We start from the raw sequence: 117,523 nt of genomic DNA, 5'->3' as shown, positions 1-117,523 counted from the left end.
CAAGCCGTTAAGTTCCCATGTGCAACTTCAAAATTGAGAAATATGGATATGTTTAAAGTAACGTATGATACGACAGATTTCCAAGAACTAAGATACTTCTCTAGAAGGACTCAAGAATTAAAAAATAACTGCCAGAAAATGAAAGCAAAAATTGAAGTACATAACAAAGCCCCTGCGGCAAAATCAGAGAAAAGCTTTGAAAACATTGACATATTCTTTTATAAAATGAGAGATACGGAGGAAAGAAGTTTGTTTGTCAAAAAAATGATTTCTCTCGTCAATCATGTGACTCCGCGTCAACAAATTATGACTGTTGATGAACGATCAAGGCAAGATTCAACTCTTAAAAACGGTCATATTAGGATAGATTTTGTTGATAAAGATTGTTTAGAAAAATACAGCCAATGTGATCACAATTGTAACAGGTCATTTCTGATATCTTCTAGCACAACTGGCAATGCTAAAGGTAAAGTGAATGTCGAAAATATGAAGGAGATTGAAAGAATGTTTGTCGGAGACATTTACAATAGGGTTGTAGAAGTTGCAGAGCAAGTTATGTTCGAATCTCTCCAGGACGTATTGACGGCTATTCAGAACATGTTCAAGCTGAACAAGAAACCTGCCACAAACGGCTATAACGGCTATGATTGCAAATACCATTTACGTTCCCATGGAAACCAAAGGCGTAAACGGCATTATCCGTACGATGTTGGAACACATCAATCTCCAGATGAAAGTGGTGAGACTATTTTGTCTGACAAACAAACATGTGTGGCCAGTCCCGTACCATTCAATTCATATTTACTTAAGGTGATGGACATTTTAGAGAATAATCATTCAACATATTCTTGACATAATTAGTTATCTATCAAAACATGTTGAAGCACAGGCAAGATAAATGAGATGTAGATTTGACAGCAAAACAATATTTAAGCGAACTAAAGCAACTGTACAAGCGTAAACATACCGGAGTTTAAAATTTAAAATTTGCAAGTATTAAAGATGGTTTAATACTGCAATTATATGAGTAATCACCACAGCATTGTTGCATTTATTATTGTAAATGCGAAAACCTCCGTTATTGGTAAAAAGGTATTACGCTCTAATTGAGTTTGAGATTTCAAAATGATTGATAGAGAGCAAAATGCAAAATCAACTTAACCGTTGAATTAGACGATCACTGCGAGAACCTTTTGTTATCTTTTAAACAAAAAAAATCGTATTAGCAATCATGCTACCAATAGTTACATTGTAGAAAAAAAAACCCAAACAAATCTTACTTATTTATTTTTAAGCACTCTCATCGCAACAGAATGGATACTGCATTTCGTCGGAAGATCAAGAAATCGTTCTTGAATTGATAGAAGAGGCTCGCCATGTTTTTAAAAGCAGCTGCTTATCAGGCAAAAAGATGTGGGGTATTCTTGATGAAAAACCTGATGAAGATGTCCAGCTTGATGAAGAGGTAATTTTGTGTTGCTTTTTTACCGAACTTGAAACAGGGATCATCATGTTATTAAATTCATTTTTTTAAACCAAATAGTGTTTTGGAATATTAATTACAGTGATAAAGCGTTTAGGAACGAGTAAGTTTCAACAATAAAGTACGAAGCGTTGTCAATAAATCACTTTTGAGCTTAACATAAACCGAAACATGAATATAGGTATATGTTTATTGTGATAATGCATGTCCTTATTTAGTGTTGCATTCCATTTAAATAGGATGTTAATGGTATGCAGTTTGCTTTTGTATTCTGATTATTACCAAAATAGGTACATCTGCCATCGCACCGTAGGACCAAAATTCGTCACAATACTCGATAAAATATTATGTGCGTTTTCATATACTTATTATGACTGGTTTAACCCCTTTTTCTCTACAGACGGCGCGCAAAATATTGGGCTCAAACAGGTATGTTTATGGATGCGGTCTGAAAGGAAATCAACTCCAAATCGATATAGACGAACGCGCACTCAAAGACGTTGACAATGACGAAGAAAGAAACAGGGAAATACTTAAAAGACTGTTACGAAAGCAAGGCATTACAAAATACAAGATTAACTATGGTTTCTTCAAATTAGAACCTTTCACATGTACAATCGGGAGTAAAATCAGCTGTGGTCAGGGAAACGGCCAATTGAGAAGAACTCTAGGTGGATTCACTGAGAAAGGACGAAAACTGTATGCACACACTGCAAGACATTTCTTATTCGAGGACTCAGTCGATCTGATAACAGAAATGAATAACAACGAAATGACGCAAATCCTAGGACTAGTGGAGCGAGGGCGAATGGTAAATAGAGGAGAGCTTGATATAGCTGCTGTTCATATTCATCCGAACATAACGATTCCAGAAGATGATAAAAAGTTGAAAGATAGTGAAGGATCAAGAACGCAGAGCATTTTGTTTCCATTTCAAGAAAGAAGCCCAGTCAGTATTAATGATTTAACTCATCAAGCGGTACACATCTGGGGCTCCGAATCCAAACCTGGACTAGGAAAGATTACCATTCCAGAGTATTTCGTGAACGGACTTCAAAACAAACTCGTTGTTGTCGAGGATAAATTACTTTCTGGAGAGCGATTCGGTAAAAAGGGCGACAGTGGTTCAATTATTTGCTCTGATGATATAGCCGGACAACATGTTAACGTGTATTGCATGTTGATGGGATCCGACAACGACGCAGCTGTACACAGAGACAACCGCAAACGGCGTAGATACCTGACCTTTCGCATGGAAGCAGGTATACTTCAGCTTAACCAGGAACTCAGAGGACGATTGAAGCTGTGCTAACACTAAGCCTTAAATGGCTCGAAACAAAAGTCAGCCGAAAATGTTTTGCGTTTTTTACGCACGTGATTTATTTTGCTTTGTATTTTAGTTGAACTTTGCGAAAGTCGAGAAGGTAGGCATTGATTTAAACGGTACATTCTGTGCGATTCGTATCAAAAACAACTAGAAATTCTTGCGAATAAGGTTTATAATTTTTGCTTTGATAACACGTATTCATGTTTCCAACACCGAGAAATGCCTAAAAAGGGAATTTACAATACCTTTTCTCATATCTTTACACTGTCTCATCAACAATATGTATAATTGCGATTGCAAAAATCGGCATACCAAATTAATGAAAATGACAATGGTAACTGAATTGATAGAATACACGAGTGATTCCAATGGTATTGAAATGTTGTTTCTACATATACATTATAAGAATCGTCACGTTACAGTCCCGTCAGTATTGGTACCTTTTCGTTACGACTGGTCATATAATGATGGTTTGAGTATGTGTAGAAAATGTATTTTTGTACATTTCAACAGAATCCGCTAGCGACGTATTAACCATACATCAATATAGTTTTTGACGATTATTTATTATTGAATATTCGGTAATTTTTTCGTTTGATTATTCGAATATAACATTACCAAAATGAATATTTTGTGTTCGTTTGATATGTGTTTATTCAAGGAATGAATTGCGTGATTGCTGTCATTATCGAGGTATGGACGCAGTTGGGCTGGTCTAAGTGTGTGGAGTCCGATGCAAGAGTACTTTAACGAGCCCAACTGCATTCATAATCCCGATAATGACACCAATCAGGCCATTCATAACCTGAAATACACCAAAGGTGTATTATTTCTTTCCAGTTTTGTTAATAAATTACTAAAAAACGACATTATTATATTATGTTTGCCTATCATTACGATTTTTACTACACTTTTAGTAATAAGCTATTGTATTACTTAATGAGCCATAATAATAATAAAATTATTATGTTTATTTGTATGTTTCTTTATCATATATAGAATCTATATATATTTAGCAACGTCACGTATTTCGCCGCCAAACGACGTGCGGCAGGTATTTGACGTTGACGTACCTTCCTGTTTATATTGTTTGTTTATATCTACTGATGAAGGCGTTACGCCGAAACGTTTAAGATAATAAAAATTATTTACTAATGTAAATAATTTCATTTATTAAGACAGAATAAATTGTTTTCTGTATTTCTACGATTTCTCGGAAATACTCCCTAGATACGGGTAAACACACGTATTTGCCCGGAAATCGATATGAGGAACGCTCCGGTCATCCGATTACTTGATCACGTGACTAGCCCAGCACGTTCTTTTCTCTCTAGCCTTTGAAGGATCAACACGTGGTAAAATACCGGAAAATTATTATTATTATAGATGAGTAACCCGCTTGACGGCATGTCGGAAGGTAATAAAAATGTTGTTGACTTTGAAGAGATTCTTCAAAGATCAAATGTGTTAAACACAAATCAATCTTTAAACATAGGGTGTGGTGTGGTAGCGGGGAGTTCCCACGAACTTGTAGCACCGTCCCTCTCCTGCCTGCCCCCATAACACATCTGCCTAGCGAGCCGGCGGGGCCTAGTTCAATTAGGTTAGCCCCGACGACGTAGCAGCCCACGTCCCCGACCTAATTAGAAGTCAGATCAGAAGGGGAGAATTCGTAAATTTGGTTTGCTACTGAAAGGTTCGCTCGAGCTTACCGATTTCTGTTCGGGAGCAACTTTACAGTTGACGGCGGAAGGCCAGCTGCTCTCTAGGCCGAGGGAATGTAGGGACAAAATCGGTATGATCAAGGAATGGGCCGACGCTTTTATAATATACATGTCCATCCACATTCAGGCCAATCCATCTAAAGCGTCCGAACAATTGAAATACATGTGGACGATTAGGGAATGAGCGGACTCCAGGGCGGGCTGGCGTGGCGCAGCTACGACGAACAGTTTAGGCTACGACAGGCGTTCGAACCCTCATCATGGGCACATATTAACACGGACTTATGGTGGCGATGTATGTAAATGCCGGCCGCTGCCACGCCTGCCCTCGGCCCAAGGGGAACCTTGCCAAGTAGAATGGCGAGAGTATGCCATTTTTTTAATATGGGTAACTGCATGTGTCCTAACTCATAGGTTTCGGCACATTTGCTCTTCCTGCGGCCAAGGTCACTCAGCGTCGGCATGCACATTATCTAACCGCGTCCAACCGCGCGTCCAGTCATTTACTACGTTGCAACAATGCAATGTCCCGTATCAGCCTTAAGCGGGCGCCAACCCACCTTATTCAATGACAACATTAGGGGAGCAACCCCACGTCATTTCTAACCAAAATATTTGGGACATCGCGCTTTCATCAATCGATTTGAGCGCACTACACATTCACTTATGTTGCTATGACGAACAGGAGGCAATTTTCTTAGAAAACGGGTTTAAACACGGGTTAAGTCTGCAATACCAGGGCCCACTCCTGGGTAGGGAAGCCACTAATCTTAAATCGGCCAGAGAACAGCCAGAAATTGTTATCGATAAAATCAATAAAGAAATTTTGACCGGCAGAGTAGCGGGTCCTTTTGTTGTTAAACCATTTAAAAATCTTGTAGTCTCACCCATATGCTTGGTACCAAAGAAAGAGCCAAACGAGTTTAGAATGATACACCACCTAACTTAACAATGTGTATATACCACGTGATGAATGACGTCATATATGCTACGTCAGAAGGCAACATATTTACTAAAATAAAGACTTAAATCAAAGATAACTTTTCTTTTACAACACCACTTCAAATAAAACAAAGGGCAGTCTATGCCGCTTACAGAGCCCCGCCTTCGTGTTATTACTGAAGTTTGATAAGGTGATTAGTTTCATCAAACACTTCGACAAACCTGTTTCCAAAATAATGTTTTGACAGTGCTCCGTCAGACGGCCGTATTGTGAAAAGGTTTGTCGAAGTGTTTTTAAAAAACTAAACTCTCAATCAAACGCTGGTAAAAGACAGAAGGCGAGGCTCCGAAAGCGGCATAGACTGCGCTATATTTCATTTAATATGGTGAATAAATAGTAAAGTAATCTTTGTTTAAAGCCTTCATTCGAAACAAAAAGTTGCCTTCCGACGTCGCATTTATGACGCAATTTATCACGCAATTTGGTATACACACACTGGTTAAGGAGGTGTAAATATTCTCAATTAAGCCTAGAGTGTACCATATTCATTAATAACGAGTACACGGCCGAGACTGCTGTAATTTGGTACATGCAACGGATCGGTCTTCTACAATACATTTATTATGGACCTGTGCATTTTTCAATAAATTAAATGGTGATAAAATCTTCCAACAATTTAAAATACATAATATGTCAACCATCAAGAGTTCGATAGTTGATTGATGTCTCGTCTATGAGGATTGTTTCATGCCAGTTTTAGGTATATGCTACTAATGTGCTGGTGAATGGGTGAGACAGGTTTTCGATGGGCGCGTACCAAGGCTGTTTGAATGGGTACATGAGAAGTATTATGCACCAATCAATTGTCACCACGCCCCCAAGGTCCGTGGGTACACCGGGGACAGCGGTGGAAATGGGCCGTGTTTTTACTGTGGTTTTGTTTTCGCGCCTAAAATAGCGGGGAATGGGCTTACTTACCTAGGATGTCCCGGGGGTGCGGGGGCATTTGGCGGGGATTTTGCCATTAGTTTATCTCTGCATGGCGGGGATTCTACCTGGGATTGGCTGGAGCGAAAGTCAAATTCCCCGCTATTCTCCGGACCTTGGGGGCCGTGGTTACAATTGACTGGTGCATTACATCTATGAAGTATTCCACGATTAGGAGAATTCACCCCATGCGTGTTCCATTGTATAGATGCCACGTGTGGGCTATTACATGGCAAGATCACAGGCTGTATCACAGGTATTTAGTGTCATATTTTCCGAATTTTGGCGAAGTTTATTACACTTTTCGTTCTATATTTTTATATTTCCAAACATGGTACGACTTCGTACTAGGACGTCTTCTCCTGTACTCGTATGGGGACTGACTTTATTTCAAACGGTTCGAAATTGCACTTGCATTCATATCGCAACTGTATGACAGCCATACAGATAATGTTCACCATAAATACGGGCTTCTAAAATGTTCGACTCTGTTAACTAAAGGAATAATACAAAACATTTGGATAGTATTTTATTTTAAAATCTATAATACTTGCATTATCAAAATACATAAACTAAAAATGGAACACTATCAAGGTCTTTACAACAGAAATACGATAAAAAGCAAGAAAATGTCGAAATTATAAACGCATAAAAACATCTGATTAAAATAAGAGTGAATTTAAATTGTTGCTAATTATTGGTAAAGTTTTACTATGAAGCTTAAAAAATGGGGCCTCAGATTGCTGAGAGACATAAGCATCACAATTAAGTACGGTAACAACCAACCTAAATCTATATGCATTCGAGAAAAAAAACTGCAAAATATTTATATAAATAAGACATCAATCCATTACATGCAAAAAAGCAAAATTTATACTTTGGCCAAACATGGTTTGGTTAGAGTTACATCCTTTTCAAAAAAGGTAGGGTAAGTATGCTTTTTATAATTAGCCCAGTAAATTTACATTTTAATGACCGTTCCCAGGCGGTAACTAACAATCCTTGATAAACACACCCAGTTTTATATATTATATTTATAGTGTGTTGTTTGTTGAGTTTTGTATTGTTGTTCCGTGTTTCTGGTTTGTGAGAACTTTATTGTCATCATTGGAGAAAGGTGTTAAAGTTTTCTTCTGTATAAAGCTTAAAAGAGTTTAATCTACATATTAAAACATACACTTAAAAATTCCAACTGCCTATAAAACCCTGTTTGACAAGAGGGTTTTGGCATTATCAGACCAAGAACCCTGTTTGACAAGAGAGTTTTGGCATTATCAGACCAAGAACACGGTTTGATAAGAGGGTTTTGGCATTATCAGACCAAGAACCCTGTTTGATAAGTGAGTTTTGGCATTATCAGACCAAGAACCCTGTTTGATAAAAGAGGGTTTTGGCATTATCAGACCAAGAACCCTCTCGTAGGTAGGATCAGGTAACCCGAATTAAATGTATTTTAAGCATTATAAGCAAAATATCATAAAACTGGTACATACAACAATAGAAACAATAAGACTGATGCTGTCATAATGTACACAAAAATGTACTCTGTTAATCCATAAAAATAAACCTTAAACAACATAACAGCACCATTTCAGGTATGAATTAAACATCATTTGTTTTGAAATAGTAAAGTTTCCTTGGCCGCCGTGAGGTGAGTACAATAATAAAACAACTTTATCACAGACTTATACAACAACATAATAAAAAATCATTGAAAAGGTGTTCAGAAAATATTTGCCTACCATTAAGTAAAATGTCACATAATGCTGGCTTCACATAGATGAATGAAAAGGAAAAGGTTCTATCTGTTTCTGTATTTAATGTCACTTAGAACCTTTTAGCACTCACCCCACGACATACTGTAAGTATTGATATTTTGTTCTTTTTTCACATGTGAACAAATCTGACAAAATATTGTGAAATAATATTTAATCATTTTTAATTCAAAGGTTTTGAAAGGTTTTGAAAATTGTCTTAAAAGTCTTTTTTGAAGGGAATTCCCCAATGTTTATTTTTAAATCACTAAATCTTTCAGGATATTTTTATTAAGGTTCTTTAACTTGAAGTAATTGCATTTTAATTACAATTTTTCAAATTTATTGATTTTTTTAATTTTCTATGGATGGAGCTCTATATAAATGATATTTTCAATTAGAAAACAAAGGTTCATAGCTTATTTGAAAATTTGCTACGTTGTCAGATCCTAAAAATCTACAAGACTTAGAATCTAACAAACGTGAAGCGATGTCCCAAAATACATATTTACTCTGAATTTCACTAAAAAAACACGAAAAAAACTAAAATGGTTCTACAGTACTTAAAACACACAATATACCCAAGTATATAACATATAACTGATCATAATTGTTTAAATTCAATGAATGTATTCGTTATTTGTACAAAACAAATGTAAAAAATAAATAAAATATAATCGTAAATTTTATCTACATTCAGGTCATGTTGTAGAATGAAATCATCTGTAAAGTCTTTACAACAACTTATAGAACTTGTAAACACTGTATATATCACAGATTACAACACATAAGAACATTGCAAATGATAAATGGCATCATCACTCTGACTGCATTTAAACATATTTAAAATTATTAAAATATTACCGAATTCAGAAAAAGATTCTTAGCAAAGAGTTCGTGTTTATACATGTGTATTTGATATATTTCTAACTGTACCTTGGTGATATTAAACAAAAACGGTCATTGCATAACAGTTTTGGATCATTTTAAATAAAAATGAAAAACTTTTGATTTTGTATACTTAAGTTATTAAATACCTTACAGATAAAAATGACCCTTCAAAAATAAACAAAAATAATTCTTGAAACTGATCATATACTAATATTAACACAGTAAGGTATATTTTGATTTATAATATGAAACAAATATGATTAATGATGGATGAAGCCATGTTCTTGGGTTTTTTTAACAAATAAGTAAACAATAATTGCCAAACAAGCACATATCAAATTGAGCATTTAAATAGAATAATAACAGTTCTGTTAAGGCTTTATATGCTAAGTTGATGATACTTCAATAGGAGGGCTGAACCCAATACAGACATAGAAGGGGTTACGTTCATCTTGTGCTTAGCCCTCAAATAGTGATTATAATGCTTTAAATTCACAGGAGAAAGTTATATGTATGTGCGTACTTACTTGTGCACTGTTTTACAATAATTAGTTCGGAATACATTAGTGTTGAATTGTATTTAGATTCTCTTCGAAGTAAAAATGCTTTTGACCAAACACTAGTTAAGCTATACTAGATGATGGTTGTATCTGGTTTCTACTGTAAGGTGGTCGATATGAGTTGTCCATAAGACCGCTGGCGTTAAGTGTCAAGGGTCGTGAGGAGTAGAGCATATCAGTCCGGTTGATAAGGCACTTGTTTTTGGCTAGAGTCCTATCCTGGAAATATATTTTAATAAATAAAAAAAACACAGAAAACACACTGTACTAAGTGCACATATGTATTACGAAATTGCTGAAGAACCCTGTTTTATCAGACCAAGAACCCTGTTTGATCAGTGAGTTTCAGCACTTTCAGACAAAAACGCCTGTTTGGTAAGAGAGTTTTGACATTATCAGACATAGGTAGGATCATGTTTAATAAGAGGTTTTTGACATTATCAGAAAAAGAACCCTGTTTGATAAAAGAGTTAAGACATTATCAGACCACGAACCCTGTTTGTAAAGAGACTTTGGAATTATCAGACAAAGAACCCAGTTTGATAAGAGAGTTTTGGCATTATCAGACCAAGAACCCTGTTTGACAAGAGGGTTTTGGCATTATCAGACCAAGAACCCTGTTTGACAAGAGGGTTTTGGCATTATCAGACCAAGAACCCTGTTTGATAATAGAGTTGTGATATTATCAGACCAAGAACCCTGTTTAATAAGAGAGTGTTGACATTATCTGACCAAGAGCCCTGTTTGATAAGAGAGTATCAACATTATCAGACCAAGAGCCCTGTTTGATAAGAGAGTATCAACATTATCAGACCAAGAACCCTGTTTAATAAGAGAGTTTTGGCATTATCAGACCAAGAGCCCTGTTTGACAAGAGAGTTTTGGCATTATCAGACCAAGAGCCCTGTTTGACAAGAGAGTTTTGGCATTATCAGACCAAGAACCCTGTTTGACAAGAGAGTTTTGGCATTATCAGACCAAGAACCCTGATAAGAGAGTGTTGGCATTATCAGACCAAGAACCCTGTTTGATAAGAGAGTTTTGGCATTATCAGACCAAGAGCCCTGTTTGACAAGAGAGTTTTGACATTATCAGACCAAGGACCCTGTTTGACAAGAGAGTTTTGGCATTATCAGACCAAGAGCCCTGTTTGACAAGTGAGTTTCAGCATTATCAGACCACGAGCCCTGTTTGACAAGAGAGTTTTGGCATTATCAGACCAAGAACCCTGTTTGACAAGAGAGTTTTGGCATTATCAGACCAAGAACCCTGTTTGATAAGAGAGTTTTTTGACATTATCAGACAAAGAACCCTGTTTGATAAGAGAGTTTGTTTTGACATTATCAGACAAAGAACCCTGTTTGATAAGAGAGTTTTTTTGACATTATCAGACAAAGAACCCTGTTTGATAAGAGAGTTTTGGCATTATCAGACCAAGAACCCTGTTTGATAAGAGAGTTTTGGCATTATCAGACCAAGAACCCTATTTGATAAGAGAGTTTTTTTACATTATCAGACCAAGAACCCTGTTTGATAAGAGTTTTGGCATTATCAGACCAAGAACCCTGTTTGATAAGAGAGTTTTGGCATTATCAGACCAAGAACCCTGTTTGATAAGATAGTCTTGGCATTATCAGACCAAGAACCCTGTTTGATAAGAGAGTTGTGGCATTATCAGACCAAGAGCCCTGTTTGACAAGAGAGTTTTGGCATTATCAGACCAAGGACCCTGTTTGACAAGAGAGTTTTGGCATCATCAAACCAAGAGCCCTGTTTGACAAGAGAGTTTTGAAATTATCAGACCAAGAACCCTGTTTGATAAGAGAGTTTTTTGACATTATCAGACAAAGAACCCTGTTTGATAAGAGAGTTTTTTTTACATTATCAGACAAAGAACCCTGTTTGATAAGAGAGTTTTTTTGACATTATCAGACAAAGAACCCTGTTTGATAAGAGAGTTTTAGCATTATCAGACCAAGAACCCTATTTGATAAGAGAGTTTTTTTTACATTATCAGACCAAGAACCCTGTTTGATAAAAGTGTTTTGGCATTATCAGACCAAGAACCCTGTTTGATAAGAGAGTTTTGGCATTATCAGACCGAACAAAGAGTAGAAGATTCCATGTGTAATTCCATTGTCTACATTTTCGTGTAATCCATGAGTATATAATCTTCTCAAATTTAACATAATTTTCCATTCTCTTTTAAACAAAGCATAAATGCAAATACGTTAAAAACCAAGTCTTAATGAAAGGCATCATTTCTTTAAATGGGTATATCGCTGATGGTAAAAGGAATGAGACCTGTCTCACAGATAAGCTGTATTTCACCCATCAATGATTAAAATAGTTGAGGCCCTAATAATTAAATGATTCAGATATATTATTATCAATCAACTGACACACTGGCAATGGCTTGCAAACAAGTTCATCTACAAATTTATGTTATCAGGGCCTCACATGGTACGTTCTCAACTATAATCATGGATCTTGTGTATCTCACAGTAAAAACTATTTATACACTGTTTTCAATGGATGTATATGCCTCAGTGATGCATATCATTGGCTGTCTCTAAGATGTCGGATATACGTACCGTTCTCACGTACACCTTCTCTATTTCCAATTTCTTCTTGCGATGACGGTCCTAAAATGGATAGTTTATTAATGTCACAGGCTCAGAAAGGTATACAGCATGTTAAAAAGCGTACCTTAGACCCTTTGCTTGAAGTTTAGTTGCTTTACCAACTGAGCTAACTGACATAACTCACATACTCTCTGACCTGTATGATTCAATACCCTGACATTAATTAGGATATATAACACACCACTGAGGGTCATATAACATTGTAAGGGCAGGCCAGTCAGCCCCGGAAGGTGTATAATAATATAATACCAACATTTAATATTACCATTTAAACCATTTTAAAGTGCTTAAGGTAGTCTTTATTGAACAAACCAAATAATGCACAAACAATTCAACCGTTTCTTTTTTGCCATTGTGAACAATGGAAAGCCACACTCAACAGTGTCAGCGGTCCATAATACATTTTAGGGAAGGAAAGAAATAATGCCATCCAGTTAAACAAAATAAAACTTAAAATTTAGAAGTGACAAATACAGTGTGTGATATTTTTACAAAACCTAAATCCCAGTAAATTTCCATTTTACCGACCGTTCCAAGGCGGTACCGAACACTCCTTGATAAACACCTTGGTTTTTATACAGTATATATGTACTGTGTTGTTTGTGGAGTTTGTGCAGTTGTTCCATGTTTCCGGTTAGTGATTGTTTGTTTTTGTGTTCTATGTCTTTGGCGTTTACTCTGTGCCATAAAACGGGGTTTATGTTTAAACCTTTGGATACTGAGCTTCTTTCTGTAGTTTTTCATATAAATATTAACATAAAGCGTTTTTTATTGTTGAAGAAATTGTTGTACATATGTCAAGGATTGAGATATTAGAAGGATACCTACCACACACCAAATGATGATACAAATTGGAACGTAGATAATGAGGGAGAACCCTGTCACACAAGCAACCATGTTGGTCTTGAATGATTCAACTGAAAAAAAATCATATGTTTTCACTGATTTGCTAATCAACACTTTCGTAATTCCGGAAATAAAATTGATTAAATAAAAATTAACGTACTTCTTACCTATTTACTTTCCTTTTTTTAATATTTAGTTTCATATTTTTTAATATCTTTGTTTCATATTTTTTTAATATTTAGTTTCATATCTTTTTAATATTTTGTTTCATATTTAAGATATTGCAAATGGGATCAGTGAGGGCTCTTAAACAATAATTAAATTTCATTGAAGAGAATTGTGTACATAAAGTAATTTATATCATGCATTTTCTTGTTTATCTTTGTATGTTTGATTTGGGATTGGAGATCATCGACCCAATTCCACACATGGGGAAATAAAAAAGGAAAATATACTTGCATTATTGAGAAATAAATTGTTCTTACAAATTCATTTGACACCTGCACAAGTATATCGCTTGTCATGTGTCTTAAACGTCACTGTACCTTATATACTAAGATTGCCTTATACTTTATTTTTGCCATGTTGACTGCTGAATTGCTTGTAATGTTGTAATGTAATAACATGTTACTTACCGTGACAAAAAGTGAATGTGTTTATGTACAAAATTTGTAGAATTTGTAATACACAACAGTAAGACACAATGTACAATATTGATATAAATGTTTACTTTCATTGCTATAACTTAAGTAACTGGAACTTAAATCACTTACCAAGAAAGTCGAAGCTGATTTCATCAATCAAGTCCCACAGTCGCTTTACAAGGTCCGTTGTGACCTTGATACAAACACCCTGTAAACAATTACAACTAACATGTATAATTAAATGAAAATCTTACGGATGCGAAATTGAACTAGAAATACGTTGGACACAACATTTGTTTAGGTATAGGCTTCTCACCGAGGCAACCCGGGATCGATTTCCGGCCTGGGCGCATGTGAGTTTGGTAAGTGGTCACCAAGCCGGCCAAGTGGGTTTTCTCCGAGTACTCCGTTTCCCCCCACAAAAAAAGACCACACTCTCGCGAAACATCGTGCCAACAAGAGTGACTTAGTTTAAGTCATTATAACAACCGTTGTAAAATATATAATGTTTAAACTAACATTTGTCACAGAAGCAAGGGCCATTATTCAGCCCAATCTTTATGGGCATCAAAATTAATAGTTGCACAGCTAATACACATACTGATCAACATTGCAGTAAAGTTCGGTGCATCTTTTTAAAATGTAACAACAGAATGATATGAAATAAGTAAATCGTATGTCATACAGCAGCACAATATCCCTGGACACAAGATCTTCCATCGGCGAGAGTATCGTTGCGGTACACCGTACACGGAAAGTCGGCGTTTGCACGGCAACATCGCTTGCAAGAATTTTTAACTGTAAATGACAAAAATGTAAGAAGTGCTCAGAAAAAAAACAGGTAATTCTCAGCTGTTTGAACATAAGGAAGTGAAACGGTCTAAAGTAACACTGTAAGAAATGGAGCATGTGAAGGTATGAGTAAATAACAGTCACTAAAATCGTATATTAGGCTAATGTTAATAAGTGCACTAGTAAAATATGATAAATTTAAGATATCAATCAAAACCATTTTTCTAATTTTGGTGACAGCTTTATTCACCTTTACCTGACGGACCCCTAAATTAATCTCTCTCTCCTACGTTTTCACATTTGTCTACGACCTTATCTGAGAGTCATTGGTAATTATTAATTAATAAAATAAATCTAAATTAGCTATAAGGGCGACAAATATATGAATCAGTTATGGCTGAAATATAGCTAATCACTGAGACAGACCTCTTTCCTTGTAACAAGGCATAACACTGTCACAAAACAATGTTCAATAATCATGCACAAGCATAATACTTTAATAAGATTTACCTCTTACGTCGTTTTTTCTTTATTTAGGGTTGTGGGGATAAGAGTGAGGTTTGTGCACGTAAACTGGTTTAAACCCCCAGGTAAATTTACATTTTACTGACCGTTCCAAGACGGTACCTAACAATCCTTGATAAACATACCTAGTTTTATTATATATATTATGTATGCACTGTGTTGTTTGTGGAGTTTTGAGCTGTTCTTCCATGTTTCTTGTTTGTGATATTTTGTTTTTGTGTTCTATGTCTTTGGCGTTTACCCAGTGCCATTAAACCGGGTTTATGTTTAAACGTTTTGCTACTGAGCTTGTTTCTGTAGTTTTTCACATAAGTATAACACTAGTATAGTCACTATCAAAGAACAGAAAATGTGTTCTATATTACCAGATTTACACACACATGAGATCTGTCCCCGATATTCACAATATCCTACGCAATTTCCCGCCAGGCATGCCCCGCTGTAAACATATAATGAAAAACGATGAATCAGTAGCGGTAACAATGAAACATATTAAGGCCCACATGTTAATACCGGTCATTTTTTCACAGTTGAGTCATTAAGGATTGATTCTGTTTCTTCAAGCTCTTTCTTGCTGTATGAACATAGGAAGGCGCAAAAGCAAATTCGATGTAATACTGATGTTGGTCAAACTGGCACAGTAATGATTGCCCATATGCATAGGCTGTAATAGATTGTTTCAACCAGTTTTATTTGCCAGACAAATATCACAATTTTGGCCTAAATTGATGCAATTGGGAGCTTAGCTCTGGCTGGGCCATTATTCAATATTTATCTCATTCTTTTTCTAAGACATTCCTCAGTGATTCCATTAAGCTTATTGGTCAGCTAAATATACAGGCCAATCAAAACACTTAAGAGTCTTATCTTAAAATTAAGTTCAATCTGATGCCTTCTTAGACATGCCGCAGTAAGTCTATGCAGTTAAATATACAGGCCAATCAAAACACGTAGCTTATTATCAAGTTCAATCTAAGTGAAGAAATAACAGAACAAGCTTATTACAATGCAAGAAACTGAATAATATTTTTTTTAAATAGATTTGAATAATCGCTCAGATACCTCAGAAAAAGATGGCAAGTTATAAGATTTCCATTCTATGCATTAGCGATTTTTGCAGAAGAAGTCACAAATAAAATAACAACTATACCTACCCATCAGTACATAATGTACCATCAGCCTTGTTGGTCTCATTGTCGGGGCATTTCAGACCCTTCCCAGTTCATGCAGTCAAGGAAAAGTGGGAACTATATTGAATCATGATGAGGCTTAAAATTATTTTGATGTTTATACAAACCATGTCCTTCTATGCTTACGGTGAAGACATATATGTATAAAGAAAACCATGATATCTAATGCATACATAATAATGGAGGATATTTGTTTGTTTTTGTGTTAAGATTGTATTATATTTCACATAGTGAGCACCAAAAGTTTTATCTCAAAAGTGGTGTAGCAACGAATGAAATATTAATTTCAGGTGTTAACAAGATGGGAAGTATAGAGGATATTTCTTAATTTTAGTGTAAGAACGTAATGTATTCCAACGAATGAGCATCTAAATGAATGTTTCACGAGTGGCACAGCCTCAAATGAAATATGAGGATATTTGTTGATTTAAGTTTCAAAATATTGACATTATGCAAGTCAATTTAATTTTCTGCAATTTTTATCTGCTGCATCCATAACAAAAAATAATAACTATGTTTCTTTATTATACTGTAGATATGTCAAAACAAAACTGTTCAATGTGTGAAATGTATTTTGTGACATCAAAGACAAAGGATATTCGCAATATGTTTTCTCCTTGCAATAGCCATCCACATCTCCTCTACAGATTACAGTTGTCGGGGCCAAAAAACAGTTGTCTGTACAGCAGTCATTGTTTGAAGGGCTGGAAGAAACCATTCATATGGAAATGAAATTGAAATGCAAAAAATAAAATATGTAGTAGGTTGGTTTTGTACATGCTCATTTGTTTTAGCTTGTTAATGACGAAAGTTGATAGCTTATAAAATCACTCTCTAATCCGTTCCCTGGGCAGAATCGAGTACAGAGGTTTTGAGGAGCCATGAGAAAGTACACCTAATGGAAATCAAACCCACCTCTTGTGTTTAAGGCGGCAACCTAAACAATGTACCACGGACCACTTTCAACTCTGGTTAAGGTTAATAGTTGATTTGGCTATAAAGAATGCATGTTAAAAAATAAATTTACAGTTGATGGTAAACTAAAATCATTTCCTATACATTTGACAGTAATTTAATTCAAAACTTATATTTATTATTTATTTTACCTAAAATAACATTTCTTTCAGCTTGGTTTATTAAGAGGCAAGCTGATATAGCATATATTATCATACTGGATGTGTTTCGTGATTAGAATCCTGTCCATGCTGTTCATTAAAAGTTCCTCTGCTGGGGAACGAGGCCGACAAACATACCAATAACTCATTTCCTCCCTTATTGTTGACACATCCATTCCTACACAACTGTCCACCTCACTGAATGTGAACTACCTAAGATGTTTTGCAAAGAAAACAGGTGTACCTGCAAGTAGCTCCTGGTCTCAAAGTACAGTCATTGGCACAGCACGTGTCCTGGTTGACCATTCCAAGAAACCCTGCGTCACATTCCTCTTCCCCATCCACACGCCCATTTCCACAAAGTTGTTCACCTCGCGCAACTAAAGCAGAAACAACAGAGACATTATTTTTTTATGATAACGCTGATCCATGAATAACCCTTGTAAAATAGGGCTGCAAGCTAATTCTCTCTACATCTGCATCTTCGTTTATTCTATGTTAATCTTAAACAACTTTGTGTTGACGCGACTTTCGGATGATAACATTGCAAAATACAGAAAAATGTATTCATTTGTGGTAACATACATATTGTGACTACAGCAGGTATTTCTCTTACGCAGAAAACCTAAGACTCTGACGTAAATTTATAGCCTGGTACTCCCATTTCCTACTGAAGGTGCATGGCTGTGGCCCCCCAAATAGAATACATGACAGCTTGAAAAACAAAGTGATTTATATCTTGTAGAGAAATGTAGTTGTTAGATGTCTGCTAAACATTGCATGGTCGACCATTTTCTGGGCTTCAAATGAGTAAAACATTGACTGAAAGCTAGATTTAAGTTTTAACGAGAGATATAAAATAAATTAATCTCCGAAACAAAAAACTACTCACCCACAAAGCAGGAGGATTTGCTTGATAAAACTGCATTCATGTATTTGATACTGCATGGTGAGAATTTCTGAAAAGTGATATTTTCACCGAGATATAGATAATATGCTAGGATGTATAATACACTATGATAGATAATATTGTAGGATAGGTAATACTGATACGCCCCAGTGAAAGTGACATTAAATATCACTTATCTTATATCAAGTTGTCCGTTGGTGATACACCCGGTGGGAGTAAATTATTTACAAGATGAATCTTAAATTAAACAGTGTTTAAAATTGCAAACCGATTCTACTTGAAAAACAATCATTACCACCGGTTTTCATAGCTCATGTGAATGCTTCCATGTGAGTTTTTCGATTAAGAACTTGTTTATCATTTGCCGATGCCTTTTAACATAAATTTTTATGAGATTTTAAGTAAAAACACAGCAGCTTACACGGAGTACATTTTGAAGAGAATTGCTCATATATGTTTCCGGCCGTGGCCTACTTTTTCTAGGTTAGTGTCGTAAAACTATTATTATATGTTAACCGGACATATTTCGGTATAGGAATGTAGTTAACTTCGCTATGATGGATAAAACGATAGGATAAATACTATGCTAGGATGGATTATATGCTAGTTAAAACGAACACAATATTGATAGAAATGGACAAAAAATCATTTTGATTGATCTTGAGGCTCTTCAGAATGGAGCAGTTTTTCGATGTTTGAAAATATCTAGCAGTTTTATAAAGTTCATAAAAATAGTTAAATCTAAGGCAAGCTGGTGAAATCATTTTCGAAATTTATTGTGATGTCTATTGAACAATTTAAAATGCAATCTATGATAGTTTACCGTCCAGTTTTGAAGAATATATATATAATGTCATGTAACCATTCATTTTTATAGCTAATAAAATGCTAAAAATCAGCCTTTTCGTTGCGAAAAAATATAAAATTGGACTTAAATGTACTCTTTCAAATAAATGCATTTTACTTATGATATGAAAGTTCTCAATTAATATTATAATAACTTGTAAACAACCTTTGTGGTTAATTTGATGTCTATATGTTTTAGCATCTGTTTTATTTTGTCATTGGTATTCTAACATTTAGTTTTTTCACAATAAATCTTCACTCTTCAACATTTGAAGTTTGGTGTTTTCCCATGCGTTTGTACTTGTAGAGTGTGCACAGATGATAACTACTCAATGCTGAGTTAATGCTGATTTGGATTTCATGCTCCTTCAGGTACTTTAGCCATCAAGAATGTTTAGTACTGTAAAGAAAAAAGTTGTACTTTAAAACCTTTCTTAATAATTAGTATAAATACTTATACTGGCATACATATACAAAATAAAATATAAACTGTTTAAAATTTCTCGACTATATTTTGAAAAACAAGCTGATACATATAATGAAAATTATGAAATTTATTGATAACATTCATAATCATCATCATCATCATCAGCAGCAGCAGCAGCAGCAGCAGCAACAGCAGCAGCAGCACCACCACCACCACCACCACCACAACCATAACCACCACGACCATCACCTCCACCACCACCACCACCACTTGATAATTGAATACAGTGTGTTATATTACAAACACCGAGTCAAATATTTTTTATATAAAATACTCACATCATCACTATCAGAAGCAACGGCCTTGTGGATAGACATGGTTGTCAAATCCGCTCTAAAATATTTAATGTAGGCTGGAGAATTCTTCATAACCTGTTGTTGACTTTGTAATATTCAGTCATTATTCTGCCTGAAAGATATTAGACTTCTGTTTGTTAACCAGCAGAAACTACCACCGTAAAAATCCAAATGCACAAGTATTATACATTATCCACTTATATCCGTTTTAGCCAAGGGTAAGGTGTGGTAGACAAAAATATGTAATTGTTGTGCACATGGTTGATAATGATTTTAGACAGTCTGGGGGTTTGATGAGACCTACACCAAGCAAATGAGTTTTGCTAGCGTCCAAGCAGTCGTAGGTTTGAGCCCCAAACCACGCACAACTTTTCCTCACAGGTTAACTTTAAAAACATGGATTTTGTGAACAAAGAACGGGTATGTACATGCATGATGTTATGTTAGAAATAGGTCACGTACCAAATCACTTAAAATGATTAAACAAAATTTTAAGTCTAATATTTTTCTAAGATAAAATAATCTAAATAAATATTACATACTCATATACATAAATAATGTACATGTATAAGTATATGTACAAATATGGACATGCTGTCTAAACATTTAGCTTATAAAAATGATTTAAGAATTCCAAAGATAACACAACACAAACGTTTTTGAACACATACAAAACGTACAGAACTGCTCAAGGTCTACTTACAATTATTACCCTTTGACACGAATATCTGAATATCCCAATTCCATGCTGGTTGTTGACAGTTTGTTTTTTTTTCGACAGAAAATCTTCTCTTTCGCGTATAATTCACTAATAACGCATGTTTTACTGTAATGACTCAAATTGTTAGATGTATCATAATTATACTCAGCTCTTTATGTAGCTAGATATTAAAGAAAAACACTTACTTAGAGGGAATAAGAACAACGCCAAATGATAGTCATGTTTATATAGCTTATTCCGTCGTGACATAAATTGGAATACAAATAATTCTCATTTCAATGAAATAACTCAACACACATTTGTATAAATTCGCCAACCAAAGCCCAACAAAAGCAACACAAAAAGCAAAACAAGAGAAAAGATAAAACTTCATAACACAAAAGCAACAAACACGATATTTACATTAACAAACACACATGCAACATGCAGAATACGTCATGCTGTAGCAACCATATTTACCTTAAATGAACTGAAAACCCCTGTAATCCAAAATATCAATTATAGATGTCGTTTTACTTTACCAATCAATACTGATTATACTAAGTGATTTTCAAGTAAATTTTACAGAGAAAACAAAATAAATAACCATTAAAAAGGCAGAAAGACCATGACAACTCTTCCCTTTATAATTACTTCTCAATTTTCACAAGTTAGAAATCACACGTAGAAAAAAATTTCTCAAACGTTTTGTACATTCGAAATTTAAATGTAAGCCCGCATCGTGCATATAAATGACGTTAAATTTCCCCCTCAAAACAAAAGGGTCTATACGATTTAATAAATAAAAAGTTCAAATCCTTAGCCATGGTCTTTTCCAAATATGAGTTTAACTGACAATAACTCTCTTTGTAGACGCATCATCCACCGGCCGAGGGAATACTGCTGATATGATCACACGGATATTTGGATGTTGTTTACGAATAGCACAAACCAAATCCGCAAATGCGCTACACATAAAAGATACACTGTCTCCTTTGGCAACATTATTAATGCCTACATGAATCAAAACTAAACCTAAAGGAAGCCTCACCTAAGCACCTTGTAAAATTGAAAAATATCTTAAAGTCAACTTACTGTCACGACAATCAAGATCGAATGAAAAAACCGCGCAACTATTTTCCCCAAGCAATTTCATTACCGCGATTGAACAGCCAATCAAAATTTCGACCAATGAAACTCAATGATAAAATTTACTGCAAAAACCGGATGAGTTAAAGTGAAAGTAGATATGTAAATCCGGAAGAAACAAAAAGAAAATAAATGTCGCAAAGTATAATAAATTATTTTATATTAAAAATATGCCAATCAAATGTCAGCCGTCCTCTTCTAGAGTTTATTTATTTTAAACGTATATTCATGAGAAAAACATCACCGAGTTTCCAAATACTACGATGTAGAAATTCCATTATTTGACCTATGAATATGGGAAATACCTTCTGCTTCTAAAAATAGCAACATACGGTACAGGCCGAATACGTCCGATGTTCGCCGCGATCTGTTACGGCGATTGGCGATATATATCGATGTTACCCGATGTTACCCGAGTTGTATTGTATTGCATGGCTTATACCTTAAACATACTTTTTAGCACACAGTCGTATTTCAATGATTGTAATGGTTTTAAAAAATCATTTAAGCACACGGTTTTTGTTCAATGATTGTAATGGTTTAAAGATATGTTTTATCAGACAGACTTATTTAAATGATTGTAACGGTTTCAAAGATAACCTTTAGAAAACAATCTTATTTCCATGGCTTAAATGATAACCAATGGAAAAACATTCCTTTTAACCAATAGAAAACAGTTTTATTACCATGATTTAAATGAGAATCAATAGAAAATAGTCTTATTTCAAAGGTTTATATGATATCCCTATAAAACAGTCCTATTTCCACGGTTTAAATGATAACCTATGGAAAACAGTGTTATTGTCATGGTTTAAATGATGATCTATTGAAAACAGTCTTATTTCCGTGGTTTAAATGATAACATATAGAAAACAGTCTTATTTCCATGGTTTAAATAATAACCTTGAGAATCAGTGTAATTTTCATGGTTTAAATGATAAACTATGGAAAACAGGCCTATTTCCATGTTTAAATGATAACCAATCAAGTACAAAGAAAGACTTACATCATTATTTGGGTCTTCACCTGTCACAGAGTAGGGGTACATGATGTATTTGCCGTTATCGAAGAGGCTGCCGGGGGCACAGTCTCCAGAGGAAGGGTCGGGTTCACTGCCCCAGTTGTAACCAAACTCTGAATAGTTATTTGGGTCATTTAGCTATATATTAAGAACAGAATACAGTTAATACAAGATGTGATACAAGGGCCAGGGAGCAGTATTCAATAAACTGTTTGTACTTTTTCTTAGGCACGCCTTAGTGAGTCTATTCAGCCAATTGCAAAGATTCATACCTAATAAATTATCAACCTCAAATCAGAATGAAGATTAAAGGGATGTTACGATAGGCAGAATTCATAATAGAGTTATGGTTCTTAAATTGGGTACAAACACATACTGAATAATTTTCAAACATTCATGTTTGTCGAGGAAACCAGTTTGTGTTCAACTGGTCAAAGAGTAATGCTTCTTTAAAAGTTATTTCCATCAACTAATGCTTTAAATAAGCTTGATTCACTTCTAACCCAAACCTTTTAAATACTGACGAAAAGTATTTCATTCACTAGACAACTTTCTGACAAGGGAGGCTATTTGGGGGAAAATGAACCACCGTCAGTTATTGTTCTTGAAATGTGCATGATTTCAAATGTGCTTATATGATGCTTCAAGTTTCATTTAATTCCTTCAAAAAGTTTCAAGTCTTGATGAAAAGTCCATTTAAATTAAACTTATTTATTTAACAACGATTGTGAGACAAGATTTGACACCATTATATCAAAAAGGTCAAATGTTTGTTGAATTATATTAAATTACAAAAGGCCTTGCCTGAAATAATTCAATAATAAGAGGCTTCTTAAACTGTGCTTAAAGATTTTATTTTTAGATGAATAGTTTTTTATATTACCGTGAGCTGTTACAAGAGCTTGTTGTGTGAAGGTGACAGTATCGCCTGCTCCATTCTTGGATGAGGATCAGCTAGTGTTGAAGTACCTCAACACTCCACTGTAGGACCGAGCTGTGAATGTAGAGACTTTAAAGTTAGATAAGTTAACATGACCATCCAGTGTTGAAGTACCTTAACACTCCACTGTAGGACCGAGCTGTGAATGTAGAAACTTGAATGTTAGATAAGTTAACATGACCAGCCAGTGTTGAAGTACCTTAACACTCCACTGTAGGACCGGGCTGTGAATGTAGAGACTTGAATATTTTTTTATATTACCGTGAGCTGTTACAAGAGCTTGTTGTGTGAAGGTGACAGTATCGCCTGCTCCATTCTTGGATGAGGACCAGCTAGTGTTGAAGTACCTTAACACTCCACTGTAGGACCGGGCTGTGAATGTAGAGACTTGAATATATTTTTTTATATTACCGTGAGCTGTTACAAGAGCTTTTTGTGTGAAGGTGACAGTATCGCCTGCTCCATTCTTGGATGAGGACCATCCAGTGTTGAAGTACCTTAACACTCCACTGTAGGACCGAGCTGTGAATGTAGAAACTTGAATGTTAGATAAGTTAACATGACCATCCAGTGTTGAAGTACCTTAACACTCCACTGTAGGACCGGGCTGTGAATGTAGAGACTTGAATGTTAACACGACCATCCGGTGTTGAAGTACCTTAACACTCCACTGTAGGACCGGCTGTGAATGTAGAGACTTGAATGTTAGATAAGTTAACATGACCAGCCGGTGTTGAAGTACCTTAACACTACACTGTAGGCCCGAGCTGTGAATGTAGAGACTTGAATGTTAGATAAGTTAACATGACCAGCCGGTGTTGAAGTACCTTAACACTACACTGTAGGCCCGAGCTGTGAATGTAGAGACTTGAATGTTAGATAAGTTAACATGACCGGCCAATGTAGAAGTACACTCCACTATAGGACCTGGCTGTGGTTGTAGAGACTTAAACAGATAAGACCATATAAGCTCCTTTCTGGTAGTTTAATTTCCCGTGTGGGCCAGTTCAACCACAACTTATAGGAATTTCTGACATTGTCATGTCACATAAAACACATACATAGATGCCATATTCCACGGTTGGGGCGGGGGGGGGGGGAATCCCCTCAAATTTCGACCTATCCCCTGGTCGCCCTGTGGGGTATCAGTATCCCCAGGTTTGAAAAAACAACTAGATCAAGATTGACAGTAGAGTGTATACGTGTTGCTGGATTAATTCAGCAATGAAAAAAATAGTGAAATATGTTATTATCTTGCTTAGTGCTTTAACAATTGACTTAAGTGTATGTGGTAAGTAAAGTTTATAGACATACTCGTTTTTTAAAGCTGCACTTTCACAGATATACCGTTTTGACAACTTTTTTTTATTTTTTTGTCTTGGAAAGAGCAAATTTTTGCGTAAATATCTGAAAACCGATGATAAAAGATTGCTGACAAAAGATCAGATCGCAGATTTTCATATTTCCGTTCGAAAATTAATGTTTTATGGCTTAAACCAATACTAACGGTTTACAAAAAATGCATAAAACATCATTTTTTAAACTAAAATTTTAAAGATATCGATCTACTTTTTGTCAGCAGTCTTATATAACTGGTTTCCATGCATTTTTGCAAAAAAATGGCTCGTTCCAAGACAAAAAAAAGTTGTCAGAACGTTCAATCTGTGAGAGTGCATCTTTAAATTCACAATGTATTGTCTTTTTTATATAATGCTGCTGTATCATAAATATATGCTATGATTTAACATGATGATAATTGTATAATGTGTTATTTATTCTTATCTTGTATGTGTATAAGAGAAAGAAATAAATGTAAGTTAATACTCTTTCAGAATTTTGTATTTAATCTTATATTTTAAATGTCGATATTGCGTTTAATTTCGCTGCGTAATCATCCCCTGGTCGTATATCAGAATCCTCTGGAATTCAGACAAAACTACCCTAGGAAGCCTTTCAGAAATATGGCATGTATGCACATATGTTCTTGATAACACAAAAATATATTGTTTTATTTATCTTACGTTCTGAGCATATTCCTCCAAGACTTCCTGCCTTCGAACTAGCGATATATGCAAGCCCCAGTACGCTGTCCTCAAATTGGGTCGCTGTCCATAGGTGGACCACACACGCTTTTGGAAACTCACTTGTTTTACTTAATTCCTGAAAGTTTTGTAAAAAGTAATGTGATAACTTTCACAGTGTTTTTATATTCACATATTCCAGGCGTATTTACTCCCCCCGGCGTATTTACTACCCACAGTTATCAAAGACATCTAGACTCGAAAGCTAAACAGTATATCAAGATATGAAAGCGTAAAGGATATATCTGTACATTACTTAATATCACTTCGAACCTTAAGGCTCTCATTCAAACAAGCAAGATACACATAAGCCACCATATTAATTAACGCTATTATATATATATATTTATAATATAGCTAGTGTAAATAAATAAACTCTCTAAATAAACAAAATATTAGAATATCGCATGTGTGGATTTTTTTTAAAATTTGTTTAAACTTGTTAATATCAATTTTGGAAAACTTGTTAAATAACATCTGTATTTGATGACCACTCCTGTATATTTCTCTGTACGGTATTATTTTCAAGGTACGTGGACATAGTCAGTACCTTTATTCCCAAATACATATACCCAAATTTCATTTGACAGTGTTGTTCAGGTACAATGGTTACTTATTTGGCTGTCGATTCAAATATAAATGTACACGATATTTACAGTTAGTAGTTCTAAATTCCCCCAGTTGGACTTGGCGATGTTGTATGGGTACTTAGCTATGTCATCACCAGTAGAAGCTGCCGTGTGGATCTCAATCTGAAATAGAAAACAACATACATGTTTTTGTTTTGAGTCTTATTTTTGATAACAATATTATTCATGTAGAGAACAAAACGCACGTCTGTTGATTTTCAGACAAAGGTTATAATTCAACAATTATTAAGCAAAAGTAATGGGCCTTGCAGTAAATGTGCATACTATATTTGCCAACATATGTACCAAGTTACATTTTATAAAAGATAAACATTTTTTAAACCGGTACTGGTGTCCATAATAAGTGGTCATGGGAAAGTAACCTTGGTAGGGATCAAACTCCAAAACCTTTTTGATGAGAGGCAGACACCTCAACAATAAGGCAACTCCAATCCTTGTTGGGATTAAACCCACAACCTCTTGGGTGAGAGGCAGACACTTATACACTTAGAACACTCTCATCCTGGTGGGGATCAAACCCACAACCTCTTGGGTGAGAGGCAGACACTTATACACTTATAACACTCTCATCCTGGTGGGGATTAAACCCACAACCTCTTGGGTGGGAGGCAGACACTTATACACTTAGAACACTCTCATCCTGGTGGGGATCAAACCCACAACCTCTTGGGTGGGAGGCAGACACTTATACACTTATAACACTCTCATCCTGGTGGGGATTAAACCCACAACCTCTTGGGTGAGAGGCAGACACTTATACACTTATAACACTCTCATCCTGGTGGGGATTAAACCCACAACCTCTTGGGTGAGAGGCAGACACTTATACACTTAGAACACTCTCATCCTGGTGGGGATCAAACCCACAACCTCTTGGGTGAGAGGCAGACACTTATACACTTAGAACACTCTCATCCTGGTGGGGATCAAACCCACAACCTCTTGGGTGGGAGGTAGACACTTATACACTTATAACACTCTCATCCTGGTGGGGATTAAACCCACAACCTCTTGGGTGAGAGGCAGACACTTATACACTTAGTACACTCTCATCCTTATTGGGATTAAACCCACAACCTCTTGGGTGAGAGGCAGACACTTATACACTTATAACACTCTCATCCTGGTGGGGATCAAACCCACAACCTCTTGGGTGAGAGGCAGACACTTATACACTTATAACACTCTCATCCTGGTGGGGATTAAACCCACAACCTCTTGGGTGAGAGGCAGACACTTATACACTTAGAACACTCTCATCCTGGTGGGGATCAAACCCACAACCTCTTGGGTGGGAGGTAGACACTTATACCACTAGACCACTCTCACCCTGGTGGGGATCAAACCCACAACCTCTTGGGTGAGAGGCAGACACTTATACACTTAGAACACTCTCATCCTGGTGGGGATCAAACCCACAACCTCTTGGGTGGGAGGTAGACACTTATACCATTAGACCACTCTCACCCTGGTGGGGATCAAACCCACAACCTCTTGGGTGAGAGGCAGACACTTATACACTTAGTACACTCTCATCCTGGTGGGGATCAAACCCACAACCTCTTGGGTGAGAGGCAGACACTTATACACTTAGAACACTCTCACCCTGGTTATGATCAAACTCACAACCTCTTGGGTGGGAGGTAGACACTTATACCATTAGAACACTCTCATCCTGGTGGGGATCAAACCCACAACCACTTGGGTGGGAGGTAGACACTTATACCACTAGACCACACTCACCCTGGTTATGATCAAACTCACAACCTCTTGGGTGGGAGGTAGAAACTTATACATGTACCATTAGACCACTCTTACCCGGGTAATGTCCCATTGTAAATCTTACCTCACTGAATTCAAATCCGTACCCATTCCCACCACGGAAGGTTGTAGATTTGTAAATCTGGTTCACTCGGTTCATAACATTTGCCTAAAAACACAATGGTTATGTTTTAGTAACAAAACATTATTTTAAACGTCAGTCTGCTTGGAAAATGGAAACGATATACTATCAACAACAGTTTGAATACATGTTAAATAGTGAGGATAAGTAATAAAATATTAATAACCTTTACTAAGTGCTATTGCATTTAAACAATAACAACCACTCTATGGGTCCATTTGAAGGGTTTTAGAAATTATGACACTAGGATACGTTCAATGTATGACTTAAATCGACTAATATCTTTATTAGAACAGCTCACCGGAACGTACAATAAAGAAATTGAATAAGACTACGACCCTGTTCATCTTTGGATTCAAATATGTTAAAACAACTTGTGGTTTTCATGTTAAAATGAAATTGCCCTTTGTAACAAACATATACCGGGTAATTAAATGTTCTTTTAAGGTACTCAAAATGCTTAACTCCAAATACATGTTATCAGGTATATCATAGTCAAATGTGCTTGTTAATTGAATTTCTGGGTCCCGTTTCAATACCGATTGTAAGGCTTAAGGTCGTAACTTTCTAGGCGTAACTCCGTTTTTGACGTAAGCTGCGTTTCAATAAAAATAATGTAAGGACATTTATCGCATAGATTCTGCCTGTAATTGTACGGTTGAACCCGATCACTCTTAAGCAGCGTATGGTTTATCATGGCCTCTCAAAAATGACACAGTACTGGTTTCTGCCCAGGAAACGGACTCAAAAGTGATTATATAAGCTTAGATTTCGTCACAATCGAGCTAAAATAAATTTGTATACACTAAGATATCTTATTTAAATGGGGCCTTGATGTCTTTCATTTAATATTACACAATCATTACTCTTAACATTTGCAGCATATATGTTGACCATTTTGTGTGTTTTGTGCTACGAGTATGCCCAGTAACTACATGCTATATGTTCAGTATAATCATAATAATTTTATAGAAGAAGAAGAAAGTTTATTTCATATCCAAAAAGCCATACGGCCCATGTGGACAAACACAATATTTATAAGAAGACCCAAAATTACTTACAATATAGTTTGCAGTTTTGAATATGCTTCTACTGCCCATGTGCTCGTAGTATCGGTAGTCGGCTATTGCTGCAACCTGACAGGTCTTATCTCCTACATCCCTTTTAGCCCGCTGACCTTCACCTTAATATAAACATACCAAATAAGACAATTTTCTTACAATCTGAACTTCATTTTTACAGAAAAAAACGTAAAAATTAAGACAATTTCATTTCAATCTGACCTTCACCTTATCCGAAAACCATACCAAATAAGACATTTCCTCACAATCTGACCTCATCTTAACATATAAAACTTATAAAAGAAGACAATTTCATTACAATCCGACTTTACCTTAAAAGAAAAGAAACATACAAAATATGACAATTTCCTCACATTGTTTGGTTGGCATTAAATTGTCCATTTGTTAATTGGATCAGTAGTGAACAATGTTTGAAATCTCTTAGCCTTGACCTTGTAGAACAAGTTATAATTTATGAAGACCTATTTCTTTAAATATATCTGTATGTTTTAAAGATGCCCATTGCTGCCACTTACTATTACTTTGCCAGTATCTGTAGAACTTTTATTCTCAAAATGATAAACTGATTCTTGGATACAATTATGTATACCATTCTATGCAGATAATAATGTAGGGGGCTCACCCTAGTTTTACGCTAGTGAATGTACTTGACACAAATGTATATCACAACTTCTTTTCAACTTTATGTGGGCCGTGCTAACAAGCTCAGCTTGGCTCTCAAGTGACCGACTCAACTCTTATACTACGCAGACATTCTATAGTTCGTACCAATTTCAAACAATTATTGAAAACAGTTTATAAGTTTTAACAGTTTTATTGCATTAATATGGGTAAAACATCACTCGAACTGAGTACAAATGTTTATACAGAAATATTATGTATTTATATCATAATATTTATTAAAGGCCACTATGTTTTCGCTTGTGCGCACGTTCCGAAAAAGCCGTATCATATATAATATAATTCATTTGTTATATTATCTATGAATCTAGCGGTGTTACTTCTGTAGTATAACGCGATTTTAATATTGTTCTGGTAATGGCAATCTAAGCGAGATAACACACTAAAGTCACCCTACTAGCTCAAAACAGTTACCTGTGCTTTAAAACTTCAATACGTATACTGATTCTGTTAATTAAATACTGTAGGCCTTTATCAATTTTATCAAAATTAAACGTTAGTAAAAATAATTATAAATTTTTAATGTATACACAGTCACATACGTTATATGTTTGCTGAGTGATTATTATATCAAGCAGTTCTTTAATGTAACTATAGTTATTATTTCAGTTGAAACTCATATTTATGACTTTAGCGAGCGTAACGTTCTTCTGCTCTGAAGGAAGGCTTAACTCAGACTGACTGCCAACGAAAATCGTGGCGCTTTTATACTCGCACAGCAACCGTATGTTGGCGAAACGCTACTGCCGAGAAAAATGATGGCAATGCCACCCAAAACGTTGGCAATGCCAAGAAAAATGATGGCAGGGACAACAATTTGATTGGCAGCCATTTGAACGCCACAAAATAGAACGTTTATAAGAATTAATGGCAGCCATCTTGGAAAAAATATGTTACTGATACAAAGAAAGGCTCTGAACATAGCCCTAAGTTTTTGAATGTAAAAATAAAAATAAATAAAAAGGATGAGTCACATCATACATGACTGCACTTGACATAAAAAGAGCGGATGTTGCGCAGAATAACAAACTGGCTGACATTGTGCGAGTACAGAAACTTTACGATAAATTATGCAAAAAATATGAATATAACGTCGCACCAGCGGTGAGGAAAACAAATGCATTTTAAACACCAACATATCGAGGAAAGCTATTGTTGAACGTTTTAAATTTGAAAGCATTTTACGTGTGGGGTTAAGCTTATATGAAGTGCACTTTTGGCAAATGTAAATACAGGGTCAGATCATGATACTTTTACCCCTCCGAATGTCATCATGTTCTGAATAGAATCAAGTAAATGTTAAGTAAGATGACTTTCAATATAATATGTTACATTTATAATGTTTAGATTTGTATTTATGTAAATAACAATAACAATCTTAACTTTAAATTAATGTCTCTTGTGTCCAAGCCGTCCAAAGATCTGGGCACAACAATAATGCTATTTCAATATCATCATCAATACCTGAGCTATCTTGAAACTTGTCAAAAGCTACTTCCATCTCATCATCACCTTCATCATCACCTAGCTCAGCCTCAGGGTGAACAGCTTCACATTTCGGATGCCTTAAAATACACATGGCATACAAAACATATGGTGTACATGTATTTGTTAGTTAAGAGGATGTTATGGTTCCATGTTAATATGCATACAAGTCAAGGACATCAGCATTAAAAGTTGCTTGCATTTAAATCTTCCTGTATACAAGTACTTGTAGGAGCTCCAACTCTTTAACCTCTTTCGTTGTGAGTTAATATATGTCATTATTGTTTACTTTGCATACTAATACCTGTATGGTGTAGATTACAATTGTTAGTACGTATGTGTCCTATATATCGGCTACACACTTTCAATATCGAAAAGCAAACATATCATCAAATATTTTGACACAAAAACATAATTAAATTAGTAATTTTGTATTAAGGACATTTCCTGTAAAATGTAAATGCTTTTTAATTGATAATCTGATAAAATCTCATCTTTTACATAAATGTTGCTCAACTCCTTACTTCACCTTCAGATGTTGCAAATGGTGTATGTATTATGCGTGCTAATTATTAAACCTCAAAACTATATATATATATATATATATATTTATATATATCTCTCTAACTCTCTCTCTCTCTCTCTCTCTCTATATATATATATATATATATATATATATATATATATTTTAAACATTTATGTTTTTGTCTTTCATACTAACATTTGCACTGTGGAAGACCCTCAATTGACTTGGAATAAATTGTTTCTGTTTCGTTTTTTTATCTGTGTACTAATCATGGTATTAAGAGATTTTATCAGATTTGTTTTCACTAATCTCATTTTCTTCCACAAGCGTATTATCTATGGTAGCGTGTACTATATCGTATCATATTATCTACAGTAAAACTTGGAAGAACTCACGAGTCATTTTTGATGTCTGAACGTTTGTAGGCAACCATGGTGGACTCATCGTGGAAGTCCATGGTCTCCTTCTCAGCATGGTGGGACAGTGGCTGAAGGAGAATAGTGAATCAAATTTAAAGAGTCGTCCACCTTTCACCAAAGAGGTTGCGGCTTCAATCCCCATCAAGATCACTTCTTCATAGCCTCGTACAATGGACACAAGTTCAACCCAAGAAAGCAGAGTCAGGCGTTATTCTGTATTAAAAATCCGCTTTTATCACAATCAAGTTAAAATAAATCAGATGGCAGGTATGATTTCCATGAAAAAGTTTGAAATCTACACTTTGGAAGAAAGAGTCTTTTTGTCAGTATTTAACAATAAGAAGCTAGATGGCCACTGTATGAAGGTTCCCTGAACTCGCCCGTTTTAGTTATGTGTAAATAAGTTATAGGCCAATTGTATTGTTTAATCAAGGACACACAAAAGGTGTTGCCTTTCAATTAGAAATTGCACTATTACAGAAAACCATGTTTAAAATGTGTCATCTTATATCCTACAGAACTTTGAAACCTAAGTGACATATAATTGGAAAAAGAAATGGTATGAATCTTAAAGGTTGTTTGGTAAACGCAATTGCTTCTCGTTGAAACGTCATGAGTTTGGTTCCAAGACTAGGGACGTGAGTTTGTCTTTTTTAAATCATACTATTTGGAGGTTTAGTGAAAAACAATGTATGAGTATATCAATATCAACTCAATATGAAATAGTGAGTGTATTGAAATTGAATTTCACCGCTACTATTATTTTAGACAATTTCTCTAACAAAACTGAATTGTCCAAAAAAGGTACTTGAACAAAAAAAATAAAAAAGTACTCTGAGAAGTTTTCCCCAAAAATGAAAAATGAACAAAACACCGTGCAGATACATGTCCGAGTAAAATGGTGCTAACAAGCACTTTGTATAATGGTATAACTATTATAAACCTTATTCACAATTGGTGTAAACAAAATCAATTTGAATTAAAAGAGGGAATACCTCAACCACAAACTCTTCCCCATCGGTCGCAAACACGCCCGTGAACACGCCAGTCTTGTCATCCATGTGAAAACTTGCCTCCGATCTCTCATCATCTGCGAATAGGAGAGCAACAATCTTACATTATACAACGGTGATTGGGGCCATCTTCTTAACATATGTACCATACCATCGAATGGTGGTTAGAATGTCTATTCCAAGGCTTAGATTATTTAAGAATTAAAATTCGACATGTTGCATTTTATTGGGGTATGGTATGCAATGGGGCTGTTCAAAATGTTCCTTCGGACTCCACCAACATTTTGAACTGCGCCATTGGGGAAATTGGGGAAAGGATTGAAATTACGGGGAATTTGTTCCCCGTCGGGGAATTAGACACGTTTGAATACACATTTATAAGGACTTATTATCATAAAATTTGTCATAATGACATGTCAATATTCACTCTATCATATTCTTATTATGGATTGAGTTTCTTTCTATATGTCACTTACTTTCTACTACCCCTTCAAAGAAAGTATCTTTGTTGAAGTCATTCACTTCCTCCTTTGATCCGTCGGCATGCACTGCTCGTAGTTTAAATGTGGAGCTGAACAGATGACTAGGCTTGGCATGAATCGTAAAGTTCCTGAAAATAAAATAAACGAAAATGCATCAGGAATTATTTAGTTATTAAACATATTAATGTAAGCTCGCTTAATTATCTGTTCTTCACACTATATGGGTCAGTTAAAAAAGTCACAACATGCATTGAAGTCACCATTTCTTAAAAGTTTACGATATAATATGATGCTTATGCCAGGAATGATGAGCAGCAAATCAAATTTTATTTTGAAATTCTGGCTTTATGCATTCAGTACACATGTCAGCATTTAATTCCACCTTCAAGAAAAAGGTGAAAAATTGTATAACATCTCATTGCGTTTAAAGCCCAACTTCTAACAGCCGGATCTACATCTATCTCTCTTATTTTTTTATCAATAGTTGTCCTTAATTAAAATAATATTATCAGTTTTGCGTGTAAATAGTTTAAAAAAAATACTTAATAATCCGAATATATCGTTCGTCACCTAGCTCACTGTATAATGACAATGCATTTGTAGCTCTTTTCACTTAAAGTATCAATTTACAAAATCTTTTTGTGCACTTTTTCCAAGCACTTATATAACATAAATTAGAGTGATTAATAAATGAAAAACCTGAAATGAAACAGAAAAATGCGTATTTGTGACGCATTTGTGATTTGGAATGGAAACGGTCCGGCCCAGCAGTCTCTTATACCCAACCGAAATTCAGAAGACTTCCGAACGAGTTCCGGACCGTTACAGAGATTTACCATTCCAGTAGGGGAATGGTGCCGTATATCGGCGATAAAAAGAGCCAAGCAAAATCGCTGCATGATGTACATGTACTTACTTGCCGAATGCTGAAACTTTAATCTCTTTAGTAAATCTTCTTTCCTCAATGCTTCGTTTTGACAAAGAATGAACATGAATGTGCTTGGTCTTTACGATGTCATATGTGTGAAATTTATCATCTAAGGCCCCTGAAATATAAGACACACATGTATGAAATGATGAGAGCATGTCAATTATCATTGCAGGAGCTCAAGCGCGCCATGAAGCGTGCCACCACATGCAGGGATGGGTCCAGGATTTGACGTTAGAGGGAGAGTACCATAGGGGTCTAACTTTTTGACTTGTACCCCTTCCTCTTAACCGAAATTTATTTGGTTTTGCGTACTCCTTTAAGAATGTTTTAAAAATATTCTAGTCAAAAATGGTGTATTTCAGGATTATTTTTGTGTGAAACGAAGACACTTTTACCACTCAATGACCTTACCCTCAAATGCAAAACATTTTGGGTGAGAGACAGACAACATTATTAGTTAACAAATACTGACATGTGAATTACCATTATGCCAGATTAAATTGTTTGGATAAAGTGAACTGCGTATTGTTATTTCTCCCACTTGAAATGATTAGATTTTAAAAATGTATTAAATAAATATCTAATTTAATTTATATTAAATTAATATTGAATTCGGTATTGGATAAACTACACAAATTTTGGTATAAGTCCATTTGATTGATAACTTTAATTTAAAATATGTGTTATTGTTTGATTTTAATAGTTCACTCTGATATTCTTTACACAGCTTGCAGTCTTGACAATCTTTTGGGGTGTGTTTCTTTAATTTGATTGATGCTTTATTTAAATTTGAAAGACACTTTGCCAATGTACATTTTGTAAAAGAGATCTGAATATAAGCCACGACATACATGTTTAGCATTGTGCTCTTTTCAATGACATGGATAATAAAAAACAACACATTTTGTAAACTTTCTATAAGTTTTATAAACAATTCTAAATATCAGAGCTAAACAAAGAGCTAAACAATGTTTAGCAAGATATTACATGATAAAACGTTTGATGAAAACAAAAATGTTTTATTTTGGAAAATTTTAAAAATGCCTTATATTTGACGTATGAGCAAGTAATAAGAATAAAGTCACAAGACATTTATATTCTAACATTCACTGATTGACTCTTGCATTCTAACAATGTATACTATACACAGTATGACCAAATGAATAAAAATTAAAAGAAACATTTTATTGTCCAAAGCCTGCATGCTCCAAAAGTATCACATTGACAATACTAAGATGTGTATACAGTTTCTTACACTAGACTCTGTTTTGAAATCTACTACTGAACAACTTTTCTGTTTCAGTTTCAATCCAAATTTGAGATACTTCAGTGGTTAACTATTGGAATCAAAATGGGCATACTTTCAATCATTCATAACATGTGAACTTTTACACAAAGAAAGACAACTTTTAATATGAAAACATATTCACTCTATAATCACTCAAAAAAAATGAACAGTTTGTGCAGTACTTGAAAATGTCGTATTACACCAAGCTGAATGTGTAAGGCTCAATGTTGGAACTATATGGCCTGTTTTATTTTCGGAAGCCATCATGAGCCTGAAAATATATACAAAGGATTGTGTTGATTTCAATGAACATGTACACAAAAGGAACTACATACAGTCAGTATGTTTGGCATCATACATGTTTTAATGTATACGTTGTCCTTAGATATAATATTGACGTCATTTTTATGGTAGCGCGTAGTAACACGGCAAACCCATGCGTTCCCTACCGCACTATCGAGGACTGAAATATTAGCCTGACGTTGGTCTGGTATCGTGCAGTGACACAGAAAAATGAATTGAAATTGATAGACAAATAAATTTAGCCAAAGAACACGATAGTATACTACATTGTACTTACGTTCTACTGTTTTTAGATTCTTCTCTTTCTGTAGAACGTTACAAATATACTATATAATCAGAGGAGTACATTTGGTATTACAATTGTACGCGTGTACACATGAACGAACTGTCGATATTTGAAGATCTTGAATTAGTTTAGTATTTATAAACGTATATATATATATAATGTATACATACGGTGTAAAATGGTTCTACACCATTAATTGAAGCTGCTCTCTCACAGATTTACAGTTGTGACAACTTTTTACATTTGGATCTGGGTCCCGATTTTGACTCTGACATCATTAAGGAATTTTGTGAACTCATGCGAATCTAGAAGAGCAGAACGACGCCGTACCATCCATTAATATATTCCTACAACTGCACTCCACATGAAGATCACACTGTTCGAGTTAATGTTTGGAAAAAACAAGCTACCAATTGATGCAGCATTTGATCTAAATGTAGTTGATATGCCGAATAATCCAACAGCCAGAGATCACATCGATGACCAAGTATGAACATACTAGTTTAAATAAGTAAAAAGAAAACTCGTGAGAAGACCTTGCACAAAAATCATCTTGTTCCGGTTAATTACCAAGATGATGAAGATGATGTTCTTGCAACTGATGAAGGGCCGACGGACAAATTGACTGTTGAAGAAGGTAATGTTGGGGCAAATGAAGAAGTAAAAGATAAGGAAGATATAACAAAAGGTAACGCCACACGGGATTTAGAGGATGACATTGGGTAGTATGTGATTACAGCATATGTACGTGTGGACGCCCACAGATCTGAGTCATGCAAAAGGTATAGGTACAGAAGGAAGAAAAGAAAATGAAGTTGTAAAAAAAACCTGACGTTGGTAAAAGAGGTGGAGGAGGACTGCTTAGTTGAGAAAACCCAGATTTAGTAAGACTGGAGAACGTCCACAGTACAAACGGGGCTAAATATCATGCTGCAGTAGAAATTGAGGTTGAGGAAGTAAGGCAGGAACAAGATCAATCAAATCACCAAAGACAACCTAATATTGAAGTTGATGTTGAAGAGAGGCGAGAGGAAGGTGCTGATGCTCGTCAAAGAGAACCAAAGATATGGAAGAAGACAATGGGAAAATACATGAAGCGATGATGAAAAACAAGTTCAGCAGTCTAGGAGATAGCAAAACGAAGGCGCCTGCAAAATATACTGACTTTCACATGCACCAGATAGTGACAAGGCCTGGATAATTACAGAATAGACGCTATGAATAAGCTAGAATATTCTGATACTCTTGGGAATACTGATCCGATGATAGCCCAGAAGCTTGTAGACTCTTAAATTTTAATGCATTTAAGGTAACAATATCGAAAAAATACCACAAAAAAATGTTTCATGTACTTTGAAAGGCGTGTGGACAAGAATTTATTCATGGGCGAGAAAAATAAGTTTGAAGACTGAACAAGTAAACTATCGGGATTGAGTATCTTGTATTAAGAATACTTGTAAATGGTGAACAATTATTTTTGCTAAAGAGATACGTTATTATGCTACTGCTGATTAGGATTTAGTCTGTAGATTGAAGTAGTTTGGAACTGTAGTATTGAAGTATTGCCGAGAAGTCTTTTGTTCGAATCGATGTTGAATGTAGCCCGGTGAGATTTTAAATAAAGTTTTATTCGTTTGTCACCACAGTATACAAGAAAGTGTGGGATCATGACTGATTTCATTTCATGATTTATACTTGCTTGATGAAATATGCATAAGGATAGTATCTCCTTTCAACATCAACATCCCGATATATATATAGAGATCACTTGACTTTCCCTCGTCATGTGATTATAGCGCACTATATTACCATCTGTTAATCCCGTATTTGTTTTATTCACGGCGTTGAAACGTCAATATGTTTTCTTATAATTTAATAATAATAATAATATACCACATTTATATAGCGCTCTTTCAAAAAATGCTCAAAAGCGCTTAACAATACATGGTTTAACAGTACAAATTAATCAGAAAGGAAAAATATATATGCAAAATTAAACAAATGTAAATTAAAGGCAATGTGAAAAGTTCAAAGCAATGCTTAAAAATAGGCATGGAATTAAAAATATAAAGCAGTTTTCTAAGACATATTCTGAAAACATAGATAAAACAATCGAATGACTAATACTTAAAAATAGGCATGGAATTAAAAATATAAAGCAGTTTTCTAAGACATATTCTGAAAGCATAGATAAAACAATCGGATGACTAATACTTAAATGCAATATAATATGAAATAAAACCATTCTATTAAGATATTGGAATATGGGATATTTTCCATCTTGACTGTTCCAAATTACATAATCACAGTTAATAAAGTAAGCGATTCTGTTTTCAGTTCCCATAAACCTGAACGAAGAAGTGAGTCTTTAGTTGTTGTTTGAAGCTTTCAAGAGAAATACAGTCTCTAACATGTGCTGGTAAAGTGTTCCATAGTTTAGGAGCAGCCGCAGAAAAGCTCCTATCCCCAAATTTAAGTTTTGTTTTTGGTGGCAGAAGAGTTAGCGATTGGTTGGCTGAACGTAAATTTCTAGTCGGTTTGTAAACGTTGATCATATCATTAATGTATTGTGGAGCTTTGCCATAAAGTGATTTAAATACATGAGTTAGTATTTTGAAATTGATTCTGTAATCCACTGGGAGCCAGTGAAAATCTTTAAGCACTGACGTGATGTGACTAAACTTTGACTTTCTGGTAATTATCCTAGCAGCAGTATTTTGTACAAGTTGTAGCCTGTTCAATGATTGTTGTTGGACTCCATACCAGAGAGAATTGCAATAGTCCAATCTAGATGTTAATAAGGCATTTACGAGTGTTTTCGTAGCATCCTCGTTGATGTACTGTCGAATGCGTCCTATCTGTCTCAGCTGAGCGTAAGTTGATTTGCACACAGACTTAACATGCGACTCCATGTTCATCCGAGAGTCTAGAAAAGCACCAAGATTTCTTACGTTAGCTGATTGAGTGATAACAGATGTTCCAACATTAACTGTAAGATTGGATACTTTTTCAGACTTATGACTAGATGAGAAAACTAAAAAAAGTTCCGTTTTATCCGAATTCAGTTTCAGAATATTGTTAGAATGTGCATGATTTCAGAAACACAATTTACTACACGATTTACCATGTCTTTGATAGTTGATTCATCTATTGGTTCAAACGACAATTACATTTGGGAATCATCAGCGTAGAAATGTACATTTAGTCCGTGTTTTCGACAAATAGCACCAACGGGTTTTGTGTACATGACATAGAATTTAGGACCCAGGACGGAACCTTGGGGGACACTATAGGTCATGTGCACGGGTTCGGAAAGCTCACCGTCAATACATACGGTCTGGTAGCGGTCGCTTAAATACGATTTCATACACTCGACTGGCTTCCCAGAAATGCCAAAATGCTGTTCAAGACGTGTGAGCAATGTTTTATGGTCTATGGTATCGAACGCCGCAGATAGATCAAGCATCACTAAAACAGTAACTTTTTGTTGGTCCAGTGAAACGATATTTAGTTGTGTTTTAACAATTATTTTATAGTTTTTGGATTATTAGTTGGCTTTTATTTATTGTTATGGCCAATGCTTCGCTAGGCAACGATAGTGTTGAGAAAGACAGCTTATCGTTAGTAGAATTGGACGATAACAACTTTGACACAGAATCGGGTCGCTCACATGTTCACAGAATAAATCTTCTCGTACCCCGCGACCAAGCCAGAAAGAGCTGGATTTTTGCTAGCTCGGACAGGCAGAGACCAGTAACCAGTGCTTCTACTTGCACAATAATTGAGAGCACAATACCACAGAGGGTTGACACTTTGATGCGTGTTCCTCTCTCACCGATACATGACACGGTATTTACACATGATGTGGCCAATGACACCTTATCGTCTACTAAGTATGCCTAGTCAAAGAGATGGTGCGGATTTGTTAGGCAAGGATGCCGCATCGGAGACCAACAGTCACAAGGCACATACGGCTTGAACTGAATCTGATCATGATAGTGATGATCGTTTCCGAAAGTATAGTTCAAAAACGTGTAATGTTTTGCAACAAAATCTGACAAAAGCGACAATGGAGTTTCTTTAGATGACAGTCAAATATCTGTTTTGAATGAGTCCTTGCGAACAGATAAAGCAGCACAATTCTCAGCTTACAAAGACATTTAGAGATCAGCTTTACCTGTATGAGGCAAGGCAGAGGATATATTAGCAGTGCCAAGTATTGACAGCATTGTAAGGAATTAACTGTTGAAAAAATACGGACATAAATTCGCAGTAAAATCACAATCTTCGTGTTCTCAGCCATTGAAACATTTGGATAAAAATTGTATATCAGGGAGCACATGCAGTCATGGGTATTGTCATCAATGTTGTCAAGTATTGGGTAACCTTTTCTCTAAAATTATAGACAAACAATGCAACATTGAAAGTGCTGTGCAATGTGTGCGGGACACCATAAATACAAAATCCCTCGACCAAGTGGCTAGGTCAGGGACATGATTTATTGCGGAGAAAAGCCGCTATGGCTTACTCGGGACTTAGCGATTCCAAGGAATTAAGAAATCATATTTGGAGTTTGCCCTTATCACAGTCAAGAGTTTTTGGAGCAGGACTTGAACAAAAACTGAAAGAGAGAAAGAAAATCAATACTGCTACCCGACATGGACAAGCGGAAAATGCCAAATGCTTCAAACCAACACTGGAAAAGACCTAGTTTCAGTGATGTTGAACGGCCTCAGTCACTGTACCGTAGTCAGGCACTATCGTTTGGCTTAGATACTGTTGGAACCGGTTACAAGGCACAATCGCAGACAAGCTTTCAAAAGGCCACAGCTACAAAAACCTCTGGGGTACGCTACCAACCACGCGTTTTTGCACATTTCGTACATCGCCGCGATTTTTCCTTACCGCGAACGTTAACCTTTTTATCTAATTTTCACTATACGCGGCGATTGAAGCATAATGCACACCGCGTTATTCCACCGCGTTCCACCCATTCGAATTACCGCGATACGCTGCGATACGAAGTGTTAATGAACGGTATTTAAGGTAAAGAAGGTAGCTGTCTATTTTCGGAAGACGTTTTCTATGATCCCGTCCTATATACATAATTCTAGTCAGTTTTATTAAACTCATACAAACTCCATCCGTTATCTAAAAATCTTGGTTCTTACTCAAAACGTAGTTTGATCCCTAAAAATTATGCTTTGCAACTGTGGAAGTATTAAGACGCTTTTGTCAACTTGTTAAAAAAATCACGGTAAGTGCATATTTTTGGAAGACGTACGCGATAGCAGAGAAAAACGCGGCGATGACGCGCGATGACGCGCACCACCGCGTTGGATACCGCGGAATATATCGCCGCGATTCCTCGCGATGACGCAATCTCTTTGGTTGGTAGTGTAAGTAGCATAAGGTTGTCCGGTTAGCGCAGTGGTTAGCGCACTCGCTTCTCACCTAGGCGACCCGGGTTCGATTCCCGGCCTGGGCGCATGTGAGTTTGGTTTGTGGTCACCAAGCCGGACAAGTGGGTTTCCTCCGGGTTCTCCGGTTTCCCCCACAACACAAGACCACACTCTCGCGTAAAATCGTGCCAACGAGAGTGATTAATATAATGTTGTTATAACTTGTTTCACAATCGTTGTAAAATAAATATGTTTAAACTAAACAAAACCCGAGATACCAGTAGGGGACACAATCAGTTTGTTTGCAAATCAATTGGGAAAAATCACAAACGATCATTAGATCTTTGATAATAGAAGGTTACAAATACGAATTCTAAACAAACCCTAATTTCCACTGCATAAAACAAACGAACATAAAAAAATGAATATTCTGTGACAGGAAATAGATACTTTGATGCAAAAACAAGCAATAGAAACAGTAAATCAGATCATATATCAGGGTTTCTACGGTACATTTTTCTAGTCCCAAAACATCAGGAGGTATGAGACTTGTTATGAATCTGAAACTTTTCAATGTTCTGTACACTTCAAAATGGATACCATCAAAACAGATTTTGCATTTTGCCTTGATCTTGCATATTGTAGAGGATCAAAGGACATTGCTTAGTTTCCTTACAAATTAAGGTACTTTTATAAATCAAGAAAAAGTATCAATTCGTCCAAAATCAAAAGATCACTTACGTAGGAAGTGTATTAGATTTTCAAAAAGGGTTAGATTTTCCGACATCAGACAGACTTAAAAAGATTCGTCTAGCAGTCTAGACTGTATTAGGACAATCAAAGTCAACATTACATCAATATCTGCATTTATTTGTCCTGTTAGCATCGTGCATAGAATTGATACCTCTTACAAGACTTCGAATGAGACCAATTCAGTTGTACCTGTTACTTTTTTGGAATCCCAGTTAGAAAAGATCCCTTTAAAACCCAATCGAGGAGAACATCTGAAATGGTGGTTACATACTCTAAATACTTCACAGGGCGAATCTTTTCACCAAGTTGTGACACATATAACAATACAAACTAAAGTAAGCCAGAAAGCATGTGGAGACAGTTTTGATTCGTTCAGATAACACAACAGTATACCTGAACAAACAGGGTGGTTCCCAGTCCCCATTTCTCTGTCTGCAAACATGGAAAATCTGGTCATTAGCAGTTTAACACAATATATTTCTGAAAGCAGCCCATATTGCGGGTAAGCTCATTATATTGCCAGACCAATTATCAAGGAAAATGATACGTCCAATCAAATAGACAGAGGACAGGTCAATCACTCACAAGATATTCTGGAAGTGGGGTCAACCATTGATAGATCTATTTGCCTCACATTTGAACAAACAAGTACCAATATTTTGTTCTTGGATTCAACACCAAGAAACTAATGGATGCACTGACAATTCCATGGGAGGGGATGTTTGCATATGCTTTTTCCCCATTGTGTCTGATTCTAAGGGATATTCAGTACATGAAAATGTCACTACAAAATCATTCTGATAGCCCTGAAATGGCCGAGACCAGAACCCAATACCCATAACTAGTATACCTATCAGAAGAGGCCATACTGCAAATACCAGTTGTTCTAAATTAAGAGCACTAGACACAGAAAGTTTATTCTAAGTATTCAATCTCATCGCATGGTTGCTATCAAGAATCATTTCAGAACAGAGGGATTTTTCTAAACGGTCTAGAAAACTGCTCCAATCTAGTTCTAGTTGAAGGTCTGGGACATAAAAATATTATAACAGAAAGTACAGAAGATTTTGTAGTTGGTGTAGTGAACTGGATATTTCTCCCTTTAATTCAAGTATAACTCAATGTGCAGATTGTTTTGCTGATCTGTATCATGTGGGGCTGCAGTATCGTACATTAGCATTTAACAGGTCTTTGTTAACTGCCTTGTTATCGACAGTACCCGAATCGAATTTGCCCTAAGTTTGGTCTATGCTCCAAAAGTAATCATTTGAACCTTTGTCAAAATGTCAAAAACAAATTTAAAGTTCAGAACTTACAAAGCTGTTTTTCCTACAGCATTACCGTTTCGGAGGAAAGGGTACCTCAAGGCGATATGATTAGGCAAAGGAGCGGTATCAGTCCAAGTGAAGGGAGAGACATTCCTAAGACATGGTTTAAGTAAACAAGACAGGCCTAATCATTTCTCAGTCAAGCTATATGTGCCTGCATTTAAGAAAAAAAAAACACTCTTGGACCCAAAACGAGCTTTATACTGGTATCTGCAACAGACTGGTCAGTTTATAAACAATATTGGAAAATCTGAATTTAACCCTTTTATAGCAATAAATAGGCTACACCGAAATGTGCCAAAGCTGATAATTAGTAAATGGATTGTCATACAGATAGCCTATGGTTACAAATCTAAGAAAGTGATAGCACACTAGACAAGGTCATTTGGGACCTTCTTGTGTCCTACACAAAGAGGCATCTATGCTCTCTGCTCTCTGTGTTGGAAGCTGCAGATGGGTCAAGAGAGACTACATTTGTTAGATTTCATCTGAGGAATATTGAATCCTCAGTATACACATACATATGATATTTTACATTGTGTATAAAAACTTTCTGATTATTGAAGTGTTTAATTCCCGACGGATTCCTTTTGGTCGTTCAAGTAGAATTATTGTGTATGATATATTATTTAAGTCTTAAAGAGATAAAAACATTTATACAGAATGAGTAAAGAGGAAAGTATTTCTGTTGTACAGTATTTGATTGCTTAAGGTAACATCGTATTTGATTGATATACTAGTGTTATGTAATTCGTACTTATAGTCATGTTTTACTATTGTTTAATTCTTTATGTGCAGTATGTTGATTATTCACCATCTGAGTGATGAATACAAAATGTTATAGAGACAAAGTGTTTGATTGTTTTATATAGTCACAATCAAAATAAAAGAACAAAGACTACGAACCCATCCCTCAACTCGAGGACCATCTCTTATAAATTTATATCTACACTGACAACAGTATAAGCCGGATTTACCTGGGTTAAAGTCCATTTCACCTGATCCTTCTGTCATGATCCCTCATTAATTCATCTGTACATAATAATAAAATTATTGTTTACCTTTAAATCAAAAAGCAAAAATAGAAGCATTTAAGATGGGAAAATTAATCGTTATCAACTCCTTTACGTTTTGATATTAATTTCTATGAATGGAAAATACCTTTCACACAGCAAAATAAATTCAAAATGAGCACGATTTTGGCGATCATCATCCTGCTACCGTTGCGAGATGTAAACAAACTTTTAATATGAATGCAAACGTTAAGAGACACTTCACTCTTGATGGTGCTGAAACCCGGTATCCGGTACCCGGTATCACTCTCCGATAGCTGGCTTATCGATACCGGGCTAGGTGGTACCTGGGTATTATCAGATATTGTGGAGTTTTAATTATGTTTTCTTTTGTGCATCTGTCGGTCTGATTTTTCTGCTTAAAATGTCATACGTTTTATAATAGCCCCAGTATTGCGTTTCTAGAAATAATGCATAAATCATTTAGTCATGAACAAGTTCATCTTCATTTCTGCAGTAGATTTTATACGAGTTCACATTTAATCCTGCAAACGTCTATTTGATCAAAATGAATTTTATAAAGACATTCAGGAAGGGTTATCTTAGAAGCAATTACGTTAATTTTATTAAATGGTGTGTGAAACTGGCGCAAACTGGTTCGTGGTTGAAAATAAGTACGTTTATAGCATGCAGAAGCGTGATATGGAACAGCATCCAGGCAAACCTTTTGTGAGTTTCTTTGTGGTGTAAAATAAGGTAAGTTGACAATTCGGCCTAGTCATTTCGGCACCATAAAGCTTAGTCGATTCGGCAAATAATGTTAATGATCTTTATGCGTTCATGATTATAAGAATAAAGTAATCATTTGAAAGTTGACAATTCGAACTCTACTATTCTCACTTTCAGTTGTTATACGAACCTTTTATTTTTTACACATTTATCATTCACAAATGATTCGATTATCCAATAAGCGTATCATGTACCATATTTTCCGTCATTACAAATTGCTCAAGATTACTGGCATATATACATCTGATCCTTTTTGTCTGTATCAACTGTTTTTTTCTATATCTGATCTTTACGTCTAAATTTATTTCAGAAGTTCTGAGTTTAACACATATTGGTATATACATAAACGTAACGCTAACTGGATCTGAAATGAATGGGTATAGAAACATTAAACAATGTTAGAATTATTTTCTCCATTTTAATATTTAACTTTTATTTGGATTTTTTTCAGTGAAATAGAACAGAAGAAAGCGAATGTTTGGCATTTTAAAATCTAAGTGGTATAATGAAATCCATTTTCTATAATTCACAATAAATGCATATTTTTAACCAGGTTTTCAAAATAAAACCCTGGTTATTAGAATGCCATATGTCGTTGTTTTTGTTTCTTTCGGGCGTGCTTTGGTTAGGGTTTACTTATCTTGAACAAACTTTGTATATAGACAGTGGCTATGGACTCTTAACAGTATTGCGTTTGGGTCTCCTAGAGTCAAGGTCAAGGTCACTTTTATTAAAAAAAGAAAACGGTTGAAACTGAATAACGTTAGCTAGGGTTGACATAGCTTGGCTTAACTTGGTATAAAGGAAGAATTAGTAGAACCTTTCACGGGATTGCATTTGGGGCCCCTGGGTCAAGGTCAAGGTCACTGTTACTAAAATTAGAAAACATACTATTGAAACTGAATAACTAAAGTTAGGATTGACATAACTCAACTTGGTATTTAGGAACAGTTGATAGACACCTTTATAGTGATTGCGTTTGGGGCCCATAGGGCCAAGGTATAGGTCACTGTAATTACAAATAGAAAATTAAACCGGTTGAAACTGTAAAAATATAGCTAATGTTGATATATGTTGACTAAACTTTGTATTCTGGAAGTGTTTATGGAGACTTTTCATGGGATTGCGTTTTGGGCCCCTAGGGCCAAGGTCACTTTTACAAAAAAGAAAAACGGTTGAAACTGAATATGTTTAGCTAGGGTTGACATATTTTGACTAAACTTTATATTTTGATAGATTTTATGGAGACTTTTCATGGGATTGCGTTTTGGGCCCCTAGGGTCAATGTCAATGTCTCTGTTACTAAAAATAGAAAAACTAAATAACTTGAGTAAGGGTTGACAAATATTGACCAAACTTCATATTTAGGAAGGGTTAACGTATTCATTTCATGGGGTTTGGGGCCCATCAGGTCAAGGTCTAAGCCATAGTTACTTTAAATCGAAAAAATAACTTAGAACTGAATATTTAGGAAGAGTTTATGGAGAATATATATTGGGTTTCGTTTAAGGCCCCTGGGGTGAAGGTCACTGTCACTGTTACTAAGAATAGAAAAATGGGTCAACCTGAATATCTTTTGTTAGGGTTGACATATCTTGACTTAACGTGATATTTAGGAAGAGTTCAGGCGACCTGTCACCGGATTGCATTTGGGGCATCTAGGGTCAATATCAAGGTCACTGTAACTTAACATTTATTTAACCAAATAAATCGCAGCATATTGTAAAGGCTTTAAACTCTGTGGAAAATATTATCACAGCTTGAAAAGTAGTAAGCGTCTAATTGGATGCAATGCTGTTTTAGTGTTAGTACCACCCATGCAAATTTTTGTAGCGGTTGTTGGTGCTATTCACGCAGGAGTTACTGCTTTGCTAACCAAATTCATGTTGAAGAGCAAAATTCATTATTGAAAGCCCAACACAGAAATTTTAAACATGTTAATTCATACACACAGACAATGCCAATCCGAAAGGATATTGACGACAAATTAATATCTAAATCAGGTTTTTGTTTAATATTAGAACTTTAAAAACAAGCCAATTTTTGTTGTGCCACTTGAAGGATACATAAAAGAAAATAAACTAAATGGATATGGAGAACAAAAATTATTTTTGAATATTATATAAGCCTTAAAGTGACACTCTTATTCAAAATCAATACATAAACATGTATAACAAAGATGCATTTTGACTGATAAATCTTCAGCTGCTTACTAAATAATGCATTTATGGAAAATATTAATTACTGATAACAAGATTGTAATTGTGAATTTAATAGCAGAAAGCGCAAAAAATATTAAATGGTTTGTAAATGCTAAAAGAATGACTGTGGTCTACTATAGTCTCAAAAGGTAGAAATACCGAGTTTTCTGCTCATTTCGTTCAATTAAACGCATGAACGCAATTGGGCTGGTCAAAGTACGCAAGGAGTCCTTCGGATTTATGACCCAATTCCTAATATTATATAATAATCACAAATTAGTCAAAGTGATGCGGTTATTTTTTTAATTTCAATTGCACAAATTTTATCGATAAGACTAAGTACATTTATGGGTATAACAATGCAATAAACAATTATACAAAGGTAAAACTATGCTGCCGCCGCTAATTAACTAAAACACTGTTAAGACAATAAAAATGCCCAAGATAAGGTAGGATTACTGTGTTTTCTGCACCTTTCTTTCAAATTAAACGCGGTTTCTTTCATAAGAACCAGTGTTATGGATATTTATTCAGCCTTTTCGGTAAATTGAAACAATTGTATTAATTGTGATTCATCTTGTTCAGGAGAAATACTGCATTTTTAAGTTATAAGCAAGACAATATTTGTGTTTCACGCAATAGTTTAATTATCTTTAAACACATGTGAAAAAAAGAGTCCTGGATTCCCTTCTTTTTCAGAAAAGGTTGTTTTCCCTCTTCCGGCAATGATTCGCAATGATGAGTGTTTCTTGTAAGTAGATTTTTAAGCATGAGGCGATAGTTCATTGGTTTCCATTGTTGAGAATATCAATATCAAGTTAGATTTCAGGAAAGTATTATTATTAGTATTATTATTATTTTTATTATGATTATTATTATTATTATTATTAGTAGTAGTAGTAGTAGTAGTAGTAGTAGTAGTAGTAGTAGTAGTAGTAGTAGTAGTAGTAGTAGTAGTAGTAGTAGTAGTAGTAGTAGTAGTAGTAGTAGTAGTAGTAGTAGTACATTTATTTCTTCCAATAATTCACAGATCTGTTTTGTATACTTAAAAGGTAAAATGTCCTTGTTACTGATTGAAATCTTAATCATAATAAGATAACAATGTATAACAAATAGGATTTTATAAAGGCGTTTCATACCTCAAGGAAAAATGTGTTCTTAAGTAAATATTAAGGAGCGGTATTGTCTTACAATATTTAATAGATTTCGATTATACATCCAGGATCCATTGAATGAAAGACGGTTTGATTGATAACCGCACCAAGTGCGATATGTGTAAATACAAAATACAAATTACTCCGCAAAAAGAAGCAAAAGAATCCATCCTAACTACAGATCCAAACATCATAATACAATTTAAAAGGACTTGGTTTCTTAAGTCAGAAAATACAGAGGAATGAAAAAGAGAGTTTGAAACATAATTCTTAAATATGTTGATGAGATTGATAAATTGAGAGTGTATAACTTAATTTAATCTTTCAAATCCTCGTTAGGCTTTTTCCTGTAATTGAGATAAAAGCAAAACTGTTCTATCTGCATATTTATTTCATATCAATTATAACCTCTTCACGAACAACCCTTGCAAACGTAACAATTCGGGGGACTTAATGATGTTCTTGAAAGTTTGATTAAAATGTAATGCCCAATTATATTTCAGAGGCGGTACTCGAAAAGACAATTAGTGAAGACTAGATCCTGGAACAGAGCTGTGCAAAGCATGACATCCATCTGCAGTTGGCCATGAATTGTTGACTTTTTTAAGACAGCATAAGTCAAACACTATTCCGTCCATCATTTAGAGTAAAACCTGTAACTGGTGATATTATAATGCATACCATTAACATCTGTTCAAAAACTGGCAGCCTCAGTCAAACTTGCACACACGCAATTAAAACATTATGTGGTTAGAACATATATACGTTGCTCGTAAATTCGGATAAAGAATATCAAATGCGCTCACTCTTCCAGCCAAACTTCATCACTGTGTTCAGTCTTCCGGAGGAAACTTTTAAGATATTTCTGAACAAAGCATGCAAATTTGTTCACGATACTATTAGTCTGTACAATAACAATACTAGTGAGTAAATATGATAAAATAATGTTTGCATTTTGTCGCATAAGTACCCAACATACATATCTCAAACCTGCCAATTAATGTTTTGTTTTTGTTTTCCATAAGCTCTTAGTTATATGACGGGTAAATACAGAGTATGCATGACTGTAAATATTTTAAGCAAGAATTTGATGGATTGTTTCATTCTTTATAATAAAAACTTTGTAATTATCATTCACCTATATAATCTGAATAAGTCTGTATGGATGTCATTTTTTTGTCGTTTAAATGTTTTTATTTTTATTTATTTTGCCCATTCATACTTACTTATTTCATCACGACTAATGCCTCTGTACTTTGAACATTATTCAATGATTTGATTATTTTAAGAAAAGAGATTTGCTTTTTTAGTAAGAACTATGGTCGTATTATAAATTGTTCTCTGTACGAATCATTAAATACCCCCCTGTGATATCTGTTGACATAACCAGTATAAAACGCTCATCTTGATCAGGCCCTAATTTCTCGAAACTTCTTAAGCTTAACAGGCTTAAGTTGCTTATTTCAATTAGCCAAAACACACACTTATTATGATTTTTTATAAATGAAAAATGGTTTATTGTGATAATCGTAACAATAATTCCTATTTTAATTATTAAAACATTTAAAGGAGTATATAAAACGCAAAATATTGATAGACAAAAATAGTGGGTTTAGCTTAATCTTGTTATAAGAGACTTAAAATGTTTCGAGAAATTGGGACCAGGTTATTAAGTATTGATTTATTTTCAAGTACATATGAAAAATTGAGAAGAAGTTTCACAATACAAATTGTGAAACGCTTATTGAAAATGCTTGAACGTTTGTGTATAAATTTAATGCTTGAACGTTTGTGTATAAATTGAATGCTTGAACGTTTGTGTATAAATTGAATGCTTGAACGTTTGTGTATAAATTGAATGCTTGAACGTTTGTGTATAAATTGAATGCTTGAACGATTGTGTATAAATTGAATGCTTGAAGTTTTGTGTATAAATTGAATGCTTGAACGTGTGTGGATAAATTGAATCCTTGAACGTTTGTGTATAAATTGCATGCTTGAAGGTTTGTGTATAAATTGAATGCTTGAACGTTTGTGTATAAACTGAATGCTTGAACGTTTGTGGATAAATTGAATCCTTGAACGTTTGTGTATAAATTGAATGAATTGAAATTGACTGTATACACCATTAAAACTCTTGATCTGCACGCTATTTGTTTTGGGTGCATTTATTATAACGCCCATAGATTTCTAAGTATGTGTAACAAAATATTTGGTTATACAAATTAGCAGTAAGACCAGGTTTGCGTGCACAGTGTTTACATATTGTATTGAGTGCAGGGCTGTGTAAACAAAAACGGCACCATCTGAAGTACCTATCAAATACCATATCACTTGAACGGCTTGAAGGATGATGTCGGTCTGTCTGTCAAGTGTGTTCGCTCCATATCACTTGAACGGCTTTAAGGATGATGTCTGTCTGTCTGTCAAGTGGGTTCGCTCCATATCACATGAACGTTTTTTGTCGTACAAGTTACGGGCTACGACCGAGGAGTTGACGTACGTTTGTTACAGTGTGACCTTAACTATCGCCTTGTGTCATGTGCGCGACACGCCGCTCATCATGGAGAACCTTCATGTCAATTCTTTTGGAAATCCAATAATGCATGGTCAAGATGAAAACGCCGGCCAAGGTCCAGTCCAGACAAGTCCTATCAACAGCACTCATTTGGACATTTAATCTCAAAGTGTAACCTTGACATTTGAGGTATTGTGCATGACATGCGGCCTCATCATGGTGAATATTCCTGGAAAGCTTATTGAAGGTCCTGCATGGTCAAAATAGGGCCCGGACAAGGATCCTTATCATGGTCAATCTTTATGGCATGCTTTAAGAAAATGCTTTCATGAATGGTCAGGTTACAGCATAAGCAATGTTCAATCTTGACGGAAGTACGTCCGCACGCATTAACTCGGAACTGCCATTTTGACAATTATGCCTCGCTCACCGCACGCGGTCTCGACAAAAGTGGCTGCAAAATAACAAAACTGATAATGATTATGAATGTTTTGTGGAGGGTTTCTAAGTTTGATAATGGCCTTATACACAATGCTTTCTATTTCACTGATTACCTGTCTCGCAATCAGATTTGGGAAAGTGTTCAACAGAAAGTTTTTTAACCCTGATATACATGTAACCCCGATATACATGTAACCCTGATATACATGTAACCCTGATATACATGTAACCCCGAAATACATGTAACCCCGAAATACAGGTTATCCCGATATACATGTAACCCTGATAAACATGTAACCCTGATATACATGTAACCCCGATATACATGTAACCCTGATATACATAAAACCCCCCTGATATACATATTACACTGATATACATGTTACCCTGATATACATGTAACCCTGATAAACATGTTACCCAGATAAACATGTAACACCGATATAAATGTAACCCTGATATACATGTAACCCATATATACATATAACCCCAATAAACATGTAACCCTGATATACATGTAACCCATGTATACCAATAACCCCGATATACATGTAACCCTGATATACATGTAACCCTGATATACATGTAACCCTGATAAACGTGTAACCCTGATATACATATAACCCATATATACATATAACCCGATATACATGTAACCCTGATATACATGTAACCCATATATACCAATAACCCCGATATACATGTAACCCCGATATACATGTAACCCTGATATACATGTAACCCATATATACCAATAACCCCGATATACATGTAACCCTGATATACATGTAACCCTGATATACATGTAACCCTGATAAACGTGTAACCCTGATATACATATAACCCATATATACATATAACCCGATATACATGTAACCCTGATATACATGTAACCCATATATACCAATAACCCCGATATACTTGTAACCCCGATATACATGTAACCCTGATATACATGTAACCCATATATACCAATAACCCCGATATACATGTAACCCCGATATACATGTAACCCCGATATACATGTAACCCTGATATACCAATAACCCCGATATACATGTAACCCCGATATACATGTAACCCTGATATACATGTAACCCCGATATACATGTAACCCTGATATACATGTAACCCTGATATACATGTAACCCTGATATACATGTAACCGATATATACATATAACCCCGATATACATGTAACCCATATATACATATAACCCCGATATACATGTAACCCTGATATACATGTAACCCTGATATACATGTAACCCTGATATACATGTAACCCTGATATACATGTAACCCTGATATACATGTAACCCTGATAAACGTGTAACCCTGATATACGTGTAACCCTGATATACATGTACCCTGATATACATATAACCCATATATACATATAACCCCGATATACATATAACCCTGATATACATGTAACCCTGATATACATGTAACCCTGATATACATGTAACCCTGATATACATGTAACCCTAATATACATATTACCCATATATACATATAACCCCGATATACATGTAACCCTGATATACATGTACCCCTGATATACATATAACCCTGATATACATGTAACCCTGATATACATATAACCCTGATATACATGTAACCCTGATATACATGTAACCCTGATATACATATAACCCTGATATACATGTAACCCTGATAAACATGTAACCCTGATATACGTGTAACCCTGATATACATGTACCCTGATATACATATAACCCTGATATACACGTAACCCTGATATACGTGTAACCCTGATATACATATAACCCTGATATACGTGTTACCCTGATATACGTGTTACCCTGATATACGTGTTACCCTGATATACGTGTAACCCTGATATACATATAACCCTGATATACGTGTTACCCTGATATACGTGTTACCCTGATATACGTGTTACCCTGATATACGTGTTACCCTGATATACATGTAACCCTGATATACATGTAACCCTGATATACATATTACCCTGATATACGTGTTACCCTGATATACGTGTTACCCTGATATACGTGTTACCCTGATATACGTGTAACTCTGATATACATGTAACCCTGATATACATGTAACCCTGATATACATGTTACCGATTGGCGTTCAGTTTACACTAAAATTAAAAGCTTGAATGAATGTTTTTGCGTTACGTAAGTGGACATATAAGTTTTACTTTCCGTGTCAGCGGTGGTGGCGTCAGCGAAACCATGCGTAGACAACTTAAGTGTGTATTATGTAATTTTAATGAACCTTGCAGACATTATTTATGGGCATACTAATGTCTCAGTCAAGTTTGATATTCGTACCTCCGGAGTTATACCCCTTGTTAAAACAGTCTGTTTATGTCTTGTGCAGAAAATAATTCCAGTATTATCTGTCTCGTTTGCGCACGGTTGATGGCCAATTGATGACGTTTAACTGATACGGAAAAAGATTTACAACAGTAAGGAACATCATCCATGTTGATCTCATAGCCGATACCAGCATGCCTAAACACAACATGTATATCTTAGTTCGCTGAGTGGGGGACAGGGAGGAGAATTCCGCTGAATTGGCGGTCTTATTTATTACCAACAAAAGAAAGGCATTCGATAATTCTTATTTTATCTTAAATGTATGCTTCTTAAGTGAAATGCAGCTACAAATTGATAAACATTTTCTACTTTGGTTTGTAAACATGCATGTCTTTCATGTGGAAATCGTTCTTACTACTTCATAAATATTAGTTTGACAAATTAAGCGAAGTGCGTGTGACATTTAAACATATTTGTATGGGCCTGCATTTCCCAATTTCTCACATAAGCCGCCACCAATGTGATTTAAGATAAAATTTCGAGTCAAACTTACTGTTTACCATTATCTCCGCTCTTTGTTTCTAGCTTCGATATGTTTTCGGCCTTTTTTCTATACAGCTCATCAAAGAGCAGGAGCCACTGTTTCCCATCCGTGATAAATGGATCTTTGTGAATAAATAACTTGATATCTGTAATCCTACTTGGTAAATGGGTAAACGTCCGTAAATGAGTGTAAAGCTAGACCGTATTCATGTTTAACATTGTTTCTCATGTAATGACTCAATGCGTTACACCTTAAACTAGCATATTTTTATTTTTGAAGTATTTCATAAAACTTATATTTGTATAGTAAAATCTGAGTGTCTATAAAGTGGTTCTGAACATGCCATGAATGACGTAAAGAACAAGTCATGTAGGGACTTGAAGATATGACCTACTTAATTGGCGAAAGATGTTACGCGGAGTCACGTGATATGCAAATTATTATCGCTGCTATTTGATAGCGTAGATAGAGTTTAGTCTGAACATGTACGACGGGAAACTGGTTATTTTTAGCAATATTTACGGCGGGATATTTGTTAAAGCAATTAATATTCATATCGATAAAAGTTACAAAAATAATGCGTATACATATTACCCATAATCATATGGAATACAATGTAGAAAAATAAGAGTGAGGCAGTGTATCTGTTTTATGTTTAATTACTAAAAATGGATAGAACCGATAAGAAAGCTTAAAGCTTTGGAGATGTCCCTCTGTTGACACTTCATGTTTGAAATTTGAATGTATAAAGCATACACGGTAATAAGACGGTTTGAGGTTACAGGCCACTGAACAAATCCCTATCTACTCGAAAGTAATTCGACCGATTCACACGCCGAAATCTCTTAAGGAAAGACACTTCACTTACGTACTTAAAATTGAACAAGGTTAGAAAAAGGTTAAGTTTCATATTATGTAAAATTTTAATTGGCCCTGTGTAACCACAATGCAATATGAATATGAATATGCAATAAAAAGAAAACATTAAAGTAACCACCCCTTTTTCAATACTTTAAATATATCAATTTATGGAAATTGATAACCAAAAAAACTAATCTCAATCCGCCAAATGCTCATAAAAACACCCAATTAAAAGTAAAACAATTTTACTCAATGAGAACAAAGACTTTCCCCTCTCAAACTGACCAAAAAGTTAATCTTTAAACATAATTTTATGACTGATATCAAACTCGAGAAAATGTAATTATTTGCTAACTAAAATATTATCTATCGAGCTAAACTACTCCAGAAGCAAAAGTCCCCAATGAGCATGGAAGAGTTAATGCCCTTACACTCATGAATTTTACACATCAACCCTCGTCAAAATTGTGCAAAAGTCGTCAATAGGCATGGAGGAGTTAATACCCTTACACTCATGAATTTTACACATCAATCAAGTCTTAGTCCTCATTCATGAATGGTATAAACCACCCATGTGTTTGCTTATTTGGCTGTGTATCAAAAATGTAAAAATGCATTTACATGTATTACTTCGGAGCAAAGGTGTTCTTAAAATTCATTTCATCTTTACTCTATCTTTCTAAATATTATTTTCTGACACAATTTTAAGCTTCGTTGATTTTCACAGATTGCAATTAAGTTACCATTCTTAAGTATGTTATGCAATGGAAATGACAAAAATGCAAATTGCTCTTTCTTCTGTCATTCCTGGACATGAGCTTACAAACGTTTAACTTATTTTCGGTTGCCTCAAAGTTACGAACAATATGTAAAAGAACTGTATATACATACATTAAGGAAGTGAAATCTTCTGGAAGTAAAATAAATACATCTAGCATGAAACCAGCTGTCACGGTTTAAATGAAACTCTTAATTGACAAGAATGATACGTGCAACACTGACAAGTCCCTGTAGCATCAGCTTGAAGAATATGTTCTGCGCATGTCGGCAGCAACCCTGTCATGAGTCCCAGTTTAAATCTGACCACTGAATGACAGCACCAAGTCTACGAGACAGGGTTCTGTGGCATGTTCAAGTGTGAATGAGCGTCATTTCGCAAACATATACAACAAAGATGGCTGAAGTTATTTTCAAGTTAGTATGACAACTGAATGTATGCATTTTAAATAATTTATTTTTCAATTGGACCAACAAATATCTCCTAGATCCATTTGGTTGTACAGTGCTAGTAACACTGAAATGTTAATATATTTGCTTAATCCAAGCATAATGCAAACTAAATGTATAGTATTAGTATGTATTAGTATGTATACGAAATTGTACACGCTTGTTTAATACATAAACAACAAGCTCCCATGCGCTTCATATCTAGAGAAACACATGTCTTTCATCGTTACTTGACATTTCGGCACCAAGATAATTCGGCCTAGTTAATTAGGCACCAAGATATACGGCACTTAGTCGACTCGGCATCATAAAGCTTAGTCAATTCGGCACATAACTAAAATGATCTTTATGCTGTCATAATTATTAGAATAAAGTGATCATTTTGATGAAGTTGAATTAAAACTGTTCTCACTTTCATTAGTCACATGGTTCGTTTATTTCAGCACCACTTTCTTTCACAAATAACTCGATTATCCATTAACAGTATCATATATCATTTTTTCAGTAATAACTAATGGCTCAATGGTACTGCCATATGTACATCCTGAGTGTCTTTTTTGTCCAGACAAACTGTTTTGTTTTTGTTCAATATCTGCAGCCAATAAAACCGGTTATCTTTTTGGTTTGGTCAAAGTTATCCGAAATGTTTATCGATTGGTCAATATTTATCCAATAATTTTTTCTAATCAATCAAATCATTGAAAAGTGTTCACTAGCCGAAATATAACCTTTGGACAACTTATCCAAGTTTTATACAAATGGCTGCTGATCTTCACGTCTAAATTTCTTTCAGCAGTTCTGGTTTTAACAACAGTTTGATAAAAATGTAAACGGTAACATTTGTTCATTTTAGGAATTTTTGCTTCATAATTTTTAACTAAAATTCATAAATATTCATAAATAGCCATTTCCAAATACATTTCAGAATTACATGTATACAACTGAATAAACATGAAAGTTTTTTTAAGATTGGATCTTGAGTTGATCTTCCCTCGAGGCGTAAGTTTCTTCGTGTAGCTAAAACATAACACCAAATTCACATATGAATAAACAAGTAAAAATATGTATAAGGGATAGGAAAACAAGTTTTGCAAATCTACGTAAAATCTTCTCACTGAACTGAAAATTCAAAGGTAGCAGTTGTCATAGCAGAATTGGGTATGGTACAGAATCAAGTGCCTAATATTATCTTACATTGATTCGGATCTTGTCAGTTGAATAGAACGAAGGAAAGCAGACATTTGTAGTAAAAAACCTAAGAGGTAATGAATGCAGGTTTTCTTATCTGAAAACAAATTATTTAATATATAGCTTCATTTCTATAAAAACTCCGAGATACTTATATATTATAACACTTCGTTTCACTTGTTTCATTTTTGTGACAACTATAATGTAAATTGATTAATATTAGTACATACAGAGTAATACTCCGCTGAGCATTTTTAAATTTTAAAAACACGCCATGCAACTCCATTTATGAAGCGTAACAGTTGTCCTTTTCTATAAAAAAATGCCTTTGAATAACCTAAGGGTACGTTAACATTGAACATTATATATATGAATGCGCACCAGGGATTCGGAATATATAAGAAAATGATGGCATTAAAACTTGATGCACTTTTACGCCTGCTTGGTTTACCTTTAATGTGTGGAGCCTTGCCTTTAAGCCATAAGGATATGACTAAGGACACTTTTACTCAATAGTGGTTTACCATTTAAATGCGGAGCCTTGCCTTTAAGACTGTTATAAGGACATAGGACACTTTAAATCCGGATTGGTTTATTTTATCTGTGGAGTGTCGCCTTTAAGACTGTTATAAGGACATAGGACACTTTAAATCCTGACTGGTTTACCTTTATCTGTTGAGCGTTGCCTTTAAGACTGTTATAAGGACATAGGACACTTTAAATCCTGACTGGTTTACCTTTATCTGTTGAGCGTTGCCTTTAAGACTGTTATAAGGACAAAAGACACTTTAAATCCTGGCTGGTTTATCTTTATCTGTTAAGCGTTGCCTGAAAGACTATTATTGACCTAGGACACTTTTACCCTTAACTGATTTGCCATTTAACTGACGAGAATTGCCTTCAATTATGTAGTAAGGACCTAGGACACTTTTACCCTTAACTGGTATGCCAGTGAACTGTTGAACGTTGCTTTTAAGTCTGGAATTTAGGAGATAGGAAATTTTAACGTCTGACTGGTTAATAATTAGACTCGGAAGCGTTGCATTTAAGACTGTCGTAAGGACCTCGGACGCTTTAACTCCCGACTGGTTAACCATTACAATGTTGAACGTTGCGTTCAAGACTGTGATAAGAACTTATGACACCTATGACACTTAAACTCCTGATTGAAATGTTGCCTTTAAGACTGTAAAAGGATATTGGACAGTTTTACTCCTTACTGGGTTACCATTTAACTGTGGAGCGTTGCATTTAAGACTGTTTTATGGACCTAGGAAACTTTAACTCCTTACTAGTTTATCTTTATCTGTGGAGCATTGCCTTTAAGGCTGTTATGAGGACCCAGGACTCTTTTACCAGTTGCTGATTTGCCATTTAATTATAGAGCGCTGCCTTCAAAACTGTCTTAAAGACCTAGGAAACTTTAACTCAGTTGCGTTTAAGACAGTAGTAAGTACCTAGGACACATTAACTCTTGATTAGTTTAACGTTAAAATGTGGAGTGTTGCCTTTAAGACAGTAGTAAGTACCTAGGACACATTAACTCTTGATTAGTTTAACGTTAAAATGTGGAGTGTTGCCTTTAAGACAGTAGTAAGTACCTAGGACACATTAACTCTTGATAAGTTTAACGTTAAAATGTGGAGTGTTGCCTTTAAGCCAGTAGTAAGTACCTAGGACACATTAACTCTTGATAAGTTTATCGTTAAAATGAGGAGTGTTGCGTTTAAGACAGTAGTAAGTACCTAGGACACATTAACTCTTGATTAGTTTAACGTTAAAATGTGGAGTGTTGCCTTTAAGACAGTAGTAAGTACCTAGGACACATTAACTCTTGATTAGTTTATCGTTAAAATGAGGAGTGTTGCCTTTTAGACAGTAGTAGGTACCTAGGACACATTAACTCTTGATTAGATAAACGTTAAAATGTGGAGTGTTGCCTTTAAGACAGTAGTAAGTACCTAGGACACATTAACTCTTGATTAGTTTATCGTTAAAATGCGGAGTGTTGCCTTTAAGACAGTAGTAAGTACCTAGGACACATTAACTCTTGATAAGTTTATCGTTAAAATGAGGAGTGTTGCCTTTAAGACAGTAGTAGGTACCTAGGACACATTAACTCTTGATTAGATAAACGTTAAAATGTGGAGTGTTGCCTTTAAGACAGTAGTAAGTACCTAGGACACATTAACTCTTGATTAGTTTATCGTTAAAATGTGAAGTGTTGCCTTTAAGACAGTAGTTAGAACCTAGGACACATTGACTCTTGATTAGTTAAACGTTAAAATGTGGATTGTTGCCTTTTAGACACTAGTAAGTACCTAGGACACATTAACTCTTAATTAGATAATCGTTAAAATGTGGAGTGTTGCCTTTAAGACAGTAGTAAGTAACTAGGACACATTAACTCTTGATTAGTTTAACGTTAAAATGTGGAGTGTTGCCTTTAAGACAGTAGTTAGAACCTAGGACACATTAACTCTTGATTAGTTAAACGTTAAAATGTGGAGTGTTGCCTTTAAGACACTAGTAAGTACCTAGGACACATTAACTCTTGATAAGTTTATCGTTAAAATGAGGAGTGTTGCCTTTAAGACACTAGTAAGTAACTAGGACACATTAACTCTTGATAAGTTTAACGTTAAAATGCGGAGTGTTGCCTTTAAGACAGTAGTTAGTACCTAGGACACATTAACTTTTGATAAGTTTATCGTTAAAATGAGGAGTGTTGCCTTTAAGACTGTAGTCAGAACCTATGACACATTAACTCTTGATTAGTTTATCGTTAAAATGTGGAGCGTTGCCTTTAAGACAGTAGTAAGTAACTAGGACACATTAACTCTTGATTAGTTTAACGTTAAATTGTGGAGTGTTGCCTTTGAGACAGAAGTAAGTACCTAGGACACATTAACTCTTGATAAGTTTATCGTTAAAATGAGGAGTGCTGCCTTAAAGACTGTAGTCAGAACCTATGACACATTAACTCTTGATAAGTTTATCGTTAAAATGTGGAGCGTTTCCTTTAAGACAGTAGTAGGGGCCTACGATGCATTAACTCTTGATTAGTTTAACGTTAAAATGTGGAGTGTTGCCTTTAAGACAGTAGTAAGTACCTAGGACACATTAACTCTTGATTAGTTTAACGTTAAAATGTGAAGTGTTGCCTTTAAGACAGTAGTAAGTACCTAGGAAACATTAACTCTTGATAAGTTTATCGTTAAAATGTGGAGTGTTGCCTTTAAGACTGTAGTCAGAACCTATGACATATTAACTCTTGATTAGTTTAACGTTAAAATGTGGAGTGTTGCTTTAAGACTGTAATCAGAACTTATGACATATTAACTCTTGATAAGTTTATCGTTAAAATGTGGAGCGTTGCCTTTAAGACTGTAGTCAGAACCTATGACACATTAACTCTTGATAAGTTTATCGTTAAAATGTGGAGTGTTGCCTTAAGACTGAAGTAAGGACCGAGGACACTTTTACTTCTGACTAGGTTACCACTTAACTTCGGAGCGTTGCCTTTAAAACAATAGTATGGCGCTTTAACTCCTGACTAGTTTATCAATCATATGTGGGACGTTGCCTTGAAGACTGTGATAAGGAACCTATGACACTTTTCCTCCTGACTGGTTTACTATTATAGTGTGTTTCTTTACCTTCAAGACAGTTGTAACGATCTATGGCACTTTAACTCCTAACTGGTTTACCATTATAGCGTGGTCCGTTGCCTTTTAGACTGTATTTAGGACCTAAGCCCCTTATGTTAATATATTTAACTAATAATGAAACGTTAAGCGATTCACTTTAAAATTGTATTCAATGTACCATTTATGTAATTGTTATAAGGCCAAAAGGCAACGTTAAAAAGATAATTGTAGTAATGAAAATATTTCAAGCTTTGTATCTTAAAATATAGTAACTTATTTAAGCCTTCCATTTACGTTTGAAATTAAGACAAAACATGTCTATAACCAACGAGCACCACTCACGGACAAAGAAGGCACTGCGTGAGACGTTTACTTGTTAACTGCTGGTTTGCTTAGTGCATAGTGGACCGATTGTTCAGATCGTTGATAACGAAATTGTCCCACTTTCTGACATCGGTGCATTTTTATATACTTGCACTTGAGTTGTTCTGATATAAAAAAGATATATTACGCGACACCTTATCTTAGTGTGTCCTTTATCAAGTATTAAGTTAAATGGCACTAGCTAGTAGCTAGCGTAAAGACGTGGCATTATAAGTAGAAATATTGGAGATATGCTTGTGGTCATAATTTGTTCCTTCATATTTCCTGCGGGTATGTTTATAAATACAGTTTTATATAAAATTAATTTATTTGGCATTTCGTGAAGATTTACGGCACCGTCAAGGTAGGATTTTCTTCCATATTGGAAATAGATAAGTAAATATCTAGATACTAGATGGATAGATAGCTGCCCACAGTGGGGAATAAGTTGAATTCACAGTGGGCAGTGTCTTCTAGTTTAATAATGTTTTATTGCATGAATGTTAATACAATGAAACTATCAATACAACATAAAAAGGTTTGCATAGAATTTGAAACAAATAATTAATTATCAAAAATTCACTGGGCTTGGGCCAGGAGTCATACCAACATCAGTTACGGCGCTCTCCTAAAGGTAGTGTCTTCGGTCAGGCATGATGATGTTTTATTTATTTAATCGTTTACATCATAAAATGGTCTCCAAGGTCGTTTAAAACCATTGCCGTGAAAAAACCTTATGTGTTCAGGTTAAAAAAATCAAACTTAAATGGGCTAGACACCAGATAGTACAAAAATCGGCAAATACAGTATTTCCTCAAAACAAGCCTAAACTGTCAATGCGTGCTAGTAGGAGGCCGATCAAACAACACTTTACATATCATGTTGCTGTCTCGTCTGTGTTTCTTCGTTTAGAAAAGCGCATACTGGTTTCCCAGTTTAAATCATGTCTGTTTTGAGTAAATATACCGACACTATTTTAAAACTTACTGGGATTAACGTAGTAGACAACCCCAATACATTTCTTATTGGAAAAATGCGGAAAAAACTTTTCTTTTTTTTCTTGTTATTGTATCATCTGGTGTCTAGCCCCTTAAATGCTTGCCTTGAAGGGCTTTTTCTTCCTTTAAGAAAAAAGTGTTTAAAAATGAACCGCTTTTATTCGTGTTAGTTTGTTATCAGCAGGATCACATCAGACTTTCTAATTTAGGTTTAATACGTTCATCTAACATTACTATTTCAGTTAACTGCCTACTATGCCTCCAATGTTCGGGCATCAGCCAGCCGCGGCACTGTAAATCTGTTGTAGAGTGCGACGTTGATAAGGTTAAATACTGATTTATAAATTCACTCCCAATTACATATAGAATTTTATACAAATAAGTTCATTTGTGCATATCAAGTGTCTTAGAATTTTCAATAAAAATGTTATTTCTTTTTAAGTGAATATACGTTTTTCTTAAAATATGACCAACACATGACCGTTATGGAAGACCACATATTTTCAGAATGCATAAGGTAAGGTTGGATTTAACTTCCGTAAAAAAACATGTTAACATACGCGAATTGTTTCGTGTTAACCACTTAATTTCCGCGATAATTTTCTAGCTATCTAGTTAACATTTGCGAACTGTTTTCTGTAAGATAAATATCATAAGGCTAAAATCTGGCTTGAAAGGCCCAGAATTGCCACCCCTTACCTTTCTTTGGCTGTACAACATTAACATGTTAACTAGTTATGGTTTGCGAATTCCACTTAATAAGTGGAATTCGCAAACCATAACTATATTACCAGTTACTGCTAGAAGCCAATAATGCATTTATAGGTAAGTGGTAACACGAATCTTGTTAACAAATTATTATGTCACACGGCGCTTAACGCCAGACGTTGTGAAATGACAACTCCAGCCCGATGGCATGTGTATAAATACTACGAAATAACACTCTAAACCCCTTACTTTTCAGAAATGTGGTGTTGAACAGATATCTGTCTCGAATGGTCAACATCTCTACGACGTCGGGTGTTTTGCCATGCAGGTATAGTCGTATACACAACATTTTTTTGTGAATTTCTAGATGTTTAACAGCAATTATGAACGATTATTTTTTTAACTTTTGGAGATGGGGCGACCTGCAAGACAAGTCTATTGTGGACACTTTATATCTATTTAGATTACATATTTGAAATTACGATGTATTTGAATTCTTGCTTTTAAGTGAATCTACCACATCAGGGAAATTCATTCTCGGTGATTAGATACTTTCGCAGGTTGTTTGGACATGCCTTATCGCCATGTTTAACAAACAAGTATTTACTTTCTCACTAAAGTAAAGAAGACTGAGATAACCGCTCACTTTCCGGAAGAAACTTTCTTGCATTTCCAGTCATGTGAACAGTGCTGGAAAAACCCGTCTTACACCCCCGCTGTAAGAAAAGTCACGCGCAAGAACGCGCCACTTCTTATTTCTTTTATTGTATAGTTCATGAAAATTATAATATGCTATTTAAACAAAGCGCAATCAAAAATATATATGCAAGTATGCAAGACTTTAAATTAAAATTGAAAATATATAATCGTAAAACCACGATTTTTAGAGAAACTATTTGACGTCAATAGTGATTTAAAATCACGGCGCTTTATGACGTCAGTACATAACGTCGCTCGCGCCTTTTAGTGAAATGTTCAAAAGAGCATTTTCTACGTCAATTTTACACAAATTCATAATTTTAGATATATGCAAGAAAAATATCAATCATATTTTTCCGGTTTGGATCGAAAAATCCGACCCTCGGGCACGATGCGTGGTCGGTAACTCGGCAAGCCTTGTTACCGGCTTACGCGCGTGCCCGAAGGTCGGATTTTTCGATCCAAACCGGAAAACAAATGATAGATACTTATACTCTCACCTCAAATTTATCGGTTTCAAATGACATCCTTAATTAACGTCTTTGTCGGGAAGTGTCATAAACGACGTCACGAGTCCGCAATGTACTCCGCATGACCGATAAGAGATCACCAGTTTGAGATGGTACATTAAAAAATCAAGGCTTTAACAGTCCGATCTCAGGTAACACAACATCTCCCTTACATGTACAGGAATGTGCTAGCAACATCACAAAGTCTGGAGAGTGCAGGGAATGTTGTGGCAAGACTTTGTGCAACGCTCAGGGATGCAACGAACCTGGCAAGTCATCCATCCATTAATCCTTCAATCCATCCAGCATTTATTTGTAGAACTACCAGTGTTTTAATTGAAAACAAAGAAGCATAAACTTCTTTAGCACTTTTGTAAAAGGAGTGCCATTGGTAATGCATTCAAAAGTTAAAATTGTATTATAGTAAGTGGTAATAGATTAAAATACATAATACAAATGAAGTAAGTGGTAATATATTCAAAAGTGATAATAGTAATATAGTGAGTGGTAATGTATTTCAAGTGAAAACAGTTTCATTGTAAGTGGTTATATATTTTAAAGTGATAATTATAATACACTAAGTAGTTATATACTCAAAAGGTATAACAATAATATAGTCAGTTGTAATATAATCACAAGTGATCAAAATAATAAAGTAAATGGCACCTTTTTCTTCATCATTGCTCTGCTACATTGATTTTTGAAATACGTTACAATTGAAGTTTTGTACGTAGTCGGAAATCAAACTTAAGATCTTTTAGAACATATTCTAATATATTTGTGTTTTTAATTCTTTTCTTTCGCTAATATCTAAAAAGGATACCCTGACGTGATGGGGCCAATTTGTTATAACTGCCCGATGTCTACCAACCCCAGTTTGTGCTCGTCCATTGAGTTCTGTGAAGTTGGCCAGGCAAGTAGTTCTGAACTTTTTAAAAACACAGCTGTTAAAGCTTCTTTAGACTAGCTGTTCTTGTAATGTTTATTCACGCAACTATGTTCTTATCAATGTTTTAATTAATTGTTTTATTTAGTATATTCGATGAGCGTTGTTTTGACATTAAATTGTGTAATCATGAAATAACATAGTTTAATATTGGTAATTTGCTGGATTTACAAGTAAATTTCAAAAACAAAAATATAATGTTTCAATAGTATTTGCAGATGTTGATAATACTTGATCGGAAATAAAATGACTACTTAATTAATCAAAATAATTTGTGACAACCAATTTGAAAATTCACATCTCAAAGTAAAAATATTTGTATAGGTTTGTGAGTACGACTTTCGCAGGGAATTCGGGGACTTAGTGTACTCTGGACATTGCGCACACCAGCAGGTACGTACCAAACTGCAATGTTATCGTTTATATAGGTTTGTGAGTACGAATTTCGCAAGGATTTTGGGGACATTTTGTACTCTGGACATTGTGCACACCGGCAGGTACGTACCAAACTGCAGTGTTATCGTTTATATAGGTTTGTAAGTACGATTTTCGCAAGGAATTGGGGTTCCTTGTGTACTCTGGATAGTGTGCACACCGGCAGGTTCGTACCAAATGAAAACAAGGATCTGTTAATGACTGATGCAGCGCGACTTTATGGTACAATAACACCAATGTGCCGGCTTTCAAACACTAATGACCAAATATAATGGCTTTCTTTTCAGAATTATTCGTTTCGCAATGTTAAAAAAACACAACACGTTTATATTATTTTGACCACCCGCGCCAGACGATGTTTTAAACAGTGGATTGGACAATACACTTGTTTTACCACTGTAACGCCGTTGTTTCCCAGGATTGAGTTAGTGGCAACATTATACGTATGCAAGCTCTAAGATCTTTCAATGGAAATCTTGCATTACTTTTCCATAGTCTAACGAGTTGCTGAGTTTGTAATTGTTTGATCAAAACGATTTCGAGCAATGGTAAACGACTTAAATTTTCTGCTTGGAAAATCTGAATGCGGCATCAACATAGGACAAAAGCGACTTTTTGTTATATAATTTTCAGATTTGTACCCAAAACAGTGCTAGTTCTGCACAAATTATAGGTCGTGACCTTGACAAAAGGCCTTCTATTGTGGAGCATGTATGTCATGGGTGCTGTGACCTTGACCTATGCAATAAACAGTGTGCACAAACAGTAAAGAGTGAGTATTGATTAATTTTGTCCTTTTATTTACATAGACCTGTTTTGTTTTATATAATACATGGTTTATAATATATTTAAAAATATCATATACCTCGTACACTATAAATTCTTTAAACATATCCGCGACCACAATAATGATTTCTATCGATATTTTTATACTCATTATTTCCGAAAAGTAGTGAAATGGATTTAGAAAAGCATTTCGTTGTCCACCCCAGTCCGTTCCATGTCTTCTCTACCCAATGGAGGACATTGTAATTCAATACTTGCAACATGTACTACTAGCAAAGGCGAAATTCAGAGATAGAACCTCAATTAGACAAGTTCTATGTCACAATCCAAGATAACGTTTTTGCACCCGACTAATGTTTCTTGAACCCACTGTAAAGTTGAGGAAAACTTTGGTCTCATATCACGAACAACAAAATGAACGGGCATAATACATGTTGAAAACTCGCCGTGTCAATGTCAAGGTCACAATACAAAATACACGCAAACGTATACAAATGAACGTGCTATGCATTAACCATAATTCTATGACGTCATAAATTATGACAAATGACTGTCTCTATAATAGCTGGAAAACAAATGTTGGCGATTTTTCTCCATGATACAGTTGAGATGATTTTGTATGTTTTGTTGCAACCAACGTGTTATATTTGTTGTCCGAAATACTATGGAATAAGTGTTCGTTGTAAATAAGGACCACTGGAAATGTAGCATAGTGAAGATCTTAACCATTATGATGGTAGGTGGATGATGTTTGTTTGCTTGATGATAATTGTTTAATAGTGTCTTCGTATTGATGGGTTTGCATTTTATAACAGTGTGATATTTTAGCTATTGTTTTCGATGTAATAACACACTTCGCGAGTTCCGGCTTAGCCTGGCAAGTCATGGAACATATCATTCTTTTCTTAAATAACCGTGTAATAAAAACAAACTGTCGAACAACTCTTTCTTGACTCTACAGGCACTCATTCAACCGAAATATGTTCAATTATTAGAGAAAAAAACTGTTATCAATCTACATCAGAATGTTCATTTTTAAATACATAACATTAGATATTGGTTATAGACCCATGTGTCCCCAATCCATGTAACCATGGACAATGTGTTTCAACTCATGACAACTTTACCTGCAGTTGTGATTCTGGCTATTTGGGAAGGAATTGTTCCTTTAGTAAGTACAGTTTTTTCAAGCAACAAATATGTTACATATATATATAACCCAAGTACAATGATAATTGTTATAACATCGTTTTGATTTACCTCGTAAACAACATGTTGTCCATGTCTAAATATTTAACATTTGTTTGTGGTAGTAGACCCATGTGACCCCGATCCATGCTTCCAAGGACGATGTGTTTCCACTCATGACAACTATACCTGCAGTTGTGATTCCGGCTTTGAGGGCAGAAATTGTTCAGTCAGTAAGAAAAGTTCTCGGTACTACCATACAGATAATATTCACCGTATAACTCATGAACTGTTACTGCTCAAAATATTCTTTGGTTCGATTCAACGCTTCAATAATTCTTCACAATTACGAAAAAATAAACATTTGATATAAGTTATTGGACCATGTGCCCCCGATCCATGTGTCCATGAACAATGTGTTTCTTCTCATGACAACTGTACCTGCAGTTGTGATTCCTGCTTTTGGGGAAGAAATTGTTCCTTCAGTACGAACAGTTATCAGTATTCACCTACATATAAGATACACTATATAACGCATGAACCATAAATGTTGAAACATTTTTATTTCGATTCAACGCAGTAACCATATGTTCTAAATTCATAAATATTTAATGTTTGATTCTAGTTGTAGACCCATGTGCCCCCGATCCATGTGTCCATGGACAATGTGTTTCCACTCAAGACAACTACACCTGCAGTTGTGATTCCGGCTATTGGGGAAGCAATTGCTCTTTCAGTAAGAAATTTTTTTAAAAATAAACATGTTACATATAACCCAAGTTCAATGACTTATATAACAAAATTCGATTTACATATTTTACAAAATGTAGTTCATTTCTAATTTTTTAACATTCGCCATTGTGAGTAGAGCCATGTGCTCCAATCTTTGTGAATATGAACATTGACAACTATATATGTAATTATTTTTTTCCGACTATGAAGGAAGGAATTGTTCCTTTAGTAAGATTTGTTAGTATGCTACATATAATATACATCTTATAGCTCATGAATCATAAAAATAAAAACAATCCGATTAAACGCTTAGAAATATTTTCTTAATTTGTCAATATTTAACATGTTATTTTGGTAGTCGATCCATATGACCCCAGTCCATGTGTACATTGACAATGCGTTTCCGCTCAAGACAACTGAACCTGCAGTTGTGATTCCGGCTTCTGGGAACGGAATTGCACCTTCAGTGAAAATGTACTCGACAAGCAACACATTTGTTACATATAACCCATCTACAATGACTTCAACAATAGCATATTTTCTATTTACCGCTTTAACATATTTTATATTCTGATTGTATAGAAATTCAACATAAACTATTCGTTGTAGACCCATGTGTCCCCGAACCATGTGAGCATGGACAATGTTTCTCAACTCAATACAACTACAGCTGCAGTTGTCAATTCGGCTTTTGGGGAAGGAATTGTTCCATCAGTAAGAACAGTTCTCATGCAATAAATATCTTACATATTTCCCAAATACAATGACTGTTAAACATCTTTTTGATTAACCTCTTTAACAGCATGCTGTCAATTTACAAATATTTAACAAATGAAATTAGTAGTAGACCCATGTGCTGATAATCAATGTGGCAATGCATTCCACTCAAGACAACTATATCAGCAGTTATGATTCAGTCGGTTGGGGAAGGAATTGCCCCATCATTAAGTACAGTTCCCGGTATTCACCTTCATATAAAAATAAATTATTTTATATGAATGTGATAATAATATACATAACCCATGAACCATAACGGTTAAAATATTTTTTTTCGATTTAAAGCTTAAACAAACCTTTCTCTCTTTATAAACATTTAACATTTGCTATTGGTTGTAGACGCATGTGACCCCAATCCATGTGAACATGGAGTGTGTGATCCCGTTCTTGACAACTATACCTGCAGTTGTGACTCGGGTTATGAGGGAAGGAATTGCTCCGTCAGTAAGAACACTTCTTAAGCCAATTTCAATTTGTGACATATAACACATGTACATTGTCTGTTAAAACATAATTTCGATTAACCTTTTTTAATAACATATTCATTCTCTAAATATTTAACATTTGGTTTAGTTATAGACCCATGTATCCCCGATCCATGTGTACATGGACAATGTGTTTCCTCTCATGACAACTATACCTGCAGTTGTGATTCCGACTTTTGGGGAAGAAATTGCTCCTTTTGTAAGTACTTCTAAGACGTTTGAATATTCACAACTATAAACTGTTATGGAATAAGATGTCGCGGTTAGTCTCTTTTTGAAAGACAAGAGTAGAGGCATTCCAGTAATCCTTCATGGCTTCATCGTGGGCAGACACCACTTTAAACCTCAGTCAAAGTGTTAAATGCATACACAAATATAAAAGGTTGAATAGATGTTGACAGGAATGATATACATGTGTGCAGAAATGCCGAAAAAATCATGACGGAATTTGTTTTAATTGAGTAACTATTGATAAATGATGGAAAAAGTGTGTTGTTATGACTGTATTAACTAGTTTAAGTCCCAAGTAGACTATTTGTGTATGTGGTGTAACTTTGTTTTTGTGTGTGTGTTTGTATTGGTGTATGTAGTGTTAGTATGTTTGTGTCTCTAGTTCATAATTGTTTAAGCCTTGTCTTGTGCCGCTAAATATTTTTTTTAACTTTCGACGTCTGGGCTTGTCCCTTCATTGTCACATAGTTGCTTAGTTATTTTGCTTAATCATATTAGAAAAAGTATTTTAAAATGTCGACCTTGGTCATAGCTCAGAATCTGTTTAAGACATCCATTCATATGTTGTTTTTGTACAATTAACATGTTTTACTTGTTACAGTCTAGTTTTGCTCAATTTAACTTAATATGATAAGTATATCAACCAAATAGCTGGAAATCCTAAACTTAATATGATAAGTATATCAACCAAATAGCTGGAAATCCTAAACTTAATATGATAAGTTTATCAACCAAATAGCTGGAAATCCTAAACTTAATATGATAAGTATATCAACCAAATAGCTGGAAGTCCTAAACTTAATATGATAAGTATATCAACCAAATAGCTGGAAATCCTAAACTTAATATGATAAGTATATCAACCAAATAGCTGGAAATCCTAAACTTAATATGATAAGTATATCAACCAAATAGCTGGAAATCCTAAACTTAATATGATAAGTATATCAACCAAATAGATGGAAATCCTAAACTTAATATGATAAGTATAACAACCAAATAGCTGGAAAACCTAAACTTAATATGATAAGTATATCAACCAAATAGCTGGAAATCCTAAACTTAATATGATAAGTATATCAACCAAATAGATGGAAATCCTAAACTTAATATGATAAGTATATCAACCAAATAGCTGGAAATCCTAAACTTAATATGTTAAGTATATCAACCAAATAGCTGGAAAACTTTTGTTCTGCTTAAGTACGTTATTGATGTATTGCAAATTTAAAGAAGTTCAATCATATATAATAGGTGTAAACAATTGTTAAAAATAGTGTACAAATACCACTTACTTAAACAGTCTGTCTCAGATATGAACGCCTATTAATTGCTAAAGTTTAAATAAGTCGCTTTAATGCTTTCTATTATTCCATTTGTTAATAGGTCCTAAATATAAATGGAGGGGTTTATGTGTATTGTTGATATATGCAACAATTAAGTTTTGTTTAGTGTGTGTTACAACTAGACCAATGATCCTCCACATAATGTCCATCAAGACCGTACATCTATCAATAACTGTCGAGTCAAATCCTCTACCAACTGACAAATTAACAGCAGACACATATACATTCACGTGTGATTTTTTTTTTCATAATGTGTCATGGTTTCACTCACGTCGACGAAGTCCGTTCAAGCATAATTAAAAGTAGGCTGACTTGTATCATACATAGGTCGGTTCCGAACAGTTTTGCTAATACTGATGACACAGCTTGAATGTTTGAGAACAGAGTGAATAATTGGCCTTCATTGAGAGAAAAAAACGTGATTATAAACTCATTACAGCACGTTTAAAGAAAAGGTCATCTCATATTGAAGTATTTCTGAATTCAAATAACAAGTTTGATTAAATAATAATTAGTTTTCAGGGATAATATAAAGCGTGTACATTATTTTTACCTGAACCGTGAATGTTTAAAACATGTATATTTCTACCTAAACAAAATAGCATATCCGTTCATTTTAAGTACCGTCAACAGACTGCTATGGCTTACAGAAACAGAACCTGGGACTACCAAGTGGTGTGTATAACGTGTCGCTATGGAGAAGTCACGTGAAGATCCCAGTGTTATGTGATATGACGACAGAATCAGGTGGCTGGACGGTAATAATACCAATGCCAATAACCTTTATTTTATAAAAGATGCAAACGTCGAAAGTGGTGAAATGATATAGTAATACAACGGGAAAAAACGTATTCAACAATCAAAGAAGATAAATATGGCTTAAAGACAATAATAACTGTGTAATGAATAAAGCATGAATTACACAACTTTTGAATTGAAACATGTTTAACAGCAAATGTTCTTTTGAACTGCCTTTGATGGACGGCAGCTAATATGGTAGCGTGACATATACATTCTGTGTGTAGACTATCATGTTCTGATTGGTGTTTCTTTTTTTATATTAATATAAACATATTTACGCCGAATATTTTTCCCTAGCGTTTCTGTGAAATTGCATGCCACAGTTTTTTCACCACATTCTTGCATGTACTGAAAGGCGGATGGACAAGATGAAATGTATGTGTAGATGTCTGCGAAAGGTTTTCATGTGAACAACAAAAATGAATTTTAACCAAGAGAAATAATTATAAAACAAACTTATAACATTGTGAAGAAAACGATTTAAGAACATAAATTATCCGAAAATATGTACAAATTGTTATGACTGCCTACTTATGGGACTAAAACCTCATAAAAACGTCCGCTTTCCTTCATAGGACCCATTTTCGCTGACGACGTAACATATATGTATATGCACTCCACCCCCAATAGAAAATAACAGATGCAATGTATATCTTCTAAGTTGTCTTTTAGAGGATGTATTTGAGAACTTAAGTTACATGGTGTTCTGTTTATATAATAGTTCTGCAAACAAAGGAATATGTTTAATTGTCGAAAACAAGCATCTAGAAGTTTGTCTGCTTTGGCGAGTCACTATACTGTAACTATCCTTTATATACTGTTTGCGTTAATATAGAATTGGTGGACATGCCTCTTTTTATTAGTTTGTTATTAAAGGTAAACCTGCACTTGTTTTAAGTTTCACTTGCTCAGTTAATAACAAAGTGTGCAGAGATCGTCAGTCTTTTTCTCGGCTGGTAGTGTTTATCCATTCAATAACACAGAGCTAAATATACTGGCCAATCAAAACACTTAGTTTCTAATCTTAAAGTTAAGTTCAATCTAAGTTGCTTATTGAATACGGCCCCAGGACCATACAACTTAAGTAATAAGAGACACTGACCGGTATTATTGTAATGGGACAGAATGCTAAAGTTCAAAGTCAACACCAACAATGATTTTAAAAAATGTTCGCAAAATTAGCAAGTTGTACTTGACTAGCAGATGATCCATTTTGCTTTAAGGGTTAGCATTTCTTAGTTACTTTTTAAAAAATGTTAGAACTTAGGCCATGATACTGTACATGCATATTGTACAACCCGGTAGATGATTCATTTCTATGTCAAGAGTCAATGTCACGGTGAGAGGAGTTTAAGAACATTGTCCACGCAATACCTGGAACTTTATTACTAGATTGAACTTGATACTTGGATCGTCCTCCGTTTTATCGCTGAAGTAGATTTATGGTCAAAGCCATTGTTGTAGCCAATTGCGTTCCTTCTAAAAACACAATAATCCAGCACAAGTTTGACTCAGGGAAATAAATAATACATCGCAAACCTCTCTTCGTTTGGTCATTCAGCTCAGATATGATGGCTCAGTGGAGTTCTGTCTCTTGTTTCGGTTATTCAGCACAGATATGATGGCTCAGTGGACATTTGTCTCTTGTTTAGGTTATTCAGCACAGATATGATGGCTCAGTGGACTTTTATAGGAACCTTTCTGAGTATTCCGATGGATTTGGCGACGTCAGTACGGAGTTTTGGTTAGGTAAGCTTTGAATACTTTTGTAAAAAAGCTAAGAAGCAAATTAATGGTTTTGACTTTTCAAGCCGAATTTCGACGACATATTTTGTTGAGTTAAGGAGTTGAGACAATTTCACAAAGGAATTTTGTTTTATAGCTATGCTCGGAAACGCAAAAGTCATTCAACATTTTGAAGTTATATGTGTTTTATATAGTTGCTTCAAAACATCCATTCACTACATCAGACCATCCATTCAATGTTTCAGACCATCCATTCAATGCTTCTGACCTTACGTTCAATGCTTCAGACCATCCATTCAATGCTTCTGACCTTAAGTTCAATGCTTCTGACCTTACGTTCAATGCTCCTGACCTTACGTACAATGCTTCTGACCTTACGTTCAATGCTTCAGACCATCCATTCAATGCTTCTGAGCTTACGTTCAATGCTCCTGACCTTACGTTCAATGCTTCAGACCATAGATTCAATGCTCCTGACCTTACATTCAATGCTTCTGACCTTACGTTCAATGCTCCTGACCATACGTACAATGCTTTAGACCATCTATGCAATGCTTCAGACCATTCATTCAATGCTTCAGACCATTCATTCAGTGCTTCAGACAATCCATTTAATGCATCTGACCAAACGTTCAATGCTTCAGGCCATCCATTCAATGCTTCAGACCATCCATTCAATGCTTCTGACCATACAATCAATAAATCCACATGCCTTTTTGATTGAGTTGTCTGGAAAGTTTTGGCCCAAAAATTTTCATATACAAAACACATTTTCTTTCGTAGCAAACTGCATATCAACAAATCACTGTTAAAATAGTAATTTATAAACTGCTTAACTCAACACTAAAATATTAAGCAACGAACGGTTTACCTTTGCAAAATGAATACTCGCCAGAACATATATGAGAAATAGCATGGCTCAGGATCATAAAAGCGCGTGATATGGCATTTTCAGTGCGTCTTGCTATATATTTTTCTATTCGACATTGACAAGAGACAATCAATTGAATCTAGTCCGTAGAAGTATGCGTGCGTGTTAATATGTGTCCAGAACGTTTCCTGGCATATTTCCAGATGGATTTATCTTGATTTTAACAATGGAGGACCGTTTGCATTATGGCAGGAATCATGATAACTTTAACAACAGTCATAATGTCAACGTTTCCTGACAATCTACACACTAAATGATCCTTACGCTTTTGCAGGCCTAAGTTACATCAAAGAAATAGCTGACAATGGAAACACTACTCTTCGAATGGAGGTTTCGGCAGCAGACGAAAGTTCAGCGTATGAGGAGTGGCCGGAATTTCGTCTCGGTGACGCTCCTTCATACACCCTCCATGTTGGCGGCCGTGGCATAGGAACAGCCAGTATGATCTTAAATTGAATTAAATATCACGTTTTTTTTACTGCTTTAAAAATACGGTGCAATAGGTACCTTGAAAGTATCTCTTTCTTTCGAATATACATGCTGTATACTTATATATATATATACTTAAAGAAAATGTTGTTTTAAATTACATTTTAAATCAGCTAGTTAAATCAGTAAGTTATAAATCACACAACTCAAGCAAAAATATAAACAATGTTAATATATTCATTGTTTGATATACGTTTGTTAAAGTCGACTATGGCCGATTCTTCGAACGTAATAACAATGGCGCGGACTTTACTGCCAAGGGAAGCCACTGCGGGGATTTTCTACATGGAGGATGGTGGTATGCCGGTTGTACGCTTATCAACCTGAACGGTGAATATGCGACGCCGGGCACAGTGTCCGCATATCACAGCGGGGAAGGTGGAATGGTCTACTACAGTTTTAAAGAAAACGCGTCATTAAAAACGTCGAAAATAATGATCAGAAGAAATACTTAAATAAATAGAACTAAAAATAACACTAACAATTTGTGTTGATTAAATCTTGCAATGGTACTATTTACATAAACCGTTTGAAGTAAACATACTTTTTATTTATTTTTCAACAACATGACTTTCTGCCAACAACAATAGCTTGTATCGCACGAAAAATCATGTAAAAGGTGAGAAAACTGCTTGTAACAATTACAATTGGTCTTCAGAAGATCAAAATAAAATCACTGTTGTTAATGATATATGATTTCATATTTTGTAAATAATATATCGCGTCGAAAGTTTCATGAGTTAAATGAAACTATTACTGTTCGTTTACTGATAAACAATACATTTGTGTATGAGTTGATTTGCATTGTTTGTCATATAATCTGTGCGTCTTGGCCATCCTTTTCACTGGCCTAAGACCAACTCGCCGATATGCCAATAAAATCTATATTTGTTCATAATTATTCTTGACAGAATATGCTTAATGTTGCAGAAAAAAGTTTATAAAGCTTTTAAACATGGACTTGTTTTTTTACAAAATTCCCCAGTTTGTCTGAGACTTAAAAATGACCGTCAACATGAACTCTGTGAAAGTCCTATAAGGGTTCCCCATCCTGACTCTCATTTGTAGTTTGAATACCAGCACCAAGCAAATCAATGAAGGAAAGTAAATAGCACTTTAGCTCTTAAACCTTTAATATATACCTCTAACCCTGATGGCAATACGTTTTAATAACATGAACATTAAAATATTCCCCAACACATAAGAGACGTTAATTTTAAACTGCTTAAGTTCAGTATACACAACCATTTGAAATATATTACCATATGGTATAGTAGTAAGGCAAACATTATTCAAATATCTTAATTATAATGTACAATTAAGATCTGCAATAAAACTAAGACCAGGTCAAGAGCGCGTATGTTTAGGTCAAACTTTTTATGATCAATTTATAATTTTTCGTTTGTCTGGACAATTGCAATAAGTTTGATGGACGGCACAGGATGACTCAATCAAGTTGATTAAGCCATTGATCTAGGTCACATATCGTGAGTGATAAAAAAACACCTTCTTATTGTCCTAATTGTAACTTTATAATGCGTTTGCCAAATTTTAAGTACCTTTGCAAAAATGTACCGTGGTGCACAATACCGTGTCCCATGTTTTTTAAGCCTCACGTGTTTGTGGCTAAAGTTTGCGATTAGGCTTAAACTGTACACGCCACAATGCCACAAGGATACAAAAAGAAACGGCTATTGTGAGAGACCGTAAACTGGAATCAGGTATGGTCTGAAATGTGATAAAGCAATGGTCAAATTTATAAATATTTTTGCCGGTGCGAATATTATTATAAGGTAGATCTTGACCATGAAAGTTTTAAATCATATCCGAAAACTCGTATGTACACATATGCTGCATATGTATATAACTTTGATCTTCTGATTTCAATATCTATGCGGCATCTTCTAGTCATGACCAATTGGCATACCAAGTATGAAGTTCTTATGTGCAAGAGTTCTTTAGTTATTGAGCAGAAACCATTTTTCAGCTTAAAGTCACCGGCAACTTATTGTTTTTCACCTGACGTTCAATGCGACCTTGACATTTAACCAACTGATCTAAGCATCAAAAGGGGTCATGTACTGGTCATGACCAACTTGCATACCAAGTATGAAGTTCCTGGACCTGGAAGATCAAAGTTAAAGGTCGCGGTGACATTTAGGTTAAAAAACGGTCTCCGCTTTAATTCACTTCGTTATTTCAGAGATTGCGGCAAACAGTTCTAAAGATTAAACAAATGCAGTTGAGCAGAAAAGAAGCACTTGATAAAACATGTGTTTTTTTGTGAAAACAATTCCACTTGTCTTTTGATACACGATGCTGAAACTTTAACGAATTTGATAGTCATTGTTTAACAGCATTTCCATTCTGATTGTATTTTTGATTGCTGCTGTTGATGCCCTTGATGTAGGTAATGAAAACAGACCACGCCTTAATCTGAATCTCACACGAGAAGCGGCAGACTATATCAATGCTGTTTATATTCTCCCATTTACTTAATAGTATTTCTTAATTCAAATAAGAAATACACATTGTATGTTTTAGCATCGAAAAGTACTTGATATGAATTCATGCAGAATGAACGCTCGATCATGCAAATCCATGAAGCGTGTTTGCGTTTCTTGTGCAATTTGTATGATCGCGACAAGGCATTGGTACTTCATAAATGCACCAAAAAATAGTAATCAATCCATATCCTGTCATCACATTTTCGTTGTATTTGACTTTCATTTAAGAAGAAGTGTTTATATACTTATAAATGTTCAATAATTTTGATATATATATATATCTGTGAAAAGAACTTTACAATTAAGTTGTTTTATACTTCACAATACAATATACAAAAATGCTTCATTTGTCATGAACATTGGTAAGATTTGATTTGACGTCAAGTTAAATCTTTTTATTTTCTAATACAATTTACAAAAAACAGTATTCAATTTTCATACAGATTTTAAAATTACTGGAATTAAAGGTACATGTAAAATGAGTTAACCATTACTTAACTGACCGTTTAAAGGCGCTAACCCCATCATTTATCGGTAAAGCTATCTTGTAGCGCGTATGGTATGTTTGTGATGTTTGTTTATGTGTATGGGGCGTTTATGCGTCTCTATTGCATTGTCGTCAAATCCCTTGCCACCTGCATATGCTTCTTTATTTTTGTTGGATTCTTTGACACATGAGCTTGACTCTGTAGTGTTCAGGGAATGTTGTAGTGTTCATTGTATAAGAAAAAAGGAAACAATATCCATGCTCCATGCTCCGATCTTCAGTGCTACAAAACAAAACTGAACGCTCCTATATCAACAAGCAGTTTAATTTACTATCAAAACATTGTGTCAAAGGTTCAAAACCCATACTTAACCCACCAGTTAGCTGTACTGGGTTCAAGATTACGACGCAATCTTGTACGAAGCTTCTAAAATATGATGGCTAATGAAGACATTTGATCAGTGCAGGGTTGTAAATGTTTATGAACAAAATATAATAAAATAAAAAAACATGATCTGATGTTTTATTTGTTTGTTGAAATTTCCGAATACTGTATTTTTTCCTGTAGGTTTTCATATAAATATGGCTTTCTTATGGTACAAAAAATTGTGAATATTTGTAATGGCTTATTTTTGTAAACAATTATTAATCTCGGGTTAAACACGATCAACTAAGATTTATAATACATTAAGGTTGCAACTGCCTTATATTGTAATATTAAGTATGTTTTGTTTTGTTCCATTAGGACCCTTTTTCGGTCAACACATTTTACTTGTATTTGAAAATTACAAGGTAACAACAAGGTGCAGCGCTTTGTACAAGTCTATTCCATATTTCTTTCAAATACGTTTCTAAAACACCAGTCTTCACATTCACATTTTTGTATGAACTTTTTTTTAATTTTCATTCTCAACCAGCGTTTCCTTTTCAACGTCTTTCCTCTGGTCAACTATCTGAAACAATGAGCTAAATCGTAACAATGGTATTTTGAAACCACCATGTGAAGGAGCGCGTTAATATGTATAAGGAATAGAAACCGACAAAAACATGAGAACATCAAATAAGTGCATGCGTTTCAAAAGCAGATTAACGACTTAATACAGTCTGACATTAATTTTTCATGAACGGTCATGTTTATTGTTTTGTTTGGATAAAATTTAATTTAATCTCTAGCAGCTTTTACAAACTTATATGGTAACTAATAATTATTCATTACATTTTCATTTCCATTCTTCTTTTTGCCCTGAACATTGAGTTTGACCTCTCGCTTTTCGATCTCTCTCCTCATTCCATCTCCCCACTCATCATGACCCTTTGATCGGAAGTAGAAAATTAATGACGACAAGATGAGCATTGCAAGTGCCGCAGCCACGAGGCCGTAGCCATGGACGGCGTTTCGGAAGAAGACAATATCGTAAAGCAAGCACGATTGGCGTTCGCCGCACGTGTACTTCCAAAGAGTGCACGTGCCGTCAACAATGGCGCCAAATATAACAGGACCTGGCATCCACCCTGAAATAAAATAATTAAAGCTGTTTGCAGCCACAGATTTTTTTAAAAAGTATTGACATTTCAGTCTTCAGAAATGTTTCTTTCCCGTTGTAATATTGGTCGACGTACCAATATAAGCAGTGAATAGATACATAAGTAAACACATTTCGTTAAATGTATGATGCTTGTATACGTATTGTTCGGTTACCATCACTTGAGAAAGCGTGTACGCGCGTAAAATATGATGTTATAGACTTTTAAACTGCGGTGATACATAAGTTTGTCACTGAGGCATTTCTATCCTTTAATTCATGTTCAATAAAAGCACACCACCCTAGATTGTTCAAGGCTATCAACAACTAGAACCAATAAAAAATGCACACCACTCTGGAAGGTTTAAGGCGATCAACAACTAGAACCAATAATATGAAAGCACACCATCCTAGAAGGTTGAAGGCGATCAACAACTAGAACCCATAATACGAAAGCACACTACCCTACAAGGTTCAAGGCGATCAACAACTAGAACCAATAATGTGAAAGCACACCACCTATAAATGGAAAGCACACCACCCTAGAAGGTTTAAGGCGATCAACAACTAGAACCAATAATATGAAAGCACACCATCCTAGAAGGCTCAAGGCGATCAACAACTAGAACCCATAATACGAAAGCACACTACCCTACAAGGTTCAAGGCGATCAACAACTAGAACCAATAATGTGAAAGCACACCACCCTAGAAGGTTCAATGCGATCAACAAGTAGAACCCATAATACGAAAGCATACCACCCTAGAAGTTTAAGGCGACCAACAACTAGAACCCATAATACGAAAGCATACCACCCTGGAAGGTTCAAGGCGATCAACAACTATAACCCATAATAAGAAAGCACACCACCCTGGAAGTTTCCAAGGCGATCAACAACTAGAACCCATAATATTAAAGCACACCACCCTGGAAGGTTCAAGGCGATCAACAGCTAGAACAAATAAAACGAAAGCACACCACCCTAGAAGGTTCCAAGGCCATCAACAACTAGAGTCCATAATATGAAAGCACACCACCCTAGAAGGTTCCAAGGCGATCAACAACTAAAACCCATAATATGAAAACACGCAACCCAAAAAGGTTCTAAGGCGATCAACAATTAGAACCCATAATATGAAAGCACACCACCCTAGAAGGTTCAAGGCGATCAACAACTGGAATCCATTTTGAAAGTACACCACCCTAAAAGGTTTCAAGGAGATAAACAACAAAACCCTATAATATAATGGCACGTCAACCTAGAAAGTGCAAAGGAGATTAACAACTAAAACCAGTAATATTTAAGCACGCCACCCTAGAAGGTGCCAAGGAGATTAACAACTATAACTCGTAATATTAAACCACATCAACCTAGAAGACGCCAAGGGAAATTAACAACTATAACCCGTAATACTAAAGAACGCCACCCTAGAAGGCTCGAGGAAAGGCGATCAACAACTAGAACCCATAAAACGAAAGCACACGACTCTAGAAGGTTCAAGGCGACCAACAACTAAAACCCATAATATGAAAACACACCACCATAGATAGTTCAAGGCAATCAACAACTAGAACAATGTAACCCATAATGAAAAAGTACACCACATATAGAATAGGCTCTATTTGCTTTGCCTTCTGATTAGCTTACATACCTGGAACTATGTTTACCTAGGGACGATGTCAGGAATACTTTGCACGCTGCACCAACGGCTCTGTCCCGTTCCTCCACACACCTGAAACAACGCGTAGAAGTGAAAAGCCGGCTCCATTAATATCATTATTGGTATCAATAAAGGTTTCCGAAACGCAGACATGATACTTTTGGATGCCACTGGTGACTGCATGCAATGTTTGTTTATTTTAAGGTATCCCACATGCAAATTTGTGATTTGGGGATACCTGTTGACCTCATATAATGTTTGGATATTTTATTGAAAAACTGAATTAAACGCTTTAGGAAGTGCTAATCTATGAAATGTTAAATGTGTTGTTGTTATTAGTGTTTCAATTTTACGTTTTAAAGTTATTTGAAGTGTTTGATTTTTTCCCGCTTTATTGTGACGTTATTTGATAAACTTTTCCGGTACCGGTCGGGTCGATATATTTACAGAATGGGTGAGAATGAATTACTGTAAGGTTTTCTCAAATGAAATAAAGTTTTTTTTTACAATTTTTGAATAAAATAATGAACTATTGCTCTAAATATAAGTAATAAATTGCGGGATAGCTGTCATTATCGCGGATGTGAACGCAGTTGAGATTGTTAAAATACGCGTGGAGTCCACACACTTTAACCAGCCCGACTGCGTGCATACCGCGATAATGAGATCAATCCCACAATTCATTCTTTACATATTACTGACATATCTTACCGACGACAGTCAAATTATAATAAGAACAAATCATCTAGAAGCCAGTTATTTAAAATAACTATGACATTTTATCCTTTCAATTAAAAAATTGACCGTTGTCTCAGTATGAGTAAGAAGGCTAAGATTATTCAGTTGCAGAGAATACATGTTACGCCACATTGTGTATAACAGCATGTTGAACCACACCCCTTCTATGACTATAACAGCATGTTGAACCACACCCCTTCTATGACTATAACAGCATGTTGGACCACACCCCTTCTATGACTATAACAGCATATTAGACCACACCCCTTCTATGACTATAACAGCATGTTGAACCACACCCCTTCTATGACTATAACAGCATGTTGAACCACACCCCTTCTATGACTATAACAGCATGTTGAACCACACCCCTTCTATGACTATAACAGCATGTTGGACCACACCCCTTCTATGAATATAACAGCATGTTGAACCACACCCCTTCTATGACTATAACAGCATGTTGAACCACACCCCTTCTATGACTATAACAGCATGTTGAACCACACCCCGTCTATGACTATAACAGCATGTTGAACCACACCCCTTCTATGACTATAACAGCATGTTGAACCACACCCCTTCTATGACTATAACAGCATGTTGAACCACACCCCTTCTATGACTATAACAGCATGTTGAACCACACCCCTTCTATGACTATACAGCATGTTGAACCACACCCCTTCTATGACTAAAACAGCTTGTTGAACCACACCCCTTCTATGGCTATAACAGCATGTTGAACCACACCCCTTCTATGACTATAACAGCATGTTGAACCACACCCCTTCTATGACTATAACAGCATGTTGAACCACACCCCTTCTATGACTATAACAGCATGTTGAACCACACCCCTTCTATGACTATAACATCTTGTCTCTTGCACCAGCATTAACTAACGTCCAGAGATTCAGGCTCAGAAAAGCTAAATGTAAATTTTAAATTAAAAACATAGTTTTTGTTGTAAAAATTCTATTATAGGACAACGATGGTAAACAATGTGCGTGCTACACATTTTCTGCTCTTTAATCAGGCTCACATCGTTTGCCGAAATCAGTTTGGATATAGATATTTTAAAACTTTTAAGGTTTCATTTTTGGAGCCTGACCTTAAAAAGTCTAACTAAAAACGTTAGCGAATACGAAACCTGTTCCTGTACCTGAGCATAGCAATGTAGGTAGGTATAAAATTTAAGGCTGCGAAGAGTTTGCCAACGAAAGTAAAGGCCGCGTACACATACAGGTTTGTAGAACATCCTTGGTCACACAGGCCTGACTCCGCCTGGCCTCCCTCAATACATGTGCAGTTAGTAAACGACTGGAATACAAGTACCAAAATTCAGATACCACCGCTTATCAATTAACAGCTGTTTGCAAATGAACGGAGCATTTTTAGTTCTAAAAGCACAGAATGATCGTGGCTTTTGCTCAAACCATCAGGTGAATTGCTAATAAAATGCAAAATCTATAGTCTTTAAATCGATTTTACACATAAAATACAGACCGACTGACAACGTCAAGGATTGTGCCAATTTTTCAAAACACATCGAAATAACGTTTGATGAGGCGGGCTCATTACCCGAAAAGCATATACGTGTACATTTTGCATTGGTTGCCATTCCACTTGCCAAATGAATCGTTACTTTCAATTATAAACTCAATAACCTCTTTAAACAATCGAAACTGGCCCGAAGTCGCCGATGCGGCGAAACCATTTACTTTGTTAGAGCAAAAGTTGCATTGTTCAAATGATTGACTTGTAAACAGAAGTATTTTTGATACAGGCATATTACTGATATATTTCATTATTGTCAGTTATCAACTAGGGAGGGGCAATGGTTAGCTATAAACCGTGACGAATATAATATTAAGAACTACATTTTGCATCTAATCATCGTTGAGAAATATTTATTTTTAGATTGTTAGTTTGATTATTTCAAATCTGTAGCTAATTAGGTTTTAAACCACAAATACTAGTAGAATTAGTTCTTGCATAAATCGAATAACGCAGAAGAAATATACTCAGACCACGCTTGTATCCTTCACGGAGCAACCCGCATGACAGGGGCTGAAGTACGACCTTCCATCCTGTCCGCAGATTGGGAAATATTTCTGGTCGTTGCACTCACACCCGCTCACGCAGGAGGAAGGGGTTAGTTTGTACGGAGGAGGTACGTCGCTGGATCTAGCATTATATATTTACTATTAATAAACATATTTATAACATAACATACGGCGCTGGAGTGATATAACCCCATGCAATATTTTTCATATATCACTAGTGTAATAACTATGCAAATTAGGTAACCGCATCACAGAAAAATGAATTCATGCGCGCTGTCAAAAAAAGTAAACATTAGAAACGATGTTTCAAAAGAAATCATGTCGGTGTCAACAAACTCAATTCCACGAAGAAACAAATGAGGAAGAAGGCTGGGCTTAATCCCAACAAACACATCCCTGATCACAGCGCCATACAATACCTTGTCCAGAAATTTAATCATTATATGAATGACAACAAGATTCCTGCGAACCAGATTATGTAAACATCGGTACACAAGAACATTGCATCTATAAACAACGATAGCCACATAAATCCATATCAACACAAGGAAATGTCTAGCATCCTGTGCTCCAGTGAAAAAACCTACTTTCTTGCAAAATGTTCATTCTAGGCTGTTCGAGCAATGCTTAAGTTCACACACTGTCATAGTCACTGATTCCACATGAAATTCCACTTTTTCTGGTGGATTTTACAACATTTATGTTCTAGGTCGAATTCACGGAAGTAAAGTCCTTGTGCACATCCGTTAAAATGACAAAAATCCATGCTGTAATCGACCGGCTATAAAGCGAATTCGCACTATTGAAAGCGACTGTAACGCTGACTTATGTTCTTTTCAAACTTCAACCGCCAAATGACATGTACACAATCGCGTGATTACTTGTGACATCACGCAGTTATGACATTGCTATTTTTATTGATTTGCTTAATTAAACTGGATTGAAATATGTATTTTTATTGTTTTTAAGTGAAACCTTTGAAAATCGGTAGATAATTGTGACATGATTAATGTTTTGTATTGCTAATAAAATGTGTTTATGTCCGGCTATTTTCTCTCCTGCGGATGAAGCATCCTAGTAACACATAATGTTAGTTCTTCTCACTATGACAAGAGAAATGTATTGAAAAAACTTTGACCAAGATTTCGATCGTAAATGAGTTATGTTATAAATAGAATCTCAAATGAGTGTTTATGTTGTATCAAATTTATTAAACTCGTCATTTATAAACGATAAAAACTCGACAGAGCCTCATTTTTATCGTTTTTAGATGAACTCGTTTAATAAATTCGATACAAAATAAACACTCATTTGAGATCCTCTATATATACATCTACCGTCGATTGATTTCTTAAAACGTTCACACTGCACTAAGCTAACAAAGGTGATGTTTGGTATACTGTACAGACTGTTTTGATTGTCCATGTAATGCATTCAATGCCAAAAAATCTAGGATTTAACATCTCAAAATAATTAATAAAACTAGTTAATTGTTTGTCATTTAATGGACCAACATAGCCACTGATTTAGAAATGGATCGTTGAATGTTTATGTTACTTGATGGAAGCTCTCAGGCAAAATATCTACAGTACAATAAATCTGTCACAAGGAAAGAAAGGTTCTTATCTAGGTTTATGATCGAGTTATGTCCATCATGCACATCTCTTTTAAAGCAGCTGTATTAAAACATTTGAAGTAAGCACGAAACATTTCGATGCTTTCGTCATGTCATATTTTCAAAAAAAGTAATTTAGATAAAATGAAATCGACTTGATACTCACATAAGCACATTGTCACCGAACAGCACAGGTTGCTTACATCCGAGGAAGAAGCCACTGGCACTGCACACCATGTTCACGGCGTAGAAGATGAGGACCATTTTGATTGTGGTCATTGGGGTCATCGGGATACGGCGGGTTAGAATTCCGCCCAGGAACGACCCCAGAGAAATAGCTGTTATGCTGCATAGAGCTGGAAATGTGGTGTTTTTACCATTTAGTCTTAATTTTAATAACAATTTGCTCTACTGTTATAATGTTTTTATATTTCTTTACATAAGATCCTAGGCGTTACAATAATCTCTAAATGTAAATAATCACTGACATGGGTGAACAGATATGTTTAACTTCATGTTACTACTGTTTCTAGTTCAAACCTATAACAATGCAAAAGAGAACGTTTAAATCTCATAAATGCAAATCAAAGAGAGAGAAAATTAATATATAGGTGGATAAAAACATGAAAAATAACGGTAACTTAGCAATTAAACCAGGACTACTAAATTCTTAAGTCTTGATTACCTAAAATGATATTCGCCTGCCAGAGAGGGACGCTGTACTGGGAGGCTAGGTATTTTGGCATGAACGAGAGCACACCAGCAAAACCCACTACGTTGACAACATTGGAAATGGTCAGTACGAGGTACGTCGGATTTTTGAGGAGGCGTAAAACAGCGGCGAGGAATTCTGAAATATGAATCTCCATTGATCCTACGATATATTGTAATAAAGGGCCGGTTTCCAAAATAATAAAGGCAGACATAGCTATCCAATTTGAAGGTAATCTAAATAGAATAGGAATGTTATGAGTAAGAAGTGGACAGCAATTTAAAAGAAACGTCATACGCAACTATCGTAAGTACGAAACGCATTGAAAGGCAATTCATGTGTTTAAATAAAAGGCTATTGTCCAATATTTTAAGGCAACATTTATGTCAACATTAATGGCTATAAATTTTGTTTACAGTAAAACCTTATAAACAAACTAGGACAATGTTAGTAGGACATAAGTCGGGTTTTTGAGGAGGCGTAGAACAGCGGCGAGAAATTCCGAAACAAATAGTTCCTTTAACCTATCGATATATTGTATTGAAAGGTCTTTGGCCAAACAAATTCAAGGCATTCATTACTATTCAGTCTAACAATATGAACAGAATATGAATGAATTGAGTGAATTATTGTACTCAATATAAAGAAACTGCTGTTTGCAACTTTTCCTCGTACGCAAATGTATCGAAATGCAATTATTTCGTTAATATTAAAGGGTAATGACCATAATATTAAAGCATACACATGTCAATATTAATAGCTTTAAATACAATTTACAATGAATCTTATGATCTAGATAGTGAATGCATATATACTATATCAATAATTTTAACCATGAATATAAATAACAAACCTTTGATTTCCTTTACAACTTTCTCTCCGTTGGAGTTATTTTCCAACTTCTGCAACGCCTTCTCTTTGGCAATAATTTGTAAATCCCCTCGCCGTTTATGGGACTTTAAATAGCGCGGGAAACACATGGTTGGGACACTGAATAAAACGGCAAAGCCTCCAAACACGAGAAAGCCCAGCCACCACGCTCCAATCCACCGAGGGTCACGTGGGGTTATGTCAACAGCTAAATATAGTTCATGGTGTATTTTCAAATACTATCTACAGCAACAATTTAACAGGTATATTTTAATGAAATTTAAGACATTCAGCTTCGTTTGACGAACTTTGAAGGCAGAAAAATGTTGTCATCGAAAACGTTGGTGCTTCATTACGTGAATCTCACAATATCAGCCAATAATCTTAAATACAGATTCAGGCGTTTAATGATTTCAACTCAACTTAAGTAGTGTTTAGTCATATGTTATACCAATATATCTCGTGAAAAAAAACAAATGTGTCATTCAATCAACATCAAAGTAAATATTGCAAATGATGAGACTTTGATATAACAGTATCAATAGCAGTTACTGTTTACAACAGAAAATGGACATGACATGTGTTGTAACTTCAAGATTTGGACACAATCAAAAAAAAGTCATGATGTACAATTAAGTTAAACATTTACAGGAGACAGGGGTAAATTAGATGTAAAGATTTATTTGCACAATATAGTCATAGTTTACATACCTTTATGAAAATATCATGTATCTTTAACGCGACATTGATTAAATATATAAACCATCTTACATTCCAAAGTGACATATATTTTGCTGAACAGGCCGCCAAGTAGGTACGCGAGGGCTGGTCCGAAAATTCCTGTTCCCATAAGAATTCCCATATAAAATCCTGTCTTCCGCTTTTCAATAGCATCGTCAATATATACAGACACAAAAGGGAATCGAAAAGATTTTCCTACTCCTTGCAAAAACTGTAATGTAACAAGTGGAAATATCCTAAGTGATGTTCAAAGTAATTATTGCTTCTAATGTATTCATGTTGATAAATTTGTATGATATGCACACAATTGTTAACTGTACCGTGAAATCACGCAATACGATTTATCTTCCTATATTTAATTGAAATGAAAAAATGCAAATGAATACATTCTACCCGTCTGGAAGTTTAATTGTTTCTTTCGTACTAACTATACATTTTAACTCTTATAATATGACACTCTACTCTTTGTGTAATTTGAAAATGTTTGTATATGACTATGTTTGAAATGGTCACAGGCATTTGTATGCGTTTTTGCCAATAAACTTTGTGACTTTAACTTTGTTTAATATACCGAACAATCACACCATTATTATTTATGACGAGCAATTAAAAACTTGCTAACTATGACGTCAACTCAAAATTATAATTTTGCTTCCAAAATAAAATGAAAATGTCATAATGCAATGGACCAATAATGTATTTTTGAAAGGCTTGCAAAGTTATGTCTTTAATTATAATATATTGTTTTATTAAAACCTTTGATGAATGCTATTGTGGTCGGCAATGAACAAGTACAATTCATATTGGGTAAAGCAGATTTATTCATGTAAACCTAATCGTAGTTTTATAAAAAGACCGACGAGATCTGAAACATTTTAGATTGAAATTGCTTAAGTTTACTACTTACATAAAATTATATATGCAATAATGTATTCTGATACATGTTTTGGTATACTAATGCTATTTAAACATCAGCGTTCTGAATAACTTTGAACACTGAAATAATAGTACATGTCTCTGCATACTAATGTTATGCATAACCGTTCTGAATATTTTTGAACATTAAATTATTGAGCCGCCGATATCATGGTGGTTATACGAGGTGAGATACCATACTAAATGAACCATTGCAATACGGTTGTGGACATGTCAACCCTTGCCTTTAAACCCCATTCACATGCAAATATAAAATCTATACAGTGTAAACATGTTAAAAGAAGTGCCAAAATGACCAGACCAAAACTGTCCAAAAGATCGTGAGTAAAAGTGATTATGTTATTTGCTTTTTCTTTGCAATAGATGTTTGTGTTTTAATTGCACAAATATCAGAGTTTTCTTTGCAAGACTTATTGGTAAAATGTATTTTACCTTCAGATTTCTGGTCATTTATGTAATCAACTTTTAAACCAAAAGCAGAAACAGTTGCCTATCCGTCTTATCAGTAATATCGACGCCTCGATATCATTTCTGAGTATGAACATGCGTTTTAATTAGACGTAATATGCATTTGCATTTAAGCTGAACTGCCTCTAATATAAGGAATTAGATTTTATTTTAAATCAATGGGGTGTTATTGGAAAATGGAAATTGAAGTTTTTAAAAAGCCTTCAACGATACAAAATAATGGGAATAATAAAAACAAATACTGTTTGTTTCAGTTCCGTTGTCATTTTCATTTTGCAAGGTAAGCTATACATTCTTTGCAACATGACTTGGTGATATAAGAGAATGAGTAAACGTTTCGAAGGACTTGTTTTATAAGAGCTTTGTTGAAAATCCGTTATCATGTTGACAGAGAAAGACATTCAACTATACGATTATGTTTTGTGTCCTTTTAGAGGTAAATAGGTAAAGAGGAAAGGTTTCAGGTGTCACACTGTTAGACAAAATCAAAGCAGTGATGTATTGTGGCTTCGTAATATATATATATATATATATATATATATATTATTTTTTTCAAACAACAAAGATATTGAATATTATATCGAAAATGTGACTTAAATTCACGTCCTTGTTACACAAAAACAAATATTTGTCTTAAAAGAGATGCATTCACCACAAAGTCTCACTTTGTTGTTTTGATAGTTTCATGTAGTGAAGCACCTGAAACCATTCCTATCCGTGTTACATGTTTGCGTTGCAATGACACGTGTATAAATATGCTTGCTTATTATCAATGCTTAAGAAGAAATAAATTTTGTGTTTTTTGTCTTTAAAACCCATGTTTGCACTGTGAACGTTTATTATACAAGTAGACGTCACACAATCTGTTACTTGTTCGTCAGTTTGAAAAGATCAATTTTGTATGTGTTGTTTTACTTTTTTCTAAAGACCGTCCTTCAGTGTGTCTTGTTTAAACTGTTCCATTTAAATGAGTATCCTGTTAAAAGAACGCTTGTTTATTGCAAGCTTTTAGCACAATGCATTCTGCTTAAAAGGTCGTAATGTAACTTACCATTCCAACGGCGATCATAGTAAAGGCCACTTTCTTTATGTATAACTCTTCTAGCCCAGCAGTTCTTTCGGCGGTTGACGACTGTGAGTCACAACGGGCATCATAGTTGTAACCTCCACTGTTGTTTAGACAAAGCGGTACCTTGCTGCTTCTGGATAAAGCTGATTTCAAGGACATGTTTGAATCTTGCATAGGTTGGAGGTCGGATAAGACATAGGCGCTTTTATCGCTGATAAAGTAAGGCAACGCACACATCAAACCACATACACCGAATAATATTGTGCTGAAACCAAGCCCGCGGGGAATATGAACCTAAATTTGAAATGAGAAAAGTAATAATAAGAATGCATACAACGATTGGTTGATTGTAGGCAACTTCATGCGTTGCCTAGTACTGGCTACCATAAACATTTATGTGCCAAATTGCATTCATGTTGGCAGCCGTCGATATAACATGTATGCATCGTGTAACTTTATACATACCGGTCTATAATAGTTTCGTACCTTTCGTGCAATGTGACCCGCGAAAACAACACAGAGAAGAAATCCGATGTCGTTGCAGCTCATCAAAAATCCGGTCTCTGCGCTGCTGAAGCCAAACTGTTTCTCCAGCATTGAAACCTACAATAAAAGTGCATATTAAGGGTTACATTTTTTCTACCATAGTGAGTTTCAAACTGCGGCTAAAATTAGGCTTTGCCGAGATTTTGACATGCCATTGAACATACCCTACACATATTTACATTCGTGTATAGTTCATAAACAACCATTTTCATATAAATTAGATATAACATGCGCAAAATTCTATATTATAATCGGCGGCCTCCGTTAGACTTTGGAATACAATTTGTGGTGCTCCGGTCGGCCATCAAAAGATTCGCCCTATTTTGGAATAACGCTTTTACCAAATGGATAACTGTTGACGATACATAACTAGAAACTTTGAAACAAAACGAATTCAGTTTAGTATGTGGAACAAATATGAAATATCTAATATACTTCTTCTGCCATCAAGTGTTCAACAAACTAAAAACAATTTTAAAATTGACACAATCATTTTGTTCCTCTCCACCTAAAACATCTGCCAAATAAAACGTATTTTCTGGTGTATTTCGATTTAAACAACATTTGGTTGGTCCAAAAGTTGTTTTAAATTAATCTTATACAGCAACACCGAAAAAGGGCTGAGCTTACAAAGCGGTATTTAAAGTAGATTTACAAGCAGACGAGCCAACTTATTTTGATTTGCGTTTAACACGTGAACTGAGCATTTAATAACAAAAAACAGTGCCTCACCTGTGAGTTCACATAAGTAGTCAAAGTCTGTGTCAACAGGCCAGAGAAGCTGTACAGACCAACAAACGCTCCTATCCGGGCAAACACCTAGCAATGCATGTATCAAGGTGTGAAATCATACAATGTTACACCAGAACGTCATCAGTGTCTATATGAAGTCTAAAAGTCTAGTTTGAACTATTTCATCTAGATCAAAGCATGTTTGAAGGAGTGAAAACAGACAATTTTACATCAGAACGTCATTAGTATCAATATGAAATAGTTTTATAGCTTAGTTTGCGATTATTTATTGGATAGACATCAACACATATAAATACAATAATATAAATTGTATGTGAATACGTTATCTATCAACATACTTAAACATCGTCTGACACTATAGCTTCAAATTGAGAAATAATGCAACGTCCTGTGTTTATTTTTCGCGCACCAGCACGGCACTTACATAAAGCTCAAGGTTATACACTTTCATATCACACCATCGCTATCAAATTAAACATCATTAAAACTAAACGTATTTTAAAGATTCCTTAATTCAACAAGTACTTCTCCCAACCTGTAATGACTCTGGTTTGAAGGAACCCAAGCCGCATTTCGTATCGTTCTCTATATCTTCTGGAATTTCATATTCCGTTTCGCATTCTTCAGTATGACTATCTGTCTTATCCTCGTCCATTTTAAGGATTTATTGGATTGGGGTTTGTCTGTCAAGAAATATCTGATCCAAACTTCGAATGTGTTTGCTCGTACCTGTAGTATACATTGTATAATTAATATTAGCTATGTCTTAGGTGCATTAAACGTATTATCAACCATAATATACTATTGCCAAAGAAGAAGTGACTTGATTTTAACAGAGTTCTATTTTAAGTTACCACAACACCATGACAACTGGATCATTACATATTAAGGATAATTTTTGAGATATTCATTCAATGTCGGAACACAAGAAAATGATATGAACTTCATCTATATACAATTTAGATACTTTAAGACAGATGAATTAAGTGGTTTTAATCTCCTTTAAGAAAATTAAACCAAAACAAGAAATGGCAATCTTTTCATACCATATATATTCTTTTCATTCTTTATGCAATTGTAAAACCAACAACTAACAATCCGTTAATTCATTATAAAAAACAGCAATTTCACACAGTATGTTTATAACACATACATTGAAATAAAAATACATTGTATGAGCATATCCTCGAATATTATCTTCAAATAAGTTCTTATGGATATACTTTAAGAGATGCAATTAAATAATGCAAAATTATTCAAATAACATTAACATGTTTTTGTTCTAAAAAGTATGTTTGGCAAGCAAATCATAATATAAGTTGTTCAAAAGATTAATGTTATATGATCTTCAATCATTAATGAAGTATATTGTATAAATACAGTAGCAAATTTGATTAAAACTATATTACCGCAATTATATTATTTTCGGTCAAATTTTAAGCCTATGACAAATTTTGCTTATACTACCTTAAAAAGTATTTCCCATAATGGTTACTCCTAACATACTGCTTAAGTATCTCACTGACGGTAATTTAAATCCAAAAAAGGTAATACTCAAAACATGTGAAGAGACTATTATGTAAGAGGAATTATTGTCATAAGCAAAACAAGCGATTAGTTAAAAAAGTACAGTACGAGTTGCCTACGTGAGTGCACATTAATTAAAGCTTATTTGAAGCAATAGTTGATGCACAGTCATTAAATCATTTCCCTCTCGTCATTAAACATCGGTTGATAGGGTTATACTGTTCATGTGCTAAAGAGCTCTAAACCAAAGAGCTTATGCTTATATTTACTGACATACACTGGGTGTTTGCAGTTTACCTATCCAATTTATGACCACTTGGAGATTCAAAATAAAAGTTTTCAACATCGAGTTCGGTCGTATTTCGGTTGTGACGCGAATAATTGATTTGAAATCGGCAAATATTTGTCAAAACGTACAAAAAGATCAGATAAACAAAGAAGTATCATAGAACGGCTAACCCTTTTTTAAATGTCCCTTAATTATTTAAGGATATCTTTTCAATGCGCCGCGCTTAAATCTGACGTTGGCGTCGAATAGCACATTAAGTTGTCCTAAATTGGGCTGTAGTTTTTATGTGGGTATCGAGGAATCAATAGATTCCGTGTCTAATTCTTATAAAATCCGCACTAAGATTATTACACATTAAACCCTTTGACTTTAAATTGCTTCGTATTGTTTTTTAAAAAAAATATTTTGTGTATATTTAAGCTTTCCAAAGGGTGCAAGTTACGAACCATATTATTTCGAAATATTTTCGATTTTTGTTCATTGGCTGGTCACAAACCTTTGACCATTATTTAGATGATTACATTCTTTGTGGATCCATTGAAACTAATGGCTGCGAAGTTTCGCATTAAACATTCATTTTTTTAACTAGAAACATAAAAAGCCGAAGAGAACAATATTGACATTCATTTTTTTTCGTTGGTCTTGAACTTGATTTCAACAAAATTCCATTATCAAAGGTAAAAGAGCTATGTAACTGTAATAAAAGTGTTTTGGCAAAAAAAAAGAGCATGAAATGCTATAACATTAAGCAGCCACCAAAGCAATTACTCAAACTTTGGCAAAGGTTGTAAGATAAGCCACATGCAACTATGTGCTTTTATTTAGTGACAAGATATAGTCCTGTTATTGATCAATTGATTTTTTATCGATATCCGGCGACTGGTCAATTACAGTCTTTAGTCAGCTTTTTTATGAAGCTATAGGATTTATCAAAATAACACACCCTAACCTAAAAATCGCGCAAGAAATTCGGGAAAGACATTCCATGTATTTCTGAGGGTCAGTGGCTTAAAAAATATGCAATTATTTACTGTTAGTGCAGGCAGCATCCAATTGGGGTAGGGTTGATTTCCAAACGGCTGTTGGTTTTTCTTTGTCTAGCCTCAAAGTTGGAGTTATTGTCTGAAATCGCTTTCTTAGAAATGATTCCAGCAGCATTGCCTGTGTTTTTATGGTTTTCTAAGCTTAAAAACAAAACAATTCACATATATAATAGAGGTTTAGGAACCTGGTTGGGTTTCAAAAGTCAAACCGAACAAGTTTATTAATAATATAATATTGCATTAACTGTAAGTTCAGACATGTGGCGGTATGGTGTCAGGGATTTGAGGGCTTGATTTTTAGTGATTTAGAACACCAGATAAGATTCATTGAAAATATAGCTTCAGATGACACGGCAATACGTATGATTCACTGTGGTAGAAATGAACTAGTTTTTTTAACTTTAAGCATCTATAAAACGTAGGTGATAAAAACTATTGCTGTAACTGCTTTACCTATCATTTCTTTTTAAAGGGTATTCCCACAATAACTATCAAGAACTCAACGGCGCTATTCTAGCAACAAAAAGGCAATGGAAAATGTCCGGCTCAGAATATACTGCGGTGTAAGAAATAACATGCGTCTAACTTTGGGACCCTACTTGAGCATGCATTTACATCATCAATCTTTTTTGTTGCCGGCAGTACTTCTTGTTGTTGTTGTTGTTTTGTTGTTGTTTTTATCTATTTTTTTTATTTCTTAGATAGAACATCAAAATGAATTTTGCGAATTACTGCTAACCCACCTACTAGAGACGTCATTTAGTTTTGACATAATGAATATTAAGATATTTACCACTTTAGTGTTGTTTATTTAGTGTTATAAGAATGACTTAGTTTTGAATACTTCCATGCAAAAAAACTTGTTTTGGAAGGGTCAGCTCCTTCATAGCCTCATATAGCATACACAGAGCATTCAAACTTATTCCTTGACAATTCTATGGCTTTCTACGATTGGTTTAGCCGCTGCACACTTTTATGTTGAGTCCCTTTTTATATATAACAAGGACATGTTTTAGCGCAGTTAGGCATTTTTGTTAGTTTGATGTCGTTGTTTTTTGCCGCTGGACCCCTATTTCCATAAAGTTTAATTTGCTCTTCGTTAAAGAAATAAAATGATATTATTATATAGTAAAAGTTTTAGTTATCATAATTTCAGCGTTGCTTCCCATGTTGTTGTCGTACAAATGCTCTATTACATATTAAATGTTATTTACGTAGAAAGAACGCATGCCTGGCTGGCCAGCGGCTCATAGACTTGTCGTTTGTATGTTTGTGTTGTGTTATTCAAAGAGCCATGCCATGTACTGGCAAACCTATATATGAAATCCATGTTAAAGAATAGATGGTGTGTATGTACTTACTTATATGCATATAATTGGAAGGTGTCATAATTGGTTTCCGATCAAACAATATTATATTAGATCAGCATTTGCAGTAAGTGTTTTATAAACGATGTCAAATACAAAGTCATATCCCGGACCTGGTTAATTGAAAAGTTGTACATTTCATATCTCTGTTTAAATTTTCTATTTTCTGAATGCATGTTCTGACCAAAAGCCTTGAATCAAGAAAGCTTTTCAATTGAACAAACCTATGAACGGAAGTAGTAACAACTTTACACTATGATCGCTGTGAAAAAAACAGACAAACCTCAGACAAAAAGACGAGAATGTAACGATTGCAAATTAAAACATATATAATAATGTATAATATTGATTTATATGAATCGTCGTCACCAATACTACTTTTCGAATTTCGAGCCTTGAAATTCGCACCACATATTAATTCCGTTCATTACTTGAACCCAATTAGTCTACATGCTTTAATGAAATTGATTAAGTTTTCTTCAAGCATTTATATATTTACAGTTCTTCCGAACAATATTTGTTCATATATATTACAAGAACATTCTTTCCAAAAATGTTATAAATTGATATAATTTTATATAGGACGCATTACAATAACCTTTCACTCATTAAAAAGGGAAAATATGCAAAGGAATAAATAAAATGAATTTTATCTCTGTATTAACAAGATACTGATTATAGCTATTATTATTATAATACAACAAACACATACGTTATTAACAAAATAATGGTATGTCGAAATTAAACACTGGAAAGAGTGCTGGTTCCGACGATTTTATGTTATATGAATTCTTTATCAAAGGCAAGGATAAGCTGACACAATTCATATTAAAAATGTTTAATGAAATATTGGATATAGGATGTTTCCCTGATAAATGGACTAAATGACTTATTTTTCCAATAAATAAATAAATCAATCAATAAATATGTGAGTGTAAACGATCTAAATATCCCTATAGGCATAACATTATTAAGGCGCATCGGAAAGGTATTTACTAATTTGATTAAAGAGACTAGACAACAAATTGTACCATTGAAAGAACAGTAAGAAATTGACGAAAAACTACATAAAATTAAATCATTGAATCTTACTTTCTGATGTTTCTTATCACAGTTTTTGCATATTTTTCCAAAGCACAATTCAATGGGTTTGTCTGAAACGCAAATGCAAGTAAATTTACAAATGCGTCGGTATATGTATCTGAATTAATCACGGGACCATCCAGAGATTAATATACACATTGTAATCTGGGAAACCAGTTTGTGTTCTTTAAGGGTTGATACAGCGATAAAAATATTTTAAATATGAATTAACGCATACTTGCTCGTATTGATAATTCCAGGCTTGGTTTGATAAAATACTGTATTGGCTGTTTTTGAGACCATCTTTCTAGTCCTTTAAATACTCGGCTATAAAATTGGGCAGAAAGTTACCAAGTCCTACTAAAAGGTCAAGCAGGTTTAGGGTAAAAATGGGAACCATCATTTTTTTTCTTTGCAAGAACAAATAACCAATTGTATCAATCAAAATAAGCAGTAAGTGCCATTTATACATTTGCTGACATTACTTAAGCCTTTGACTATATTGTTTGAGAAACTGGGTTGTTAAAATGTTTCTTGCATTATGTATGGTGATGACATTGTATTATTGCCAATTATGCGATATCATGTGATAACTGTAACCATTGTATGTTCAAAATTAATAATAAAGATAAAACAAAAAGTTTAATATTAAAAAAAACCCGGAAGAATACTCAGAACATAAGCATCAGGAGGATCGTTTTTGCAAGCTAAAAATACATTAGCTTGTCGGGCGCAGAATGCAATATTCAAATCACGAAAATATTTAAGAAAATTTGTGAGCATCCCCCCTTACATAAACTAGAACGTTTTGATATACTTATTAAGCCTATTATGTTGTATGGCTCAGCAATATGGGGTTCAATTAAAATAATTATTGTAGAGTGTAAAGATAGAGACTTTATCAAATATGTACTACATGTTAAACTACATCACAGAATAATAGACGGGATGATTTGATCTCTTTACAATAAGATTCAAGATTTAAGATTCAAGATTTAACACATTTATTAAGTAATTTGAACACAATCGTATACCTCATTACATGATCAAAATATATTTCAATTATTATTGATACATATATACAATTATAACACAAAAGGTATGAATGTGAGACACGACATATATATTATGATCACTATTTACTTTTTAATAATCAGTATTTTACACATTAAATCTGTATCAAATAGTATTTAAACTGACATTGAGGATGGACAAACAAGCGTTAAGCTAAATATTTAAATTATGCTTGTCACGAAGAAAGAAACATCATATGACAAATCAAACATGTACTTTGTTAACAATTAAATTTTATGAATAAATATTATATGTATATATGTAAATAAAATAGAGTTAAATACTAGACGTAAGCATAACCTAAGTGTGATGGTTACGAAACAATATTTACAATGTTATGACGACGTTCGAATCCGAATAAGCACAATTAACATAATTAAATATTAACTCCATGTTATTTTCACTCCGAAACATAATTATTTAAATATTTTTTACAAACTCATGTTCGACGATATTGAAAGTCCTTACAGCAGATACAACTGCGCTAAACAACTTAAATGTGTTCAAATTTGTTCGTGTTTATCTGATGTATGGTTATCACAAGGTGTTGGAGATAACCTTAAAAAATAAACATTAGAAAGAGTATCAGAAAACTTTGTACAAAGTCTCCTTGGTAGACTCAACCAATACTAAATGGCATTTTTCTTGCATTTGAAACCCTGTTCAATTAATGCCTTTTATGTGAATTCGAGCAAAGAAGATGGTAACAGGAATCATATTTAAACAGTCAAAATTGCGGAGCTGTGCCCAGATTACATATGTATTCCTAATACGTTTTACAAAACAAGTAATTCAGTCTTAGTTCACATTCACATTTTCGTGTCAGTTTTTTAAATTTAATTTCCACCCTCTACAAGCGTGTCTTTTTCAACGTCTTTCCCCTGGGCAAATATCTGAAACAATGAGCCAAAATGAAGTGTTTTTAACGAGTAACCGCAATGTGAAAGAGCGCGTTATTATGTAAAAGGAATAGAATCCAACCAGGAACATGAACACGATAAATTAGTTAATGCGTTCAATAGCACTATACCATTAAGCGGCACTCTCACAGATATACCGTTTTGACAACTTTTTGTATTTTTTGTCTTGCAATGAGCCAATTCGGAAATGTCTGAACACCAGTGATACAGGATTGCTAACAAAAGATCAAACCTCAGTTTTTCTTATTGACGTTCGAAATTTGATGTTTTATTTATTAACGATCAGTTTCATTGTGAGTTATCTTACATAAATGATCCATACCAAAATCGGTTGATTCGGAGACAAAAACTGAAAGAAATGTCCAAACTGTTAATCTGTGAGATAGCAGCTTTACGGGCTTAATACAGTCTGAAATTATAAAAATCTTCAATGGCCGAGAATGTTAGATAGGTTTATTCCGACCCGAGCGTAGGGTGTTTTGCGGAAACGAGGCCTACCGAGTTTCCGCAGAACACCCTGCGCGAGAGTTGGGATGAACCTATCTTACACTAGCGGCTATGGTAGATGCCTTTTCTCCCACATCAGTTAAACAAAATTAAGTAACAATCTATTTTTTGCTGGAAATCTTTTGTGCGTAGTGAAAATAATTGCGTTATGATATTTTATAATTCGTGGTTGTCATGGATATGCGCGCAGTGATTCAAATAGGTCTTTAAATAGTTCTGAGAAGAGTGAAGTATTATTTCTAGAAAGGTGCGTGAACCCTTTTTATGGTGAAATTTGAAGCGAGAAATAATTAATAAGGATTCTTAATATTGCCACAAAAAGGTTTATATGATGCTACAGACGACAGTCTTCAGCAAGGGAGGTTATTACAATGTGGTAACCATTAAAATGGAGTTCCATACGGGTACTTGTTTTAAGTTTGCCCGTGGGCAAAATAAGAATTTCTAGCATGGTTTAATTTTTGGATCTACTAATCTAAGGTGGGAGAATGAATTGTCCTAAACGATCACGATTATAAATTTGCTTGAATAAAATTTCATTTCATCTCTAGTTTGTTACGTAAATGAGAACAATAATTTGTTACATTTTCATTTTCATTTCCATTCTTCTTGCCCTGAACATCGAGTTTGACCTCTCGCTTTTCAATCTCCCTCCTCATTCCATCTCCCCAATCATCATGACCCTTGTACCGGAAGTAGAAAATTAATGACGACAAGATGATCATTGCCAGGGCAGACGCCACGAGGCCGTAGCCATGGACGGCGTTCCGGAAGAAGACAATATCGTACAGCAAGCACGATTGGCGTTCTCCACACGTGTACTTCCATAATTTGCACGTGCCGTCAATTATGGCGCCAAATATAACAGGCCCTGGCATCCACCCTGGAATAAAGTTCCCTATGATTAAATTGTCAGTATTTTACTTAAGTACATAAATTATAAAGGTGTTTGCACGTCGTATAGAACGAGTTTATCGAACTTCCAGACTTCAGATAAATTTATTTTTCGGTTATAATATTGATCGAAGTTCAAATATTAGTAGTTAATAGAACATTTTTTTCCTAAAATAAATGTTTTAGAAAAGCACTCTAGAAAGTTTCAAGTAAACCAGCATCTACAATTAAATAATCCCAAATGAAAACTGGACAAGGTTTATTCGCTCCCTTATCTAATGTTTACGCGTTAATACATCGAAATACGTTTACCTAGGGCCGCTGTCAAAAATCCGGCGAAGGCTGAAGATACAGCTCTGTCTCGTTCCTCTACACACCTGAAACAACACGTGGCTTTGAAAAAGCTTTGAAAAAGCTTTGCTAGTCCATATTTTATTGGGTTTATTGACTGCATCCAACATGCAAACATGTGATTTTTGGTTTACTGGTGATCCCATATTGTATTGGTGTCAATCAAGGTGTCCGACAAACGTGGATTTAAAACAGTGTTGAAAGTATCCCATATGCAAACTTGTGTTTTTTGGATACCTGGTGATTTCAAAATTTGCCACAATAAATTCTAAAGGATTCTAAAATTAATTAATACGTGGCCCCAAATTCCACAGTTCAAAATGCGCCAAAATATAGCAAGTATTTTAACTGTACACAATTCATGTGTTACATTACATCATGTTAAAGCACACTTCATCAAAAACTTTAGCATATATGTCTCACATTCATCTACCTGAGCTTAGCAATGAAGGTGGGTATAATCTTAAAGGCTGTGAACAGTTTGCCGACGAAGGTAAAGGCCGCGTACACGTACAGGTTGGTAGAACATCCTTGGTCACACAGGCCCGACTCCGCCTGGCCTCCCTCAATACATGTGCAGTTAGTAAACGACTGAAATTAGAGGACCTAAAGTCAGATACCACCCTCATCCAATGAAGTACTGTTTGCAAATGGAGTGCTTTATCAACTGATTTAATTAAATTAAACAGTCGTGCTCTTTTAAACAGGCATATTTCTGATATATTTTATTATAACATCTTCAAAATGGTGCAGGGGGCACTGTTAAATTATATGCCTAAAAATATAGCTTTTACTAGATATAAGGTCATCTTAAGCTAAGTTACTAATAATGTATCGGGAAGATGGAAACACCCAAGGTAAGCCTCAAATAGTACAAAATTGTGATACAAGCCATTGTTCATATTTCAGATTTTATATTTTTAAACCCGTAGCTAATGGGGCCTTAACCCGAGTAAAGTATGTCATGCAAAAAAACGAATACCGCTAAAGATATATACTGAAACCTACGCCTTTATCCTTGACGGAGCATCCCGCATGACAGGGGCTAAAGTACGACCTCCCATCCTGTCCGCAGATTGGGAAATATTTCTGGTCGTTGCACTCACACCCACTCATGCAGGGGGAAGGGACTAGTTTGTACGGAGGAGGTACGAGGCTTGATCTGGAATTATATATTTGGTGATACAAATATTAATACTACCGCCGTCTGAATTCTCAAACGTTTTCATTCCGCAATGCTAGTGATGGTTATGTTTAGGATTCAATATGTATCTGACTGCTTCTAAAACAAAGCTTTTTTTGTTTTAATGGGCCAAAGTAATTATTGTTATCGCAATGGAATGTTAAATGTTTATGAAATTTGTATGAAGGTCTAGGGTAATATATTTACCGTCCATTAAATCCCTGACAAGGAAATAATTTGGTTCTTATTATGAATTAAAATCGAAAAGTTCTTTAAATTCGTATACTTACGAAAAGGTATACTAATTTCGACATTCATTTAAACTACAGACACTGAACTAAAAACACTAACTCATGCACATCGGTTTTATTAGCAGCAGTATTTAAACATCGGAACTTTGGATTATGTCATGTATACAAATAAATTAGTTTGAATGAAATCGACATGACTTCATTTCCTTCAAATATTTTACATTTTCAAATCACTTGGAAGGAAAGATTAGCGAATACATGTCGCTTTTATTTTTAATTATGTTTTCCTTATTTGTTCCCAGTTTTAGTACAATGATGCTTTTTATTATGAAACTATATGATCACACAGTTTTAAACCTTTTATTTTATAAGGCAGACTGTGAGGGATGTTATAGTTTCTAACAATTACTGCATCGTATCTTTGAAAAGTTTTTGCATTAGGTGCTATGAATTGTTTGCCTCCGTCTGCAAATAGAGTTGGGATCTCTAATCATAGAAATTCTTGGGGTTTACCTATACGTTTATTATTATTTGTTTTATTGATAAGTTAATGCATACTTTGATAAGATTTACCTTTTGCGTTTTATCTTTAATAAGGATTGTTGGGATAAGAGTGAGGTTTGTGCACATAAACCGGTTTAAACCCCCAGTAAATTTACATTTTACTGACCGTTCGAAGGCGGTACCTAACAATTGATAACTTGATAAACATACCTAGTTTTGGTATTAAGTATATGTATGCACTGTGCTGTTTGTGGAGAGTGTTGTGCTGTTCTTCTATGTTTCTTGCTTGTGATTGTGTGTTCTATGTCTTTGGCGTTTGCCCAGAGCCACTTAACCGGGTTTATGTTTAAACTTTTTGCTACTGAGCTTGTTTCTGTAGCTTTTTGCATACATATTGCTACTCACATTTGGGCATTGTCACCGAACACCACCGGTTGCTTACATCCTAGGAAGAAGCCACTGGCACTGCACACAATGTTCACGGCGTAGAAGATGAGAAGCATTTTGATCGTGGTCAGTGGAGTCATCGGAATACGGCGGGTAATAATCCCACCCAAGAACGACCCCAGAGAAACAGCTGATATGCTACTCAAAGCTGAAAATGTTGTGTCTTTGCTATTTAGTTGTAATCTTCTCTACTGTCGGAATATTCTTATCATTCTTTGCGTAAGATCGTTGGTGTTACAATACTCTCTGAATGCCAATAATCACTCAAGTGAATGAACAAAGTTTTTAGACAGTATTAGTTCTCTTTCTAGTTAATCATAGAACAAATAAAATAAAATATTAAATTTCAAAATTGCAATTCATAGGCAAAAGGTAATGTATCGGCTGTTGAAAATCTATGAAATAAAGGTTACTCAGGACTTCTTAATTCTTAAGACTAGCTTACCTAAAATTATATTCGCCTGCCAGAGAGGGACGCTGTACTGGGAGGCCAGGTATTTTGGCATGAACGAGAGCACACCAGCTACACCCACTAGGTTAACAACCGAAGATAATGATAGTATGACATAAGTCGGGTTCTTGAGGAGGCGTAGAACAGCGGCAAGGAATTCTGTAATATAAATCTCCATTAGCCTACCGATATAATGTTATAAAAGGTCGGTGTCCAAATTTTACAGGCATACATTGCTGTTCAGTTTGAACACATTTTGAAAAAAAAGTATGAATTGAGTGAGATATTGTGCACACTTTTAAGAAACTGTCATGCGAAACTTTTGCCCTTACGCAAATGAATCGAAATGCAATTATTTCGTTATAATAAAAGGCTAATGTCAATAACTTTTTTCAAACTAAATATAACCTTAATAAATATGAATGTAAATAACAAACCTTTGACTTCCTTTACAACTGTCTCTCTGGTAGAGTTATTTTCCAACTTCTGCAACGCCTTCTCTTTGGCAATGACGTGTAAATCCCCACGTCGTTTATGGGACTTCAAATAGCGCGGGAAACACATGATTGGGACACTGAATAGGAGTGAAAAGCCGCCAAACACGAGAAAGCCCAGCCACCACGCTCCAATCCATCGAGGGTCACGTGGCGTTATGTCAACAGCTACGTATAGTTAATTGTGTATTTTCACCTACTCTTTATAGAAACAATATAACAGGTATCTTTCAATGAAATTAAATGCATTCAACTTATTTTTACGAATTTTGAAAGCAGATAGGTTTTGCAAATGAAAACCTTGGTGCAACTTGATGTGAATGACGGATTATTAATCATTAATCTGTTATACAAGTTTACACACTGAAAAAGAGGGAAAACATTGATATGCCAGTTTCAATAATAGCTACCTTTACAACTGATAAACATGACATGTGTATGTTGAACTATAATATTTTAAGAAGACCAGCGTATATTAGACGTATATATTCAATTTGTACAATGCTGCAATCTTTCATGTACTAATATGTTTTACATGACAGTGATAAATGTATAAATCATCTTACATTCCAAGGTGACATATATCTTGCTGAACAGTCCGCCAAGCAGGTACGCGAGGGCTGGTCCGAAAATTCCTGTTCCAACTAGAATTCCCATATAAAAACCAGTCTTCCGCTTTTCAACAGCATCGTCAATATATATGGATACGAAAGGGTAACGACATGATTTCCCTACTCCTTGCAAAAACTAAAATATAAGAAGTAGAAAAGTATCAAACGTTGTTTTTTTACCATAGTATTTTTATTGTATTTTAGTAAATAATTTTGTATTATAATAATGATGATATTTTTTTATTAACTGCACAAACACAATTGTAAATTATGGCGTGAAATAAATCACCCAATTGTATACTTTGGCGTGTAATCACAAATCAAATTGTTAACTATGGCGTGGAATCACACAATTGTTACCTTGTACATGCAAAGATACAGGTGTTAACTCTGACTTGCTTACACACAGGTTTTACCTATGACGTGCAATCGCACGATTGTTAACTATGATTTGCAATCATAGCAATGTTAACTTTTACGTGCAATTACACAAATGATTACTATGACGTACAATCACAAGTTTTTCAACTAAGTTTTAAAATGAAATAATTGTTGGATAGGAAGTGCAATTACATAATTGTTATATATGTTGTGCAATTAGACTATAATACATAAAGTGAAAATGTCATAATGCAATTAACCGGTAGTTTTTACCACAGCGGTGTTCCAATTGTGTTTCTTATTAGAAACCATTTGTGAAGAAGAACAACATTACTGTTTTTTTGGTTCTGTACGAGTAAAACGTATATGTAGGAATATGTTATGTTTGTCGCAAGTAAAGCAAATTAAAAAAATGCAAACGTAATAGTATTATTATAATTAAAAGGCATGCGTCATTTGGAACATCATAGATTATGATTCCTCGAGGTTCATTACTTACATAAGTTTATATATGTAATAATGTATTCGATGCACGTTTTGCAAACTAATGTTATTAAGGCATCACCATTCTAAAAAAATTGAACACTGAAATAATGAGTTGTCGATATCGTGGTAGTAGTGAAATGTTTAGATACCATTGAATTGCTATACGTTATGAAATAGATATATTCGGTGGTGGACATATCATCAATTGCCCTAAAAATCCGTTCACATTCAAAGATAAAATCCATATTGTGTAGATATATTAAAGCAAGTGCGTAATGATCAGACCAAGTCTAACTAGGCGATTATTAGTGATTTGTTTCTTTATATTTCTTTCTTGCAAGAGATAATACTGTTTTCTTTGCATGAAATATCGGAAGCAATGTTCTTTACAAGAAATGTTATCAATTTGTATTTTACCTGGATTTCTGGTCATTAATGTAATCGACATTTCAACCTAAAGCAGAAACAGTTGGAAATATAAAACATGTTATGTATTGCAATTTTTCGTTTAATACATCCTTCTTAAACCAGAACTAACCATTCCAACGGCGATCAAAGTAAAGGCCACTTTCTTAATGTATAACTCTTGTAGCCCAGCAGTTCTTTCGGCGGTTGACGACTGTGAGTCACAGCGAGCATCATAGTTGCTGTCCCCACTGCTGTTAAGACAAAGCGGTACCATGCTGCTACTGGATACAACTGATTTCACGGACATGTTTGAATCTTGCATAGGTTGGCGGTCGGATAAGGCATAGGTGCTTCTGTCGCTGATAAAGTAGGGCAAGGCACACATCAAACCACATACACCGAATAATATGGTGCTTGTTCCAAGACCGCGAGGAATATGAACCTATATTTAAATTGAACATAATAATAGGACTCAAAACATTGTTTGGCAGATTTCAGTTGTAGGCAACGTTGATTTTACAGGCTTGTTTTAGAATGCATAATTGTGTTTTATCACTTACAACGGTTATGAAGTAAGTTATATTTAAGTCACTCTTGTTGGCGCGATGTTGAGTGAGGGTCACGTCTTATGTTGTGGAGGTCATCAGAGTACCCGGGGAAAATCAATTAATCTGGCTTGGTGATCATAAACCTAACTTAAATGCGTCCCGGCTAAGAATCGTACCAACGTCGCCATGGTATAAAGCTAATGCGCCAACTAATGCATTAACCGGACAACCGAACAATATTTCATTTATATTTCATGAAATATCGCTTCTACATACGACGTTATTCGATTACGTTACTCTACAAAATTATGCCTCGTTTATAGTAAATACAAGTCAAGCATCACCAAGCAATTCTCAAACTCAGGAAAAAATACCACAGCGACTCACCTTTCTTGCGATGTAACCCGCAAAAACAACACAGAGAAGAAATCCAATGTCGTTGCAGCTCATCAAAAATCCGGTCTCTGCACTGCTGAAGCCAAACTGTTTCTCCAGCATTGAAACCTACATCAAAAGTGCGTAATTATGTGTCACAATTATTCTACCTTATATAAATTCATACTTGGGCAATACTGCGACTTTGTTGAGACTTCTACATTCCTCGCCACATACAATAGAATATACCTTATACATGCATTACGTATTTCGTTTTTTTTCTATTTGTATAGTGTATATTTGTTACCCAATTAGCTATTGAATTGAAAATTTGCATGCGAAATAATCTTTGATATAGTTGGCGGTGTCCGTCAGGCTTAGGGCGTCTAGCTGAGATATTCTGATGGGCAATCAAACGATTTTTCCTATTTCAGAATTGTGTTCTTACCAAAAATACCAAATTTAAATTATCTCTTATTAAATATCATTCTTTCTTTTGTCTCACCTGTGAGTTAACATAAGTTGTCAAAGTCTGTGTCAGCAGGCCAGAGAAGCTGTACAGGCCAACAAAGGCTCCGATCCTGGCAAATACCTTGTAATGCATAATCGAAGGAGTGAAAACAAACACTATTACATAACAGGGTCCTTAGTACCAATATGAGAAGTTGGAAAGTCTAGTTTTAACTTATAAATTGCATCGAAAATCAACACTTGTAAATACAATCTTAATCTTATTTGGTGACCTAAAGGACAGATCTTAACTTCGCCTTGACCTGTATCTCCCAATTGAAAATGATGGATCTTCCCTCGAATAACTGTTGATACTAAACCAGCACGTCGTTCATATAAATCTCCGTGTAAGCCAAAAACACATCATCATTAAAGTTCAAAGCAAACGCTTCAAATTAACAAGCACTCAAATAATGCGGAATGTTTTAAAGATTCCTCAAAAACATATTTTAACCAACCTGTAATGACTCTGGCTTAAATGAACCCAGTCCGCATTTCGTGTCGTTCTCTATATCTTCAGGAATTTCAAACCCCGCTTCGTATTCTTCTGTATGCATTGCATCTTTTTGATAATCCTTTTTATTGGAGTTCATTTTGATGGATTTGTTGGTCGCGGTTAGCCTTTAATGCGAGCCCTGTCCCAAGATATCAATGTGTTTCTCGTCCCTGCTGTTTCAATTGTATTATTACCATAATTTATTGATTGATTTCGGTATTCAAAAATAAGTATACTGGAAATTATAGAACTATTTATTAGCTATGTCTTAGGCGTTTTAAACATGAAATCAATCCAAATTTATTATGGACATATGAGGACTAAACGAATATTCATGGAAAAAATACGTATTTTAAGCAGGTTCATTTCATAAGTATTACTACCAAACCATGATCATATTTAGAATGCTCTTACAGATTTTTTGTCATCACACAAAACCCATGATATGAAAATCCTTCATTTAAAACATTTCAGACAAAAACAAGTCTCTTTTAATTAAACTTTAGGCAACTATGACAATCCATTCATACCAACCATATATATATATATATATATATATATATATATATATATATATATATATATATATATATATATATATATATATATATATATATATATATATATATATATATATATATATATATATATATATATATATATATATATATATATACATACACGTACACAGAACACCTGAATCACTCCTTATGATTGAAATGATTTCAATGGCGGCAAATATAGTCAAGTAGTAATACCCAGAACACTTGATGGAACTGTTATGAAAGATACGTCCTAAATAATAACCAAATGGTTTAGTTAAGAAAGGGCAGTTGAAAATATAGACACGTGTTAGCTATGTGATTACCCATTAATGAGAGCTTATTTGAGCCAATATTTGATGCACCGGCATTTAATCGTCTGGTCATTAAACATCGGTTAAAAGGGTTATACTGTTCGAATGCTAAATTACCCTCAACAAGAGAGTTAACAGATCTTTCAGAGTGAATTTTCTTCAGAAATTTACAAACGACGGTTTGTGATATATTTAATTGTAATTTCCATACATATATCAACTTAAAAGGAAAAACAAAAGAAACAAAAATATATCATGTATGATATAAATCAAATTCCTCCACGGAACCTGACTTGGCATAGCTGTTCTGTAATTAGAAAGCTCTGAACGTCCACTACTCTTACAGAATGTCTTATTTACTCAAAACATAACGTTGTTTTAACAAATGTAGTACAAAACAACATATTTTGTAAACAAACATATCGAGAAGGGTTGCCAGTAAAAATAAGCACGTCAAAAATATCGACATTCGTTCGCATACATTTATCAAGTTTTTAAATTATGTGACCGGTTGTGTTAAATAATTAATTAGGACAAGATACATGATTTTTCATAATTTAAAGTCACAACATAACAGCGAGGTCAAAACCGAAAGAGGGACAACCTTTAACAAATGTCATGACCTAAATTCAATTGAGTCGCAGTTAACTTCTGCAAATGTTCACTTTACTGTTCCCTTAATTGTACACACTAGCTGAGCATTATTATGCAAATGTGAGTTCACAGAAACACTATTTGCGACCACCTGGTCGGTGAAGGGTTTAAATTGCCCCCTCTAAGACCTACTAGCGACTAATGTTCCAGTCACATCAACATTGCGTTTCAGAGCGGTTGTAACATAGAGCATATTCAATTTGGTCGCTCAGAGGTTTTATAAAACTTCTGCAGATGTCGCCAATCTGTAATTCGAGAATAATTAATGGTAAACATAACTAAGGACGTATGAACTGATGATGAAGAGGATGTAGCATATACATTTTAACTGTCATTCATAAAGAATGTCAAACAGTACAAAACCATCTTATATACTTAGGTTAAGTGCAGTAAATAACATTACCGTGCATTAGTTCATGCGTATATATTTACAACTCAACTCCAATTTCTTTAATGAACTGCCTTTCGGCAATTGTGGTTATCATCCGATGAACGCAACAACTTCGGATATCTTCGGAAGATGAAACGGGAGCCAGTCAATCGACATGCCAACTTCCGCGTCCGATTAATCCAGTAAAAAAACATGGACTTTCCGAGGTTTCCAGTCCAGTTACCAAAATAACGAGTAAAACATATGGATTCTGCTTAATCTTCCGAAGAAGACGCTTTTAATTTGAAAGTTAACAGAAGGAAATGGAACGAATCAATATGTTCAACCAAGTCAAACACTGAAAGTGTGAAACAGTTTCAAACTGACGATAAATTCTGTGTTCCTGAACCCACAGAGCTCTGTGCCTGAACCGGCTGAAGTCTGAATCTGTGAATAATTTAGTGTACCAGTATCAGTCTAATATGCAGGGGCAGTTCTAGAATTTCAATTGGGGCTAGGTGTGTTACCCCTAAGAACCCCAAATAGGCAACAGCTTTGCCTCTGCCCAATCCACTCCTTTGACCAGATGTGCTGTTGAAAGACCAAGAAAAAAAATGCCAGCCATCAAAAATTTAGTCACTTGAATGCTCATGAAAAACTTGGCATAACAGTAGTTACACACAAAACGATGGCAATGCCAAGCTGATTTAGTGGCAGTCATTTGACTGACAAAAGGAATGTCGTGCTATGTTACAACAAAAGTAGCTTCAAAAACCTAGGTATTTATCAATGGGGTACTATCAAAGACAAAGTTTGTATTTAAAGAAAGGCCGTCTCTAACCGTAGGCTTGACTAAAGAGTAACATCCCTTTTATGTAAATTAGCCATGGAATAGATGATTTGCTAAGCAGAAGTTCTCAAATGTCAACCAAATTTTACATGAAGGTTAGCTAGATAAAACCTGCACAAAATGTTAAATCATTTAGCAGAAACTTCAAATGTATTCGGGCCCTGCACCGTACCTAAGCAGAAGCAGAAGTAGAAGTATTCATCTATTTATGACATTAATTTTGCAAAACTATCTATTGTGAAATATGCAAAGAAGCGCATGCATATGTTGTTCATTCTAAAGGTGAGAGGACTTCATCATGGTTCACGCTGGTTTTCACCAAAGAAATGTATTCTCTACATAGGAAATTGGTGAAATTGCTACAAACATCTGAACATGACTAGTATGTCCTGAATGTACTATGCCCTGGCAAAAACCAGTGCATTTGTAGTCTGTGGGATGCTTAGTCACAATCTGCCATTCACGGAATCTGACAGAGTTATACAAATACTAGATAAATTAAGATAAGTGTGATACGATTTCAAAGAATGAAGTCATGTGGGAAGATTAAGGACAACTCTAGAGTCTAAACAACAAAGTTGTCAAGACTGATGTTAAGCTGCACTCTCACACAGCGTTTTTACAACTTTTTAATTCTTTGTCATGGAAAGAGCAATTTTTGCGTAAGTATCTGCAAATAGTAGTAGTAGTAGTTTTATTCGTGCATTATGTTAATAACAGTACATTTTACATCAATATAAGATATATCACATATTGTATTTGCATAATATTTAGAGTCCTAATAAGTTATATCATAGAAAGTTGAAATATGAAATACATAATACTAGAACTACTAAAACAAGAATTACTTCTGGTGTTAATGATAAAGCTTTCTAATTTATTACCAAATAAAGTTTTACCAAATAAAGTTTAACATAATACAAGTACAAAAGCTTATAACCAATGGGGTCCATGTCTAAGGTATTAAAGTTGGCAATAAATAATTTAGTGAACAGTATTATTTAATGTTATATCATATACTCAGATGAATTAAATTAATATATGACATTCATCACAAGTAAACTACTATCAGTATCACATAATTGTATAATATACCACACAATTATACAAATAGTTAAGGAATATTGAAAAATTACCAAAGCAACTATATAAAAATTGTGCGTATTCTTAGAAAGCGCACTTATATTTATCTAATACATTAAAAATATGAATACAAAAAGACAGACTTTTCAGACTTCTCCATATCCTTTAAGAGGTGAGTTTTGACTAATTTCTTAAAAAACATACTTTGATTCTGTGTCTTTGATGTTATTTGGAAGCATGTTCCAATCCCGTATACCATTATAATAAAAGGAAGCTGCTGTAAAACCACCATTATGTGGTTCATAAAAAATTAAGTTGGATCTACTGCCATATGAGTGAACTTCGATACATTTGGCAAAATTATCCTTCATATAACTTGGACATTTGTCATAAAATATTTTGTGTACATGATTTAGCCTAAGTTGTCTTTGTTCGACATTTAAAAAACCAAGATCAGCAAAACTTGGCACTGAAAGCGAGGTTCTACAATGAAAATTATTAAAAAAACGAACAATTTTATTTTGTGGCACCTGGAGTCTATTTTTAGACTTCATGGTAAGGCCACAGTACCAAGATGATGAAGCATATACATCAAGATGTCATTGAACTAATGCATTACAAAGAGTTTTCCTAAGAGATTTGTTTAAAAATTCTATATAAAAATTTGATTCTAGAGTTAACCTTCTTAACAATATTGTTCACGCTCGCTGATAAATTCAATATCAAACGGCTACTCGTGATCTATCCTATACATAAAGTATTGTGCTTAAAGTGTGGAGCAAATAATATATTTACAACATCAGAAATCAGAAATGAATGTTATTTTTTATGTGAAAATAAATTAAAACATGAAAATAAAAACACATTAATTAACGCTTCCATTCATCATTAAAAGGAGGGAGTCAAATATTGATTACATGACGTCGTTCAAAGCGGAGATTATAAGTTTCTTCCATGGCCGAGAGTGTAAGAACAGTAAGATAGGTTCATTCCGACCCGAGCGTAGGGTGTTTTGCGGAAACGAGGTTTACCGAGTTTCCGCAAAACACCCTGCGCGAGGATCGGGATGAACCTATCTAACACGAGCGACTATGGTAGATGCTTTTTCTCCCACCTCAGTTAAACAAAATTAAGTAAAAATGTATTTTTTTTTACCGGAACTCTTTTGTGCTTAGTGAAAATAATTGCGTACGGATATGCAATAATTTGTGGTTGTCATGGATATTCGCGCAGTATGTAAATGGTCTGATCGGTCTTTAAATAGTTCTAAGAAGAGTGAAGCATTATTTCTTAAAAGGTGCGTTAAAACTGTTTTCTGGTGACATTTGAAGCGAGAAATAATTAACTCGCGCTCTAAATATTGCCACCAGACAAGGTTTCCATGATGCACTACAGACAACAGTCTTCAACAAGGGAGGTAATTACAATGTGGTGACCATTAAAAGAAGTTCCATACGGGCATTTTATCTTCGCCCGTGGGCAAGATAAGAATTTCTCGCATGGTTAAATTAATGGATCTACTTATCTGAGGTGGGAGAAAAACTGATACACACTTATTTATACAGCCGGACACATACTAGCAAATTACCGAAATGTATGTTGCCATTGTTACTTAAATAAGTAAAATAAATTCAGAACTATCGCACGAGTGCACGTGACAACAGTATTACCTGGAATTAAGTTATATTACAAGAAATTTATTCTATAATAGCTAGTTTAATATGTTACAACATGTAGTGTATTTATCATAATATCAATACATCAATCTTCAAATTTGTATCATTTTAAGTTGATTTTGTGATTGATCCTCACCTAGTTTGGAGAATTAAAACTTAAAACTTAAAATATATGATTCATGAAATTTATCCTTGCATGATCAAGTATAAATAATTATTATTCATTGGTTGTAGTTGATGGCACACAGAAAGGTCACAAGACCTAGATCCCCATTTCTTATATTGAGAAATCATGTTTTATTTGTAATTACCTTCTGAGAATACTAGGGATTATAGGTTCTTTGTAGAATTTACCGAAAATGTTCAAAATGAGATCTATAACAAAAAATCGTGAAAACAAACTTGTGATAATTATTTAACAGTAGATTTGTTTTGATCATTGGATTCACGAAATATAATTCACTGGTATGTAAAATGTTAAAATATTTACATTGACTGAGGCTTATATATTATGCGGACGATTGTAGCATTAAACTGTCTAAAAGCGAAGTAATATTTTTGGAAAAGCACGTGGAGCCCGAGCTGGGATGGACATATTTTGACTATGCCAGTGAGAACCCCTTTACAAACAATTACACATGAGACAGGGTACTTTCCAACATGTCGTTTATTATCCTAAACTCGTACTGTATTATAACAAACGATCCGATTAGATAAACTTGCTTTCATATTTATTTCAATAAAAGAGTTTTCATGAAGTCAATTGACACAACAGTATCCGATACCGAAAGGTTCATCGGGAATGCTTCATCGACAGGATTAGGAGCGGTTACCATACATTGTGGACAGCAATGGGACGGCGAACATTCCGGACACCGGAAACGGAAATTTCCGGAATCGCACGGATAGAGCTTATGTTGAACCATCAGTCTGCCTGAAAGTGTAAAAAGTATAATGATTTATTTAATGCTTACCAGCTACGTTATTTAGGCTTGATTACTAGTTAGCATACCAACTTCAAAAACGTTATATCATGCTACTGTTGTCACTTTGAAAAGGACTAGACACCAAATGAATCAATTGCAAGGAAAATGAAAATTGTCAAAAGTTTACATAAAATTGATATAATTGTGTACATTGGATCTTACTTACTAATTTTATATATGTATCTGTACTTATAACTTGATTTTCACATGCTTGCACTATCAGTCACAATAGTGATTCGCCGCCCCCCCCCCCCCCCCCCCTTAAATAATCCAGGCTCCAATATCACGAAAATACTCAAGTCAATTTCAAACTCAATCTTAACTCATATTACCATATAACATCAAAAGTTATTGAAAATAATATATGTTAATACACATTTTAATAAACCACATTCTATCATTAAATATGTTGATTGAAACCTTTTGTCTAGATTCCAATGGAAAAATATTCTACAGCCAAAAATGTACTTGAGTACAATTCATTGCCTTTTAACCAATACTCAAGCATATTATTTTGCTCTAGAATAAGTTTTCTTTGAAATATTGTCCAAAAAGCAATATGACATTCCATGAGGAAATACGTTTCCAAAAAGTATAAAAACATTCAAGAGTTTGAAAAAATAATGTGTATTATGCAGTTGCACTAGTTCAAACATACTAGGTTTAATACTATAATAGCCTTTAAAGCTGCACTCTCACAGATATACCATTTTTACAACTTTTTCATTTTTTGTCTTGGAAAGAGCAAATTTTTGCGTAAATATCTGCAAACCAATGATATAAGGTTGCTAATGAAAATCAGATCGTTTATTTTCATACTTCCCTCCGAAAATTAATGTTTTGGCTGTAAACCGTTACTAACGGTTTAAGAAAAATGCATAAAACATCAATTTTTGAACTTAAATAAAAAATACTCTGCGATCTAATTTTTTGTCAGCAGTCTTATATTACCGGCTTCCCTGCATTTTCGCAAAAAAATGGCTCGTTCCAAGACAAAATATAAAAAAAATGTTGTCAAAACGTTCAATCTGTGAGAGTACAGTTTTAATATAAGTTTTTTTCTTAATTGGACATAAGGTGTATACTTAAATATAAAATGAAATTCGTCGTCTAATTCGTTATCGCTTGCCGTAAAGCGCCAAGTGCTTTCGAGCGATTCTAATTCAGAATGTGGCGATAAAAACGTTTTCATTAAAGATGCACTCTTACTCCCAGATATGATTTACCACAATTAAAATCCCAAAAAGGATGAATAAATATCGAAATCAATGGTTCTTATGAAGGAAACCGAGCTTAATTTGAAACAAATGTGCATAAAACACTGTACTTCTACCTTATGACACTATAGTAGACCTCAGTAACTAATTTAGCATTCACCAATCATTTAATATTTTTGCAAGTTCTGCTATTAAAAACACGGTTACAATCTTTTTATCAGTAATAATATTTTCCATAAATGCAATATCTTGGAACTTTCTCAATAAGGACCGCCGTCGATCAGTCGCTGAATGTATTTCACAGTTTTCATCCATAGGTTTCATGAATTTAGGCTTTGATGTTCATACTAGTAAGTTCGGATCTGCCCTCAATGATATTCTTTCTGGTACGAGTAAGATTGAACAATTGTTAGCCGGTTTGAAAGGGTCAATACTGGATCGGTTTGGTTTAATTGAACCTTGTTTCTTATGGGTT

The 117,523-nt window shown here is 34.8% G+C and overlaps 4 protein-coding genes across 10 annotated transcripts; 1 reads left to right on the top strand and 3 right to left on the bottom strand.

Moving 5' to 3' along the window:
* Positions 1-9,732: 9,732 nt before the first annotated feature.
* On the bottom strand, positions 9,733-45,601 carry LOC128204382 (ADAM 17-like protease). Its single transcript, XM_052905799.1, has 20 exons — positions 45,550-45,601; positions 35,014-35,143; positions 34,092-34,225; positions 33,598-33,692; positions 32,579-32,670; positions 31,637-31,737; positions 29,471-29,592; positions 28,353-28,436; positions 26,513-26,608; positions 25,797-25,935; positions 24,187-24,297; positions 22,821-22,948; positions 18,319-18,385; positions 17,671-17,806; positions 16,933-17,015; positions 14,490-14,602; positions 13,934-14,012; positions 13,143-13,231; positions 12,264-12,314; positions 9,733-9,888 (listed from the first exon to the last, which is right to left on the bottom strand). The coding sequence occupies exons 1-20, from the start codon at positions 45,599-45,601 to the stop codon at positions 9,733-9,735; spliced, it is 2,058 nt and encodes a 685-aa protein (XP_052761759.1).
* A 17,238-nt stretch (positions 45,602-62,839) lies between these two features.
* LOC128206574 (protein crumbs-like) lies at positions 62,840-77,466 on the top strand. Of its 4 annotated transcripts, none has more exons than XM_052909144.1 (16): positions 62,840-62,945; positions 63,895-63,977; positions 64,617-64,688; positions 65,750-65,837; positions 66,387-66,481; positions 66,839-66,907; positions 67,583-67,721; positions 69,052-69,156; positions 69,549-69,659; positions 70,265-70,369; positions 70,772-70,876; positions 71,006-71,116; positions 73,116-73,252; positions 74,948-75,044; positions 76,247-76,411; positions 76,666-77,466. In XM_052909144.1, the coding sequence occupies exons 1-16, from the start codon at positions 62,906-62,908 to the stop codon at positions 76,914-76,916; spliced, it is 1,773 nt and encodes a 590-aa protein (XP_052765104.1). In that variant the 5' UTR covers positions 62,840-62,905; the 3' UTR covers positions 76,917-77,466. The 4 variants fall into 4 exon arrangements, with proteins under 4 accessions (XP_052765104.1, XP_052765105.1, XP_052765103.1 ...); XM_052909145.1 differs by having other exon boundaries at positions 69,049-69,156; positions 71,012-71,116; XM_052909143.1 differs by having other exon boundaries at positions 69,049-69,156.
* A 1,971-nt stretch (positions 77,467-79,437) lies between these two features.
* On the bottom strand, positions 79,438-94,725 carry LOC128206741 (solute carrier organic anion transporter family member 2A1-like). Its single transcript, XM_052909407.1, has 14 exons — positions 94,624-94,725; positions 93,692-93,885; positions 93,136-93,222; positions 92,344-92,460; positions 91,840-92,151; positions 89,415-89,595; positions 88,627-88,851; positions 87,747-87,911; positions 87,228-87,417; positions 85,411-85,567; positions 84,543-84,700; positions 82,647-82,711; positions 80,672-80,967; positions 79,438-80,408 (listed from the first exon to the last, which is right to left on the bottom strand). The coding sequence occupies exons 2-14, from the start codon at positions 93,809-93,811 to the stop codon at positions 80,352-80,354; spliced, it is 2,130 nt and encodes a 709-aa protein (XP_052765367.1). The 5' UTR covers positions 93,812-93,885; positions 94,624-94,725; the 3' UTR covers positions 79,438-80,351.
* A 4,737-nt stretch (positions 94,726-99,462) lies between these two features.
* On the bottom strand, positions 99,463-110,091 carry LOC128206665 (solute carrier organic anion transporter family member 2A1-like). 4 transcript variants are annotated; one of them, XM_052909270.1, is made up of 14 exons: positions 110,038-110,091; positions 109,319-109,529; positions 108,856-108,942; positions 108,363-108,479; positions 107,558-107,869; positions 106,108-106,288; positions 105,485-105,709; positions 105,042-105,206; positions 104,555-104,744; positions 103,220-103,373; positions 102,645-102,802; positions 102,173-102,237; positions 101,551-101,849; positions 99,463-100,432 (listed from the first exon to the last, which is right to left on the bottom strand). In XM_052909270.1, the coding sequence occupies exons 2-14, from the start codon at positions 109,451-109,453 to the stop codon at positions 100,376-100,378; spliced, it is 2,145 nt and encodes a 714-aa protein (XP_052765230.1). In that variant the 5' UTR covers positions 109,454-109,529; positions 110,038-110,091; the 3' UTR covers positions 99,463-100,375. The 4 variants fall into 4 exon arrangements, with proteins under 4 accessions (XP_052765230.1, XP_052765233.1, XP_052765232.1 ...); XM_052909273.1 differs by having other exon boundaries at positions 109,319-109,526; positions 110,053-110,071; XM_052909272.1 differs by lacking the exon at positions 110,038-110,091 and adding an exon at positions 109,771-109,880 and having other exon boundaries at positions 109,319-109,526.
* Between the last annotated feature and the right edge of the window lie 7,432 nt (positions 110,092-117,523).

Source organism: Mya arenaria, chromosome 10 (assembly GCF_026914265.1).
Source record: "Mya arenaria isolate MELC-2E11 chromosome 10, ASM2691426v1".
Lineage (NCBI taxonomy): Eukaryota > Metazoa > Mollusca > Bivalvia > Myida > Myidae > Mya > Mya arenaria.
The sequence above is the reverse complement of the archived record's forward strand: the minus strand, read 5'-3'. Positions and strand labels throughout refer to the sequence as shown.

What these genes read in the sequence shown, in the direction of transcription:
- LOC128204382 (XM_052905799.1), bottom strand. Translation starts at nt 45,601, where the DNA reads ATGATGATCGCCAAAATCGTGCTCATTTTGAATTTATTTTGCTGTGTG. An exon ending in AAAGTTTCAGCATTCGGCAA is followed by an intron (nt 34,226 to 35,013) that starts GTAAGTACATGT and finishes TTTTATTTTCAG; the next exon opens with GAACTTTACGATTCATGCCA. An exon ending in GGGAAGAGTTTGTGGTTGAG is followed by an intron (nt 32,671 to 33,597) that starts GTATTCCCTCTT and finishes ATTCTCCTTCAG; the next exon opens with CCACTGTCCCACCATGCTGA.
- LOC128206574 (XM_052909143.1), top strand. Translation starts at nt 62,906, where the DNA reads ATGCTTGTGGTCATAATTTGTTCCTTCATATTTCCTGCGG. An exon ending in TCGGGTGTTTTGCCATGCAG is followed by an intron (nt 64,689 to 65,749) that starts GTATAGTCGTAT and finishes TTACATGTACAG; the next exon opens with GAATGTGCTAGCAACATCAC. An exon ending in AGTTCTGTGAAGTTGGCCAG is followed by an intron (nt 66,482 to 66,838) that starts GCAAGTAGTTCT and finishes ATATTTGTATAG; the next exon opens with GTTTGTGAGTACGACTTTCG.
- LOC128206741 (XM_052909407.1), bottom strand. Translation starts at nt 93,811, where the DNA reads ATGGACGAGGATAAGACAGATAGTCATACTGAAGAATGCGAAACGGAA. An exon ending in CTACTTATGTGAACTCACAG is followed by an intron (nt 92,461 to 93,135) that starts GTGAGGCACTGT and finishes CTTTTATTGTAG; the next exon opens with GTTTCAATGCTGGAGAAACA. An exon ending in AGTTGTAAAGGAAATCAAAG is followed by an intron (nt 87,912 to 88,626) that starts GTTTGTTATTTA and finishes TTCATATTTCAG; the next exon opens with AATTCCTCGCCGCTGTTTTA.
- LOC128206665 (XM_052909270.1), bottom strand. Translation starts at nt 109,453, where the DNA reads ATGAACTCCAATAAAAAGGATTATCAAAAAGATGCAATGCATACAGAA. An exon ending in CTTTGATCGCCGTTGGAATG is followed by an intron (nt 106,289 to 107,557) that starts GTTAGTTCTGGT and finishes CTTATATTTTAG; the next exon opens with TTTTTGCAAGGAGTAGGGAA. An exon ending in TTCGGTGACAATGCCCAAAT is followed by an intron (nt 103,374 to 104,554) that starts GTGAGTAGCAAT and finishes ATATAATTCCAG; the next exon opens with ATCAAGCCTCGTACCTCCTC.